The following is a 142856-nucleotide window of genomic DNA, read 5'->3' as shown; positions in this document are numbered from 1 at the left end:
CATAAAATATTGCATTTCATGCTCTGATTGAGGTTTGGTCTTCGTTAAAATGTTATAATTAATCATGCGAATATTATTCCCCCCCAGTTTTCCTTGAAATATTTCAGTAGATTGTCTACTGATCAGAAGCGGCTCGTCTAGAGTCCATCTAGTCCAGGTACTTCTTCATCGTGGGCTGATTGTTTATACTTGTACAAAAAAACGTAGAGATCAAAATGGCAATCTTAATAAAATACTGATCGATCATATCGATTGAATACGAAGGCCCTCGCCATGTTAACTTTATTAGCTCTGATGGTGACACGTGCAGTCACACCCGGATGTAGTTGCTTAACTATTTTTCGAATTGCCTATTTCACATTAACTGATAACGCTGTCAAATTTTATCTGTCTATAATAGGATAGCTACAGTAGATGAAATAGTGGTAGCTACTCCTCTAAGTGGTACTTCAAAATATAAAAAAAAAACAATTAAATGTGCCTATTGTTTTAAGGCTTACGATATTTGAATATAAAGAATTTATTGTTCTAAAAAAACACAAACATTCACATTGAATGCCACACACACCCGAACTAAAATGCATATGTACCACCCGTTTGGGCTATGTTTTCCAATCCATTATTGGAATGCTAAACGATATGTGTGGAAATTAGCTCAACGATAATAGCACTTTACATTCCAGAACTACCCAATCTGCAATTTAATTCCATTTAACAAATCCTTTGTTGGATTTTCTGATGCTTTCCTAACAAAAACTAATTAGTCCGCATTTTGTATTTTCCATCCCCCAAAAGCTTTACCTCACTGGAAGATTTTTTTGTTAATGCTAAATTCTAGCCAGAGGCTTATGTTCGGAAAATAAAACCGGCATACGTACACGGCGCGAAAGAACCTGAAAAACAAAAACATATTCAACAGCCTATGGTCGATGCTTTGGCGTGGATTATATCAGCCGATTGGCGCTGTAGCATATGCATGGGAGGGGCACACAAAGCAAAACTGAAACAAATTTGCAGCCAAAAGCTCCAAACGCCGGAATAGTGCATCGTACGTGAGTGTTGTATCTCATGTTCGCATTTTGCCATCCGGATGTCTTTTACCACCCCATCCTCGCATTGACCGGGGTTCCTGCGAATGCCTGCGAATTCTGGCCGTACGTGCTTTCGGAGCGTGTACTTCAAATGTTTTGGGCCCCGGAAGCTCTCTAAAAAATTGCCACAATGTACGTACATTATCAGCACAGTAAGCTTTTGCGACAGGCCGAATTTCCATCGAATGTTGTATCTCCGCTGAGGCGAATGATTTTCCGACCCGGCGTCGAGTTTCATGAAAATGCATTCGATAGGCGGATTACCGTTGGCCTGGAATTTAACAAATGCATGAGCAAAAACGCCTCGTGGACAATGTACGGTGAAAAGCTGCTATGTCTGATTCGGGATGCTTGCAGTGGCCGGTGGCAAACGTGTGGAATGCATGGCATCCTGTACATGGTACAAAATAGCCAACACGGGAGGAGAGACAACGAATAAAGCCGATCGAAACATCACTTTAAATGTGACTAATTAAACTCCCGATGGCATGTACCGTACGAGAGCTGTTATAAATTGCTCAACTGTGTGTTTGTTGAAAGGCTAAGCTGGAGAGTTATATCAACAGCCTGCCTCATTCATTGCAGTATGGTGCTTCAGTCTAATTCGTTTTTGATGTATTGAATAACAATTGGTCATTTGGCACACATTGAGGCGATGCTCAGTCAATTATTTTTTAGATATTTCTCATAAGTTCATTTAGTTTATAATGTAAGTGTGCAACGAGAATTTGGAAATTAATCCCAAATCCCAAATCCCAAATTAAAATCTTATTACAGCAAACCACTGTCAGGGTAGTTTCGAGGTCCATGACGTTAGTTACCCTATGATCGTATAAAGCGTAAAGCGGACAAGGGTTTTACTATGTATCTATAGAGCTATAACGTAAATATAGAAAGAATGCAACAAAAACCAATTCCTCCATCACCAGCCATCTTTTAAGGGACGTCAGACACCCCCAAACTAAGTATTCCGAATCCGGATGAACGTATGCAACATTGAAACCCCTTCTGAGAGACATCGATTTTGGCCACCTTTTTTGAATAAAGAAAAATAAAACCACACCCAACCGGGGCTGTATAACTTTGTTTTTGCCACTTCAATGCGATCCTTTTGTCGACCTCCATCCACACAGTTTTAGTATTCGGCAAATGAATGACCATCGTACGGGATCCGGATATGGCGTAGTTTGCTCCATCAGTAAAATCAGCGTACCATTATCGATCGGTCCGCACAGAGCCGGCACGGTGTGATGGTTTTGAAACGATTCGTCCGGCTACTGGCCACACTCGGTGACTTTGTTGCACCGGAACGTAGGATGAACGTTGTGTGAAGGCGAGAATGGACCGGGTAGCACATGCCGCTGGCATGCGGTGCGCATAAAGGTGTGAATATTTGCGAATGCTAGCCAACCGATCCCGTAGGCTGTTTTGGGTGTTATCTCGAAAGTCATGCATTTTCCAGCTCATGAATGGGGTGACGTGAAGATAGGATGTTCCAGAGCATTTATTCCTGTTTTTTTAATTGTCCTATTTTTACATAACCTAAACTTAGAGGAAAAAGGTTAATTCTTTGTTGAAAATACTGGATTCCTCCACTCCTCCTACTCATGAGCATAACAAATTGGCCTTCTAGTGGTGGCGCACTAGAATAATTGATCAATTTCCTTTCAACCATGAATCATAGGAAACTCCAACATTGAAACGTTGGTGTGCGTGTATCTGGGGCAGGGACAACCGTTTTTCCCTGCACAGGATGTTCTATCTAAATTGAAATCTAAATTGAACTAACTGGGTACGCAGCAGATTAGTGTCAACGGCTTTCCTGCAATATGATTAGTTTCACCTCTTCCGTGTGACCTGATTTCATTGTGTTCATTTTGTTCGGTATTGTTTTTCGTACTTTTCTTTTCAATATTTATGTATTTTTTTTCTCATCCCTTTTCGAGGTGTTTCCGCTTTACTCAGGGAGCACTCAGGACCTTTAAACTATTTTCAAATCATACCGACAGGAAGTGCCCTGAGAGCCTCCGAGTCCTCGTCGTGTGATCGAGATCAATAATTTCATTGCATAGATGACCAAACACTGAGAAGTGAAGGTTAGTTGAACAACACATTTTTATAGAACATGTTATAGCAAACATATCAAACTTTGTTCATGGAAAAATATCCTACAACTTTTTCATCTCGCTGTGAAGTTGCCGAGATCGATACATTTAGCTTTTATACGTACGTCGTTTTTACTAGCTTTGCACAAAATGATAATAATGCCTCTATATTGTCAAGGATTTCCACTCTAAATTATATTGATTATTTCGCCCTTTGCTCACTTTTGTCAGCAAAAACGGCGAGCAAGTAATCCTGGAAAGCTACGGATTATCCGACTAGAATAGCTAAACCGATTCCTGTTTTGTCTTCCTGACCAAACCAAACCAAACCAACGGCTGATGTTTGATGATGTTTCCGTTTATGTTGGTCGCTTGGCTGTGAAAATCGTTGCTTCCGTACCGTTTGTCGTGAAAAGCTGAACGTTGGCTTTGGTCAGAACGCGGAAAAACTTCCCAAACATCGTCACAGATTGGTCCGGCTATCGATTTTCCATCGAGAAAAACGTCTTTGGAATGGCAATTGCTTCTCCAGGGGTAAGAGTATCCGAATTTTTATCTTGCTCTACCATTGATTCGTCTTGAAAGTAGGATCGATTAGAGAAAATTGTGCCCCGCTTGTCCGATACTATCAATTTGAAGTTTTTTTTTGCAAAAGTATCACACAGAACACAACGGTCGACGTGTTTACCAACACAAAACTTCTAGTTCCAACCTGCAGATCTACATATCGGTCTTAGTTTCTTTCTGTATTTCCTGTGTTATCCCTTGAATAAATATTTGCAATCTGCACATTTTCCATGAGCGTTTTCGTTTCTTTCGAATGAAAATAAACAAACGACGGCTGCCTTGTTTCGAAACGGTTCCCTTTCGCCTTCGAAGGGTAGAATAAGTTTCCCGACACGACCAAACCAACGCAAGAGACCCCGAAACAGCAGCTACGATACGGTTTTCCTGCCTTATTTTCTTGTTCGCGTACCGTGACCAAATTTTCGCAATTTCACACGTTGCACAAATGTTGCACAAAATTTCAAAATTATGTTACCCCCTTCGGGGGGTGTATTTTCCAAACCCACCACCTACCGGGACCGACAATGATTCACCGGTGTCACGAACGACAAACCGGGTACCAGCATTATGCCGTCTGCCCTGTTTTTATTATTTTTGTTTGCCAATTTTGTGCCCTCACGTGCGCGGCCTCGATCGGGCAAAAGGATTTAATTCGTCTTTGGGAGGGATGTTTTTTTATTTCCGTTCCTACTAGAGCAGTACGTCTTTTATTGTGCGAACAATATCCAAACCCTAACGACGGTTAGCACTGACGGCGGTCGGTTATTTCGATGTCGGGTGAAATTATCTCGTAGCGAAACTAGTTGAACCTGGTCCGCCGGATGGCAAAGGAATGGTGCTGCTGTACAGTTCTTAACGAGCGTAGCGGATAAAAAAACACATCACAATCTACCTTTTGCTCGTGCTGTGTATGTGTGCGGGGGTAACCTAATAGCTAATGTCGAAATAAAAACGCCACCGAAGGAAAATTAATTTCGTTGTGCCTTACTCGTATGGCAAAAGTTGTAGCAAAAGGCGAACAGAACGTATCATGAAAAATCATAAGCAAAAAGTCACGTTAAACATATTTCAACTCGGTGCCTGGTGGTCCTGGCCGGTATGTGTGCTCATGTTTGGCAACTTGTTTGGCCGCTCTTCTGGTTGTGTATTTTTTTTTATCGTTGCCTTGCACCAGCAAAATACGCAAAATGCCTTGTTTCCACCCCCCGTTTGAAGTTGTATTATTGTCCATACCATCGTCAACCGGGTTCGTATAATCACGTGCTCATATTTCCCTTCAGAATGGGTGGATGTGCTCGTACTTTTTGATTCCATCCCTCCCGAAGAAGAAGTGCAACGGTTTGTGTGGAAGTGTGTGGGTGCTTTTGTTTCATGACGCTATCCTTTCATAGCATTTCGCGTTTTTTTTGCCTTGTAGCAACCAGGTTTGATTTTTTGTACCGTAAAAACTATGAAAATACGATGGTTTGGGATGATATTTTTATGTCCTGCTTCGGACACTTCCGCAACAGGGGCAGTGGTGATGGAATAAAAGTTTGATTTACACCCAACCGACTGTGCATAAAGCGTGTGAGCTGGAAACACTCGGTATAAAAGTCAACAATCGCTGCACAAAAGTCTAAAACGAATTCGGAATATTTCCCGTTTTCCCCGGTTGTTGCACTGAATATGAGTAAACTTTGTTGAGAGTGGTCCTTTTTTTTTTGCTTTTCGCTTAACTCTTATTTGCTTAACTAGTTTATTTCTTATTCGCCCAAGTCTCATTGCACCGTCAAAAATGTACTCTATTCTGCTTTTGTGGTGCGCTAAAATTATTGATATTAAGTGCAACGCCGGTGAGTATAAATAATACAACTGATGATGATTGACATCGTGCTGAAATATGGAACGTTTTTGTGTTCCTGGTTAGCTACACCACATGGAGTGGGATTTTGTGTTTTTTTTTTGTGCATAACAAAAAAGAAATGTCCTTTCGAGAGCTGTTGAAGTATGGTTGCATTCATGCTGGCATTTGTGAAGTGGGTTTTGCTCTGGTACATGTGCGTACGGCACCACAATACACTCAACCAAACCCTAGACGACTAATTGCTACAGTTGGAGAGTCTACGGAAGGACACCTCTCGGTGGAAACGAATTACGACAACTGCGACAACGACACGGTCAAATGGGGTGGGTGAAGGAAACCACTGATGGTTATGCTCCTTTTGAGTTGTTTCATTAATGTACTTGAATTTTTGACGAATTTTAATTCCGTACCATGCGTACGTACTTGGCGTGATTGTTTCGAGTGTGTGGCCAGCATGGCTTTTTTGCCATTAAGGTCCGCATGAGCTTGGATAATTTATGAGGTTGAAAAGCATATGAAAAACTATTACTCTGTTCCTCGAATACCTTGCTAATAAACTCTTTTCATCGTGTTATCGCTGGCAATGCTTCGTACTTCATTAGCGGCGGTTCTCAGTAAAGCACACTTCAGCAACACCAAACTCGTCAGCCACTGCAAAAGTCACCTCCTTTTTCACCCAACGGAAGCGAGCTTTCATTTCATTTCCGACTAAAATTTCACCACAATCGTACTAGGTCATCAGCCGGGTTGGGGAAGCCCGGAAGCTACAGAACTGGCGCCTGACCTATGCGTCTGTCGCCGGATCTCTCATCTCCGAAGTTCTCACTCATTGCAGCAAGCTTTTCATCAGGTGCTCTACCCATTATTGGGATGGGTGGTCTTTTTGCCATCCAATATCCTGCCTGCTGCGGGATTGTGTGTATTTTCGCCCGACTAATGGGATCCGACGATAGGTCCGATGGGTCGCTGCGCAATCAGAGACTATCAATTGATTTCAATTTAAATTCGATTTCCTCATTTATTGAGCACCCGAGGGCATTAAACGGCATCGGCTCGGGCGAAGGACCAAAGAAGCCACAGAAACTGATATCGGTTGCCAATTTGCTGACACACCAAGCCATTGCACGTCCTACTGACACATCCTTCAGGGTAGTTTCTGGTTGTGATTAGGACGCTGTGACTCATGCTTGGTGCAATCAGCTTTTCGGAGCACCAGAGTCTTGTTAGGATATGTTCCGAACACCCTGATGACAGCTGACGATTATGTTTGCAAAAGGAAATCTTGGTAATTGTTTTTTTTTTCTTGACCTTGTCTCATGGTTTGTTTGGTAATGGAGGGATCTATCCTACTATGCATTATATTGATTTATGTAGAAATAATTTCTACGAACAAGAGTACGGACCGAAAGCGTAATTTTATTTTTATTTTGTACGAAACACCCTCGCTAATTTTCACATGATTTCGAGTGTTCAGTCACAAGAATCATCTCCACAGTGCAGACTCTGGCGACAATTCCACCTTCGCAATAAGCACATTCCTCTTCGTCGTACGAATGGGAGTGTCGTCAAGATATCGCTCTACTTCCTCCAATTTTTACTGAAAGAAGCGTGTACCCCTCTACGTTTAGCTGTACAGCCGTTTGTTCTAACCCACGACCCTCCTTAAATTTCAAGCCATAAAACTCATCCTTGGTTGGTAAGACCGGTTTGACGCCGCAAGGAAAAGTTTCGACACGCAACACAACCATCGTTTTGCATCGCGCGAGTAATTTCGGTGCCCTTTCTGAAAGCAGCAATTCAAGATCAAAAGTTAACATTGCAGGCAATTGCTTCGTGATAGCATTTCGCTCCGCGAATTGGGAGTGAGAAGTTTTGGCACTTACACGGATGTATTCCATTTTTGTGCACGAAGAGTCAGCGTCTTTCCACCCAGATCCACCAAAAGAGCGTAGTGATGCAGTATAAGATGAGGGACTTTTAATTTACTTTAATTCTTCATCGCAAGTCTATTTGATGTTTGCGCGTCTGCCGACAGGAGCTCGCTCTCCATCAAGCGATTTCGGTGGAGCTGACTAAAGTGTGAAGGGATGGTTTTAATGTGTACAGCTTCTACGAGAAACACACACCATGCACGGTTTTGTTTGAGTTCCTGCTTACATGTACCCACCCGATTTCACCCTTCGGCTATCAGGACTGGTCTGGTGCGCTATCCCGTGGGCCGTTTCAATATTTGCACAAGCTATTTGTAATTCGAAATTGCAAAACTCAAGTGGATCCTATCGAAATTTCATCACCGTTTCACCATTGGAACTGCTGGAGTTTTTGAGAATGTTTTGTTAAAGCTTAAATAAGGGAAGATGTTCGCCAAGAATGGGTTCGCCATCCAGACAAGTTTGGAATGTTCAGTCCGTTCAATGCGGAACATAAAAAAAGGGTGCCGGAAACCGGCAGTATAGCAAATGTCTGTATCAAGCACCGAGCTCGCCTACAGACTCTTCTAGCAATCCTTTCTTTCACCTCAACCCAGCTCACTGCGAAGAACCACGGTAACCACAACAGAAACCACAAAACGGTAAGCAACGACCCTGCTTGCTGTGAAACACACTTCACGCTGGATTATCCTGCTGCCCTTCGTCGGAGTGCCCAGAAACGGGATGGTTGGCCCTTTTTATCCGACCAGTGTTTGACACTCCTTCTTTCGGGTAAGGTGCTTTATCGGTGCAACTATGTTACAGCAAGTGAGCAACTCCTGGGTCTGTGGTTGATGTCCGCACAAAAGAACAGGATAGCAGGAATGTTGGTTGAGGTGAGGCGATGCTTCATGCAGGATCATTCGTTTATTGACTCATCGGAATAACAGCCCGACAAGATGCATCTGCATCTGAATGCAAAATGCAAATGACTCACGTACAGCGATGAGTTCTGCGAAAGCTGCTCTATTGTACGTACAATGAATGGACAGGTATAATTCGTTTATTGTATAGAAACATATTTGCAATGCAATGTTCGTAACTATTTTTACCGTATGTTTAGTCTGCTTTAGACGGAATACGAGAAATCATGTGCTTTATAAAAGTGCTGATCCAGTGTCTAGACTCGACTAAAAAATTGAATCTGTTTTTTTTTACAATGATGATTGTTAAATATTTTTTATTCCAAAGCCTTAAGTGAAGAACGTTTATCTGCTGTGTATTCTGTCACATTAAACGGATAAAAGTTGCAAGCGCAACATAATGTCACGTTGGCAAGCTTCGACAGTCTGGAACGTTTCATCCTGACTTATCTACCACTTATAGTACATTGTTGTTGTCACTGCTGGACGGATTCTATTACCATCCATTTTAATTGCTCCATCACTCTTAATTAGCTCCCGAGGCGGAACGACCTTCACCTTTTATGCCTTTAACAAGTTTGCTTGCCGACGAATCGCCGGATCAAACCGAAACAAACCCCAGCATCTAACCCAAACAAAGCACATTGCTCCCGGCGACGGCGAGCGTGTTTGTAATCAATCATTTTATTTTGAAAAACCCGTTCCGAACCACCTAACATTCTGGGCCCGCTCGATAACGAGCGCGTCTCAGTTTCGTTCATTTTCTGGAATAAATGGGACATTTGCCTACGGGGTGTTTTTTTTTTTAAGAGGGAAACCAAGGGATGACATTTGAGGTTTGAAAAACATGTGATAACGCTAAGTCAACTAGTGCGTACATCTACACATCGACTTGCGACGATGAAAGTCATTGCGTAGAGTCATGCCGGCAGTTACACATACTTCGTGAATGCCGCAACTTCATGAAGCTACACCGTTTCTCCCCGTTCAGGGAAGGGCAGTATCAAATTTAATCCCCACATATTGGATTACGGTGTCGCATGTGTTTCTGGTGAAAATCGTACGCAGCCTATCCGATACCGGGTGGATTGTGACATTAACTTGCGTTTTTTGGGTGGGCTTCTAGCTAAACGAGCCAGTGCTCTGTCATGTGTGGTCTGTATACCGTATACTCATCAGTTTTGGATTATACAACAGTGAGGTTACAACAGTTGCTAAAATACCAGCAAAGGTGTAGGCAAATTCTGATTGATAAATAGCACAGCTCAGGTATCGTACTGTACATTGCAGATAGCCACATCGCTTCCACCAGTTACACGGTTTAGTGTACTCATTCCACCCTTGGATAGCAGCATCGAATCGGATAGCTTTTTGGCTCAATTTTCGATAAATAGCCTTTTTCCTACGAAACGCTTAGTTACAGGTGAAATCGATAGGACTCCGGGTCAGATTAGTTTCGCAAACAAGTTCGAAGGAGCGTTTACGTAAATAAAACATTCAATTCCAGTTTTTGTTCAACCTTTTTAGTTATTTACCAAGAAGCAGGGAATTTCATCTAAACTTCGAATGTGTTTAGTTCGTTTGAACCGCATTTGTATTTCAGTCATAACCTATGGGTGACCAAGAATTGAATATTAAATTCAACTGCATTTTGTTGCCACAATGTTTTTTCGATTAAAAAAATATTCATCATATACAATTAATCTACTTATGACTTTTTCCGATTGATCTTACAATCAAAGGGATTTGATCCTGCAGTAATATGTTTCTTTATTTTTTTTTTCCAAAAAATACTCCATCGTATCGCATTATTTATCGATTCCACTGGACATCGTGCCGCAGGGAACACTTTGTTGTTTCCTTTTTTGTGTTTTACGCGCATAAATTATCATATGCCATCAGGCTCCATCCATTCTGTGGCATCCGACAGCATCTCCTGTACTGCTGCAGGTACGGAAAACTGGAGAGCGCGTTGTGAGTGGTACTTAAAACATTGGACACCACACGCGCCCATCAATACCGAGCATCCTGTCACACTTCCCCAACCCAACATACCACATAAAACTCGATGCACCAATGCTTTTTTTTTCGTGCGTTTCATCCACCAGGGGGCATCAATGTTGTAAACAATTTCGGCATAATTAATTTCCGTATAACTTTCCGCTGACCAAAGCCCTCGCCCGAACAACTTTTCCGTTGCCTAGGCCATGGTGTGCGGATGCATATTTTTAAGAAGCGCGCATGTGTGTGTGTGTGTTTGTGTCGAGCTGCAGCATTAATTTCTGGCACCCGCATGTTGTCCCCTTGGTGCTCCGAAACCACAGCAGAGGGTCCATGTGTACCAAAACACCATTTCACACCCACCGACTGTGCGCGACGGAGCTAAACAAAACATAAAAACCGCGGAAAAGCGTGCGTGAATAAGTAATGCGATCGAATGTTTATGTCGGCTGGCGGGGTATTAGGATGGACCGGTCAACCAGAGGAAAATGATGATCAAATTTAGACTCGTTTGCATTTTATCGGGCAAGGGCGCACATAAACCGTTCATCTGCTGAAAGGTTTATCGCGGAGCTGTGCAGCAGGAAATTATGTTATTTCGATAGGGGGTTTAAATTTAATTTGGTCGTTGAATTTATTTCGAGCTTTTATTTCCCACAATTACGAAACAAGTATGAGTTGTTGTGTTTACTTTAGATGTATGATTTGATATATGTTTCTGCTCTGTAATCGATATTAGTCTTACTATGCAAGCAACACTTTGTAGTATGTACCTTAGCAATAGAAAGCTTATTCTAATTCTCATTTATTTAATTACCCTTCTTAACAAGATATATTATCATCCTTTTATACCTTTCACACTTCCTAAGCTCTTTACTAAATCATTCCATCACGATTTAAGGACTATACGTAATGTCGCACGCGCTTGCGAACGTATAAATTATAAAATAAGCATGACCACTACGGATATACTTTCGACTTATCTATTGCCTGAGCAAACCGCATTTCATGTTCTGTTGTTCATTTTTTTCCCTTGGCAACAGTTAGCATGTATACCGTGATCACAGCGGTCGCAGTTGCTTTTACAAGCCTTTTGCATAATAATAATAATAATTTTGCGTGTGATAACTCCCCGGGGTGCACTAGAATCGTGTACAGAACTACAAAACCTTATTCGTCACAGGGGCACGTATGCGATTTTCATTATCCTACTGCTGCTGACATTTGCAACCAGGTACCGCACACCCCACGCACGGTATTGTTGGTGTCAATTTAACCACAAGGTGGCTTTCTGATGCTTTCTACCGCTCGCGAGCCATATTGCCACTTTGCTCGGACAGGTTCACTGTGGCATCACGATCGTCTAATGACTGCGTACATTCGCTTTTTTTTGGGTTTAGATATACAATCTCTCGACAGCGCGTTTGTCATTTATGTTCGGATTTAAAATTCAAACACCCTGTGCTTATGCGGGACTTCTGTTCAAGAGGATCTTTCCTCTGGAATATTACGAGTAATCCTTATTCCAATGCAATCATTTCTGCTCACCTGATGAGAGCTATTACATAACTACAAACATTATACGTATATGGTTCATCGAGACACATTCAATGGAGGTGGATCTATTCGCTTCAATCCATCACAACGATAAACCCTGCGACAGATGAATGGATGCAAGTTAAAAAGACCACCAATCCTTAGAACTTTCAATAATTCTAGGCTGGTGAATTTAACATGAAAACAATTTAGCAGAAAAAAATATAAACATGCTCTAGGAAGCTTCATGATGATCTGTTGAACTTAACAATTCCTTCACCCTTCTCTATGCATCTCTCTACAATCTTATTGCACTTTCTGTTGGAAAATGTCTGAAGATGCTTCCCTGCGTCGTATTTTAGAGATGCCATACCAAGAATTACTTCAACAGTGTAAACACAAATATATTTATTTGATCCTTTCATCATACAAAAACTACACCTTTGAAATATGAAATCAAACATAGAATTAAACGACAACTGCTGACTTCTCAAGTATTTCTTGTCGTTTTTCTACAACGACAACATAATTCGATTCCAGCTTAAGGGTGACATCAAACCTAAATTTAAAATCATTCATATTCAAGTTCGATCGTAAACGCAACCTTCTTAGTAAATTTGACAACATCACTTTCATAGCAAGCATTGCATAACGCGATCCAATACAATTCCGCGATCCTGCACTGAACGGAATAAATGTGTTTATATTCCGTCCAACGCTACGTTCCGGTAGGAACCGATCCGGATCAAACATGTCAGCATCAGGTCCCCAAACATCTTTACGGCGGTGCATTGAGAAAATGCTCATCGCTATGAGACTGCCCTTCGGAATGTGAAGATCTGCTATTTCTACGTCCTGCATTGTTTGCCGTGCAATGTTTGGTCCGGATGGCGCTAGCCGAAGACTTTCCTTTATTACGCGCTCCATGTAGTTGAGCTGCATCAGATCCTCCAGCGTAATATCCTGTTCCGGGTCAGGAAAGACATCGAGCACCTCACGGTACACTCGCTCCTGAACGTCCGGAAACATGGCTAGAAACAGACAGATGTGCGTAACCTGTAGTGCTGTGGTGTCGTTTCCCTGCAATATAGATTGAAGATGTTAAGTTGTTTATATCCTGTGTGAACGATGATCCGAAGCCACCGATACGTACTGCTGCGATCATCGAAAAGATATTGTGCCGGATTTCTATGTCTGTAAAAGGATTCCCATTGTGTTGCGCGGACAATAGTTGATCGGCAAATATTTGTGGTCGCTTATAATCCACACATTCATCAGCAAAGTCATCATTGGCCTGGACTCTACTTGCTTTGGCTTTTTCTATCACCTAGTGGACATAAGTTTTATTGTTTGAACGTAATTAATTGATGGACAAATGCACTTACCGACTCGCAGAAACGGTAACAGGAAGCACTGCTCTCAGTTTCTGCGATATAGTCTTTGGTGAAACGATAAAGAATTTCTATATAGTGATGAATATTCAGCATGCGTTTCGCAACCAGTTCAAAATATCTACAGAAGTGATTAAAAATATTGTTTAACATATTAGGCGCAATAGAACTATTCACAAAGCTGCACGCAATATATATTACCGGTCCAAATTTTCTACGAACGTTTCCTTGCCAGGTTGCTCCAACACATCGCACCCTATCGTAGTACCACAAACCATCTCCAGCGAACACTTGCTTATGAAGGGAAAGATGGATAACCGTTGTGCACCTTCACCAATGCTATTCTCCATATTTTGAACCATCAGCTTCGAATATTTCACAAACACGGGGATAAAACTGTGCAATATACGCGTGTTGAATGCCGGATTGAGTGCCTTGCGTTGAGTCTTCCATGGGTGATCTGTAAAAGAGCAATATTGTTTGTTCAGACTTTCCTCCTTATCCGAGTCAGCCATAGTGTCACATACAATGTCCACCAAATATTGCATGCTCCATTTTCATGAAATCATAGAGAAACGGCTTTTCAAGACACTGCGGATGTGTGAGCACTGCGTTCATGATGTCTGGATGTGATGTGCACAGGACCAGCTTAGGACCGAGCCAAATTTTAAACCAACCGCCAAATTCTTGAAACGGTTGCACAACTGTGTTGAAGAGTTTCACACGCGACTTGCCCATAAATAGCTGACCATTTCCAATGATAGGATAATACGGTTGCATGGTCGGTAGATGTTTTGCAAAAATATGTCGTTGAAGAATCCAGCAATGTGAAAGTCCCACTACTGCAATCACCAAAATCAACCAAAGCCACCACATCTTATCGATCGTCACTATTGCGCTGTTCTGTCTCAACTGGACTAGTCGCTAGGCGTTTGGGGAAATAAATACACCTAAACTCAGCTACTTTCGAATCACACGTCACTAAGATTTAATCACCGGTCACAAAGATCGAATCATACGTCGTTATCACACGCGATGCAATGCAACATGGATAGCGATTCGATGATAGCGGTGGATGATCGTATTTGCAGATGATCAAATGGTAGCGGCGTGCGATTCGAACGTAACTGAATTTGATTTGATTTATTCACTAGAATGCGCTGTGAATGCATAAAATCATCGATAGCGTATGAATTTCGCACAACGTCTCACGCAACGGAGGGTAGGGTTCATCACCAAATTATTCTTTTACACCTTCATGCAGTGAATTGATGTCGATCGGGCGAAATATTTCATGCAGTCTAGCGCACCGAGTGTTTATTTTTTAAGCTTCTTAAATACGGATTTGGGAGAAAGTTTTACCAAGAGATAGCAGAACACCTAAACATCTTCACATTTAAGGTGTCCTGCTGTTGAAATAAGGATGGAGATCTGGTCATTTACCAGCCAGAGGTCCTCGCATGTTGAACTCAGTATTTTGATGGATAACAAAACGATTAGTTCAACGAGCAGCTATAGGCTCCACGGATAAAAAATGGAGGTGCAGAACTAGAAACTGAATTGCGTCGAATTATTACTCAGGTATCGGATAAAGAATCGATGCTCTGCGATTGGAATCTTGAATTGGTGTTGAATACCGCCTACAAGATTCTCGCTTGTACTACAAAATCATCTTGTCCCATTTCTCGAAAAGATAGTTCGAAACTATCATAGAGGATCCCAAAACGGGGAATCAATCACTGATCAGATCTTCGCCATGCGGTAGGTCTTTATCATCATTGATCAGAAATCGATTTCTAGGTCGCGTTCGATAGCATAACCAGGGTAAAACTGCACGACACAAAGAGCGCTTTTGGAATCCCAGCCGAACTTACAAGACTTATACGAATGACAATGACCAACGTTACATGCCAGGTGATAGTGGCTGGAAAACTCTCAGGGCCTTTGCTATCAACAAGCGTTTGTCTAAGGAGCGCACTCTCCAAGTCGTCCACAATTTCACCTATCTTGGGTCAAAGGTCAGCATCAACAACGCCATTGATGTTAAGATACGCGAGTTAGATTTCTTTCTTTAAGAAAAGGGTGTGAGACCGTCGATTGCCAGATACGAACTAATTTATTAATTTTGCATAAATGTCCAACCAACGCCGATGTGCTGATCCGAGACCGCTGGAAACTAGGTTAACTCCAAACGTTAACCCGTGTATTGACGATTCAGCGACGGTCAGCAATTGTCGCAGTTGCTAACTCGTGTATTGCCGATACAGCGATGGTCAGCAATTGTCGCAGTTGCTAACTCGCGCTAGAGTACTAGCGTCTTTTATTGATAAAATGTTACACATTCGAAATATGAAATAAAACAATGCATTAAACGACAACAGCTGACTTCTCACGTATTTCTTGTCGTTTTTCTACAACGACAACATAATCTGATTCCAGCTTAAGGGTTAAATCGAACCTAAATTTTAATTCATTCATTTTTAAGTTCGATCGTAAACGCAACCTTCTCAGTAAACTTGACAACATCACTTTCATAGCAAGCATTGCATAACGCGATCCAATACAATTCCGCGATCCTGCACTGAACGGAATAAATGTGTTTACATTCCGTCCAACGCTACGTTCCGGTAGGAACCGATCCGGATCAAACATGTCAGCATCAGGTCCCCAAACATCTTTACGACGGTGCATTGAGAAAATGCTCAACATTATGAGGCTGCCCTTCGGAATGTGAAGATCTGCTATTTCTATGTCCTGCATTGTTTGCCGTGCAATGTTTGGTCCGGATGACGCTAGCCGAAGACTTTCCTTTATTACGCGCTCCATGTAGGTGAGCTGCATCAGATCCTCCGGCGTAATATCCTGTTCCGGGTCAGGAAAGACATCGAGCACCTCACGGTACACTCGCTCCTGAACGTCCGGAAACATGGCCAGAAACAGACAGATGTGCGTAACCTGTAGTGCTGTGGTGTCGTTTCCCTGCAATATAGATTGAAGATGTTAAGTTGTTTATATCCTGTGTGAACGATGATCCGAAGCCACCGATACGTACTGCTGCGATCATCGAAAAGATATTGTGCCGGATTTCTATGTCTGTAAAAGGATTCCCATTGTGTTGCGCGGACAATAGTTGATCGGCAAATATTTGTGGTCGCTTATAATCCACACATTCGTCAGCAAAGTCATCATTGGTCTGAACTCTACGTGCTTTGGCTTTTTCTATCACCTAGTGGACATAAGTTTTATTGTTTGAACGTAATTATATGATGGACAAATGCACTTACCGACTCGCAGAAACGGTAACAGGAAGCACGCAGGTCAGATTCTGCGATATAGTCTTTGGTGAATCGATAAAGAATTTCTATATAGTGATGGATATTAAACATACGTTTCGCAACCAGTTCAAAACATCTACAGAAGTGATTAAAAATATTGTTTAACATATTAGGCGCAATAGAACTATTCACAAAGCTGCACGCAATATATATTACCGGTCCAAATTTTCTACGAACGTTTCCTTGCCAGGTTGCTCCAACACATCGCACCCTATCGTAGTACCACAAACCATCTCCAGCGAACACTTGCTTATGAAGGGAAAGATGGATAACCGTTGTGCACCTTCGCCAATGCTATTCTCCATATTTTGAACCATCAGCTTCGAACATTTCACAAACACGGGAATAAAACTGTGCAATATACGCGTGTTGAATGCCGGATTGAGTGCCTTGCGTTGAGTCTTCCATGGGTGATCTGTAAAAGAGCAATATTGTTTGTTCAGACTTTCCTGGTGCCATGGTGACACATACAATGTCCGGCAAATATTCCATGCTCCAGTTTCACGAAGTCATAGAGAAACGGCTTTTCAAGACACTGCGGATGTGTGAGCACTGCGTTCATGATGTCTGGATGTGATGTGCACAGGACCAGCTTAGGACCGAGCCAAATTTTAAACCAACCGCCAAATTCTTGAAACGGTTGAATAAGTGCGTTGAAGAGTTTCACACGCGACTTGCCCATAAATAGCTGACCATTTCCAATGATAGGATAATACGGTTGCATGGTCGGTAGATGTTTTGCAAAACTATGTCGTTGAAGAATCCAGCAATGTGAAAGTCCCACTACTGCAATCACCAAAATCAACCAAAGCCACCACATCTTATCGATCGTCACTATTGCGCTGTTCTGTCTCAACTGGACTAGTCGCTAGGCGTTTGGGGAAATAAATACACCTAAACTCAGCTACTTTCGAATCACACGTCACTAAGATTTAATCACCGGTCACAATGATCGAAGTACACGCCGCTAACACACGCGATTCAAGCACATTGATAGTGATTCGATGATAGCGGTGGATGATCGTATTTGCAGATGATCAATTCGAACGTAACTGAACTTGATTTGATTTATTCACTAGAATGCGCTGTGATTGCATAAAATCATCGATAGCGTATGAATTTCGCAAACGTCTCACGCAACGGAGGGTAGGGTTCATCACCAAATTATTCTTTTACACCTTCATGCAGTGAATTGATGTCGATCGGGCGAAATATTTCATGCAGTCTAGCGCACCGAGTGTTTTTACGGATATACGGATTTGGGAGAAAGTTTTACCAAGAGATAGCAGAACACCTAAACATCTTCACATTTAAGGTGTCCTGCTGTTGAAATAAGGATGGAGATCTGGTCATTTACCAGCCAGAGGTCCTCGCATGTTGAACTCAGTATTTTGATGGATAACAAAACGATTAGTTCAACGAGCAGCTATAGGCTCCACGGATAAAAAATGGAGGTGCAGAACTAGAAACTGAATTGCGTCGAATTATTACTCAGGTATCGGATAAAGAATCGATGCTCTGCGATTGGAATCTTGAATTGGTGTTGAATACCGCCTACAAGATTCTCGTTTGTACTACAAGATCGTCTTGTCCCATTTCTCGAAAAGATAGTTCGAAACTATCATAGAGGATCCCAAAACGGGGAATCAATCACTGATCAGATCTTCGCCATGCGGTAGGTCTTGATCACTATTGATCAGAAATCGACTGGTTCGCGTCGATCATAAATCGCGTGGTTTGCCCAAACTGAGATGGAGTGATGGCGTTGATGTGTCCACAAAAAAGCCAGGATAGTGGATTAGCAGAGAACGGTACTAGAAAGTATGCGGTTTGGAGGATCCTTGCAGCAGGGAAAATCCTGGAAGCGGTTGTAGCGCCTAATCAGTAAGTAAGTTAGCGTTATAAGTAGCTTGATAAAATAGATTAGTTAAGTTCCTTTTTTCATTACGTGACGTATTGAACGTTTTGAAAAAAAAAAACAGTTAACTGATGACACGAACTTTGCTACAGAGTACAAGAATTTCTTACATAGCTTAAACACAAATATATTTATTTGAAATTTTTGTTGATAAAAAATTACACATTTGAAATATGAAATCAAACATAGAATTAAACGACAACTGTTGACTTCTCACGTATTTCTTGTCGTTTTTCTACAACGACAACATAATCTGATTCCTGCTTAAGGGTTAAATCGAACCTAAATTTTAATTCATTCATTTTTAAGTTCGATCGTAAACGCAACCTTCTCAGTAAACTTGACAACATCACTTTCATAGCAAGCATTGCATAACGCGATCCAATACAATTCCGCGATCCTGCACTGAACGGAATAAATGTGTTTACATTCCGTCCAACGCTACGTTCCGGTAGGAACCGATCCGGATCAAACATGTCAGCATCAGGTCCCCAAACATCTTTACGACGGTGCATTGAGAAAATGCTCATCGCTATGAGACTGCCCTTCGGAATGTGAAGATCTGCTATTTCTATGTCCTGCATTGTTTGCCGTGCAATGTTTGGTCCGGATGGCGCTAGCCGAAGACTTTCCTTTATTACGCGCTCCATGTAGTTGAGCTGCATCAGATCCTCCGGCGTAATATCCTGTTCCGGGTCAGGAAAGACATCCAGCACCTCACGGTACACTCGCTCCTGAACGTCCGGAAACATGGCCAGAAACAGACAGATGTGCGTAACCTGTAGTGCTGTGGTGTCGTTTCCCTGTAATAAAGATTGAAGATGTTAAGTTGTTTATATCCTGGGAGAACAATTATTCGAAACCACCGATACGTACTGCTGCGATCATCGAAAAGATATTGTGCCGGATTTCTATGTCTGTAAAAGGATTCCCATTGTGTTGCGCGGACAATAGTTGATCGGCAAATATTTGTGGTCGCTTATAATCCACACATTCGTCAGCAAAGTCATCATTGGTCTGAACTCTACGTGATTTGGCTTTTTCTATTACCTAGGGGACATAAGTTTTATTGTATGAACGTAATTAATTGATGCACAAATGCACTTACCGACTCGCAGAAACTGTAAAAGGAAGTACGGCACTCAGTTTCTGCGATATAGTCTTTAGTAAATCGATAAAGAATTTCTATATAGTGATGAATATTCAGCATGCGTTTCGCTATCTGTTCAAAATATCTACAGAAGTGATTAAAAATATTGTTTAACATATTAGGCGCAATAGAACTATTCACAAAGCTGCACGCAATATATATTACCGGTCCAAATTTTCTACGAACGTTTCCTTGCCAGGTTGCTCCAACACATCGCACCCTATCGTAGTACCACAAACCATCTCCAGCGAACACTTGCTTATGAAGGGAAAGATGGATAACCGTTGTGCACCTTCGCCAATGCTATTCTCCATATTTTGAACCATCAGCTTCGAATATTTCACAAACACGGGGATAAAACTGTGCAATATACGCGTGTTGAATGCCGGATTGAGTGCCTTGCGTTGAGTCTTCCATGGGTGATCTGTAAAAGAGCAATATTGTTTGTTCAGACTTTCCTCCTTATCCGAGTCAGCCACAGTGTCACATACAATGTCCGGCAAATATTCCATGTTCCACTTTCATGAAATCATAGAAAAACGGCTTTTCAAGACACTGCGGATGTGTGAGCACTGCGTTCATGATGTCTGGATGTGATGTGCACAGGACCAGCTTAGGACCGAGCCAAATTTTAAACCAACCGCCAAACTCTTGAAACGGTTGCACAACTGTGTTGAAGAGTTTCACACGCGACTTGCCCATAAATAGCTGACCATTTCCAATGATAGGATAATACGGTTGCATGGTTGGTAGATGTTTTGCAAAACTATGTCGTTGAAGAATCCAGCAATGTGAAAGTCCCACTACTGCAAGCACCAAAATCAACCAAAGCCACCACATCTTATCGATCGTCACTATTGCGCTGTTCTGTCTCAACTGGACTAGTCGCTAGGCGTTTGGGGAAATAAATACACCTAAACTCAGCTACTTTCGAATCACACGTCACTAACGTTGAATCACCGACCACAATGATCGAATCATACGTCGTTATCACACGCGATGCAATGCAACATGGATAGCGATTCGATGATAGCGGTGGATGATCGTATTTGCAGATGATCAAATGGTAGCGACGTCTCGCATTTTAATGCAGTAGTAGCAAGTTCCTCTCTCACGATAACTGGTGAGAGCTGCATTACACAGCTGCTTACAGAATATGTATCAGATTCATCGAGGCCATTCTATTCGCTTCAAGCCATCAATGACTCGCGATGATCAAGCCTGCGTCGGACTATCCACTCCATATTAAAAAGATCATCAATCCCTGTAAACTTCCGGTAATATTCGGCAAGTACATGTTTGCTAAGGCATCTCGATATCATTATTCAGCCAAGTGATCAACAGTTGAAGGCAGTAACAACAGTAACAGAAAGTACAATCCGATTGTAGAGCGATGCATAGAGAAGGTTGAATGAATTGTTAACTGACGTATGCAGCGTATTATAATTCGACAATTGTTTGTTTTTGTGCATAGTCAGTCCTGCGTACGAAACAAAGCGTACGGGATTTAGGACCGGTACTGTCGTCGGGATTTAGGACCGGTACTGGTAACATACAAATAAGGATATGTAGCATCAAGAGCCTTCAACCAATTACGTGACACTGAACGTTTCCTTGCTGGGTTGCTGGGTTGAAAGGATTGCAAGTGACATTTTTTTAACCGAACAGCTCTTAAAATTGATACACTGTCTAGAGATTAAGCTGAACACGCAACCCGGTTTGGTGGAAATAAAAACATACGCAATAAACGACGGCTGGACTGGCACATCTTTAAGACAACAATTTAGATCCACCCGAGCGAGTGCCTGCTGCTAACCTCAAAAACATTGTACGCCATAAAAATAAAATCCCCGAAACCTCGATCAATCTGTACCACAACCCGGTGCCGCGTTCGCTTTTTGGTTGAAGAACTCGAACATCTGCTCACCGGTTTTTTTTTGTTATTGCTCCGCATTCTGTCTTTATGTCTTCCTTTCTTCCTACGCATCGTCTTCGTACACGACCGGTCCTGGCCGGTTACAGCTTCCAAAAATGCTGCTACATTACGGTACGAAATGATGATTCGCTCACATCTCCTTGCCCTTTTCTTTCGTTCGCTGCTTAGCATTATGTATCGAACAGTTCGCTCTTCTACGGCATTGTGAGTTCGAAGCTCACCTTCCCATCCGTGCATCCTTCCGATGGGATTCTTCAATAAGGAGAGCAGGGAATGAATCTGGTTGAAAATCAGGTTGCTCCCTGAACACGGCCGAACGATTTCGGTCAGCAGCCGGCACTCACAGCCGCTGCGGGTTGATTTTTTTCATGCGGGCTGTTTTACTGTTCGCTGTTTCATTTCATGCTTGGTCAGGTCGATTACCTGCCACGGATGCCCGCTGGTGCTGGATAGATGCACGCTGTTGCGAACGATTTTCAGACAAACCAGGAACAAACAGAGACACGAAAAACGAACCGTCTGCAACATAAATTCAACCGATCGTTCGTCGTGTAGTGCTTGTGGGAAGGAACAGCGAAACACAACGGATGCACACCGAAAAAGGGCGAACACAGCAAATGATGCTTCGAGTACGGACACCCTATGTTGGCAATGGTCAAGTCAATCGCGGCAAATAAGGCTTCCAATGCTACCCAGCTCGATACACAACATGGCCTGGACACAAAAAATGCATTTTTGCACCATGCCATCTTCAAGCCTTTGCTTGAAAACTGCCGCAAAAGGTACCAATCTGCCGAGGGCTGAACTACTGAGGACCCGTCATTCTAATTGGTACCTTCGGGTGCGCGGACATTGCTCGTATCCGATATCCTCAATGGCCAGGTGTGTTTGTGGCGAGTGTATTTAGGTGAACCGGCCGTTTTATCGTTTGCTGGACGAAGGCTAGTGGTTTGAATTCGTACGCTTTGCCGACGCAACAGGGAGCCTTACCAAACTGTCGAACGGTGGCTACCATGGGCGGTGTTGGAGAATTGAACGAAACTATCAAAACGATCACGTTACAAGCATGCAAAGCCTAATCCCTTAATGGGACGCACTTCATCTTCCTAGCAAACTATGGTCCTAGCCCTTGGGTCACCGACAGATGGTAAATGTTTATGTTAGAAGCGTCGTTTGGAGAGGTCAACCCAGGTAGCAAACCAGTGATAGAAAGGTGTCTTTCGAAACGCAACAGATGGAAAGCGTGCAGAGAGATATATTGCGCATTTTTTACAGAGGTTTCCTTAAGCTTGGTACAAATCCTATTCCTTTCTAACGATGTTCAGTTTAGAGATGTACCAGGGTTTTCTTGTTACAGGAGTTCGCATTAGTTTGCACGTATTCTTGCTCTTAATATTCTAGCTACCACAACCGGTCTGAAATCTATTTCTTACACTAGTACCAAACTTTTCTAAATGTCAGAAGTATGCTTATAGCATTGATGCCCACAAATCCTACTTTATCTATAACGATCAATCGACCCAACATGGTGACTCATCACGTAAAAGACCAACTCCACGCAGGAAACGACATATCGTCCTGTGCTGCGCTGGCCTTCATCGAACTTTGCCGAGAGAAATAAGTCCTCGTGAAGAATCCCTAATTTAGCGAATCCTTACTCACCATGTGGTTCCGTTTTTGCCTACAAGCTTTTCCCACTGTTGTGCGCTACTTCCTGCCAGCGATGGCAAACAAAAGTTTCTCATCCATTTTACTGGTGAACTTCTGCAGTAATCAACCAGACATAAAACCGTGTAAGACTCGTACCGATTGCTCCGGTGCGCATGCATTACGCCTCGTCTGGTCGCATCGTTACCATAGGATCGCCATTCTTCCGAAGGCACTTCCTTGCCGAAACCTCAAACTTCTCACATTATTCCCGATTGCAGGAACGATTGAATCCGTTCGGGTGCACCAAATGGATGAAGTTCCATCATCAGACGGCACCCTACCACGGACCCGAATCTTCCTCGGAACTCTTGTGCGATTTCGATAGCATGCCTTATTCCTTATGCTGTTCCTTACTAACCGTCTCACCTGCCCATACTCACTCACATACAATGCCAGCTTACCTTTGGCCAATTCTTGCTCGGTCTTTCTTCGTCTGCTGGGAGGATCGCTTTCATAGCCGCTCGGCCGGAACGCATTTTCATTATGTGCTTTCTTCCTTGCGTGCGCCTGACACCACTCATCCTCAGCAGGCCGTCGCCTTGCACGCAATTTTTATCATGCTTTATGCGATTCGGGATGTAATCCCGGTTTGTCGGATTAAGATTGTAGCTTATTTTTGCAGTAGGAGTGGTGCATTAACGAATAACTACAAGTAAAATCCCTTCTGCACAATATGCCTAGCACGGAATATCATGGAGGGCAGAACTAAGGGGTGAAGAATTTTGATCCCTTGCACGTGCGTTTCACAGAGCGATGGGTTGAGATGTTATCAATTTTTTTGACAGCCAGCAATGGTGCAAATTGATTCTGGTCAAAAGTATAGAAAGAGGAAATAGACGGAAACCCGGGAGAATAATGTTGGAGGGTCCGATATTGGTATCTTTACCACGATGCCGGCTGGCCGGCAGCTGCTTATCGATTGATAAAATGGTATGCCCCTATCCCCTACGAACAAGATCCCCTTGGCACGTGCGTCCAGTTTGTTCGTGCCTAAAGACTTTTAAAGTAATTACTTCTTGCTACCGGATGCGGCTGCTACTGAGGAAGTGCAATTTCTGGATTTTTTCCGCCGAATTTTTATTCTTCTCTTGGATCGATTTGGTGATTGCTGAACCTACCAGCCGTTAGGCTTGGAAACGAATGCCGGAAGAGAGAACCAATTGCGTGGCGCAATAAAATCGGGGCCATCGTACGGTTTGACCTCGATTGTTGCTTATCATCTAACCATTTTCTAGGTTAGCATCTCGTGCATTTCTATCGGCCGACGTTCAATTATTCATCCAGCCGGTAAGGAAGGGTAGGGACGTGTATGGTTCTGGGATCCGAGTACCTAATCCGTTTAGGGAATAACTGAACTATCGGCCATGTGACAATCGCTCTCCGATCGCTGGTGCCGATTGTTGCCATCAATGACCCAGAGGAAATGAATAATTTATAACTCCCATTACGTATGCTTCCGTAGCGAGGCATCGTTCGCGTTGTAGCCGATTTCGACACATCGTGTAGATGACCCTCTTCCTACGAGAAGGCTTCTTACTTGTAGTAGAAAAAGTATGACCTTTTTTCGAAGCCAGAACAAGATCTTTATTTGAGGTTACCTTTCGCAACAAATACAATGTTGGAACTTTTCGTAAAAGCTACAGGGGAATACATTCTTTGTCACATGGCACCAAATTGTAGGAGAACTCTCCCTTCGACGGGTACGACAATTTTCAAACTTGGGACCCTAGTGTTTCTCATTTCTGAGGTTCATATTACATGCAATACACCTAGCCTAGTCTAGTGCACGAAATGTTAAAAATTAATAACTGATGGCAAACTCGACCTGCATTTGTCATCACCCTAGAACATTTGGTACCGATTTTCTCGCTACATTCATTGTTTCCCAATTGGGCACACGAAGACACTCTACCCCACTACACGACATTATGCTTGAGCCTAACAGCAGGACTTAAAACCATTTATCTGTACCCCGTTGATGATTCCTGTTTCCCCTTGGTGGCTCTCTAACCGTCCCTCAAAAGTTAATCTGCATGTGTTTTCATAGGACTCTAGACCTCCAACCGTGTGCCATGCTCGTGCTATTTTTAACCTAGTCCTAGATACCCTTCGTTAAAACGCGTGAATAGAGGAAAAGAGAAAAAAACGTGGTATCGGGGCGTGAATATCCGTGAATGACTAACTAATGATGGTAATGAATGAGTCGTCACTGTTGGTTTCGGTTGAGGGGACTTCTCGCCGTGGCTCGCGTCAGGACAACAACCCTGGAACGAACGGAAAACGTTACTGTATGAAGTGCATTACACGTCTGTTTGGCATGCGAGTGGTGCCATTTGAGTGGTTTATTTGATTACTGCTATGGCAACTTGATTGTTGGGCTAGAAAATGGCGTTTACGTGTTCGTGTAGCTCTTTTAATTGGCACCGATTGATGGATATGATTGAATAAAATTGATGGCTTCATATATATTTATATATCCATATCCATATATAGCTATATTCCTTGGAAGCAACTGCAACTTTTATTATAAATAACTGATAAATACTACAAAAAAGTAAATTTCATCGTATCCTGTCATAACAAATCGTAAATAATTTTTAATGCAGTCATGTTACGGAATACTTTATTCAGTTTCCAAATATTCTCTTTGTTGTTATTTTCGATTTTGCCATTCACAGGCGATATGCTGTTTTTCATTTCCTAAACAAATGAAGAAAGAAGGTCAGATTATTTTGAAAAAAAAATTAAGCCAAATCGTTTAACCATTTATGTGTTTAACCAATGGAATTTCCGATGTTTATCAACGAATTACGTAGTTTCTAGTTGAAACAATCACTCATTTACCTCAGTCGCCGATAAAACACTTTTGAATCTATTTCAATAATTAGTAATAAGTAATCCTTGGAAAATATATCACTAATTCAGGGAACCTTCGTAGAGGGCAAAATTAAAGCAAGGTAATCCACGAAGGATATTTCCCCTCTTCTTGGCCCACTCATAGTAAAGATGAAGCAAATTAATAACATTCAAAAACTCGGGTACAGCTATAAAACAATCTACCCAAATTTGATGTTAGGGTCAGTTTCCCATGCATACAGATTGCCTTATTTTAACCTTTCCCCGCAATGTTGTCTTTCTCCGCATTTGTGCACACAGCCAAATATCGGTGAAGACCCAACGATCCGAAAGCTATGCTCCTGTTCCCTTGCTTTAAATAATCTCCGTCATATTTCCATTCGATTTCTCACGTGACTGCATATACTGCGAAACGTTACAAACACCTAAACATTACTCGATGTGCGTAAGTAATTTGGTAAATGTTTTAGCAGGCGGTACTTTGGTTAAAATTTTCCAGAAATCATTCTCCGAGTTTAGTGATGTTAAATGGGAATAAAAGCTTATCTTCTATGGGAGATAGGTCCTTAAATGGTACATCATAACGCATCTAAATTATTCGCGCTTGTCATTAAAAACCCAAATGAGCCCGGGAGGGTCGTTGAATGGACTACGTAAATTTTTATGTTCTTTACCGGATGCTTAATCTTTGACTCGGGTAAGCAAATTTGATGATTTTTGTAGTAAAAAAAGTGCTTTACAGGCTTTGAAGATAATTCATACATTATTATATTCATGATGTTACCGTTGCTAGATCCATTTATGCTGCACCTTTCTATAGCATAGTGGTTTATTAATTTTTGTTTCTTTCTTTCAGGCTTTTATCCACACGTTGAGCTGTAGAATTTTCCAAACTACAGGTAAGTGAACACTACAGAAAATGTATATTTCCTTTTTTGAAATCACCCTTATAAGCAGCTACATTAAATAATGCAAAATCATTAGCATTTCTAATTAATTTCTTAAATTACACTGTGCATCCAAGTTTAGTAATAAGTCAAAATGAAAGCATTTCCTTATCCTACAGTGTATCTTCAATCGGGCAAGAACACGCATTGCTTCGCAACAGCCATTCGATGGCGACCACTTGAAGCTAACGAATCAATTACCCAAACACTACCAAATACCATTATGCTCTTCACACGGAAAAACATGCATAATGACCACCGAATCGTAAGTGGTTCGTAAAGAAATATTGTTATTGCATCATTTGCGTCCTGGTATTTGCCACTTCAAACGAAGCGGAACGGCGGTTTTCCGTAAGCATAAACCAAACATTAGAAGCATTCGTGTCCACTTGAACGTTCCTTCGGGGCTGCACGCCGTGGGCCATGAACATGGTTCCCTATGGAAGGAGTGCACCCGGTTTTGCATCAAACCAACAAGTGATTATCGAATTTATGCTTCGTTCGCATCGTGTTGAAACAATCGAGCATGTGTTTTCTTGCTTCGATTATTAGTTCCTCTTTTGCAAGAATGGTTTTCTTCGATATTTTCTCAATCACAACAAAAGTTTTATATAAATAAAAATATAAATAAGGGTTAATATTACTTTATCCACTTTAGTGGAAGCGTTTTTTTCACATCTATCGTAAGTGTGCTTGCGACTTATGTAGTAACAATGATTATTAAATGTTACTAGGATGAACTAACAATGGCTGCGATGTATTATATTCCAAATAGTGCGGTATTATTATATTTATATCAGTTAAGTTTGTTACAAAACCGAAAAGCCTCGCTTACATAGCATATACATTTGAATTTAAATTATGATTAGACGAATTGTAGTTTACCTACGAACAAGCTTACAGGTGATCTTAGTACTCATGAGTACTCATTTTTTGTCTATTCTAAAGTATTTTTAAGTTTTACCTGATCAAACAAATTTAAATTTTAACGACTGTTACGATTCAAAAAATTCGCTCACAATTATCCACCCAATCCGTTTAGAGAGAGTAGAGCCAAATGACAATATTAAACCACTCGCTGGTAGTCTTTTGGAAATAGAAATATTTAAACAACACCTGATACAAAACTTTCTTCCATGTGTGCTTTTAATCATTAACACATAAAAAAATACTAATCTCATAAAACCTGTTCATACGACATATATAAATCGATTTTTCGAACAGTCTCGGTCGCCATCTTGCGCCATCATCAACCGAGCAGTACCAATGTACGAGTGCCAGTGCCGCAGAGAGCATGCTGGCACACGGCAGCAAGAGCATTATTGTGAGCACTACATCGACTGCTGACTCGAATGCGGCTCTGTGTACGGGCCAAACCGATGATTTCACCGTGCACACACGAGTCTGTTCGAGATAGCGCACAGCCAGTCTGGCAGAGAGAACGCTCCCGCTACGACATCGGGCCCCATCAACGAATACGGGCACAAAACCAACCCCCCAACCCTCTTCCTACATCATACCACCATCCACCCCCACCCTTCCACCTGACCCCACCCCACCCAACTCTGAAAACAAACCCCTAGAATGAACGAGAAAACGGTCGGTTCGGTTGGGCGAGAGCAAAAACCCTCCCAGCCGCAAGAGAGCGCGAGCATAGGTCGAGCATACCACTCTCACTGCGGAATGGCCACAGCGGTACGTAGCACAGTTTTGACGTCTTCGCACACAACACATTGATCTACCTACACTGCGAAAGTTTACGTGAAATCCGCACTACGCGAAGGGTGAATATTTCTGTGCAAATGTGTACCGTGGCTTGTGCAACGGGGTGATATTTGAACGTGTCGTCCTGCTGCATCTTTTCCGGTTCCGGTGTGAGTGCAGCGCAAAATGGGCACAGAGTGAACGCGGGTGACGCACCGATACGCGATACAACACACCGAGACAAACGGTGCGCTCGAACACAGTGTGGCGAAGTGGCCAGCCGGAACCGATACTCTGGTGTGTGCGTGTGTAGCCAGGGTTTGCTGCGCTCATCGATTTTTTTCCATTTCGTGTGCCCGTAAATGTTTCCCGTGTTCCCGGGACCCGGGAGTTTTTGGGGGCCGACGGTTTGCACTGCACAAATGACGGAACCGGATGGTACCGTCTCGTAGTTGGTGTTTTAGCGTTTTTGTGTTTTGCAGTGACAAGTGACTGTGCGTGAAGGGCGCGTGTAGTGTTTCTGCTTTCGATGGCTCGCCGCGTTTCCTTGTGTGAGAATGTTCGTCGCAGCCAACAAAGGAATTATTGAACATCATTCCATTACACCACAATGACAGGTGTGTGATATGTTCAATATGGTGAAAAGATTGTGGCCTACAGCATAACTATGGTGTGTTAATTGTTTGTTTTTTTTTTCTTCCATAAACGAATGTTGAATTATCTTAAGGTGCATTTCCGCTCGAATGTGTTAGTGTGGTTTGGTTTCGTCTGCCTAGTACGGGTGTACCGAGTGCTTCTTTTTCGCGATTTGGTCGTTCGCATTTCGTGTGTGTTTTACATAAAGCAAAGAAATCCGTTGGAGATTTTTTAAAGCAATTTATTGCAAAAAAAAACACCCCTAATTGTAACCATGCAACAAAATTAGCACCAACTGGCAAAAACCTAAATGAGCCTCGTGATAGGAAAACATATTCGCTATTTGCTAAGCTGATTTCCGGTTCGATTTTACCGGCTTGAGCAAAGTGCGCGCGTATAAATTTCACCCCCATTCTACCGATCGTTCCATCCCCACAAGTTCACCCATCGATGCCGGCTTCTTCCTGTCATCGATGTAAACGCCGAGAGGGTGAGAGGATGCCTTCAAGTAGCGGGAGAGGTTTGATAACCATCCTGCTTAGCGGTGCGGTTATATGCGATTTCCAATATCGCGCACACCTGTGGGTGCAGCTATCAGCAGATGCTACACGAGCATGGGCACCCACTATTTATTTACTTGGGTATACTATTTAAAGAATCCCAAACGAGATCGCTACGAACGTACGCGACCCCATATGTAAAACGTGCGAAAATATCGACGCACACCCCATATTAGCCCCCCATGACGTTGGGTGATCGCAATGAGCGCGAGAGAGCGTGAATTCGAGAGAATGAGAGAGTGAGTGTGTGAGAAAAATAGAATATATTCGATAACGCTTTGTGATGGTTAATATAGCGAGTGGTAATTTCTTAACAAATACGGCTAATTAATTATTCTTTCTCTCTTAGCAGCAATCGTGATCGTCAGAAATATCAGTAACATATTTTTAAAAAAATAATTGAAAATAAAAACCAAACAAACGTGAAAGTGTTAAACAAACTAATGAAAGTAAATAGTAATCCATTGCTATATTATGTCAATTTGAAGATGGGATGCACTTAAACACTGGACATTGTGCATTTGTGTTCAAATTGTGTAGAGAAATTCAAAGAGACACTCTATACGCTTAATATGAACAACTGATACGGGAGCTCCAAGGGAAATTTTGAAGGTAAAGTAAATAATTATAGAGAGTTGTTTCAAGAGTTCCACTGGCGTTACCAGAATGTAAATTACATTTCAAAATAGCTGTACCATTGCTTTATCTACAAGTTTATTGCTGAAAGATGCAATGAAGAGGGAACTGAATTACAAATATTTTGTTAAGTTATTGTTATCTGTTTATTAAATTTGATCATTAAAGGCGCTTTGTGCAAAAACGATCCTCCATCCTTTTGCACTGCAATCCTGTTAATTAAGCCATCTTATCTAAGTACACACGACAAAAACCATTACTCATGGTGGTGCAATAAACCATACATCATGATAATCCTTCGAGATGCAAATTTCTTTTCAATAATCGCAAATATTGATTGAAGGGGTATGGTCTGTAGGGTACGTTAAGTTTAGCAAGCTTTTTTTTCTTATCGGTCATGATGTGAGGAGACAGAATCCTGCCATCCGATTTTTAGCATCACATCCGTTCATTGCTACTGCTGCTTGCTGTCTAATGCATATTTATCATGTTGGCTTAGCCATTAAATATGAGTTATCACGTTTTCCACGTCCTGAAACAAACAAGCCACGGCGCTGAAAGAGTGTATAACCATGCATCGGTCGCTGATGCACTGCAAGCGCGCACGTACATAACATCATAGTAACATCTTCATAGAACACCACCTATTCGAACCCGCTGCAGGGCGAACGATATTGCCACAAGACGAGCGCGAAATTTCATTTTTCATTCAGTACTATTTTAAGATCCTTTTTCCCGTCCGAGTGCCAGCGCTGAAGACACTCCAGAACGCCAACAACACTTGGCAGACATTCGAAATTAATGGCCCCGCCAGAACGATGTGACATGCGAAGCACCAAATTCACCCCGAAAGGATCACAGCCGAAAATGTTTTCCTAACTTATCACACCGAACAGCGTACAGCGTATCGCTAGAGGAAAGCCATCGCATGGTTGAGGTTGAGTGTGATGAACTGTACTGTAAAATTCATCAGTTAAAGCAGCTTCCAGAAGGATTCCGTTTTGGAGTTTGGTCTTTGCTATGAAACATGCAAACATTCCCTTATAAATTATGTTTACGCTGATGATTGACCAAAACTTAGTTTGGAATATCCGAGTAAGATCCGGCAAGGTTTCTATCGATTTATAAGTATAGAATTGTCAAAACATCACTTAACCCCAAAGTTTTGTTTCTTTTTCGCTTAGTCCCCATTTTTCATAACAAATGCTTTCTCCTTCGATCAACAAAATGTCAATCGCTTCTGTGGTTATAGACATTTTACCTAACCGTTGCCAACGACACTTGGTGCGTGCCAATGACACCTAAATTAAAGTTTCGGAGTTAGTTCGTAGATGTGCACGCGCGTGTGAGATACAAGTTGACACAGCGCGCCAATGCGAAGACGTTCGGGAACGTCTCCACAAAACCGCAAACGGAAATTGAAATCCGAACTTCCGAAACCGAACCCGAAACCTACAAACGAAGTCGAAGTCGATTTCGAAGGCGTGCATTGCTTCCGGTACGTGTGCAGCAGAACAAACAATATATAATTGAACTCAAATCGATCGATCTTGTGTATCACAGAGCATCAAGACGGAACGTTCCGTTGTGACCTAACAGGACAGTCCCAACCTGGTGCTGGTGGACGTAATCTAACTTTGTCCGTGAGCTCAAGGATAACTATTTCCTTATCCTTATCGAGAAGGCAGGGCAAAATTGGAGAAAAGAAAATTGGGAACGGTTTTATTTGTTATTGATTGGATTTTTAGAGGGGTTCATAACGAATCCCGAGTATTGGTGTGAGAGTTCCTGCTGAACTTTAATGTTTAATGTTTGTGTAAGGGGAAGTTTGCTGCAGGCTAATGTTATGGTTAGCCGGTTCGGAAGGTGTGTCGGGGAAGAAAAGACTTCTTTCCGCTGGTAACGCCGTGTTCTTCCCAGTCGGAATCGTAAACTAATTAAATTTCCCATAATTATCCTCATGTTTCTATGGCTGATTGCACTTACGTATAACTTTTTTTTTTGTGGCCGCAAAGAAGCAGAACTACGAACTGGGATTATAGCCAGGAAAATGATAGGAAAATTAAATCCCTAACTGATTGACGGATGGATGGATTTTTCTTTCGTACCGCAAAGGAGAGGGGCTCAAAAGAAAGCAACAAAATCAACCCAACATTTTCATTTACCACCCCATTTCGTTGCATACAACGGGCCACTCGCCGTTAAACGTAATGTCGAGCAAGGGGCCGAGGTTTGGAAGCAAGATTTATAGAATTACACTCATCCAATTTCAGCTCCCTTTACGAGCTGTGGCTCCCCAATGGGTAAGCTCCGGTCATTGCAACGTCGACCGAAAGCACCAGCCCGGAACTAGCGTCTTCAAATGAACCGGAAAAGAATCGGATATTTATGAACCAAAGCAAGCACCCACTCTCTAGGCGCACTGTGGTGCTAGCTAACGTTGGGCGCCCAGGACACCTTACCATCCTAACGCTTCCAGTCTCATTTCCATTGTTTTCGCGTGTGCAATAATGCTTCGTTTGCCACCGTACGTAGACTAAAGTAATCGACATTATTAGTAGAAGGGTTTTTCTTTTTCTCTCCCCTTTTGTTCGCTTTTCCACTTCCGTTTGCGTGAACCGGCGTCATCTAGCCGCATTTAGTCAGTAGGGAAACAGTAGCTCCACCGCAACCGTATAAGATAAGCTTAGTAGATAAAGTTTTGCTTTTTTATTGCTTTTGTCTGAGTTTTTTTGTTTCTTCTGTACGGTTTTGTGGTGGTGTAAGTTTATTTCTACTTTTTCCCCTTGGCCATATTCCAATGCTTGCACGTTTGCCCAATAGGAGGGCATGGTAAGGTTTGGGTGATTAATGATTTGTTGTAAACAATAAAGGACTCATTTTCCGACGTGCACCAAGGAATTGTGCCGCTCTGCCCGTTCATGGAGGGAAACTTTTGCGAGATCCATAACCGGTGTAATAATTACCGGAACATATGAAATGCCATCGAGTCTGCATGCTACATCTACCGTAAGGATTAGCGTCTATATGCACCAAAAATGAAGCGAGGGAACGTTTTCTAGCATTTGTTGGAAAGCGTTGAAACTCATACCATATTGTTTGAACTAATTTGCATTCTGGTACGCGATGGAATTGCAGGGAAGACTGACAGTGTTGCACTTCTGGCTGGCAAACATGGTTTTCATATACTTCTCTTTACATCTCAACTCATTTCGCTGTTTCAGCTTTTTAAAGGTGTAGGCAAGGGAAGAGTTCATCATAATCGATCGCAGTACGGAGCCGGCTGCAAAGATGTCTAAACAGGATACGGCAACGTTCTTTTCGCAGGGGACGTCAGCACAGTTCGACTACGTGCTGGCTCTATATCCGCAGGTATTAAAGCTACGAGCAGAAAACAAATGCAAAAAGCCGGACGAGTTGATCCGGCTGGACGACTGGTACCAGAACAAGCTGCCTCAGCTGATCAAGAAGCGTGGCAAGGATCAGTACATGGTGCACGAGGAGCTGGTAAAAACCATGAAGTGGAAACAAACTCGCGGCAAGTTTTACCCGCAACTATCCTATCTGATCAAAGTAAACACACCTCGGGCAGTGCAGGCGGAAACGAAAAAAGCGTTCCGTAAACTGCCCAACCTCGAACAGGCCATTACAGCGCTATCGAATCTGAAAGGCGTCGGCACAACGATGGCGTCGGCTTTGCTTGCAGCGGCCGCCCCGGAAACGGCCCCCTTCATGGCGGACGAATGCCTGATGGCAATACCGGAGATTGAAGGCATTGACTACACGACGCGAGAGTATATGAACTTCGTGCAACACATCCAGACCACGACAGATCGATTAAATCGCGAATGTCATCCAGCTGACAGCCTGCCAGAACAATCGACCGGTAGTAGCAAAGCTTCTCCCCTCAAAAGAACGGGCAATGGGACGGCGGCTAAAGATGGCAACACGGACGACAGCGGTTCGTGTTCTTCCGATGGCGATTCTTTAAGTACAACGCCTGCAAAAAAGAACAAGCTTGACACATCAAAGGCAGGACTGCAGCCGCATGAGAAAAAATGGTCTCCACACAAGGTGGAGCTCGCGCTCTGGACACATTATGTCGCCAGTGAGTTACAACCGGACATACTGGAGCACATACCAGAAAATGGGAAGTCTGTTACCGATGCATCGTCCTCCAATACGGTAGATCTTAACAAACCCGCGACACCCAGTAATCCGCCTGAATCGGACGCATCCTTGACAACAAACGGAACTGCCACCAACAGTATGCTGGCGCAAAACAACCATGTGAGCGAGGAAGCTTCGGACGATAGTAACTTTGACACCGAGCACGATAAAAGTGCACTCGGGTCAGACGAATCGTCTAAGGATCACAAATTCACCCTGGACAGTTTAGATGATTGTACCAAGTCTGAGGACAGTATAGAACGACCCAGCGCTACTGTAATCAACACTGGCAAAACACCGCTCTCGGGAAACATGCGAAGGAAAGCTGCGCTAAACAGTGGCCGCAATGCGGTGCCAGCAATGGTGGTCAGTGATGACTCGCTCAGTAGTCCCAAACCAGCGATCGAAGGAAAAGCGAACAGTTCCGATGAGGAGGACGACGAAGATGACGAGGAGACAGTTCCACCGCGCAGCAAGAAGACTAAAGTTGATTAAAAGTCTAAAGCAACCATAATGCTAACGCAATTTGTTGTAAGCGATGCTCTTTTTCTATTCGCAACGATACACTCGAGATACCTGCTGCTTGTGAAGGTGATGTGTACCGTCTCTTTGGTAGATGATCTGGCCCGATTATCCATGGGTTAAATAATTTATTCCCTTTGTATTCCCAAAGTTTGATCGTGCCAGAACGATACGTGACAAAAATAAAATTTTCGTACTTGAAACATAATTTGTTGTCCTACGCATGCAAGCTAATGTATCAATTTTGTAGGACTCTACTGCCATAGACATTCCACCTTTAGTTTGGACAATGCGGATGAAGGTTATAAACCTAGCTCGGTTCTTCAACTAATCCTCTTTTTGCACTGAAAGTTATAGTTGAAATCGATGGAATTGTACAATGACGTATATGTTGTCTTTAAACAACCAATTATAAAACATATTTAAAAGTACATGAATGTCGACGTTCGTCTTAAAATATATTTAATCCTGCACTGATTTGAATAAAGATTTGCTTCATCATGCTCGTTCTTAGGATAAATTTTACGTTCAAAATGCAATTTATCCCATGAATGATTTTCGGAAGATATGCGACGTCGAAAACTATAATCCTTAACTTATTAAACATCTTATCAACTATCTTTTTAATTCGTTCGATTGCGTATGAGTATAATTGATTACAGGTCCTTTTATAACTTAATTCCTTCAACCATGATGCCAACTCCTTGGGAAAAATCGCATATAGATTTATAGAAACTCCTAATGTACCAAATTCCGGCAATAAATCAGAGGTCAGAAAACGGATAAATCAGTAGTTGAAGGCTGTACCATTCTAGTAAAAAAATCATTTGACACACAATTATTATGGTAGACATCACAGCCGCAAGTACACGCATATACAAAATCGTTAGGAACTAGAAATCAAACTAGCTTAAGAGGTTAGAGAAAGAAAACACAGTTGATAAATATATAGAAAATGCATTTGAAAGTCAAGTCTAACACATAAAAACCCTAAATCCATCAGGCATGCTTTGATACATCAGACGAGAACGGATAAATCACGAACAGCCTTTCAAATGTGGCAAAAAAAGATGTAATGAGCCAAACAGATTTTGTACGATCTTGAGAGATGGACAAAAAATACCCATGAATCAGCTCAAAACAAGGAAAACGGAGCAAAAACACATCAAACTAAACCAGAATTGAAGAAACCCGGCTGGCAAAAGCAGGATAAGCATGTAAAATTGATAAAAAATAGTAATAAAACGCAAATTCATACTAACGGTCCCAGACGCATCACGGAAACATATAAATAAAGCTGACATCATACTGAGAAAGTAAAGTTGAGGTTTGCACATTATTTAGGGTAAGTAGCTTATTTGAAATTACCACTGTAATGTATGCTGCTTTTAAGGGTGATTGTATTTTTCGTTTAAAACCTAAATAGTGACGAAATACTTCCTTCTATTCCTCCAGGATACTGCATCTCTGTGTTGGGTTCAGTTTTAATGTAACGTCATACTTAAAAGGTAGGTGCTTTGTTCATCAATTTGAATCGATCGAAAGCAGTACACTCATAAACTCATTTCGAAAGATGAAAAACGTTTTCCCATGGCCATCTGAGGGGTATGGATACTTTCATTAGACACGCACAATAACTTTGGCCTATATTCTCCCACCCCAAACGAGTTCCGTCGTTTCGCCTGAAATCGTTTTCGTGTGTTGAATTCAAAAAATTTACAACTCACCTACCTTTCGCTGAAAGGACGATGACTCGCTCGTCGATTGATTTTTCCCTTCGGCAAACTTATTCCATGCTTCGTACGAAAAGGGAAAATATTATTCAACACTACGCCTCCTACTCAGGGAAAAGCTCATCAACACGCTGGAAGGTGCTCGATAAAAGGTGTGAACTTATTTTTTTTATTTCCGTTCTACTGCTCAAAACGCGTGCGAGAGCAATCCCGGTTCCTGGCGATACGTGATGGTATTCAAAATGTCAATCATCGGTATGCAAGACACACGAGCTTATAAAGTTGTTTTTTAGTATCAACCACCTCTTCCACTTAGGATGAACCCCGGCTTTTCCAACAGACCTTTAGCGAGCTCTCCGAAGCCAGTACACAAACACATTTGTTCGCCTTGCTTAAAGGTTTTACGGTAACAGCAAGTGTTGCTTCGAGATGTTTCGTGACGTACGCGAGAATATATATAAAAAAACAACGCACGTAAACACATTGTGCTGTACAAACAAATGCAAGATATTTCGTTTCCGCGGCGTGAATATATTAACCGCTTGATTTCTTCGAATTTCTACCTTACCCCACAACTAAGCATTCAGTAGGTGAAATGTATGGAAAATTTCACCGTACTGTTGAAGAGGAGCAAAGCTAATCCTGTGTTGATTAGGTTGCACCTCCATTTTGAAGTTGGGGCAAATCCACACATTTCTGCTTGAGTCTCTGTGGAGGACCTAAAAAGACTTTTGGAGCTGAGAGGTCCGGTATAATACTAAGGAAATAATCAATCTACGGGAGCCTGGCGAATTAATTCGCCCAATGAGTTCAGTAATTCCGTGATTAGTTCTAGGACATTTAATCATCCACATTCTTTCTTAAGTACAGCAATTTTAGGAATGCAACAGAACTCAGAGCAATATTTTATCATGTGCAAAAAACTACTAAAAATACTGTATACCTAGTATTAATAGTTGGAGTTTTGATATTGTTGATATTGTATTTACAGGACCCGTTACAGAACAATTTCTACAAACTACAAGTTATATTTATAACGTCAAAGGATTTTTTTAAATACATACCTTAGACACCAACCACTTTCAATCCCATCATCCATTAAACTTAAACCTACCTTAATTACTCCAACAGCATAGAAAAACCTCTCCTGTATGTACGTGATTTTCTTACTCATAAACAACTAAATCTTGGCGCTACACACACTACACACACTACCTTTAACTAAAGAAAACAGCAAAGATCACGCTTCGGGTCAAAGGATAAGCCAAACCCCGGGTCGTTGTTCTATTAATGACATGGTCCCTCTGATTCGCGTCCTTTGCCTTCATTCACACACGCTCATTTGCCCACCCCCACACACTCACGTACTCGCAACGAAGGCAAACAAACCTGCAGCACACTCCGGTGTCCCCATTCTGTCACCCGTAGCTATCTGTTCCATGTCGAGCGTAATCAAATTAATGGTTATTGACGGAATAACGCGCCAAAAGTACACAACATGGTAACCGGCGAAGCTCCGGTATACGGTGTGTCCCTTCGTGAAACCCGTGTACACCGGGTGAAAGCAAACAACAAATACGCTAGAAAAAGTCATTTGTCCTCGAATGTGTATTCGCATGAACGGGGTGGAAGTAGGAAGCGAAAACCACTCCAAGGGTTTGATACGTGGTTTTCCACGCAGGAACCATTCTCGAAAAGCCCACCAGGATGGATTGCGGTACACTGTTATCAGTCGTTTCCTTTTACTAAGGTTGTTTTCTTGCGACGGTGAGAGTGGGAAACTACTCCGCTGTCGAAACGAAAGTATGCACGGGTAACGGCACGGAGCAGGGTGGTAGTAGTTCAGGCTTTTGGAATTTAATTTCCATCCCAATGACTTACCCCTCCCAATGCTGGATCTCACAGCTAATAACACATTGTGTGCTTTTGTGCGTGAGTGGGACGAACATCCTTGTACGAGGGAGGCACTATCAACACGAAGCGGTCGGTCTTTTGAAGGTTTGTCACTGGAATATGGCGCTGAAAATGAATTAATTTGCGAGTGGCCAAAATTCGTTAGGGATGGGAAAAGTTCCTCCTAAAAGTATTCCTTCCCCTCTCCCCCCCCCCTCCCCCTTCTCCACACCCATTGTAGCACGGACGAGCATGGATGCAGAAGGGGATGAAACCCGTTCCGTTTCATCTCCTCCGGGCAAGTGGTGCGAAGGATAATTGCATGATAAGGAAAGTTTTTCCATGTTGCGCCTGAAAACCGCGCACGGAGTTGCAAACCCTTCTCCCGCTCATGAAATTTTAATCGCCAGTAGTTTGTTTTCCTTTCGACGAAAATTTGTCCCACAAATTAACCATCCACCCCGTCGGTGTGGTATGCCCTTACCGTCGTTATTGCAATGGCTTTCGTTGGCAGGGATTCGCGTGGATCATCGTCCGGTTATGTTGGAATTAACCTGTCCACTGTTTTGCTGGTACGATGATGGTCATCCATCAGACGGGATGTGTTGCCTCGACCATCGTACCATCGTGCTGCGTTTGTTCAAGGAAGCTCCATTAATAATCCTGCCGTACGGTTCACCACACCAGCGGAATGGACTGCAGCCAGGAAAAGGATGTCATTGCGAAGTCAAACATAGTAATAGTTTTTTTTATCCCACCCGCACCATAACTCGATGTAGATGCTTGAAATCGTTGTAAAAATTCAGAACACAGAGATGAGGAGAAAAAATTCTTCTCATAACTCATCGCACGTGCACCGGAAGCGCGTGTTTGCTCTCCCACACAGAATGCATTTGTTTAAAGCACTGACATCCATTTGCAGGTTATAACTCACCTAGTACGTGTCTAGTATAGCGTCGGTAATGGTAGCTAAATGTAGCCTCGATGTTTCATGAGGTAGAAGGTTTTGTGATTTATTTTATTATTTCCTATTCACATTCTTCACAACTCTGAGGTAAAAAAAAGGGTCATCTAGATTAAAACTCCTGCACACTATTCGCTTCCTACCGTTTTTACTACAATTTGTCTTCAATCATGTTGCAACCATGGCTTTCATTACTATGGTCCGCTTCCGTGTTGGTTCAAATCATCATTCAGCGTAACATGAATGAACACACAACGATCAGAAAAGAGCTGGAACTTGAAGTGCTTTGGCCCCAAAGCTGCACGAACATTGAAACGCTTCACTTGGGGCACGTCCTGCAGCGGATTGGGAAAAAACTAAATTCGATCAGACAGCTGCTGGCTAAAATATATCCGCTGCCTGCAGGCCGAAAGAATCCGAAATACACGAGAAAACATCAAGGGCCTTCATTTATCATTTCATGCTTCACGTGGAGCAGTACGAAACGGCAGGAGAAAGGTTATTTTCAACCACGACAAAACGTGAGGAGGTAAAATGTCATTAAAATCGTCATCGAAATTCCATTCCATGATTGAGATTCATTGTTGTAATCATCAATTCGATTTTTATGTCTTTGCGTTCATAATTATTCAACGATTTTATTTTTATCAATTTATGTAGTTAATATTGTCAGAGTGTGACTTTAATATTTTTGCTATAACTTTAAACCTAATATTGCATAAAGCAATTTTCGTAGTGCTGTGTCAAAGCTCCAGCCCTCACAAAAACCTTGTCTTCATGTGTCACAAAAGTAGCTCACATTTTTAGCGTACACAAGTACTTTCCTTTTCGTTTGCAATATAAAGAATGAGCATCAAATTCCATCACTCAAATCGGATTTAAATCCATCCGGTCGTATGACTGTGGTACGAAATTGAAGAAAATTCCACGTTTTTCCTAACGCATCTGAGCAACTAAAGGATTGCTGTAAAAGAACTTCGGATTTTGTCCCCCGTTTTCAACCCACAAAAGCCAATTTCTTGCTACGCAGTAGATAGACGCCACCCAAATAACTAATGGAAATTCTATGGATTGTGGGTGCTGCCATAGGAGTGTCAGGATGGAAGGAATGGAATAACGATAAGCTAGGAACATTGCATACTCGCACACAACCCAACCATTAAAACCATGGCTCAAACGGACGTTCAGCACGATGGTTATTGGGTAAATTTTTCGTTTAATGTTTAAACGCTTGTGCGCCTCCAGAAGCAATGGGAAAAGCCACACACCCCCACATCCCTCTCTTTATTGCCATTTCAACTTTCCCATCGGTATTGGCTTGTTGGAGTTTGGAACGCTACGGTACGGCACGGGACCATCGATTCCACCGGGTGTCACTTTGGCAACGGCACACAGGAATATTTCTAATTTTCAACAAAGGTCTCCCCGGCGCCATTGGGTTTGAGTGTGGTGTCTATTCTTTTATCCGCAGCCCACCGTTCATCCTGCCCCAAAGCCAAATCCACCCACAGTGCACCCCTCTCGTGCGATCAATGCGGCCAAGCGTGTTGGGTTCGAGCCGTTTCGTTTTATGGAAATTGTTACGGAACCTACGAAGCTGCCTCATCAAAACACATCCACAACTCGACATAACGCATAAACACCCTCCCCTCTCGATGGCATGCTCCTGTCCGGTGCAGATATTGTGGTTTTCGTGCGTAGGAGCAGGATAAACATGGGTGCTTGTGTGCGTACGTACATGGTGCCGGCCGAATGTGAGAAAGAAGCGTCAGGCCTTTGTTTAATCTGGCAGTCAACAGTTTGCGGTGCTGGAATCGACTAAAGAAGATGAAATTGAAGCACCACACAATGGAGCACCAAACAAACGACCCACCACGATACGAGCTGTCGGATGGTATGGATATTTTTGATGAATTTCCCTATGAAATCGCCGCTGTTGCGGTGTGAACGCAAAATGTAGATGGATGCGTTTGGCACAGGTGTAATTTTTTTATTGCCTACCAAGCCGGATTGTTTTTTTTTAAGAGAAAGAATATAACATTACTCAACACGAGGTAAGCGTAGGAACATTTGTATTCGAACAGCCCGTCCACCGGTTACGGGTGGAAGTTACGGTAGAAAGATGAAATAAAATGAAACACATTCAAATGCCACCCTAGCAAGGGATGAGATGGCCAACGTGCTTTGTCAAGCCCCTTCACTTTCCACCATAAGGTGGAGAAGCGCTGGAACAGGGGAAGAAAATTCGTTTATTACACTTGAAGGATTCTACACTGATGAGCTAAGGGATCCCTGCACCATCCCGCTTTCCGTCCTTTTTGTTTATAATCTGTCACAATGCTGCTGAGTTGCGTGGGTGATGCTTTCGTTATGAATTTTATTGATTTATTGTACACTGTGAAGTGGGGACCTGATGTGTTGTGATCGGGTAATTCGTTTTTGTTTTGTTTTGTTAAGTGTTTTTTATTTGAAAAAATCTTCACGAACGAAAAATCGATAAAATCCTGAGTTCCACCTTTGATTTGAAGTGTCTCGTCTTTGCTTAACTGCTTGACTGGTTAGTTGTCTGCATTTGAGATGCCTGAAAGTATGCAATACGTACTACTGGTTCGCTATTGTGACCGATGCGTAAAGTATATCAAAGCATTTTTTAACACCTCTCATCTCTAACAATACGAAGGCGTAAAAACTATTGTGCAAGTCTCAAGTAGCGATTAAAGGTAATACAAAAAAAATTGCATACCTTTAGGCTCTTACACAAAAAAACAGAAGATCGTTATTTAGGCTGGGGTAAAATGGGGCATGAACAAGACGATCCTATAATTTTATTTATTTTCAAAAGAAAAAGCTTTGCCGATTGTTAGTAACTACACAAACATTGCACACAACACCATAACATAAGTAACAAAACAAACATCCCTATCTACAAATCAATGCGCCTGGTGTTATGCTCTATTTGTGCTTAGTGAAAAAGAAAGGACCTAAACCTAATAACAGAGAAAGTAAACAATGCTCTGATGGGTAGGACACGAATGTAAATCTTGCAAACCAGCACTGTAGAAGATGTACACGAGTGTGGAAAAGTCTTGCCTTGTGCTGCTTTTCCACCGACCATGGCAGTGGTTTACGACCAGCTGAAATCGTACGTCGATTGAAAGGATAAACCAGGGAAACTGGTGAATCGTAAAGCAACTAGCAGAACATCATAAAGCACGGCAAGATGTAACAGGCTGACAGGCAAGCAGGAAAAGCATCCGGGCAGTAAACAACAGCTGTCTATCGGAGTTGTTATGGACGTTCTCACCGGCAAAGGAAAAAAGAAAAGAGTCCAGAGTAAAAAGCTCTTTGGGAATGCGGTCGTGAAAGTGTTTGAACACCCGTTCGCTGTTGGGAAGGAGGACAGAACAACAGGACACTTGCCAACGTCGAAGTACTATGATTGTAGTTTCAAAGTGTTTTGCATTGCACTTTGCAGAAACTTCTGTACAACATCAGATGTTTCCTTGCTTTCGTTTCCACACCATTCTGTCCACGTCGCATTCACTGATCACGCGTCACAGGCAGTGTTTGGGGTGCATGGAATGAGTTTCCGAAGACCGATTGACAGAATGAGACCATCCTCGAGGTGCACCGTGTCGTGTTACTAGCAAATCACGTTACCCACCCTGCACCGTTCAATCTTTGGCGCAAATAATGGATCGAAAGCAACAGCACAAAAGGAAGCAAACAGACATAAAAATAATCAAGTTCCAACAACCGTACGGAGCAGCAGGAAAACGGCAAGTGGACATAAATCATTACATCGTCTCCGGCAGGCAATGTCACTTGCTGGGCTTGGGCAAACGGAAGCTTTCTGGGACAGGGCAGGCTACACCAAAGGCGCAACTCAAATAAATAATCACAGCTTCCTGCAGATTGATCCTGCATGATTCGCCGGAAAGAAGAGTTAGCAAGGAAAAAACACGAAACGATGGCCTTATCATGGGCCACAATATCCAATTGCATTCACTCGGATTGGAATGGAATTTTAATCCTTTCCAAGTGTGCTTTCCCAAGCATTTTCGTTCCTTAGCACGAACTTTCTTTTCCACTTGTTCCACCATTTAGATTCTTTCCTTCCGCTGTGTTGGTTTGTTTCTCGTGGTCACCGGGGAGCACTGCTTGACTTCCGGAACCCTGCCAGCTGTATGAACATCATAAACTCCACAATCAAATGGCAACCGTAGTAATGGGGTGGCGTAGAAAAACTCATCTTCAACCCACCCTTTATTCAGCTACACTTGGGAGTCATTCAGCTAGACGAAGCCATCGCTTTAAAATGCGTGTCCCGGCTGCTACACTCCGAACCTTCGCCATAGCGGAAATGGTTTTCTACAAGCGCCGAGCGAAATGGTCGGTCACTTATCGACACTAGGCGCTACCGTAAGTACGAAAGGATAAGGAAGGAAAAAGGACGAAAAAGCCCCCCCATAGGACGCATTATTTATTTTGCTTCCGTGCCGTGATTTTAATTCAACCATTTATAGTCATCGCGAGCGATGGTAACGATCCATTGTGCCGCGATCATTTTTGCCATACAGTGAGCGCAAGAAGCGACTCTTCGTTTCGGAAATGTTGTTAGTGTTCCCAAACGCCAGAAACCTCTTACATGGTCTTTGAATGGCACCAACATACGAGGCGCAACAAGAAGGCAATATCATTATTTAGATTCTGTATCATACGGGTAACTTTTCGGGGAGATTTTAAATTTTTCATGTTTTCCAGCACGTCAATGCGTGGCGCTAGAGCCTTTTTTATTTTAGCTTTGCACGCAGATACAAATTTCCATTTTTAAGCAGTGTTTATGAATTATCAACAATGTAAAAGTAAACATGAAATTAGAGTTTGTCAAGATTAGGACTGATTTAGGCAACAAAATATGATTTTTGTTCAACAACTACTTACCAACTAATATCTTTTATCCTTTCGGCTGAAAATTTGTTTGGAAATTGCAAACCTTTCCAACCTTTAACTACTTAAAATATGCGAAAACCTATCATTTACATCAAACTTAAAATCAAATTTAAAAAATTTTAAATTCACTGAAGTTTCAACCTTTCATTGTTGAACAAATTTTGTTTTCTGCTCTCCTTTCCGTTCTTGTTTCATTATCAAAAATATAATTTATTTACCGTACGTATACTTTATGTTTTCATAACAATTTTCCAGCGTGTATGTTTCGTCAGAACATATTATTTATTCCGGAACAGCAACTCGCACTTTTCCACTCGGTAGTAGGGAATGTTGTGTTCTTCATTCATTTTTCCAACCGCAACATGAAAACCATGTTTCACATTTTAGGTGGTTGCTGAATAATTTATGTCAAACAGTTGCTTTTGGTTTTTTTCTGGTTAATCAAAAAAGTATTCATTCGTAATAATAAAAGAATAAACGATTTAATTAAACACAACTCTTTGAGTACAAACAGCAAACTGTTTTCAGATATGAGGTATTTTAATAACTTATTTACCTATGTTAACCTTCTACCTGATCTTACTTCCACACCCACTTCAAGGACCTGAGTGATAACCTTCAATCAAAAGTACATACACACACATAAACATATACAAAAAAAACAATAACAGCCAAGGTGTCAAGTTGACGTACGCTTGATACGACTACGTTTGTGTCAAGCCTGGAAGCTCCGACAGCCGGCCCTTTTCCTTTCTCACATTTTAGACAATTTGCGAGGTTAGCACCCCGAACAGCCGACTGATCCAACTCAAGCCGCTGGGTACGGATTCGCTCAACTTGACGCATACATCCTAGCAACGCTTGGTTTGCAATGATCACAGAGGAAAAGTACAGGGCTGTTGGTCCTATAGCCCAAAAAAAAGAGGGATGGAAACTGTGTGGGACGGTAGACTAGGGCGGATAAACGCCATAGCATAAATGCCTGAACAATTATGCTCTCCACGGTCGGTCCGTCATGCCATTCAGTGAACCACCCTTCGGCCACTCGCTCGCTCTGTCTACCATCACCGCAATGCCATTTCGACATCCCACTCCCAGTGCGAGTGTTTGTGTGTGCGTATCACATGTGTCAGCACCAGGCGGCTCCATCCCTTTGCCATTTGAGTTTTGCGTTGAAAGTTGGAATGAGACGCACCAACGCATAATCGTACACGCACAGTCAAACCGCGCGTCGGTGGGATTGCTTGTCCACAGAACATGCTCTTTGGGTTAAAGAATAAACGTTGCAAATCGTACGACAGTAAAGCATTAGTCTATCAACAACTCAACAGCCCTTTTAGTTTACGTTTTAGCTTACACAAGTCAACGTTGCAGCACGGTAACCGTGGTAAAACATGCAACAGCATGCAACCGTGGTCAAATGTTGTGTGCAAAAACAAAACAAATCATTCCTGCTGTTCCGTGCCGCACGTACAGCAACACGTACGGAAAGCGCAGCTACAATTCATAAATTCTACAGCTACGAAATGGGGGCTACAATGAAAGTGAATGTTTCGAGCAGGGAAAAAGGCACTCACGCTCTTTTGTTTTAGGCTGAAGAAGATATGGGAACCCTGTTCCTTTAATGCAACGGGCAACGGAGTGCTGCAATTTTCCAGAAGGACGTCAGTGTCACTGTCAGTGTCACTTTCTCTTACACATCATCAGGAAGAACTAAAGCCCTTCCATCTATTCGCTCGTTGTTGCTGCCGTCCAATCATCTGTCTGGCGTACGACGGGCTCGTACTCGTTCATGTTGCTCCGTTGTGTACCATGAAGAGGTGAAAAGGTTGTGTCTGCGTTCCAAAGCAATTTTCCAGACGATATGGTACGATGCATGGTTCACATCGGAAGATTCCGTCGATAATGATGCATTAGGAAGATATTGTTTGCTAGCATTTATGCTGATGTCAACAAAATAATTATGTACTCCTTTTATCCTGCTTAATATTTTCTGATACAAATTACCATTAACGGCTACGTTTAGCTGTGTTTGGTTTATTATAGAACTCTTAGTTCATAATGAAAGAATGCTTATAATTAATACAATAGAAAAGAAAATTACTTCCACCATCCTATAAAGCAATAATAGAGTGTAAATATCCATTCATTTTGTCAGATGATTTATTTTCATCCATCTTCGCTCCTGAAAGTTGCCTTTCTTCCCACACTGTCGGCCCACACAAGTGATTCATTACATTCTCATCTTTCGCCTTAAATTGGTCAGCTTAGTACGGGGGGCCAATCATTCGTGTCAGCGTGTGTTCGAAACCTGCCAGCCATTTTCCACCCAAAACTCGATTACTCTGTCTATCAAGTTGTGATGCCGGTTAGCGGTTTCCGAAGTTTCGACCCAATGTTTCCACGAGATGTTCCCACTGTGCGTTGGCTGCCAGTCCTGCCCGCGACTTTTGCAGTCCTCGCACAGGGGGTACGTCGTTTTTGTGGTATTATGGTACGCACGAAGTGTTTTCCTTTAAGGCAAAACAAAATAAACAGGGAATAAAGACAAAATCCTACTCCATTTTTTCATCTTTTGCCCCATTCCGGGATCGACCGCTGGGTCTATTGTGCTGATGTCAGGACGAATAGCTATTTCCATATCATTCATTCATTCCATCATTTTACAGCGCGTTGTTATGGTGCTTCGAAAAAATGTGAAATTAAATGCTCTTCACCGTAAAAGCATGAATGAAGTTTAAATACACGCCCACACAAAGGAACGCCACAGGAAGCAATGAACATAATTATTCACAGCTCTCGAGAAGAGTGGTTTTTGCGACGTATTTTTTCGCATACTTCTCTTAATATCGTTTAAGGGTAAACCCGCGTGAACACCCGGTTTTGGGTATGATTTCTGTCTGCTGTTGCCGAAGGTGCAGTTTTTAACTTGAAATGCCAAACGTTCAACCGTAAAAAAAGATGAAAATTAAGACAAATTCCATGTAATATTGCAGAAACTTTGATTGAAAATTGGAGTTTTTTTTTACATTCGTGTAATTTCTTGCAATTTTGATCCAAAAAATTTGCAAAATTCAAAAACTTAAACCTTTATTAAAATATCGTGAGTAATAAAACCTCAAAATACAACAATACACAAACCCCGTCTTACGGTTGTCACATGGACAATGATATCCCAACTAATGCTACCAACTGTGTGCTATTTTGCTTCTATCGTCCTTATCAAAATCTTCGGCGGTATGTTGCAGACAAATATACTGCCACACAGACAAAACTAATCGTTTACTCTTCTGTCTCCGACGGTCATTCATGTGCTACGATCAATAACATTCCTAGACGTCTGGAGATCTGCTGCTGGAAAAGGCATCTTTGTCTAGTCAGCAATTGTCAGAGAATTATGGTTATTGGAAAAAAGAAATAATCCACTACAAAGCGGGTCACTCAGCGGCGGATCAAACGGTAGGCGGAGTAGGCGGTCGCCTAGGGCCTCGCCGTGTTGGGGGCCCCAAAAAATTTTTGCCGATTGTGCGATTTTTGAAAATTTTACAACAAAGTTAATTTATAGCAAAAAAAATTAATTTACAAGGTAAAAAAATTATCAAAAACATCTTCTTTGGTTATATATAACATTTGTTTCTATGTGATAAATTAAATGCAGAAAGAATATCGACTTTGTGACTTTAAAGTATAAACGAAATTGCACCAGTACCAGGACACTAATTTTCCCGTTAATCGAGAAAAATTTCTTCGAAAACTACCTGTTTCCGAATGTATAATACCAGGAGAGCATCCACGGAAGAGGTAGCACCTAGTACAGCAATTTTGCTCGAAAACCGCCGAAAAGTATGCAATGTTTAAACACTAACTTTCCCGTTGGTCGTGAAAAATTTCTTCGAAAACTACCAGTTTCCGAATTTAAAGTACCAGGAGAGCATGCACCTAAGAGGTAGCTCCTGGTACTGCGCCGTAAGGTATGCAATGTTTATACACTAGGTATGCGCCGTAAGGTATGCAATGTTTATACACTAACCTTGCAACCAACTTGCAATGCAAGTTTGGTGCATGCAAGAAAATTGCAGCAAGATGGCGCCCAACTTCGTACTTGCATGCAAGCTTGCATGCAAACTTGCATGCAAGTTCTTGCAAGCAAATTCTTGCATGCAAGTTTGTATGCAAGTTTGTATGCAAGTTTGTATGCAAGTTTGCATGCAAGTTTGTATGCAAGAACTTGCATACAAGAACTTGCATACAGACTTGCATACAAGAACTTGCATGCAAGAACTTGCATACAAGAACTTGCATGCAAACTTGCATGCAAGTTCTTGCAAGCAAATTCTTGCATGCAAACTTGCATACAAACTTGCATGCAAACTTGCATGCAAGTTTGCATGCAAGAATTTGCTTGCAAGAACTTGCATGCAAGTTTGCATGCAAGCTTGCATGCAAGTTTGTTGCATGCAAGTACGAAGTTGGGCGCCATCTTGCCGCAAGTTTCTTGCATGCACCAAACTTGCATTGCAAGTTGGTTGCAATGTTAGTGTATAAACATTGCATACCTGACGGCGCATTGCAAGTTGGTTGCAAAGTTAGTGTATAAACATTGCATACCTTACGGCGCAGTACCAGGAGCTACCTCTTCCGTGGATGCTCTCCTGGTACTACACATTCAGAAACTGGTAGTTTTCGAAGAAATTTTTCTCCACCGACGGGAAAGTTAGTGTTTAAACATTGCATAACTTTCAGCGGTTTTTGAGCAAAATTGCTGTACTAGGTGCTACCTCTTCTGTGGATGCTCTCCTGGTATCGGCAATCTGAAAACAGCTGGTTTTGTATGGAATTTCGTACCAGCTAATGGCGATCCAAGTAGTGGCGTTATGGTTCTCCTTAGCGCATACAAACGTTTATATATAGAGACTAGCTTACTAGGCCCGTTTCCAGGGCTACGCAACAGAACTCTGAGATGTACGCAAGGGAGCTTTCTTTCCGAGACTTTGCTGGTGTTGTTACATCATGTTTGAAGTACATCTCCCTAACACCGATAATGCCGTAGCAAAATTATAGGCCCCCCTTGAAAAATTCCGCCCTGGGCCTCCAAGGGGATTGATTCTCCACTGGGGTCACTACAATTCTAACAATAAAGCATCTAGATAATTGCTATTGGAGACAAAGAAGAATATACAAAAATAAATGTCTTTGCCATTTCGCAGTTTATAAATCTTTAATAACACATTTACCCTGCATAATATGACAGCTCCTCAAATAACAGCTACCAACACACGGTACACGGAAACCGCATCTTTAAATCTTACAGAACGCAATAATGTCGGATCAAAATTTGCCGCCCGTCATCATTTGCGCTTATTAAAGAAATAAATCCTCTTCCGCGTTGGTTGCGAAAAGCGAACTAATTGCATAACTTACCGGTGCCGCACACACCACCCCATCTAATGCTTTGCCGTAGATTATAATTATGCTGCAACACTAATCCCAAATAAATGACCTTGTCGGTGACGGTGGAAAACAGTTTCCACGCTTCACAGGCACCACCTTCCTAGCGTCTTTTGCCCGACCAACGGTTACATATCGCGCTTTGGCTCACCCTACCGAATGGGAAGTTCTGAAAACATTCTGTATCCATCTTTCCGCATCCGAACGACTGACCCCACTGTGACTGTGACTTGTTTATGACCAACGATGGTTTCAGTTGCTTCAAATGAAAGTTTTGCGGTACATTTCCGCATTGCGCCTCGGAAACTTCCTCCATATCCCGCTCACGCGTCCCAGTCCAACACCACAAAGGGGATAAAGGAAAATCAATTCAAACCACCGATGAAAACTTTACATTCATTCTTCGCACATACTTGCCCCAAGCAATGGTTTGCAAAAAAGTTTCCACACTAAATAGATAATGTTTCAACTACTTCCTCAACAAAGATTCCACCAGGAAAGTTTTTTGTGTCCTTATTTTGTTTTAATATTTAAATGAGAGCTTTGTGAAACGTTCGTTTTTGAACGTCCTAAATGAATAATAAAGAAATGCAGCTCTGGTTCGTCCGTTGTGCTCCAAAACTGCAACTGCTTACTTAAACTTCGTCAAATACCCGTAAAATCGCATTAAATTAAGGATTAATACAGTCCTAGCCCTAAAAGCAGTTACGGACAACCACCCACAGCGACGCAATGGGACAAGTAAAGCTGGCGAAATCCTCCAAAAATATCTGGCTCTGTCTGATGATGCAACGTGCCATAGTTTGAACACTATTGGACGATCGATTGGCAAAACACACGTTCTAACAGAGCGTACCGACTCTTCACGCAGCTCAATACAAGGCTGGTAGTCTACGGATGATGATGGTCTGGCCTTTTTACCCACACCCCGTCGATACTTTCAGTCAAACCACACTCGGAGTGAACGTCTAGTTGCTTTTCTTACTTTTCCATCAGCGCATATCTCTTTCGAGCCGTGCAGCAGCGGGTAGCCCAAAGGTTTGCTTAACCATCCACCAAAACAGGGTATTTAAAGCTCAACCCTTAAAACCAGTACCAAAGGATCAACCAATGCCCACAGGAATGTGCTTCTGCGTACGACTGATGCACCGATTGACCACCATTTGTGTGTGTGTGTTTGTGTACGCTGGGCTGTGGGTGTAGGTGTGCTGTAAGGGAGAAGTCATTCACCGTACAGTAATTGAATTAAACTTCAAGTGACACTCAGTCTAGGCTAGTGCATCGCATTGTGTTACTTGGTGGACAAGTGCCGAGTTGCAGATTCACGAGAACCGAAAGGTATTACATAGCTGGCGCTGTTACGACGAGATGCGACTGTTCGTCCGTTCGGTATCCTATCAACGAAAAAAGGATCAACGGGGAGTGTTTGGTGTGTCTGGACGTCTGTGCAATGTCAATGATAGTACGGTTTGCTATGTGATATCCGCTGCAAATCCACCTCCTAACGTATGACATCCCTAACAAAAGTGCATTCGATGCTCTGAAGGACTATTCCAATTACACGTAGGATGCTAGCACCGGGCTCAGCATTGCCAGACGGAATCTGACGCCACGCGTTTAGGTAATGTCTAAAGTTCAACTACTTGCACGTATCTGTTCCATTCATCCCATGATCGTTGATTCCCGTAGCGCTCCGAGAAGGAAATGTTCATCAAAACAATAATGCTAGCAAGTCAGATAATGGGAATAAATAGGAACATCAAGCTTTCCGTCTGTTAACAGCTGGTGTAACGCAAAGCCAACTCTGGGCGAATGTTCTGTGCTTCATTTTTACCATCGGTTCTCAACATACTGATGTCACCGTGCATGCAAAATCGCCCCCGTAACTCACGACCTGCACGATTCGCCGGCATGTTGTTGTTTATGTTCATTACAGCACACCACACATTGTGGTAGTCCTGTGTTTCCTTCAGCCAACCACAGTGGAAAAACCTGCCGGTACAATGAAGTTTCCCAGGCAACATACCGCTCGCTAGCCACGCCGCTAATTGCATTGCTTTGGTTTCGCCTCGTGAAATGAAAGCAATGCGCCGCACTGTACAGCAGATCACTGAAAGGAGCCGTTTTAAAACTACACATACAACTCGCTGTTGCCATCGGAAGCTACTGGGTAGGTCGTTTCATTAAATTATCCTAATTGTTGCGCTTATTTCCGAGCACTAATGAAACATCGTTCATGCCACTACACGCACTCGTCGTGCGCTAATTTACATGGTAGGCAACGTCGATCGGGGAAACCCCGTGCTGTGCTTTCGATAGCGTGAGATGAGCATGAGCGATGGCGAAGCATCCTCCCTGTATCCACGGTTACCGTTGTAAATGGAGAAGCTTTAGCGAATTTCAGTTTGCTGGTAAAATAAACAAACCACGCAAATTAAATCAATTATGCCAGTAGGAAGGCGCCAAAGCACAGGCCATTTTCAGAATTTGTTTAATAATGAGCAACAAATACGGTGCAGATTTAAATTTTATTAATAAAATAACATTTTCACCAACAACATACGAACACTTTTGATAGACATAGATAAATTTCCACTATTTAGTATCAACACACAATCTATTACGCACCAGGATAATACCAAATACAATCACGTCCGTCCGTAGTAATGGTACTGTTACAAATCCCTTGAAATCTTCATTTGAATGATCAACAACTCTTCCCCACACTCAACATTCCCTCGCGGAATCCCATCGCTTTCGCACGGGATTTATCAATTACCCAGCGACTCTCGGTGACCATTCGGAGACATTCACAAGATTTCTACGCTTTTGCTCGTTCCAAGCATTGGTAAGCCGTTGGAAAAGGGTCCCAGCAATACCTGCACATCACACCGGTAGATCCCATCCCCCCGATCGAAGTCCAACGAGAAACGCTGTCTTCTCGATGACGACGAATGCAGCATTCTAAATTACGATTCAACGACTTTGCACCGATTACCACTGGCGGTCAGAATGGACGCTGGGTGGCTGGTGAGCAAATGAAATTTATCCTTTACCAGTGCCGTTTGTCACGTTTGCCCGAGGTGGGTGATCACTCCCCTGGCTAGTAATTCCGTTTTGCCTTCTCCCTTTGCTTCTGCTAATACTGCAAGCACTTTTACTCCACCCATGCGCATCAGCTCTATCCGGTTCGTTTTGCAATGGATTTGGCAATGATACACGACTGGTTCGATTGGGTTTTCTTCACCGGTCAGGTCTGGGGAGTTGGTTGGAAATTGGATTAATGTTTTATACATACCGCTTCTAGGGCCGATCGTAAATTGAAAATATACCCGCTCATTGCAATTGCGCTCAATTCAATCGTTAGGATACTGGAAGGATTCTGGGAAGATTTTAAACTGAATCTTTGTGATTATTTTAAAATCTCACGTTTAAAGCATGAGAAAGTTAAGAGCTTACAAGCAGCGGCGGATCAATGGGTAGGCTTAGTATGCGGTCGCCTAGGGCCTTGCCGTGTTGGGGGCCTTAAAAAATTTGTGCCGATTGTGTGATTTATTGGAACTTAACAGCAGATTTGTTTTATAGCAAAAAATAATTAAAAAGTTAAAAAAGACATCAAAAATATCTTCCTGGGTTATAAAAACATTTGTTGCTATGTAATAAATTAAATGCAGAGAAGAATATCGACTTTGTGACTTTAAAGTATAAACGAAATTGCACCAGTACCAGGACACTAATTTTCCCGTTAGTCGAGAAAAATTTCTTCGAAAACTACCAGTTTCCGAATGTATAATACCAGGAGAGCATCCACGGAAGAGGTAGCACCTGGTAATTTTGGCCGCCTAAAGGTATGCAATGTTTATACACTAACTTTCCATACAAACCAGCTGTTTTCAGATTTCCCATACCAGGAGAGCATGTTTTTCAAGAGGTGACACCTGGTACCAGCCGAGCAAGCACAAATCACGCGCTTCCCGGTAGTTGCAATCCCAAGTTGTTGCATGTAAGGTGTTGCATGCAAGATGTTGCGCAACATATGTTGCATGTCAGATGATGTGCAACATATGTTGCGCAACATGTGTCGTGCAACATGTGTTATGCAACATCCTGGTACACGGCTGATACCAGGTGTCACCTCTTGAAAAACATGCTCTCCTGGTATCGTAAATCTGAAAACGGCTGGTTTGTATGAAAAGTTAGTGTTTAAACATTGCATACTTTTAGGCGGGCAAAATTACCAGGAGCTACCTCTTCCGTGGATGCTTTCCTGGTATCGGCAATCTGAAAACAGCTGGTTTTGTATGGAATTTCGTACCAGCCGACGGGTAGTGGCGTTATGGTTCTCCTTAGCGCATACAAACGTTTATATATACACTAGCTTACTAGGCCCGTTTACAGGGCTACGCAACAGAACTCTGAGGTGTACGCAAGGGAGCTTTCTTTCCGAGACTTTGCTGGTGTTGTTACATCATGTTTGAAGTACACCTCCCTAACACCGATAATGACGTAGCAAAATTATAGGCTCTCTTTAAAAATTCCTCCCTGGGCCTACGAGGAGATTGATCCTCCACTGCTTACAAGGCGTTAAGAAAGCCTGATGAACAATATTCACTTATCTGTACAAAAATAGTACCCATTCAGGTGTAACAAGCACTGCTGTTTATTTATTTAAATATGTTAAACCAATCAATAGGAATTAGTTCTATATTGTATTACTAATATAAAATGTTTATATATTTCAATAAAAACTTCTCAGTCAATAAATACGTAACGTTCTTCAACGTAATAAGCCTAGTTTAGATATTTATTGTTATTAAAAAACTTCTTCCATATCGTACTAGGAAAAGATTACTATATACGCATAATATGTTTACTCGTGCTGATAAATATACAACAAATGGAAATTCCACCCTCAAAACAACGTTTCAATTCCATCGCATCTGTAAGCAAACCATATGAACATATATTTTGTCGCTGTTCAGTGGTTTCGTGGTCGGGTTTTCTCATTCCTGATTGCAATTTAAAAAAACCAACGTAGGTTTCAAACGAGTGTAACTATTTTATAACGAGGTTTTGAATTTTTACTAAAAAAAACCCATTGCTCTACACAAACGTGACAACAAAGTGGACAAAACCGCCAGCTATCCAACCAAAACGGTGGACAAGTGTTTTTTTGTGATTGTTTTTGAGGTTAGATTCCACACCAGGAAAGGGACAGTTTGCTGCACTGTGTTGCCATGACCCACCGAATGGTAACCTTTTTCAATGATTTTGCGGTTGCGAAACACGCAAACCTGCTGTTTCTCTTGCTGGATAAACCAGCAGCATCAATGTGACTCACTATCTGCCGAGCGGTCCGAAGCAATGGGAAACATCATCATCTGAATGGTCGACGACTGGATAACGTCATCAGTGTGCGTAAGCTTGCTCGGTTTGATTTCTTTTTTCTGCCGCCCAAAGCTCACTGGATGTCGCGTTGATTGATGAAATGCCGTTGACATTTGCTCACTTTAAAAGCAAACGCGGTTTCGTTGGCAGACCGACGTGAAAAACAGGCCACTCTAACCAAATTGAACTTGTTCCGCTTTCACACCTTTCCGACCAGTGACGGGACGGATCACGAGGAAGAAATCAAATCATCTGTACAGGAATGCATTCGGCATGCTGTTTCCGTGCCGCATTCGAGTGCTGTGTTTACGGCAAAATCGTACTGTGGTCGAGCCGATAGGAAACACAGGTACAAGCTTAATTGAGTTCCCCGTTGAAATGCCACTGCAAGAGTCGGCTGTGCCGTGGTCGGTCATTCTTTTTGGTGGTCTGTACGTGCGCTGGTTTTTAATTGAACCGAGAGAGTACAAAGAGTTGGATTTGTGCAATGTTTTTTTCCGTTGCAGGCCTGCACTCGTTTTTCATTGATTTACAATGGTCAGTTTGTGTGTATGTTTTCATTAGCTCCCAAGCTTCGTACGTTAACTGAAAAACTCTCCATGAAGGTATTCATTAAAGTTAATTGCTTTCAATGAACGGTTCGTCGTTGCAAACTGGGGTCCCATGGGATATGCACGATGCAAGAGGAATTAAATTCAATATTTTCATAGCCAATCCAAAATCGCTCAGCGCGACCGATCCTGAACAGACAGGCACAGTGCAGTGGGCAAAGTAATTGAAGAACGACGCAAGAAAACGAAGATGAAAAGCAATACCCCACTGATCGTTTGCATTCTCATTCGAACTACACGTTCAATGCATCTCGGCAATTGCATTGTGCACCAACGATGGAGCCGCCTGGTGTTCGTCCTCGTGACCATGTTTCATGTCACGTCCACGTTTACGGCGTGGAATTTAAGCTTCTTTGCCTTTCGAAGACACCGGTACCGATCACGTTGAATTACTGTTACGGACACAGTTGCTGCACGTTACTTTTCCTGTAGGCAAAAAAAAGGAAAAGCGATTTAAAGAAAAACGCAAAAAAGGATACGAAAGCACTAGGCGATGAATTTCAGATTGCAAGTGGCTGGAATGCATCGGGTCGATTTCCCTTTTCCCGCCCACACATAACCGTTGTCACCCACGGAAGGGAGGGCTTTTTGGAGACTTAAAGAGTATGGAAAATCTTTTCTCCCTTTCTTTCCTATCGTCCCCGTTACCATCCCCTGCGTGAGGATTTTCTTTTCCAATAAAGCCCTTCCATATCATGCTGATACGTTCCGGTTCAAAGCGAACGAAATGGCTGTACGAAAATCGATGGCAACATTTTCGTTCGTGCCCCCGTGCTTAAATGTGCTACTCGTGGCGTTTTATCACCCTCACACTCCTTCAAAAACAAAAAACAACCTTTCCAATCTCGTGAAATATCTTTTCCAACGCAAACTGGCATGAAATATGACCGTGTGTCTATGCCTGAAATGGGGGAAGCCTCAAGAGGGATGTATTTTTTTTTTTTTGCAAACATATCCTTTGGAGTTATTCCAGCGATTTTCTTGGAAAATCTAAACATGAGATTGAAAAATATTTATTTTAAGAACCTATGCCGGATACATCAAAATAAAAGGCACTTTCAATGTTCCTTGAAGCCGAATTTGAATACAGTCTCTTTATTTACATAAAACACACATTTCCAAATGCTCTGTGTATATAACCGCAAGTTTAAAGCCATAAAAAAAACATTTGCTAAATTTTAACCAACATTTTTTTAGATTGTTTTCAACACAAAATCTCTTCACATCTCGATCCTGGAAATAATATTTTCTCATGCTTGAAATTCACCGTCCCAACTCATAACTGTAACCCCTTCTAAACAAATGCCACGTTCATAGTGTTTTATCAGCAACAAACGTGTATCCTTTACTCTATAAGGCACGCACATGCTTCCTCCTTTCATCAAATTTCCTTTAGAAAAGAAAAGAATCCGCTATCATTCGCCTTTTTTTATTTTATTCCCCACACGTTGATGTTATTTTCGTTATGTTCGCAGAGAAATGGAAAACGAATCAAACACCGTCCGTTCCGGTCTGTGTGCTTCCTATAGGGATGAAACCATACACAACATATAAGGGTGTAAGACGATAACCAAGGCTCATGATGATAAGGATGATGATAGCGTTTGATGATGATGTAGATTATGATAGTAATGGATATGTTGCTCCCTTTTTTCCCTGCACAATTTTCCGGGGTAGGATTAGTTGCCCATGACTGATGGGAAGCTTTCGACATGTGTAAGAAAAGTCGAAACACGGGGGAGAGAATCGGATTCCCCGTGAGCCCGAGAGCGTGATTGCCATTGGAAGCGAGTTTTAATGGTCCGTAGTTGCGCGTAGTTCCTTGTTTCTTGCTACGAAGCTACAGAACTCCATAACCTTCACGCAATGTCTCCGTGGTCCATTCGGGTGATGATGAACGACAACGACAACAGCTGGTCGTACATACAACCTCACCAAACCATGAGCAAGCTAGCCAGCCAGCCAACCAACCAAACCCAAACATTCCGTCACATATTTATTTATCACCCCCGCCAGAGATGTGCGCGAGGATTCAGCACACACCACACGGCTATTACAACCACAAGCTTTGAGAAGGGTGGTGCCCATTTCAGACGCACGGGATTGACGTTGTATGTCTGGAACAAACGGGAACTTTGCTTAATTTATTTTCCCTTGTTCGGGCAGCATGTCTGACGCGTCAGCAAATCGGTCTCGCAGGACTTCAGCTAGCCCCGCAAGAACGTTCTACCCGGAAGATAAACAATGGGGCCAGTATGATGGTGCAATTGAGAGAACGAATGTAAACAACGGTACCAATCAACGGTACAAAATGGTATCCCTTTTTTTTGTTGTTAATAGTAGTGTTTGGGAATGGTTGGTTGGAATAGTTTCAACGGGAAAATGAATTGCAAACAAAAGGATGGATTAATAGAGCAGTAGTTCTTTCCATTCACCATTTGCAAGCAACATGTGGAGCTTAACGTAAATTGCTTCAATTTAAGCTGATGTTTCATAAGCTCTACACGAGTACATGTAACATCGCTGCTTCAAATGGATTCGACTTGATTGACATTGCAAGTGATCCTTCAATGCAGATAAAAGCGTAAATGATGTTATTATTTTTGAAGTTTCCGCCTAAAGGTATGCAATTTGCATTACATAAATCAATTGTCCGAAGGACACGAACATCACATCGTTTATACATTCCGCTACGTTTTCAGACCCATCCTTCCTTACCCTGTTAACATTTGGAAATTATGTTTTAGACATCTGTACATTTTCCATAAAGTATCGTTTTTTTTTGTTCTTTTCAACTTATTATTGTCGAATTCACTCGTTTTGTTTAGATTATTATTATGGTATAAATTTGTGTTTTTATGCTTACTGTTTGAAAAACAAACAATATTTCGTATTACGTTTTTAATTAAAATTAGCAAACGATCATAAAACGATGTACCAACACCATTTGAAAGTACCTTAATTTAAAGTCACAAAACATCGAGAGCATTTAATTTTGTTTTAAAGCGACTATATTTTATCTCACACCTCTTCCATCTTTGTTTACTTTAGCAAACTCCCAAAAAATAAAATCATTGTGACATCTTTTCGCTGTTTTGTTTCGCTTGACGCCGTTAAATTTCGCAGTGCAAACGAAAATACCTTTGCCTAATCAACAACGGCTCAACGAGCAGGAATTTTTCAGGTCAGTGGAGCGCGTTTGCGTACACGTTTATAAGGTGCGAGCCAACCGACTGGTGGGGGTGAACTCTGGGTCGAAATCAAACAACATCAGCCCAGCACTTGATCGTTCTATTACACTGTCGATGCCACGTTTACTTCATCCGCGTTGCCCTTCGTCGGGATCAATCACAGGGCGAGGGCGGGAGACTTCTGCCAAAGACTCCATCAGTGGGGCTGTAAGTGGGGCAAAAACAAAGCATAAATAAAACATAAAATCTACACTCCCACCTTCCACGCAGTAAGTGCCCATTTCGGCGAGATTATAGCATCATAAAAAATAAACACCAGGCTCCAGCCACCGTTCACCGTGTGTTTATTTTTCCTCCTTACCCGAACCGTTCGCCTGCTTGCTAACGGGGAAGAAGTTACGCGTAAGGCCAGGTATGCCTTTCAGCGTGGCATTGTCCGCAATGTAATTGTAGGTTTTCGATGATTTTGCCAGTTTTGTGTTGTGTATTCGGTTGAAGTATGGCTTTTTTTACTATTGATTTTTTTTAGGGGAGCGTCAAGCACCATAATGAGATTTACTCCCGGTGGAAGGTAGAATGGGGAAAAGTCCCGAGGTTTGGCTGGGAGCAGAAAATTGTGCTCTCCATAATTGAATTGAAGACTTTTATCTTCCACGCGGCAAGCATTATAAAACCTTCAATGGTGCGAATGTTTATGTTCCTATTTACTGCCGTTGCATGGTGTTTGGCAATGTGTTTTCCTGGTAAAATGAACGCATCATTAAAAATTTAACAGTATATTCATGAAAACTTTAAATTTAAATCATTCACTCTTTGTAGCTCGATCAATCTAATCAGCCATTTCATAGCTTTTCTAAGCTTATTGCATAAATTTAGGCGGAAAAACATGCTACATGTGTTGCAAATAACTTCAGACTTCAAATAACTTCATTTTAAAATGATTACATCTGTATTCAATCCCGTGTCTGCCGTTGTGCCTTTCGTGAAGGCTGCTTGATCTGGCTTGATTACGACACTTACTAATAGGATTATCGACTGCATTATGCTGTAATTAATTTTGGAAAACTGCCACCTTTTCTGCGGTCAGCATCAGGTTGCCTACCGACATCGCTGTGATCGTCCAAAGCCCCCTTCCAAACGGCCAACAGTTAGTTAAGGAATGAACTTGATCCTGGTGGCTTCCCAGCGAAGACAACGGGGACAGGGAGGATAATTTTATTAAAAATTATTTCCCCATCACTCTCTTCCATCTGCCCATAATGCGGGCCCGCTTTGCTACCCACCAGACAGGGTTTTTATTTGCTGAAACAATTTATATTGCTCCAACGCCTTCCGGTTGCAATTTTTCACTTCCCGCGAAAGGACGTGGCGGCAACCGGTTTGTTTGGCGAGGCTCCAGCCAGGAAATGGAAAACGGCGCCTCCCATACAATGAAACCGACATACACGCCGCAAAGCCGGAAGGCTCGGTAGGCCAAACGAATGGTTAATGAAATTATTACGGCCCAGCAACATGATAGACGCGCCCCCATTGCTAGTGGAAGAAGGAGAACGGAGTTGGCTCTGCGGTCAATTACGAGTATCAAATTACGCGCCAGTCTCATCAATCACAGTCCAACGAAATGGAACAAAATGACTAAAGTATATGCGTTTTTGCCATTGCTATATTTTTTTTTATAAATTTCCTTAATGAGAAATAATAAAGACATCAATATATTGTTCCGGTGGCGTGGCTTAACCGGTTTAACAAATTCCTTACAACGTTAATTAGATTTGACAGCTGGATTTCATTAGAATACAGACGATATCATGTAGCTTACTGTTGTTTATTTTTTCTGCCTTGCCTTAGTCACTCAACATACTTTCTATCGTTCATTCAAAACCGTGATGATGATCTTTTAGAGCATCAGCATTTAATCTCTACTCAATTCGTCACTCAATTCCATTTACACCTTTCCTCTCCCGATGACGCCGGGCCTTAAAACTCAACGAGTTGGGTGGTTAATTACCGTCCACAGTTCGAAGAAATTTCCTTTTGCAGAGGATTTGACGGACGTTGATGATAATTGATTGGCTTATTATATCCAGAGTGTTACCTTTTTTTTGTTGCTCTCCTTGCTGTTAGGGAGGTGTACCAAGTGTTGAAATGGACATCTAATTGCTATCGATTTTTAATTAGAGCTCTTTAAGCGGACTACGAAACTCCTGAACATTTCCGGGAAATTCTACACTGACTGTCGCTTATGCAAATGGGCCAGTGTGATGCTCCGCTAAGCGCATGATAATTGTGCTTCCCTGTTTCGAATAATGTTGCAAACATGTTGTTGCTACACATTTTCCGGGAAAAACGTTTAGATAACTATGGAGTGGGCGAACGGTGCCGTTAATGTTTTCATTAGTTCTAGAACGAAAAACTTTCACCCAGATTATGTTTCCCAGCATGCCTTGCAGTAGCGGCCAGGAACCAGTCCTTATCGTGGCACAGTTTTGCCTCACTCAAGTGGTGCTTTGCTTTTTTATATTAACTTCTTTTTTTTTTTTTGAAAACTTTACCTGGCGAGGAGGAGTGAGGTTGGAAAATGTTTGCCTCCCATCACCATCAAACCATTAGGAGAGATGGTTGCATATCCGGTGCGAGTTGTCGAGTGAGCAATTTGGTAAAAAAGTAGGTCGCTGAAAGTTCGCTCTGGCCGAAGGCGCTAGACCAGAACCTGCTGCCATTACCAGACCGACTGCCAAGGAATGACCATCAATCACATCGAGTCACAGCGCTGCGAATGGGCCAAGTTCGTCCAGTGGAAGTCGTGCGGCACAGTGTAGAAAGTTTCCTACTCTGTACCGAGAATCCGTCAACAAGTGGGTACCATTTTATCTCGAAATGCAACGATGCAGTGCTAAGAACGCGCAGCAATTTCGAAATGGATTCTAGCGAGTGGAAACCACTTGAGAAACATCAAGCGGGAAATTTCTGAGTAGTTGGTATGCATATAAATACTTTATTTCACAATTGGTTTTATGCAACTCAGGGTTTTTTTTGTATTTTTTACATTAGGTTTTTTTAAATTTAAAATTAAAACGAAAATTGGATTTTAATCAGAAAACAAAAAGTTACCCATTCTGGACAATTCAATCTTCACTATTCCTTTCCATTTTAGAAGATTTAAACCTTCAAAACACCTTCATTGCACACCTACTCTTGCATCAATCTTGAATCGCTTGATGGCGCTTTTTTCAATTTTCCGTATATCATCACCATCATTGATGCTTTTATGCGTACCCTAACGAGCTGAATGCAATCAAAGAAAATTGCATCGCGCAAATGCACTCTAAAGTGTGTTTCTGCTGCAGCCAACGCGGGGAAGCTAGCACCAACCACTCCGGCAAACGAGCAGACGAAGCTCGTTGTCGGTATTTTTAATAAGTTCCCAAAGCTTTATTGCTTATCACTACTCTCGTTTCGTTTCATTTGAATTGTTTGCTCGTTTGCGAAAAGTGAACGTGAAACACTTACACGCCAGAGGAAAAGATAACATGCTCCACCGCTTTCCACCGCAGGTACTTTGATACACGGTGGCCACCTGCATCTGACCTGTGCCTGTAACCGATGTTTCGTTGTATTATGCTCGGACGAAACTTTTGTCCTCGACATCGCATTATGTAAATAAACATTCAAGCGGGGTGGAAGAAAAACGCGAAAAATGTCGTAGCAACATAAAGCGATGCAGAAGTTGATTTTTTTTCCTTCAATCTTCACCAAACGACTCCTACGCTTGCATGGAAAAACGTTGGTGTGGTGCTGGTTGGAGAACATCTTCTTTAACACAATCATCATCAGCGTCATGAGATTTCCACCATAAAAAATCATCATCGAACACGACAGAAAAATAATCAGAAATATCGTATGCAAAGCTTCACAGACGGCGCTTTTTTCCCTTAACGCTACGAGCACCATCACGAGAAACTTGTTTTTGCTTCCATCTCGAGCACACACCCAAAAAAATATCTATCACCATTTCCACCGAGTCCTGCATACAGCTTTGGTCATTGTTGATTTTATTTTTTCCCCACGTTTTTCTTCCTTTTCGACTCTCCAACCCCCAGCCCGACGGTACCAAATATGTACAGTAGCACAAAGTGGCACCAATTTTTTCCACTTCCACACCCACAATCCCAATTTTTGGGTGTTCCGCCAGACACGTTCACCTCGTGCACGTTGTGTCGAGCGTTGCTTAATATCGATCGATCGGTGTGAATGAAAATCTGCTACCATCGAGTGATGGTTTGTGTTGTACTTTTTTTTTCAAATCTTTATTTTCTCCCCAGCGTCACTGTACAATTTACGTTTTACGAGTGGCCAAACAAAGCAGGGCGAGACAAACAAACAATAAAACAGCAAGAAATTTGCTCCCGTTCCTGCTTCTGCTTCTGTGTTTCGTCTTGTTTTTAACCAATCGCTTCCACAAATTTTCTACTGGAATTCTTCCAACATTTACTCCCATTTTGCAAGGGAGAAAAATGTGGAGTAAAAGTTCGAGCATCTGGGCTAATGGTTCGTGATGAGGTGGACCGTATTGTATGTGGCCATCCCTGGTTTGGATCTCGACCCCTAGCTGATATCGAGACACAAATGGCACTTCGCCACAAATAACAATCGGACTCACGCGGGGGGGTTCATTGGACCAATGATTGGTTGGTGTAGTGGCCAGATTTGGTCAGACCTTTTTCATTCCCTTTTCGGTATTGCACCTTCGTCAATCAACGGTAAACCTTTGCGACACACGAAATAAAAGCATATATTGTTTCGGTTTTTTTTTTGCATATACCTTTACTTTCCCTGCTTTTTAAATTGACATCGATTAGGGACAGTTGCAAAATAAACGACAAAAAATGTTACATAAATGTACAGCCCCAAATCACCGGGTCACCGAGAAGGACACATTCTGGGCACGAAGTAAAGTACAGTTTTTGTTTGGTTTATTATAGTTGACGTCATTCCTGAAAGACTGCCTAGTTCTAGCTCGTTGTAAAGAGATTTGTGTTATGTGACATGCATAACTTTAGGCGTATCAATATTGGAAATGTTTGACTCAAGTACCTGCCACGATCGCTTATAATTTCACATTAAACTTACAAAACAATATTAATAGAAATAGCCAAACTGTTCCCATATTAAGCAACTATATTAACTGTTATCTTTTTCCTTTGCTTTCTTCCGCAGATAAAAGTCTTTGATCGAAGTCCATCGCTGAACCACGACGCAATGACGTACTCACCATATCGAAGGCAACTACCGAAAGGATTGCTCCAAAATACGTAGCCCCGAGCATTCCTTCGGCTATTCGGCCGTCCATCGGCTACCAAGGCGTATATCATGCGCTGCTGTGCCGCGTCGTACGTCTACTGCTCAATGACTTTGCTGGCTCTAGTCTTTGTTCTATCAGATACTTGCGCAATTAGAACATATTCATAAGGACAATCCTTTACAGCGCCGTAGTATAGCCTCATAACGTAGCGTACCAGCAGCATCATCACTAGATCCATCTTTCGGCAACAATCCCTGAATAACGTCAGGTCTGCAGTGCTCTACCGTACCGTCGATCCACCACGATGTCCATAACTGGTTCACTGGTGGGGTATGAGAACGGTGGTGATATAACGATGGTTTCGAAGAAGAACCGATCATTGCTCAACATCACCGCCACCTCGACTGCTTCGTCCAAGCAATGCCAAAGCCTCAACTCAAGCATATCGCACAGCAGCGTGGTGCTGACGAGCAACACCTCCGCCCAGTACGTGACCAACTCTGGCTCACTACGGCGGCAAACAAACGCGAACGACATCAACCCCGGAAAACATCGACGCCGTCGGCTGCATCTGAACACGCTCTGGTCCATCTGGTACGGCATTCTGATGACGCTTCTGCAGGGATACCTGATCGTACAGGGCACTCACCGGTACATCGGGCTGTCCGCACTGACCTGGAAATACGAAAAACCCACGACCGAGCTCGACATACAGATCGTGTTCTGTGGATTGGTTGTCCTGTTTCTGCCGCTACTGCTCGCCTCGGCACTGTTTCGCGTAGGCAATCTGGCAAACGATGGTATGAAATTGGCCTCAGGCACTAAGCTCTGGCAGGGTTCAACACCGGCCGGCCATGACGGGCTGGAAGAGGAAGCATTCGAAGGAACTTTGCGGTAAGTTTACAAATATAAACACATCTGACTTACTTCATTGCTGCGTTCGCTTATTTAAGTTCTACCGCCCAACTTTCGACGAGAATCGGTATTAAAACTCGCGAGAATAGATTCCATCCTCGCCAGCATCGCTAATTGTATTTGTATTTGCTTTGTTAGACAATTAATGCAACAAGACAAGGCACCGCAATCTATTACGACCGGTGCTTCTGCCAGCGAAACACAATCAAAACAATTTTCATTATATTCTCATTACGCTGCAGCATCAGCACTCTTGATGGCTTCCTTAACGACGCTTCGGAATTGTGCACAGAGGATGGCTGAAGTGGTCCCAGAGTTCTTTACCTATACTGTCGATATTTCCACAAACCAACGGACTAAACTTTTGCATATCACGATACGCTACGGTTCGCTTGACAGCTTGTACCAACGGCGAGTATCGGGATTGTCCTAATGAGAACACGCTAGCATTCGGCAACACAAGCACCAACTTTAATTAAAACTAGCTCGCCTACGCTCTATACTCCCTCGAGAAGCTACCAAACAAGGTTAAGAAGCGAAAACCTGAAGAAAATCGACTAGCTTTTGTAAGGGAACGTGTTGTTTCGATAGATATGCCCGCAGTATCAACTAATTCTTCACCGTGCAAGACTCTAAACCTTCATAATCCCACACACTCCTGCACCACAATTCCAGCATCGAATTTGCAGTCAGCCGCAGCGAGCAAGATGTTTCCCTTTAAGAGATTGCTACCACTTCTTGCGAAGCTTTCCCACTGAATTGCGCTGCTTGCTAATTCACTATTTCGACAGGAATGGCGCACGGCTTCCAACGCGAAAATGTTTATCCTTTCTGGCTGATGGATGTTTCCTCGGCGCTTAATAACAATGGTAGCAGATGCTGGGAAAACGCCACAAAGCTGTCGACAATCTAGCTTTCAGAAACGGGAGGCAAACTATAAATTCGAAGCCACATGTACAGATGGTGAGAAATGATAGTCTACATTTGGGCGCTAACTTACCGGCTATGAAAGCTGCTGGCTGTGTGTTGATTATTTATTTTTTGTCTACTGAGGTAGGTTGGGAGGAGGGATATTTTAAGTTTTAGCAGTGCATTGTATAAAACTCTAATCAAAAACAGATAGAATTATTTGCATTATTCAAGCTAATTCTAACGAATCAGCGAAGAAAATTCTATGTACATGATGCACTATGCACATCCAGCGCCATCTAGCAGACACCATCCTTATTTTTATCACAGTTTCACAAAAAAACACGTATTATTGCTGTTTGCTAAGCGTTATCACTCATTTTCACCTTATCAATTCAATCTTTGCACTGCATGGTGCTCTCTGTGCTGTTGGCCTTATAGGTGACGTGTGCAGTTTTGAATAAGCCAACCATCTGGTAATGGAAACGACGTCCTTAATTCATACCACTCAGCCCCAGAGCTATTTGAGTAGCAGTATTTTGCATCCTGCTTAGTGCAGGCATCATGGCGACATGCAAACTCTTTTTATCGAGGCTTCTTTATCGTCGCGCTATTTTCGCTTCTGTCACTTTGCCGTACGAGCTGCTAATGCTGATCTAACTCAGCTGAACTGGACGAAATTATGCAAGCGCATGCTATGTTATAAATCATTCTTTGGCTCGGGAATTCAAAAACAGGCATCGGAAATGCGTTCGAAAGAAGAAACCGACCGGTAGATAGGTGCTGCCAATTCCCAAACAAATATTTCAGGAATAAAATTTAAATTTCAACACCAACACTGCACACCTAACTTTAAAAACTTCTTTCATTTCTCCCTATCAGTTCTCTTTGGATTCACGGTGGTCCAACATCCGCCTTCATACATATCATCACGGCAATCTGTCTGCTATTACCCCGATTGCTGCTAGAAGCCAAAGTGATTGAAAATGGACTCCTACCAAGAGGTAAAGTATTCAATTTTATTTATTTTTAAAACATTCTATACGAAGCAAAAGATATCATAGAAATACTTTCCCTGGAAATTTAAAAAAGAACCGTCCCATTCACATTTTCTTTTCACCTTCACCATTCACCCAGAGCTAAATACTTTTTCGCAAAGAGCTTGGGTTTTCCAGCCAATTTGAAGTATTTTCTTAGAAAATATCAGCAAAAAAGGTTGTGTAAAGCAGCCCACCTTACGGTGCGGGCACATTATTTCCAGCTCATTTCCCAAACATTCTAGCCAAGCAGCTTTCGGGACGTGCAGTAACCGCAACGAATGACGCGCCCTAAGCCTTGCCCTTGACAATGGGAAATTATACCGAGAAAATCCAATTACAGACCGTCGCCGGGAAAGTAAAATGGAAAATAGAACCACGACAATAGAAATAGGATCAAGTGTTAATAGAAGCCCGTCGCATCCGGGTACGGTGCAACCCGTTTACGTGTACGTTTATACTTATTGTGTGTGAAAAAAAAAAAACCAGAGAAAGATTTTCCGAAGAACCGCATTGATGGCATTTTACAATAGGGGTTTTAACGTTGCTAGGAAAACCCTAAGCGGTATCAACATTAAATGGATATCTGGTTTTGTTTTTCCTCTTCATGTACGGTATTATTTTAATGAAAATTATTACAAAGCACATTCTTTGCCACATATTTTCCACCGTGCAGGAAAGCTCTACCCCGATTTTCCCCGCAACGAACGCAAAACTTTATTAAGCCATCACATTACTTCTTGCCTTACGTTTCTCGTTCGCTTCCGTTTTGGTGCCGCTTGTTGTGTTCTAAAGCGGAGTGTATTCCCTTTCCAGTCGATAAACAATCCCCAATTCAGCGTGCTTCTTCACGTACAGATGGCAGTTGGTTTCCACAGCATTCTTTCGCTACTTGTTCTGCCGTCCAGCAGGAAAGCTAACCGGCTAACGATTTCACGCTATTGCACCGGTTTCCCACCACACTGGAAACCGGAAAGCACTATTTCACCTGCGAAACTTTCTAATGGAAAAGCTAACTGAAATTAAAGATGACAATAAATAAGAATGAATTAATGTGCAGTTGGAACGCACGGCTCCGAAACTCCCCGAAGCATACAAGGGTGGTCTTTATCCGGTTTGGGTTTTCACCCTCCCTAGCGCGAGTATGTTATGAACGTTACGGGTTTCGAAATTCTCTCAAGCACAAGAGTGCTTCTCCTTCCAGACCATCCCTGGAACGTAAATACCGAAACCGTTGATCGGTATCCAACCCACTTTTCCGTGCCAGAGTGCCACCGGAAGTGGATAGTGCCCGGTTCCATTTGGTGGGCGATTAGTTTGTTTGCCGGTGTAAAATATAAGTCCCCAATTTGTTTTCCTACCTGTTTCGCACCCATCCGGTGTTCCATCCTCTTCAACCAACGGGGGAGGACTTTTCTTGAGGACCTTCCCAGGAGCTTTAAAGTGTCAGCTTTCCGGGTTCACATACCGTGGGTGGTGTCGCCATATTACAAGCCACATTTCAAGCCTTGGCTGCGGATCGGTGTCATAATCCGGTTTTCATCTCCCTCCACGCTGAAGAAGCTCTCGTGTTGCGACATGCCACGGGAGGTGTAATGTTCCACTGTTGTCAACAATGATTTTATGTCAGCGCGGATGATGGCAGATCCTGTCATGCTTTATTATTGCAATAATTAAATTTTCCTTTCCCGAGCGAGCTTTCCTTCCACCCGGCGGGAAAGCGCTTCAGCTTAAATGATAACCATGAGCTGAAATTAATTGGATTGAGAAATTTGCAGAAAAGGCTTGTTTGCGGGAAGCATCTCGCGCAACAACGCGACACGATCATTCGCAATGCCAATAATTGGATTTTGGATGTTTTTGCTGCTGAGCGTCATATTCGAACCAGTACCACGAGCGTCAAGAGTATTATTGCACACAACCTCTGTCAAACAAAAATGCTTATTAAAGGATGTTGAACGTGTGCTGTACATTCATATTAAATTATGTTCGTTCTGCCTTTTTCATGCACAATATCGAATTGCATACTTAATCCATTTGTTGCATTTCCTGTTTCGTATCGCTTTACATCCCATGCGGTAAGCCACATTATCATCAATTGTAATTATTCTAATGCAAACCGTCCGTGACTCGCTCGTGTGGCCAGTGTTCAAATTACTTCATTTACGAATGAGCCTAATTGGATAAAACTAGTCCTGCGCATCGTTGCTGTGCGGTACGTAGAGAAGCTCAATAACTATTTTAAATCAGTGCTTCGGGTATGCTACAATTCCTGCATGGAGGAATGTTTTTCAACAATTCATAACTTAAGGTTAAATGTAGCTGATTACAGTCCTTCCGCTGCTAGAAAATAGTTATCTTTCACAAATGTAAGCATTTTTTAAACTTATAACAATAATAAATCTCACGAATGCAGCATTCCCCGCTCTTAGTTTCCAACAAAATTATCATGCAACATCTATTCCCCCTGTTGTTTTTTTCGACTACTTCTTCTCTCACACGTAACACTTAAGTGCCTTATAATACTTTACGCTGTGATGCTTAAAATCCCTACTAAACCCATGTTAAATATGTTCGCTTATCGATAACATCAATATAAACCTTTTTGCCCACCATCACGATTTAGTTCCAGTCTCCTTACACGTATACCGGAAAACTTCTGTGCGCCAAACTTCCCGAACACTCCCAAAAGTAGACGAGGGATAAAATCGTCATCATGATTTAAAAATAAGTTTTCCTGCGTTTTCCTGCGGCAGTAGCACGCCTGTTCCGGGATAGCACACCAAAATAAAACATGGGCACACCCCGTGTCCATCGGACAGCCGATACGGATAGGGTGCGCAAAGTGCAGAGATCCTCTACGCGACACTCCAAGCCAATCCCCGTCCAGTCACATTTAACATTAGGTACGGTGCAGCGCTACGAAACATTGGCACCATCTGGTCACATTCCCTCACGCGCGCGCTTCAGAAAAATGGATCCTTTGTACATTCCGCTGCCGGAAGTCGTGTTCGAAACCTGCCGAGTGTCCTGCTGGCCAAGCAAATGACAGTGTACGCCTATTACGCGCTGTCAGAATTGATTTACAGCGCGCAATTTCTCGGTTTGATTTTACCTCCGATCAGCACATGGACACCAAAGCTGGCATTTAATTTTTCATTTTTCATGATATTCGCAAAGGGTACCGTTTCGGTCGAGTGCTGTGACAAAATACTTCAGCTGAAAATGTTTATGCACTGCAGGTGCAGATAAATGTGAAAGGTGATTTATTTCATAATCACATCACGGAATATATAAAAAAAACATATACATTTTAAAAATATTTCAAAAGATCCTAAAATGAAGTTTAAATAAACGGAAATACCACCACAATTTAACTAAGTAAACGATCGAAATACAATAAAAAAAACCATTCCTCATAAATAACTAACCCCAACATGCTATAAAATATTAACCAAATTATTGTAACGAGAGCCGGAACAAGAAACAGGCATTTAAGAAATAACACTTTTCCTTTCAAACTTTACTCACACGTACAAAGAAAAAAATCTTTAATGTAATTGTAAGTCATCCTTGTTCATTTCCTCTCCGTATCTGCGCTCATTCCCTTCTATTTCCTCAACATTTTACCACAATGTACACGTACACCTTTCATTGGAGGTTTGCCTTTTGGCCTCATTCGAAGGGTTTGGGACGACAAGGTTTGTCCCCGGGGGAAATCAGCCCGGCGAAACTTTTCTCATAAAACACATCACTTGCCCGAAACGTCGCCCAGCTCCCTCCTCCCTTCCTCGTCACACCTACCCCTTTGGGGTTCACGACACACCCCCATCCTGCTCAGAAAGGGAACTCGCCAAGGAATCGAAAGAACCAAAAGAGAGGTTACGACAGAATGACTAGAAAATCGATACACGAGAGATAGTATCGGCTGGGCAAGGGGGTAGATAATTTTCTTCGAGAATGTGCAACCAAGCGAACGGCCGTAAATTAATAGCTTTTAAACTGTAATTTGCTACATTTTACTGAACGGTTGTGGGTCCAAAAGGAGGGGTCGAAAAAACAAGAAAGAGAGAGACAAATGCCTTGCGACACTTAGCTTGCCAAAAGGTTATTGACACGTTTTGCACGATTTAGACTTTAGAAGCACAAGATCAAAAAGGTGACATGAAGCCATCCAGACAGACATTAATTCGATAAAATTCATTAACACAACGCACATCTATTGAAGATTTTGCAAACAGAGGCTATTATGACGTTTTATACTATTTCTTCAAACCACTAGCTCAACATATTGAGCTGCGTTTGCTAAAGGGAACGCAATGAACATCTGCACAATTCTCCTTTTTCACCTTTCCTACGCTTTTTTGCCTGCTTTGCGGCAACGGCACAATAATGGAATAACTAACACTAACGAACGACAGCTGTCAACGTGATGCTTCTTCCGGTTGCACTGATCAGGTTCAATGCTGGAACTGATTGGCTGAAATCTGTCGTCGGCAGCGAATTCATCACACTGTGAGCGAGACGCGATTCGAAACGGAAGAGAAAAGAAGATTATGTGGCTGACTGCATTTCTCAAACAAATTAGATTCTTGATAAGCTGTGACATATTGAAAGCCTGTTTATGTTACTATTGCGTAAGCGATATTAAATTCCTAAAGAGTTGGAGAAGGTTTTCAGGTTTTTCAGTGTCTGCTACTTTGCTCAGTTCATGCAGGGGATTGTGAATTCATACATCGACGCATCACATCAATGTAATATTGCGCAACTCTATTTGATAGTTCTTTGTTGTTGGATAGGTATTTTAATTAATCCTCCCACCTACCAACGGAAAATTCCTCCGACAATTTACTTCATACTATGGTGAGTATGAAATTCCAAGCATAGAGCGAAACTCCATTATGCCTCATGTTGCGGATCTAACGGCTCAGGTGGCTCATGAAAATACATCATAAGAAACCAGCATAATTGCATGAGTTTGCCAAAAACCTCCCGCTTTTCCACAGCCCCAACGCACCGAAAGCGCATACAAGATCTCATCAGCAAAAAAAAAACTGGCCAAAATAAGACCACGGTAAAGTTTTTCCTCTCCGTGTTATAGCAAACTTAGAAATGCTTCGCTCCCATTACCTCGGCAATGATGCAACCAGAGTAGAAAAGTTTTCACCTGGCTTGCGTCGAACTTTTTCTTTTGGGGGGTTTGGCGAAACTATCTCTCCCCGGTCGATGCGAAAATTTAGCAGCCAATGCAAATGAGGTAGGAAATACCGTCGAGACGACTAGCAGCAGCCACACTAGCGTATTTTTTTGTTTTGTTTTGCTTCAGCCTCACTCGCACTGCAACCAATTTTCACCCGTAGAGGAAACATAAATTGTTCGCATGCACATATCCTCGCACCGTTCCTTACTTTCTTTGGCGTGATTGAGCTGCCGGAAGTCAGAAAGAATGTCCTTTCGGAAGGAGGGGGGAGGGTTACCGACAAAACCACCGAAACCTTCGGTAAATACCTGTTTCACGCTTGTCCGCAGAATTGTGCTGTTGGGTGTGCTGGTTTTGGGAAAGTTGCCAACCATCAACACAGCGCATCGTGGTAGTCGAGCGGACGATGAAATACGATGGTTGCCACCGGAAGCTGTCGGTGCGATAAGGAAATGCCAACCATTCTGCCGTAGGCGCTTTGGCGTACATGTAATGTGTGTTTATTTTGGGTTGCAAGTACAACACGAAAGCAACAAATAGTAACTATTCCAAACACTAGACGCGTGGTAGAATGTAAAAAAGGCCGAACATACTATTACTGAGATGTTGTGCTTCAAATGTGGTTTAAATGATATCAGTCCACTAAGGGTTCCTCTTAAACACGGCGACTCCATTGCCCACACTGGCAGAGCAGCTTGCAGCATAAAAATTGCTTCTTTTCTTGAACAACAATATTTACATAAATTTTGTATGTAAATATACTTCCACTCAATTGCATCTACTTAGTGATTCTATCATCTCGATCACCTTGGGCCTAATCGAACAGACTCGAAAAATTCCCTGCAGAAGAAAGAAAAAACGTTTCGGTTGAGGGAAATTGATAAATTGAATCCATATTTTCTCATTCATCCATAAGAAGGTAGGATGGAGGTGAGTGATTGTATTGAAAAGGGGTATGTTGGATCCCTTTTTCCCTATTTTGTTTTGTCTACTTTACAATTTTGCCCATCGTGACCAACTCTCACCCACTCTTCAACACCTCACAAATTGACGCAGGAGTTCAAACGTGCGTGCTATGGGCGATGTAGTAAACATTCCCGAACCGAGGGGTCAGTTTGCGTGTAATGGTCATTGGAATATAGGCATTAGGGCTTAATTTTCTTAACCCTTTTAACCTAACCCATCGTCCCCAAAAAATAAGCCCGTCGAAGGATACTTTCTTCGCTGTTCCAGTTGCGGATAAGGTTTCCGTACAGCTGGGGAAGTTTATAATCGTGAAGGTAACTCAACCGATACAAAGTATACACGAAATTGATTTTGCTTCTTTCATTCCTTGTGCCGTGTCCGTCGTTTTCCATTTGAAGACAAGTACGAGCGGAGTTTTCTTTTGGGATGCTTTTTTTTGGATTGCATTGGTAGGGAGCTGGAATACCGAACCCCTTTTCAGTGGTGTTTCAATTTAACCGCACCTTCAAGATGAATTTGATGAACCGGAATAAAGCGATATTCAACTCGCTAGTAGATCGCAAGCAAAAATCATATGCAAAAAAACGGATAGTATTTTACTCTTAGCATAGCAAGGTTAGGCAAAGAAATGGGCCACAACACGGTGAACTGTTTTTAGAATTTTCTACAACAATAAGCTTTCAAATCGCTTTGAAATATAACTTCCTTTCCAAAATATATATGTCGTTTGGTGTAGGTTCACCAAAAGCTTTTGCCCTTTAGGTACGGTTCGTTCCGTCGTCATTCAACCAAGAACATAAATCAAACATAGCTAGCTGGTTTTGTGCTGCCTTAAGCAAACACTGCTGAACGTCCCGTTTCGACGACTTGCAAGACAATCAACCACATGCCTGCCTACACCTAAAGGCTCGGATATAATTTTCGCTTTTATAACTACATCCCTGCAACACCGGCAGCAAACCGTTCCGGGAGACAGTGGATGAATGCAACGCTCCGGCAAAACATTGACCAACCGATGATAAACGGTTTCAATTATAAATGCCACCCGAACAGTACCGGCACGCAGAGCGGCGCAGAGCTTTACCGGGGTTGGCCGTGTGCGTAACGAAGCATAATTGCACTTTAGTCGAAACAAACATGATCGGCTTGTATTTCGTGCACTTGAATTTGCATTCGGCAAACGGCAACCGCTCGGACAATGCACGGACGGATGAATGCAACAGTGTGTGTGAACATATTTAGTTGTTATGTGGGTGGTTAAATACAATCATGCTTACTGTTATTTAAATAGTCTCAACAAGGACAATTTCACAAAACCATTAGGGGTTTGTCCAGGATATTACATACTTGTAGGTGAACTAATATAATTTTTATAACAAAGCAGAAGCCAACGTAGCTTTGGTGTTTTTTCTATGTTTTTATTCCAACTAAGCTTGTTACATGTAACTGACATTTTTGCTATAGTTTTGATGAACTCTAGACATGATTTGAAACAATACAAATACAATTTGTAAAATGGATAATTTATCTGGGTTTGCAATAAGCAATGGTCACCTTCATGACGCAAAATAATTCCTTGTGAATCCTTTCCTCGGGCACTTTTCAATCAACCCACTCGTAGTGAAGCCTTATATCATTCGCCTCGTTTTATGTGTCATTTACATTTCTCCTGCAACCAACAGGAGGGATCCAATAAATCCCATTTTCTCAGCATTAAGCGGCAAACACGCCGTTGGATAATCTCTCCCGGTTCAGTAATCTCGAACGCTTTCGAATTGTACGATAGTTGCCACCATCGTCAGAGATAATAAACCCTGGTGGCACCTTGGTGACCGATAAAATCCGAACAATTGCCCTCCGGCAGCAACTATCCTGATCGGGTGGTACAGTCAGCACTGGCTGACCACATTTGCATAACTAATGATGCCTTTCTGACTGTGCTTGACTGACGTTGCTTACCTGTGGCGCCGGATGCCGGATGGTGCAGTCATCCAGAAAAGATGGCTGAGAACGTTCATCAACTTTAGCCGTGCAGTGGATGATAAATGCGCAATGGGTCTATTCAAATTGCAATCCTTTGAAATTGGAACATCAAATAGGCTACCGGCTAAGCTAGCCGACCGGTGAAATGGCCGCCAAATCAAGCGATGATATTTCGGATAGACAAAACGAGGGAAACAATCATGGAGGGGAAACAGCAATACCGACGGAATTGCTTCCTAGAATCAGAATATTCGTAGGCCTGATAATTCTCGCAGTATGGGGGTTTATTCTATAAATAAACTCAAAAAAAGATTCAGACTCCTCTGGCGAATTTTCTGGCTTATACGAATGGCATATACGAAGAGAGCGACACTACACGCCTCCAAACAACTGAAAATTCAGCGCGTAACGAAATGCTTACAATAATGATTTAATACTTTCAATCAAAATCCACTTCTTACCCAAACTCATTTGCATTTCATTAGAAAAAAGTGTTTTCTGTGCAAATTTTAATCAAATTCCTACAGCGCCTTGTGCACGCGTGGACTGCAGAGTTGCGAAAATTCATCATTCCTTCAAGGCTAAAGCAAATATAAGCAAATGGTCCCTGACGAATCGATCTCCTTTCCGCGTTCAGCCACCACAGATATTCCTTTCCTTTGTTTTCCATGACCAAAGCGAAAAGAAAAAAATAGGAAAATCGAAACCAACTATCTAACCTCACGAAGAATACGTCTTTCGAATGCAACCATCATCCGCACCGGAAAGAAAACACACCGAACGTACAGTTGATAAAAGCACCAGCTAAATTGCAAACTATCCCACCCGACAGTCTCGCACCACACCGGACCTCAGCTAACGGCCAATCAAAGGCTAACAGGATAAAAGGCATTGATCCTATTTTATAAACGAAACGTACAGGTTCGCCCGCTTGGCTTTTGTTTAGCCGGAAATACAAAACAGAGGCACAGTCAAAATGGAAAACATATAAAAAACCAACAAAGCATGCGCCCACCTCTCCGAGATCCGTGGAAAAAAAGGAAACGATACCGTACAGCCAATGACCAACGCTCCCTTTTTTGCGATGAAGAAGCGGAAATAGATTCAATCTCCCAAGTCACAGCCTACCAGCAGCTTTCGCTTTCTTTGCATACACATTCAGGAGACATTCGCTTCATTCGTGAGGATTATGTCTTATCAGTAATGGTGTTATTAGTCCTGTTTTGTTTTTCCGCATCTTCACAGCTGCTTCATTTCTTTCATCTTGCTTCGTGTTTATACTTGGAAAATTTCTTAAGTACTTGCTTTTCTTTTACCTGTGTGTATTTTTGTCATATTTTTATTCTCTCTTTATGTATGTACTTTGTTCCTTTCATATTATCTGCTCGCCGTACATTTTTCTACTATTACTTGTTCTGTTTTATATTTCACGTTTCATGATTTGCTTCTCTTTAGCTTACTATCACACCGTACGCTCTTTGTTTCATTACTTTCCTGCACGAAAAGTGTTTTTGTTATCTTTGAAATTGTTATCTGCTTGCAGAAAAACTTTTTACTACTTGCCCGTTAAAATCAATACAGCGTCCCCGTTCAGCAGCGAAATCTGAAAGTGACTAAACATGGAAAGTGACACCACAAGTACAAAATGATTTTAATTCAATGAAAATAAATTTGCTCAAAATTGTATGCATAAAAGCGAACTAAAGCACTAAAAGTAAAGAACACAAAAGAAAGTTTACAAAAACCACCACTGCGCCTCATCCGTGCTGGGACACTTCCCCATTCCAGAGGCGTTTTGACGCGTCTGTCTGCATCTTGGCGCGGACGGCATTTCCCTAACGGTGCCATAATTGTATTTTCCACCGACATTTTAGCTCATTTCACTTCCTTTCTTCGCGACTTAAACTGGTGATGTGTACGCTAGCGGGGAAAAGATTATAGTACGAGCGGTTCCGGTGCAGGTTCTCGGGAAGGTGAAAAATCGCGTCCTTTTTCGTGCGGGAATTGCTTTGATGTCAGTGCTTTTTATCGCATTTTTTTTTCCGATTGTGGTATTTTGTTTATTTTAATGCGGAAAATGTTGCTCTTTTGCATTGCAGCAAGCATTCGTGTTTGCTTTCCTGGATGGAAGATAAGGTGCTTTAAATGCAAATTGCATTTGCACTTTTGCCTGTTCAGAAGTATTCAGGGGTGTTATCAGTTTAGTTTGAGTGATTTTATTCTTACAGTGGATAAAAGATCTAGCAAAAGGATGATAATGATAAGATCGAAAGTATTTATGATACCTATTTTAATGTACAATAGTATTGAATGATAAACTGCACAATTAACATGATCACTTAATTCTCGAAATTGCTACAAACTAATCGACCTTAATTGCCTTAAATATTTTTCAACGATTTTTATTAGTACGAGAAAATCATCTTTCGTTTCATTAATTATTAATTTAATCTAACATAATATTACACTTTAATTTTTATATCAACTTAACATCGATTTAGCACATTATTTCATTTTCTTCTTCAATTATCAACCGTAACGTACAAACCGCTTAATACCTCAGCTGAATCCACTTTACTACTTTTCGCCCGGTGGCAGAGGACAAGCACGAACAAAATGAGCAATTCCAAAATATCCTAATTAAAATTCCTATCCCAAACCACTCCATCAACGAACAAACGATCGAATGTAAATTCCTTCCCCCAGATGAACCGAAGCCATGAACAACCAAAGGCAAAGGAATGAGTATAATGCGCTGTGCAAAGTTTTACACCGTAAAGTTTCGCACCCCGAAACAAGCTTTCGTTATTGGATCTCTCTGTATCTTTATATCCAGCTTCTACGGGGGAACGATTTGCCCTGCAAAACCTTCGAAGGATAAGCTACAAAAGGGATACGGGATGTCGGGTTTAAAAGTAAAAACATTTTGCGGCAATGTTTTAAATTGTCTTCTACGCAATTACCTCCGTAGCTATTCCCACTCCCACCCGCGGGAGTTTTAGGAAATTTCTGAAAAGTATGATTACAGAACGTTCCATCATAAACTGAACCATCCGGACAGAGAGCATCGTCAGTTTTTAAGCCAACGCACTTGTCACTGACTTCCTGCAAACGCTACAGCCGAAATCAGCCAGCTGGTGGCAGCTGCTCACCACAGGCGTTGGTTTCCATCTTCCGCCTTACGGTTGGAATTTCCTTGGATCACTTTTCGAAAATGTCGTAAAGTTTTGGGACAACACTAACAAGATTCCTCCCGCAGGCGCACCAGGAAGGATGGCATTATCGTGCAGTAAGGAAAGCATCGTGTTTAACTGACTCCTTCTGGACATTCGAAGGTTTCGTTCCCACCCTGCCGGCCACGGTTAGATAAACCGAATGGAAATAAACAACTTCGTTTCCGTCTTTATATCGGTCCGCTTTATCAGGAACTATGCCCGGCTTATCGCCTACGGAAATGTGCCATCTTTCAGGGGCGCATCTATAAGAGGGGAACCGTTTTATCCCTGCTGTCCACGTCATAGCAATATAACCATTTCCGCATAAGAGGTTAACGTCGAAGGGCAAGGGGATTTCTTTGGAGGGTTTTTTTTCCTTCACAGATCAACTCTAGTTCGATTGAGGTTGCTCCCCTTGGGGCAGTTTCCTTCTTTGTGTATCACCATATAAAAACTTCTAATAGCTTCAATCTGAAGCAGCAGGTCGAGAGGGTAGACATAATATGGGCACATAAACCTGCCCTTTGATTTACAATCAGTCATGAGTGTCTCTTCGCTTACACACACACAGTAAGGCCTTTACTAAGGCCGTGTTATTATTGTGACAACACATCCCTTTCAATCCTCAACGTCGAGGTGCATTGCACGCTGCAAACTTAGCAATAGCCTTCCATTTTTCCCTATTTTCATCACAACAATCTTTAAGGTCATTCAATACGCCCATCACACGATGACATCGAAAATTGAACAAAAGCACATCATAACATGGCACTCGCTAGCCTGCAGCAAATATAAAACATTGGCTCGCGTACGACGGAAACACGGACTTGTCCTCTTTGCGAACCATGCACAAGGACGTAATGTTGCCGAAAGCCATTGCATTGTGTAGGTAAACTGAACAGCAAAGGGGTAGTATGTTTTCTTTTATTTTTATGTGCCATTATACTTCATCCACCCTTCGTCCTCGATCACTTTTCACCGGGTTTGTGGGAACATAAAAAACATTATAACGAAAAATTGCAACGATGCACCACCACTGTTGGCCCATATGATGGAAAACTTGTGGACCATGTTCCAGTTCCTGCTGTTACGTTTTATTGGCAAAGCTAAGGGTAACCATATCGATCCCGTAAGTTTACTACCAAGCGGCGGTGGGGAAGAAATTAAAACATGCAATCGAAGCGAACACATTGACCCGTACATGTTGATGAGTCAGCCAGCAAAGTTGGTTTACCTAGCAACTAAGATTTGCTTTGTTTTACAACTTCACGAACAGTTCAAAAACAGCAATAAAGCTTTGTAATGAAACGACTGTAATTAGGTCCTAGGTGTAGGCAGAATGTGTGTCATAGTGATACGAAGAAAATAGAGCAATATGTACGATGTTTGCTGGCGATGATTGCATTGTATTCGTTTTAATAACACAAGATATGACAAGCCATGTTGATGTATAATACTACCGTACGCTTGCCACAATTACCGCGAGAGGGCGCTTTTATGCTATTTTTAATTAATGCTGACTTTTACTTACGTTCAACTATTTTCTTAGTTATTTATTTACTTATCTGACAATTAGATAAAAAAGTAAATAATTTTATAGATATTCTTCCTGTTAATTATCGTTTAACACCCTTGACTTTTCCTATTCTGATCCTTATTAATACCCGTATTAGAAAAGGGAGAGCTCTCATTACAAATCTCATTTACCGTCTGCTTCTCCACTAAGACGATAAAGTAAATTGTGGTGGCCACACTAATTCCCGACTCATATCGCTTTAACGCACCACTCACTTGACTAATCGGAATCCACCCTTTCCACCCACTTCCGAATGGCACAGCCAAACAAAGGAGCATGGTTTAGGTTTGCGGTTTTTTCCCCAAAATGCCAAACGGCTGCTCTAATGTTGATAAAATAATAAACCTACCACTAAACCCCGTACCCGGGTTGGGCAGAGCAGTATTCCTTGATTTCAAAATTTCCTATCTCTTTAGCAGCTTATAGTGTCAAAAAGTACGGCCTTGCTCTTCTCCCTTCACATTTTGCAACGCCTGCCACGTGTTCTTCGTGTTATCAACCCCAACGGCGGTAAATTTCTCGCCAGTTCCGGATTCTTTCCATTTCCCAGTCCTTCCGTTCAACCATTGATTCATGTTGCGTCAAACACCGTAACGATGTGCCCCCAATCCTTACGCTTGGTTTCCCCCACGAGCGCTCTTGAGATTTCACGACGCACGACACACACTTTCACGCGATGCAATGCAGTGGAGCTGGAGCAAAAAAAAAATCCCGAAAGGAAGTCATCTTTCGTCGGTCCCGCGCTTACTGGTATCTTCCCTGTTCCCGTGTACAGTGAAAAGCTCCTTGATAGGCTTTTCCGGTAGGATTTTCCACCGGAATGAGCAGCATAAAAGAGCGAACCACTTCACACCTTCCAGTTCCGTTCTGATGAGTGCCCTTTCGAGAGGAGCGTTTTGCTGCGTGAAATCTACCCCGTTTGGTACGGTGGGGTCCATCCGGCTAACTTTTCGCGGACGACAGTAATTAAATAATGGTATGAGTGGTGGAAAAACTCAATCCTGTCACAATCTAAATTGTTGCTTCACAAATTGGGCGGGTGACTAAAGGATTTTGTACCTCACGCAGCTTAGTGTCCTTCCTTCTAGCTTTGTTCATTTAATCGCTTCATTCGACATCGTTAGGGCGTGAAGAATGTTTCAAGCGATCGGGTGGGGGTTTTTGTTACCGATTTATGGCTTCCACGGTGTTGAAGCTACTTACTTAACGCAAATTAAAACAACGAGATAATTTTGATAAACTTATCGAACTTCGCATTGCCCACAAACGTTTGCGAAACTCGAATAATCAAAGCGTCAAAAACATTCCACTCATAATAAATTGTCAAACAAACTGGCACAATGTTTCCAAAACATCGAGCTTTGTGTGGGCACTATGTGCATGTTACCACGTTGCCACATGACACGCACGTGCCTTAACAGGGGAAAACATTTCAATCAATCAAGACAAACTTATAATTGAATCAGACCGGCATGTAACATGGTTTGTTGTTTTTTTCTGTTGTTTCTCGAAGTAAAAACAAACTTTTGCGGTGTAACACACATGCACGCACTGCAAATTGATCAACTAACTACTTATAGGGCAACAAAATGGAAGCACGGAATGCTGTACAAATGTTACTTTTTGACCTTTTTCATTTCACAAAGTTTCTTTAAATGTTTTCCACCACACGCTACAACAATTCGCCACTACTCTCCAGCGCTTGTTGCACTTTCCTTCCCGAAGCTGTCGATTGCGAAGATTGGCTTGTTGCGACAATTCTTGTTGCTTTCAATTCTGCAAGCAGCACCATGTAAGCATGTTCGCAACATCATGCCAACGGAAGCTGAAGCGCCTTTCATACGAAATCCTTTGCCTCAGTGAAGAAGGTGAAGGACTGTTTTGAATATGATCCTTCAAGTCGCCTGTTGGTAACAGTCTCCGGTGCTCAGTGCGGTCGTTTCGTTTGCCTCTGTTTTCTTTTTTCATGATCCATCACTTATCTCCCTTCGCTGGAAACGACCGGGAATGGGTTCATTTTTAACTCCCGGCCCCGAGAGGAAACATGCAAAACAGGCAAAGTTACTGCAGGACTGTGTGTTTTTTTATTTATTTCTGACGCTTTTGCGTATTCTCCCCAGGGGGGATAATCTTTTGGTAAAGTTTCGTTAACTTTCACCGTGCAAACAAAGGCACAACAAGGATAGTCTTCTTTTTTTGGACATGCCGTTTTTTTTCATTTTACTTCAAGATTGTTCTCTTAAGCTGAGTGTGCAACTTCACTTTAAGTAGGAAATAACGGAAGGCAAATGGTTAAGGGTTTGCAGGAAGGATGTAGGCTGCTAATGCTAACAAACCAACAACTTTTTTGGGGTTTGGATCATAATTCGGGATGGATTTTTTTATTTCGAAACGCTGGACACTCTTCTTTGACTCATTCCCTTCGATAAGTACAACCGTGGGAAAAGCCGCTGATTTTGCTTAATCACTTTCTTAAACATTTGAACACATTTGGGGAGCTCATTTGGGATATTGAAAAAAAAACGACAAAAAAGCAAGCGAACCAATCAACTTGACACCTCTTTTTGGGGTTCTTTCAATAAATTTTGGGTTAATTTTATGCAAAACACAGCATCGTAACAAGCATGGACAAAAGAAAAGAGAGTTGTTCAGAGTTCATGGTATAATTATCTACTTTAACAATAATCTGCAGCTGGCATGCCAGAAGAAAACTTAAGAACAAACTATGCAAATCAATATAATGTGTTGTTCATGCTAGTTTTTGTACTTAAAATTGGAACTTTTTACAACAAAATTGTTCGAATCGTATATCTCTTTAAATGGAGGCATTTTTGGTACCTTAAACTTCATGCAAATTATAAAGCTGAAAGTCAGATGTCCCATCCAGACATATAGTCCAGTCATTTGGGAAGGTTTCCCGTTTTGTTGAAACAATCCTTATGCATAAATCATGACCAGTCCAAACTAACCCTACTACGTGAAGCTACATTTAAATGCCAGTAACAAAAGGACAGGCATGGATTCGTAAAAAAAATTACTGCGTACACCTACCGTTCAGATAGTTCTCTCTATTTTTCCATTCTGTACCGCTTTAAGTCCTCCCTGTCTAGGCACGTTAAGGTAGATCCATTTTAAAACGCTGTCTGTGTGTTTGTGCGCCGCAACCCTCCCAGAAGCGATGGCACAGAACAAGGCACATCATTAAAATCTGTTTAAGATGACAATGGTAAAAGTAAACTCAATTTCACTAAAGACTCTCCACCGGCTGCAGGAACTGCCACTCGTTACGCGCGATTTATGCTTCCCCCGGAGTGAAGCAGAAGTAAAATCACGAAATCATGTCGATCTGGAGAAAAGAATTGATGCCATCAGCTTTTTCTTTTTGTGCTCTTTTTTGCAATGATTTTTTATACAAAAAAAAGGGTATGAAGCACAAACTGCATCACCGAACGGTAACCCACTTGTATGGTGAAATTTATCTCAACTTCCTTCCACACAATGAAAAAGCATCCAGAAAACGAAATTGCAATGCAAAAGCTTCTCCCGGTGCACATTACGTTTGGGTGGATGAAGAAAAAAAAAACTTCATGTCGCGTAATGTCTGCTTGTTGTTTCAGCAAACAACTAGCCCGGAGGGTTGAAAAACCTCAACTCCGTACATTCCGTGCCACGTGCTGTGAACGGAACAACGTTGTTCTGCAGCGAGTCATGTTATTGTTTGTGTTCATCTGCTTTCCCTCAGCCACGGAACTCCCAAACCTCAAGCCCCGCTCGACCCTGCCGAAGCGCAATAAAACGAAGGCACAGTGTATCAAAAAGACGGAACCGCTCAGTTATGTCATCCTTGGTACGATTTACATGCCAGCACCACCTAACCGGCGAGAGATGAATTGCATGGTGGATGAGTAGATGCTGGGAAACTTTGCACCCGGGGACCACATGCGTTCCAAGCGAAATCTTCGTATCGTACCGTGGATGAATGGAACGGGATGGAGAAAAGGGCATTATCAGTAAGAGGATTAACCTCTGGGAAGCAATTATTTCGATTGCAAAGCGGTTACAGTGTTGCAATCGAGGGTGGAAGGTAGACACACCGTACCACTGCTTACCTGCTTCTGCAAACTCATCGAATTATCGTTAATCCTTTCCGCAACCTGGAACCCAAATCAAAGCCACGGTTCTGAAACATATGGTTGAGCTTTAAGACGATACGGCGACCCTTTTTCGAGTGTTGTCAGCAAAGGACCGGCCCCTAAATCCTGACGTTTAATTAAGATAAATAAAATCCGCACATAAACAATCCCATGCCTCCCATGTTTGCGAGAATCCTCTCTAAATATTAGGGGACATTCACTAGGCAAACACAATGGAAAGATTAAACACATTTAGTGTTATAATGTGTGACCGTTGTAATTTAAATTAACAGCAAACAAGAGCATAATTATAATGCTTAAACACTAAATTGGGAGTGTTTTGCATAAATTTCCTCCTTTAAAACATTGAGTATATTGGTTCATTTTTTTTTAGTCCTGTAAAATAAACTCGCAAATGCATTGTAAACATGAAGTGATTCTTAAGCACGTGGATCTTTAGAATTTATGTCTCCTCTCATGGAGACGCCTGGTTGTTTTTGTTCGCGGTGGAGACGCCTGGTTAATGACACATCTTTTGCTTTAGTAGTTTGAACATTTTTCACCAACCGTGTTCATTGCAAGGCAAAAAAATCTCCATCCTTTTCGAACAGCCATGGAACCAACCAACCAAAACTACTACAGTCCACGGAGTCAGATAAATCAGTATTAATCAAATTATATCCACCCAGTCTCACTCACCCTCTCTCTCTCTTACGTTATCTGGCGATGCACGAAAGACTGGCGATAAAAGTAGCGAATAAATGGCATAGAAAGTATGGCATACATCTCAGAGCGAGACATAGCTAGAACTGACAACCCCACACATTTAAACACCATTGACCGGTCACAAAAGTCCTCCTCTACCCGCTCTCTAATCAGAAATAGATCAGATTTAATTGCTTCCAGTCTCATCCGGGCATCGTTCTTTTGTACCTTCCTATACGCCATGCGACTGGTTCGTGAGGTGTCAACGGCACCATGCTGTGCCACCGGATGCTACGGTTTCATGGGGTGGCTTTAAGTGCTATATCGCACCGTTTTACCCGAAAATAGTTTTCGTCTGGATGACCTTTCCCCTCTGTTGTAACCGAAAACCCCTAAAACCGATAAAAGATCCCCAAGATTGAGACATTAAACATCTGAATCTGTTTAATGGATGAGTGTGCTCTGGACACGAGATCTTCTGGAAGGGAGGTAATAAAAACTGAATTAACTTTAATCTTATTACTTATGGAGCTAGATGTCAGTCCCCCGTCACTCTAGCTAATGATGCATTAGAATGTCTGTAAAAGAAGAGGTTTTACAAGATTGTCTCTTTTTAGCAAAATGAAGTTAATTCATCATCACACCTAAATCCAACAGCTATGCCTAGTACTATGCCACAAACATAGCTCTCCAAAGATTTTTTTTCCTTAATATGCTCATGTATTTTACCTTTAAGCTCAACATTTAACTTCAACCCATTCTGCCATCGTAAAACATCTTTGTTATTGCATCGTTATCAGCGTTTCTTCCGTGCGTTTTCGTTGACCCACTTGTAGATACCATCTTCTATCGACCACCAACATCTACTGGTGTACTGTTAACACTTTGACCTACCAGCGGCGTTTGCCATAGGGTTCCATTAAAAGCATCGTAAAAGATTCAATTCTATCGTTGCCCAACAAACCCATCCCGCGTGATGCAACAAGCCCGCAACAAAGTTGTACAACCACTCGAACGAGCGAATATCGAATCAAGATATCACGTTTTTACGCCACCGCCTGGAAGCTTTGCCACAAAACTCCACCGTCTTTGAAACACGATGCTCCACCCTACGATGGGTACGAAAGCACCATAAATGGTGTGTGGAAATATTTATAACCCGCTTCGAGAAGGAAAATGAAACAATGTTTTACCCCATGATGTAACTTCTTGTGAGCTTTACTTTCAGCTCGTGTTTTTTTACGTGAAATATCGGTCTGATCATCGCAAAACAAGTTCCATTTCACGGAATATATTTTTTTAGTTTGATCTGCTCCTTTTTACGATGCTCACGGCGCACAGCTTCATCTTCCTCTTCTTGTCAATGCACAATCTTGCAGTTACACTGGTTTGACAAAGTGCATTTCTTGCATCCAATAACGCTGCTAGAAGAACGGAAACGTAACATAACCCGGCATCCTTTAGCACTCAGCACGCATGCTGAGCGTGAATAGAATCGTTCAACATCGTCCGTCGGCAGGATGGGTCCGTTTCGACAACAGCTTTTGAGGTTATAAATTATAGCGAAAACAACACAAAAAAGGCAACCGAACCGTACAATGTAAAGCGAACGGGAACAATTGAGTTTACTCTGTGTTGTTGTACCACTTACTCGGATGGACGATCGAACGTGTCCATACAGACTTATGCCATTGCTCCTTCGGACAATCGGAAACCGGAAAAATGGAAAACTACAGCGCACAACAAAGAATACAAACGAATCTGATTATGGTTGGCTCAAAAAAGCAAACAACCGAAGCATGTCGTGTTGGCTTATGATGGTGCTTTTTTGTAAAAAATATCGGACGTTTTCTTACAAAGTTTTCGTACTTTTATGCAAAAATAGAAATATTAAATGTTAATAAAACTTGCAACGCTCAACATTGTGCGGTAAAAAGAGGTTTAATTTTTTACCCCTATTGATGGGCATTCCTTTATATAGGTTATTGGACTATTTTGTAACAATTATTGCATAAATTTAGGCTCCATTATTTCATGCTCCTATACCACTAGTAGTCACTAGCTTATATGTTTTCTAGATCAGTGAGTATTTTAAAATACTTTTTCACTTACAAGTTTTAAAAATTGTTTTTTTCTAACTTTTATCACGGAAATTTAACCTGCCTATCGAAATCCTATTTCAAAACAAACGTCCTTACTTTTTCCTCTATAACGACGAGGGAAAACCGTGTGAAATTAAACAACAAAAAACATCCCCTTAATAAGGGTTCCATTAATTAAGCCTAAGAGAAAAGGGCACTCAATGCGAAAGTATGCGAAACTGCACCGAACCTCCCAACTGCAGGTGCGGATCGTACCGGGAGGGGTGTAATTAAGCTGATTATTTTCCTTCTATCTGTTTGCGTCAAAAGTGGAAGGTAAAAAAAAGATGCAAAGAAATCTTTCCTACACCACCGCGCACAGTATTGACATGACTTTGAGCGTAAAATAGCGCAGGGAAAAAAAGCGTAGAAACGTTGCCTTTCGCTGGACCCAATCAGACAGAATCAGTAACCGGTGACCGAAGCATCGAAGCATTCCAAGCACTACTGTCCTGCCTGTGAGGCCCGGGGTCAAAACGAACCATCTTTCCCGTATCAGTAACCCTAACATTCCGAACCGGTTGGGGCTGGAAGCCGTTGCACTCGTACAGCTGCAAAATTGTGCAACGGAAAAATGTAATTAGAACTAATGACTTCCATTCACGTTATTGCGCATCACCGGAACTGGCCCGTCCGTCTGGGATGGGAAAATGTGGGGAGCACGGGTTAGACTGTGGATTTACTTTTTTATTTGCCAACAGCTATTACTCTCTTTTTTCCTAAGTATGAAAACCGTTTACTGCAATGTTCGCTCCTTTGGAAGCATCTTCATGAACTTGCTCTGTGCGAAAACAGTCGTTCAAGTGTAACCGATATAATATGATGGGAAGCTTTAAGCTTTCAAAAATAATCCCTCATTCGAGAACTTATTTAAGGCACAGTGTGCCTACAGGGCACTGAAATTTAACTTATTAATTTTGTTTTACATGTTTATATTTCATTTAGGGTTGTTTTTTCCTGTTGTTTCCATATGCTACCATTTATAACATTTTATTTTATTATTGCTCATGCCTTCATCTATGTTCAAACGTTATTGTCATGTTTTTAAATGAATAAAAGCACAATTATCCAATCACAACAGATCAAACAAGAAAAAAGAAAGCCAAGACAATTAAGCACAACGTAAAACACATTTACAGAATTAACAAAACCTGATGCAGATAAAAAATCGCAATATAGGATGCTGAAAAAAAGGGAAAACAAATGCTAAAACTGACACAACAAGGTTATGTTGTAAAATAAAAACAGTTCACACCCAAAAACAAACGGAACGAAAAGAAAAAAACAGAAACAAGAGTAAATTAAACTCGGAAAAAAATGTACAAACAATTCCGCACTCTCGCACGATTTTCATCAATAAGAGAAAAAATACGAACCATGCCGGCTTTACCAGCCAAAGTCTACTATGTGCTAAAAAAAAAAACCCTCACCAACGTTACCGTGATGACGTTTAATTAATCACGTTTCCTGTGTTTTTGCTATTGTATCTGCGACACTATACTTTTTTACATAATGTTTTTTTTTCTTCTTGTCGCCGTTCATTTAAACAGAAGCTAAATAAAAAATTGTCCCTTTTTTACATTTTTCCTCACTGGCTCTCCTTACTCATCGTAAGAAACAGCCTCGGGAAAGGATACCTTCGGTAACTAACAACGCGATAAGGGAAAGAGAAAACTCATCTCCATCTCACACGCACAGTAGCACCAACGATGGACTAAAAATGCACGAAACAGACAGCGGAGAAAATGGAAGGAAGAAATAATTCCACCGGCAGAGTGGAATGTGGCAGAGTGAACGTTTTGCCGCAAGCAATTTGTTATTACTTTCCGCGTTCACGCTTTCCGGACAGCTTAGCGTCAAATTGAACGATTAGAAGCTTTCGACCGTTCGCTTGCGCTAGCTAGCCAGAATACACATTTATGCGGGTGGAAAGCAAACGAAAATCCATTGTCCATCGGTCCCCGGCCAGAATGTGGCGTCTTCAAAGGGTGTAATTTAAAATGTTTTTTTTCCAGAATTAAGGTTCATTTGGGAAGAATGACCAAACTCCAACGACTCAGCAAGCAACCTTTATTTTGCAAACATTATCGGACTTTTATTTGCTACTTTTAGCTAAAGTTTTCCCAACCACATTAAGACTCGACAGACTGCTGTAGTCTCTGGGAAGCCAGTAATGTACTGTACTAGTCACACAAAGTTTCACCCGTATCCCAACTATCCCAACACGACTCAATACAGTCAGTTTTTCGCTGTGTTCATTCCTACCCTGCTGCTGATCAAATATTGACCAAACCACTTCATAAGCCCCAGCTTACACATTCGATCATCAAAGTTCAATGAAGCGTAGGCTGAACGGCAAACAAAGCTCGTAGGGTGGCCCTCAGTCAACCAAACGCTGATCCGTTTCTCAAACACTCACAGCTCGGGCACTAACTTTTACCGCAACTCATTTAAATTTCCACCCATCCCGGACAACATCAACCATCTCCATTGGAAGCCGCGGGTTCTTGCAAGTGCAAGGAACCAAACGAAACTCTGCCAGCTGGTTAATCTCATCCGGAGTGTTCCTACGACGGGCACGTCCTGATTTCCGATGCATTTTAATTGCCATAACGAACGTCTTCTTGCACGAGCCACAGACGCGAAAACAATCACTGTTCAAGAAGCGACCGAACAGTTTATCGCTCAACGTTACTGAATTATACATCGCTCCAGGCAACCAGAAGAACGCTTCATTCGCTTCACTTTGAGCGAGTTCGCATCGTTCAGGTCCAGGCTCGACTTGAAAGAGAATTTTTAATACCCATTCCATCGCGCTGAAAGTGTGTCAACCGTACACACTCGACGAGGACGAGACCGGCACAGCTGGGAACGGTCATCAACAATGTCTAACGTTGGTCCCACCGGGTTCCAGTTCCGCTCTAGTTTTGGTCTGCAGACGATAAGTGTCTTGATCAGTTTGAGGAGCTTTTTTTTCGTGTCACTCCGCAAGCGGGATGCATCCAAACAACATTCCCGGCGGAAATGAAACTAATTTATTGGTCGCTTTCCTCGAGGGAAAAGCGTTTGCTGCAAAACGGCACTTAATTACGATGAAACTCTCAGCCGGGAAAGCGTTCTGTTTTGGGCTGTTAGCTTCGCCTCCATGACATTTGATGCACTTTATGTTAGTTTTCAGTGCAGTTTTGGAGCTCTCTTTTGTTGTAAAGCTAGTTACACTTAGGGTAAACAGGCCACTAATAGTTCCCTTTCCTTCCGACCATTATCTACTTTCAGAACACGTTTGGCGCACGGATCTCGACTTTATGGTCACCCACAGCGACCGTCTGGTGGTGCTGTCGTTCATGACCTCCTCGCCGACGTACCCAAACATGACCAAGGCCCGTCCACCGATGAGCGAACTGGAGCGCAAGCTGTACCGCAACGGGTACTTCGAGCAGAGCGATCTGGTGGAGAAGTTTTCCGACTACGACGATGACATCGGTTCGCTCGATACCAGCGATGAAGCGTTCCGCACACATGAAGCACTCGAGATGGGTACCGTGTTTGGGGCCAGCTCGTCGATAGCCATCTCCACGATGGAAAACTTCAATGGGGCGGGTGAAAATCCCACAACACTGCACACGCTACCGCCGGTACGCAACCTCATCACAACGACGACAACTACGACGGATGCACCGCGACTGAAGCAACCCGCAACTACGCCGGGTACCGTACCGAACACGAGCCTCGAACGAACCAGCAGCCGAGAAAGCCGTCGGAAAGACCCGAACCGTAACAATCACCACCGAAAGTCATCGCACTCGGCGACGAACGGGAAGGGACACGTTGGAGGGAAGGGAAAATCCCATCATGGCAACCATCACCATCATCAGCACGGACAGCACCATCCAGAGCATCGGAATCGCTACCACGAGGAGGTGGATACTCGGTTGGAGCTAGAGGAACAGCAGGAACTTGACTGGAGTTTGCTCAATCAACCCGAAGGTACACCGACCCTTCTCGAAGCGTCCGCCGGAAGTGGCAGTGGTAAGAGGGTGTCCACCAAAACGAAACAATACGTCACGAGCTCATCTACAATACCTGCTCCACCCGGCCCAACGAGAGCTACGGCTTCCAAGCCCGATACTAGTCAGCTGAAGCGTCCAACAACTGCTCAATCAATCACCACCACCACGATCTCCACCACGACTACCGCTGGTTCGATCGCTACGAAAAAACCCACAACCACCGCCTCTTCCAAGGACAGTGACATTCACATCCTTAAACCGGTCAATCTGCCCGAGAACATCGTACCCTCAACGCCGGTCACAACCAACTCCAAGATCATCGAAATTAAGCCAAAGGCAACAACGGCAATATCCAGCTCCGCCGGAGCACTGTCCAGGGCTTCCTTGGTCAATCGTAAAAGCAAACGGTCCGAACCGTTGACGGCGGTGGAAACCTTTAGCAGCGAAAGTTTGGAAAGCATCGAAAACATCCCGAGCGTTGATGAGGACGAGTTCATCATCAAGGATGAGAACGGTATGGAGATAAAGCCAGCGTTCCTGATTGGTGCCGCACCGGGGAATCTTACCCTACGCACGATGCAACTGGCCGGCTTTCCCGCTCTGCTTGCCAATATCTTTGGATCACCGATCGAGCGGCAGTTTAGTGCCGGTTCGGCATGGGCCGCTGTGCCGAGCCTGGAGTTTGTCAACCTTGCCATCGCCTTGGCGGTGTGGGCCGTCCGCTATCCGTCCGTCTTTTGGCATACGTCCAAATCGTTCGCCTGCCTGTTTAGCCTGCAGATGATTGCGAACGGTGCGGACATACTGCTCAGCTTTGCCGGCGCTAGTGTGCTGTACAAGCTGCAAACGCTCGGCCAGGCACTGCCCCTGCAAGCGCCACCACTCATCCTGAACGGGACGGTCACAATCGCGCTCACCATCCTCGCGCTTATCCTCACGGTAGCGTCGTCGATGGTGCTGTATCTGTACGGGCATGGGAAGCTAGCGGCGAAGGTACGCGATCGTCGCATGATCACAGCGAAACAGAGTGCGGACGTTTGGGCCTACTTTGCCCACTGTTCGTCACTCTGCTTCGTGCTGGCACTGGCCGTCGTGAAGGCTCCACTGATGCACGATCTCAGCGCCACCTATCGGGGAAGTCTAGATGGTGCTGTACTTGCTGCGGGTAAGTGCGCCCTCTGCCAGTGATCGCCAGTAACTTTACTCACTTACAGCAACTGCTTACTTTCTTCCATCTGCAGCACTCGGCTCCGTAATACATCTGTTTCTGTGGATCGTCCTGTGGTTAGGGCTGACGGCCAAACGTCGCTGGCACTTCAAACTGCCCCCGCTCGATGGTGGCCGACTCGGGGTAGCATCCGGTGCTGCTGCTAGCCAACCATTGCTGCGTGGAAATGGATCGAACCTTCGCTCGCCGAACGGCACGCCGGTGAATGGACTGCAGGGTGGGCAAGGTGGTGGTCCTGGCGGTGCACCCGGCGGCCCCGGATCGGGTTCGGGTGGCGAAGAGGAAACCATCTACTGGCCCAAGATTGCGCCGAACTCACCGAAGCTCAAAGTAACATTCAATGAAGTAACCAGTACGTCCACCGAACATGCACACGGTCCTCATGAACATGGCAACAAGCGGTAAAGCATACACAAGACAAGTCTTACCAGTTTCAAATCGCGCGAGCTCGTTCCGTTTGTTTCCGATTAGTTGTGTGCTTTTTCGTGTGTGATTTTTTAGTTTTACTTACTCACTGCAACCTTACTAATCGAACGGCATGGCATGTTTTAGAAAGCGTTAAACTGCTGTTTCGATTATTTCCTTCAGTATTTCCACTTGATGCACCATTTCCCGAGCTAGTATTTAACATTGCACCACGCCATTTCTGTATCACATTTCTGCGTTTGTTTCGAATGTTCTAGAATGCTTGTCTTTGTTTGTTTCGTTTGTGTTTGTCAGTTTTGTTTTTTGTTTTTCCGAAAAATTGTCTTTTTATTTACGATGTTCTTCGTGTTTTTTTTCGATTCCATAACTTTAGCCATCCGTCCGGTGGAACCACGATACGTATGTCCAGTATTACGGGGGAAGTTGATGACGGAGACTACGCTACGCTAAGGGGCCCAGCGGGCGATCTGCTTCATCTCGGCCCGTACGAACATCCTGCACCATCCGGATCGCCTCCTCCACCTCCACCACCACCACCCCAGCTGGATGACTGTGATCTCCTCGATGAAGCCAGCAACAGCAACACGCTCGTTGGCAGCACCAACGATCATGCGGACGATACGTCGGAAGAGGGCAAACTGCTCGCTTGCGTGCGGGACGATAGTGTCACCTACGCGTCCACGCGGGATCTCGAACCACCGATCAGTCGCACGATGTCACGCGAAACGTTCATGCGCTCGCCGGAACAGCTGAGCAGCCCGCTCGCACCGGTCACCGTAACCGTGCACAACCATCTGGAGAATGCTGTAGGCTGTCGTACAATTCCTTCTCGCATTGCGCTATTCGAATAGTCCGCTCACGTATTCCCATTTCCTTCTGCAGGCACCCGGTTCAACGCCACGCTGCCTGCGTCGGGCCGACTCTGGCATGCCGACGGAAGCGCTAACTCCCCGGTCCGATTCCACCTCGACGGAAAGCTCAACGTCACCGCCCGATTGCCGCGATGCACCATCGGAAACGTCGAGCGGGGTGCATTCGGGCGAGGAGCGCGACGAGGTGGTCATAAGACCCCGGTCGGGTCCTTACAAATCCATCATAAAGGCACCGCCGCCCGCCATCCAGGAGGAACCGTTCGGGCGCTCGACCAACATGAAGATGTCCAGCTTCAACAAGGACGGCACTAGCGCAACGCTCCCGTTAACGCGCGGTGCGGTGGACCTGCACCGGTCGGAGTATCCCCAGTGCAGCACGATGCCCCTGCCGGCCGGCTATCATCAGCAGCACCAGCAGCATCATTACCACTCGCAGACATCCTTCACACCGCCACACGCCGGTTCGCGGCAACAGATCCCGCAGCAGCGCACGACCCTGCCGAACGATGTGCGGTACGCGACATCTTCCAACCAGTTCCTCAAGCGGTTACCGTACATGAAGAATGCCGAATCACCGTACGGCCATCTGGGGCTCGGTGCCGGGCATCACACATTCTCCAAGCTTCTGCACGACCCGCTGGCCATGCCGTCCGGCACGGTCGGTATGCCGGTGCACTCACACTCCAACCACAGCACCTTCCTGCCGCCGGCCACCATACCGGAGGATCGCGACTCCGCCAACTACTCGATGATATCCGACCAGGATCGGGAAATGTATATAAATGCGTCGCAGCTGAACGGCATGCAGATGCAGCATTAGAATGTACCGCGGATCCGCGGACCGAGGGATCTCAAGGAACCAAATTTAATGAAGCAGTAACAACATAATGGCGCACAACATTGATCCCAAGCATTGATTTCGGTTACATTATTCTGTACAAAGCCCAATATTCGCAAGCGAATACGCATAGTTCTTGTACTGTACTTAGTATTAGCTTAACTTAATCACTGTTTCTTTTCGGCCACTGTTCTCGCCCGAACGTGTACGTGTACATAATCCGATTTAGTGTAGGTTTAACGATCATACTCATAAGTCACGCCACGATTCATTGGAACAATTGAGCGTTCCCACGGTACGGTTAACCTCCTTCAGCTTTAATCCCACTCAGCTAACCCATACAGCATGCTCTACACCGAAGAGGTCTCGGTTCCAGTTTCTGATCCTCGAAAAAAACAAACAAATTTGCCTCCCATCCCAGTCTGCAGGCATTTAACTACTCATAACCGCGCCATTATGATGTCGGTAAACCTACCGAGTAATATCCTACGAACTCTTGTAGACTGCACCGCAAACACCGCATATCCAGAACACTTGACCACGAATGGAACAATCCGAATATCGTCATATCACTGTTTTATCCCGCCACGCCCGTACAGGAGTGTAACGACGATCCACGCATATATATATATAGAAACATATATTTTCACCAATACTTACCCATGTGGCCGCGGTACCGCGGCGGCTATAACGGTTGCACATTCACCAAAGACATTTAGCCGAAATCCCAAGCGTATTTTGAACGATTTATACTCATCTATCAACTGTAGCGATCGGCACCCATTTCATCCAGCAAACAGCATAAACAGCACGTGGGGAAGGGTCGAAACGCATCCACAACAACCCATACAGGAATCATTCGAACGCGTCCAATCCATTCGCCCGCCATCCTTTAGCGGATTGGCCGGAACTCAGACGGAACCAGATTTTGCAGCAAACAGAAAAGAAAACAAGTATTGTAACCACAGGACAATATTAACGTGAGACCGATTTTTCGCTTTCTACTTCGCAAACGCCTATTTGGCGCACAGTGCGTAGTGGAACTTTACGCGTACATATACATAGGTACTAGTAGGTGTAGTTGTGGCAGGATATTGAACGTAAACAGGCAACACTGAATCAATAAACTACTAAGCATATAGGAAAACAAGGGGGAGGATAACATACACAATAAAGCCAAGCAAAGCCACGCATGATCATCATCATCATCAATAAATGAAACGAGCTCAATAAATCAATCGACCAGAGGAGGACACGCTCAAGATGGCGTACTACAATAGTAGTACAGAAGAATCTCGAACCACCATGGTGCCACTAGCGTTTGGTGAAGCAAACACTCAGTTTTAACATGTAAAACCATGCTTCATACGGTGTACGATCCAATCGAATTCCGATCAACATAACTGCAATCGAACGGCAGGCAGTGTTGTAAATGGTGCGTCGTGAACTGTCGTTGTAGTAAAAATTTACAACCCCAATACGAACGAATTTTTGTATTGCAAATTTACAGTAAAATTGCCGATCTTTACATGCGCACCGAAGAGGCCAGTGAAGGGATCGGGGTGCATATAGCTTTCGGGTTTTTATCACCATCCGATAGGCAGATTAGACTACGCTACTACATATTAGACAAACTACCCTTCTTTCACGGAGGGACACATACACGTGCACAACGCATCGGTACCGGCTTCCGAGGGTGGCAGAATTATCTTAACCACTAGGCAAAAGGAACGATCAAACAACGGGAAAGAATTGTTCTGAATGCTACTCACCGCAAATGACACGGAATAAAAATAAGTCTACTGAACTGCATTGTTCCGCAAATCACTTATTACGACTGCTATGATTAGTTCTGCTTTGCCACAACTGAATGGATAAGGCCACGCGGTGTAAAGAGCCGGCTTGTTTTGCATTTTAATTACGCTAAACAAATGATCTAGAATGGAGAGGATAGCACGAGATGGGGTGGTGGTCGATCAGGATAGGAACAGAACAATGGGCAATGCGCTCCCAAAGCATTACTGCTACTACATCCGGGCTAACTGTACGGTGGCCACCGTAGACGATGATGGCCTGTAAAAGAGAAAAGCTTATTTATATATAGACCCAAATATATATATACATATACATATACACTTATCACCGTAAGGCGTGAAAAATGGCGTGCGTAAGATAGGCTGTAGCCTCGGCACTACGCGAAAGGAAATACGGTCAACTGGGCTACAGAAGAGAACAAAAAAAAAACAATAGGATGAATGAAATACTGTACTATTTATTTGTAAGTTTATGTTCAACCCGTTTTAGTCAATGTGGCGTAACCTTTTTTATATTATGTTGTATTGTAAAGTAAACCAGGAATGTACGTTCTCTCATGAGTGCAGACAGTTTGAGAAAGACACGCAAACTAGACACTACTGGACAGCCGCAATCGATAAGGAGAATTAAAACAAGGAACATTAAAAAATCAAATTGCTCCACAGTACCACTCTCAATTGGCAGTTTTATTTTTGCTTCGTTCATTTGTTTCATCAAAATCTTTTACGAATGAGTATCTTTTGGGGAACTGCATGCTGCTGAACGGTGCCGCGCCTGATGAGGCTGATGAATTCGAATGTTCGTGTTGAATTCGTTGCCAATACCAGAAGACTGATTAGATTGGAGATTTCGGCAGCATGCCTGCAGCAAGCGAATGCCGAACGAGCTTTCTTTGTGTCTTTCGCTATTTCTTTGTAGTTTTCCACCTCGTCCTCTCTATTGCTCTCTCTAATTCCTTGCATGGTATCTTCTATTTAGTTTAACAAAAAAGTTTGTTAACTGAATTGTGAACTCTAGTAGGAAATGTGCAAACTACAAACATACAATTATGACACCTACGTTAACCATACATCTATACGATACGACATGGTGCAATTCCTTCGACAGCAGCATGTGAGAACATTGCTCTACCTTACCGATGATCACTCCCGCGGCAGAATTACATTGTAAAACGCTAAAATTGTATACAAACAAAGTAACGTACATCGAGCGCCACGAAGCGTGCCGCACTGTGGCGTACGATGGCTGATGCGAAACCCCCAAAAAGGAACAACCAAACCAAAACACAGAAATAAACCACCGCTTTATGTAAATCGAAATTTCACGGTGGGTTTCAAGTATGCTACCAACGTCCGAAAATCGATCCATTTTTATACTTACCAACCATTTTCTCAGTTCCGATCATACGATCCGGATAGAATCGTCCCACCAAACAGAAGACTCGCGGGTGGAGATTCCTTTTTAGAATGGTGTTTTGTATTTTATTTGCCATATTACAATCGCTGATCGAGCTTAAATGAAACGGAAAGTATTAATCAAGTAAACAAAAGCTCCCCATAGTGTAAGCACTCCCTGACGCTTCCACGACACACCATCCCCCGTACATTAATCCATACGCGTCTTCAGCTTCTTCACCGTTATCTTCTCCTTCTCGATGATGTATACCGTTGCGCCCCAACCGGAGATTGCATCTCGATCGAACGCGTTCACCAGCGCTTGGGAGATCACCTCGAACAGGTTGTTCGGTTCCAGGTCCGGCTTCCAGAGCGTTTCGCACATACCGTACAGCTGCTCCGCACACGTGCCTGCCACCACGAAATCGTTCGGCAGATTGGGACATCCGATAAGGTCCATGTTGCAGATGAACGGTTCGTACGTTTTCGGGTCCAATCCAGCAATTACCGGCTCGATGAAGTACGGCCCGAAGCGCTTCTCGTACAGGAAGTTGGAAAGCATGGCCGCAAAGCGTTCCGGTGTCATCTGCCGATTTTCCCGGACTTCGTACAGATTTTTCCGGAACAGCAACCGCTGGTACACCGTCAGGATGTCTGTCTGCAGCCCGACCAGCCCCAAGTACATGTGTGGATTGATTTCGAACACCTTCTCAAAGTCTGTGGCAATGGTTTGTGCCTGTACGCCAAACCGGTGATCGGTGGCAATAGCCACACAGTTCTTGCCCTTCATTGCCACCACGCAGCCACCGTTGTACGCGAGGATAGACATCTTTATCTGTTAATTCTGCTGGAAAACGGTGAAATATTAGCTAAAGCACAGTGGTGATTTGCAATCGACGCGAATTACAGTCAGCACAAAATAACACTCACCGACTTGCCGAACAGGGAAAACAACAACTTCTTCTTCTTTGTGAACAACTTGCACTTTTGAGCATCTACCAACCCACGACTGTAAACGCATTAACCCGAACACGCCCGAAGTTGGAAACAACTGTCAACGGTACATCACGGTCGACCCTTATGGACATGCTCGTAGACGTGTGTCGGAAAATGATGTAAATAATGGAACATTCAAAAACAAGCTCCTATTGTGCTACTGACATTTCCATGCATGGTAAATTGCGTATTTTCGTTGTGTTTCTTTCACCTTACTAATTTCTCCCTAGTATTCACATCCGTGAACAGGAAAGAATCGTCGTAATTCAATATGAAGATCAACAAGAAAGGCAAATCAAGACGCAAACGTTCCAAAGCTGCTGCTAGTGGTTCCCAAAATGTTACTACAAAATCCATAGAAACACGGCGTTTGCGACGTGAATCGCGTACCCTCGACAGTTCACAAAAGAACAACGCGTCGGAACAGAACCATAATGAACCGAATCTCATCGAAACAGAATCTCAAACTGTTGACTGCAAACAGCGATCGCAACCTAGCAACCTAGCTAAGATTCGCAACTGTTACATCTTACTGATTCGTTCTATGTCTGGGATCTCAATCACTTCCGATAGTGGAAACAACATCCAGAAACCAAAGCAAATAGAGGGTTCAAGTGACGAGAAGAAAGTCAACAGCCAGACCGATCTAAAAGCGTCCGGAGGCTCAGTGAAAAACATTAAGAAGAAAAGGGGAGCAAATTTAGTACATGGTGATGGCCAAGGCAGCCTTAAAGATCATCCTACGTGTGCGAAGCCTGGTGCTTCAGGTAGTGGAAAGTATGTCAGGCATCGCAAGGATTCCCAGACTACAACCATAAAATTACTAGAAAAACAACGTTTGCGGCGTTCACGAAAGGGCAGTACCTCGAAACCGACGCACAATGAACCGAACGTTATCAAAGCAAAAACTCAAACAGCTCACTCCAAAAAGCGTACCCATCGCAGTAGCTTGGTTAAGGTTCACAAGAAAAGCTCAATGATTCGTTCAAAGTCTGCGAAGATGCAAGCTACAGACGGTGGAAAGAACATCCTGCAAGGAAAACGAATGGCCGATTCGAATAACGACGAGGAAGTCAACACCCAGCCCGATTTAGAAGTGGCCGGTGATTTTGTGAGAAACATTAAAAAGAAAAGGCAAGGAAAAATAGTACATAAGGATGACCAGGATGTTCTAAACGATGATTCCAGCCCTGTGACGTCAATTGCTGTATGTGCTGGAAAATCCATCCAGAAACGAAAGCGAACCGATGGTTCAAGTGGCAACGAGGAAGTAAGCATCGAGGAGAAATCTTCCGGGAATTTTGCGAAATACGTAAAGATGAAAAGAAGAACAAACGAAGAAAACGGTGACGACCAGGATGTCCCAAACGATATTTCAAAGTCTGCAAAGCCTGGTGCTTCAGATAGTGGAAATTACATCAGGCATCGCAAGGGAAAACGTGGCGACGATGCACGAAACGACGAGGAAGTTAACATGCAACCTGAGTTAGATGCGTTAAATGTTTCTGCGACAAACATAAAGAAGGAAAAGAAGAAAAGAGGCAGAAACGCAGGACATGGTGACGACCAGGATATTCTCAACGAAGATTATATGATAGTAGGTAGTGGAAAGTGCGTCAAGCAACGAAAGCGAAGCGACAATTTAACTCACCAGGAGAAATTCAGCATCCAGATCGATTCAAATCCATCCGGTGATTCTAAGGAAAATGTAAAGGAACCGAAGAAAATAGGACAAAAAATGTTGTATGTCCTAGTCCAGGATGTATTAGCCAATGGTTTTACGTCTATGAAGTTGAGTGCTACAGGTGGAGGGAAGTGCATCCAGCAACGAAAACAAAGCGCCGATTCAAGTGACGTGGGGAAAGTAAGCATCCACACTGATTCATATCCGGTCGATGGTTCGGCAAAAAACGTACAGAAAGAGAATAATGGAATAGGAGGAACTGTTATATCTGGTGACCACCAGAATGTCTACAACGATGGTTCTACGTTTGAAAATTCTGGTGATTCAAATAGTGGAAAGTACATCAGGCAACGAACACGAAAGAATGATTCAGACAACGAGAAGGAAGTCAACAGCCAGGCTGGTTTAGATTTGTCTAGTAGTTTTGTAAAAATCATCAAGAAGGAGAAAAAGAATAGAGAAGAAAACATGGTTCTTAGTGGCGAGCAGTGCATCCTAGATGATGGTTTTACGTCTACGAAGCCGAGTGCTTCAGATGCTGGAAAGTACACCAAACAAAGAAAGCGAAAGCGAAGTTGTGATCCAAGTAACGAGGAGAAAATCTGCATCCAGACCGTTTCAGATTCGACCGGTGGTACTGCAAAAAACATTAAGAAAAAGAAAAGTGGATATGTAGTACATGGTGACAACAAAGGTATCCTAGAAGATCGTTCCTTGCATGCTTCAGACAGTGCTGCAGATAGTGGAGAGCATATCCAGCAACGTAATCTAAACGATAATCCAATTGACGAAGAGGAAATCATCATGCAGCTTCAAAATATGCAGAAGAAGAACGAAGAAATCAACACACAGAATGACAATCTGAACATCTTACGCAATGGTTCGAAAAGTAGACCGTTTTTGTCAGATTTTGATTTTATGAGGGCTCGCAAGAAGGCGGAGAACAGCCATCGTCGTAAGCGCAATCATGACTGTGACACCTACGAAGGTGAAGCAATGATCGAACTATTGGACCAAATGAAACAGGCAGCCATCCAGGATCGACAACTAAATCTAGACGGTAAGCCAGCCACGAAGAAAATCGCCATCCTGCACAAGGTGATGAAGCAGTTAATCAATAAGAACCTGCAGCCGACTTTGCTCAGCCACAATGTACTGCATGTACTAGCCGAGTGGATCTCACCACTGCCCAACAAAGCACTACCATGTTTGCAGATTCGTGAGAGCATCCTGAAACTGTTGGCCGATTTCCCTAGCATCGATAAGCTCTATCTAAAGGAGTCCGGGATAGGCAAAGCGGTCATGTATCTGTACAAGCACCCGAAAGAAATCAAAGCAAACCGGGCACGGGCTAACGTGTTGATCAGCGGTTGGTTTCGGTCGGTCTTCAACATAAGTACCGACTTCAATGGCATGTCGCTCGATGAGCGTCGCCAGCATGATATGCGGCAATTACCGAAGAATTTCAAACCATCGACACAGGATGCTGTTCCTTCGAAGCCAGTCGTTCGGCCTGATTTTTGGTTGTTCAATGCACATAAAAACACTATCCGTCCGGGTGAGAAAGGTTGGATCAGTCGGGCACGCGTCCCGATGCCCTCCGACAAGGTGTACATAATGAGACCGAAATCAAAAATTGAAACCAGTCTGATCAGTAGTGTGACGAAGAAACAACCAAATCGCTACGAAATGTATCTGAAGAAGTTCAACAACTACAAACGGAAAAGCACAACGCGTTCTCCGGTACAGCTTGCCATTACAGAAGGAACGAAAATGTGTGACTATTGAAGCAGAATAATTCCTAGTTAGTGGTGGGTATTTGATGAGCAATTTAGGCGTTAAAACGTTGACCAAATACTGTAAAAAAATGTAACTGCTGGTGGTTATTGAGGTCAGAATTTAACATTATTGCTTTGTGTTGCACCAGCTATCAACGTTTGTGGTGTAATTTTTTAAAATAATTTTAGAATTGACCTTTTCATCATAACAATATTGTTTTCATTGAATTCAAGGAGGTTCATACAAAAATTTGTTCGTTCTTAACTAAACTCTTGCTATTCGAACTTCAAAAATAGATAAAATAGATATTAAATGTTTGCTTTACAATTTAAAAAGGTGGAAATAAACTTTTGTCGAGCGAAATGTAACTTTTCCTGATATGATATTTGTAATCTGAGTAAAATCTGATAGCACACAAACAGACTACCCTGGTTCCAGAGTTGTCGAACTCGAACAAACGGAAAGAATGCGTCTGGTGTATTTTTATTTGCTCTTTCAACAAAAAAAAAGATTTTATTATACAGTTCGAGGTACCCGATGTACGCGGATTCAGTACGCAATTTTTTTTCGATTTTAACAGTTGGACTAAGATTTTTAAAAAACAATTTTTTGCGAGTTGTTAAACAAATTTTAATGTGAATCCGCGTATATCGATACCACGTGTTTCGAAAATTGTGTGATGCATTTAAAAACAATCCGTTTGGAACACGCTTGCAGAGCACATTGCACAGTGCTTCACAGAAACGGAAATGCATCTCACGAACAAGGAATTATATCTCTTCCAACGTGAACTGACCTGATAAACTCTGTAAACCCTGTATTAGCGATTATTTTAGCATTTATTATCAAATTTGCAAATGTTTTACAATACTTTTCTCTCATGCAGTAACGTAAAGCAAAGCACTTCACCGAGCGTTGCAGTCCGCGCTCTGCGTAGGGGATGAAACGTACGCAACTTGAGGGTGAGTTTTCCACTCACGGAGCGTGCTTTCTCGTTTGCACACGTACAGAAAGGTAGAGAAAAGCACGCTTCGGCTGTTCGTATCGGAACCTTTTGCCACTTCGGGACGCGCAATCGTCATTCATACCTGCAACAAAACCACACAGCTGCGGCCGTCTCTTTAACATTAGGCACGTTCCAGTTTAAGCGCAACGACGTCCAGGCGCAGCGACCCTGTTCCACAGCACAGCGAGGAACAGTATTAAAAGTGCATGTTGTATTTGATTGAAAGGTCGCAAAATCAGCCGGGAAGTGAACGACTGTAGGTACGACGCTTTCAATGAAAATCGAACCGGAATCATCGACGATGAGTTCGCCACTGAAGGCGCTGGTAGAATTCCTGCGGCTCATTTATGCCAAGTGCTACCGCAAAGTGGTCCGCGAATGTAACCAGTAAGTTTTGTGTTTGTGTGGTGTAGTTGTGCGTGTGTGTGTGTGTGTCGTGTATGAAGTTGGGGATGCAATTTTCATCCCTGAAAAAAAGCTATCTTCCCAGTCGCGGAAAGTGAGCTGAAACTGTGTCACAAAAGCTTCAGAGAAAACGCACGAACCGTGTCCGTGTTAGCGAAATCCGTTTGTTATGGTTCAGGTAGCTGGCACACAGAGGGGGATGACGTTTGGGTGGAAAATTAAACACACCTTTTGCCACCCTCTTCCACGCAGCCGAAACACATGTGTCAGGTCCTCGGCCACATATCGCCACAGAGCAAAAGCGTGGCGGTGGCGGATCAGCTGCTCCCTCGACACACAGCAAAAGGAGTGAAAGCAAAACGGCATTTTGCTATTGTTTCGCAAAAGCGCACACAACGACAACACGTCCGTGCGGTAGTTTGCTGTGTGGTTCAATCGCAACGCATCCTCGATCCACGAGCTTTCCGAAATATGGAATTGTAAATCTAATAAGAGTGCGCTTAACAGAAAAGCAAAGGCTTGCCATTTGGCGCTGATCGGCATAACGCCCCCCATACGTCTGTAACCTTTCAGTGCAATTGGTGGTTGGTGGTATTGAAAATATCGATCCAAGTTGGCAGTGGTCGAATTCAATTGTTTTAAGGTAACACTCAAAATAAACAACCAGCATTTCACGTGACTGTGGTCGGGAGTGCAAAAAACGCCCCCCGATTTGCATGCGTTTGAACCATCCATAAAAGTGCCTCCGCTGCTAAAATGTTTCTTCGACATAAAATTGGTCTATTTTTTCTCTCCTTTTTATTATTCGTGTATTGATCGAATATATAGAAACATAAACACTGGTGTGTGCATATGTGCGTGAATGTGAAATGAAAGCCTGAGACAGTTTAGGATAGGTCAGTTTCGGCAATGTTACTACGATTAGTTTACTCCATCCTTCTACTAGAACTATTCCGCTGAAAAAGATTTATTTAGCGTAGCTACTATTAAATGCAGTAAGCGATGGTTTTAAACTAAATTATTCCATTACGAGTACAAAAAAATGCATTATGCATCAGAAACCGTTCCCTGTCTGATGGATCGCTTAACAACTAGATACTGCTCGATGCACTTGTGCTTTGGAAAGACCAGACGTTTACTTACGTCCGCGTGGTTGCACCGCTAGCAGGTGAAAAAATAAACGCTTCTTCCTCCACTCGAGTCCAGCTGTCCTAGTGTTAATAGACCAACAAACCCCTCTGCTAACTGTATATTACACCCCGTTTCATACTCATCATGACACGTGCGTGAAGTCGCTTAATAATATTTACCATAACTGCAGAGGGTTTGTGTGATGATGTTTTCTGGTTGTTCCTGTAATTGCATTTCCGGTCACCAGAGATGTTCACCGTTCGGAAACGGTCGACAATGATCGCCGTAAAGGAAGACACAAATTAAGCAATTTATTTTTTACGACAGGCACTGGCTTTGGAATGCCATTTGATGTCTATCGGCTCTGGCGCATTGACACACATTGTGGCGCAAAAGATGTCAGCAAACTAGTATTATTGCTGTCTGGACAAAAAAAAACTTGAGTGGCCTGGTTGTGTATTTGGTAATAGGGCCGGTGGTAGGTTTGTTTCACACAACAGGATGGGTAAAAAATCTCATCTGGACCATTCACACCTAGCGGTACAATAAGTTTAGTATGCACTACGTGTTCAAACAGGACGATGCATCAGAAAATACGACAATCCGGTTCAAACCTGGCTTCTTTACAATTGAGCCGACTCATTGGACAAAACTCCCTGGTCCAAGGATTTGAAGCCAATCGACTATTTGTTTGGTTCTGTTTGATGTCGAGTCTCAACGAATACAAGGACATCGATTTGGATCAGTTCAAGACGGTAATACGAGCAACATGTGAAGTTCGCGAAGTAATACGAAGCACCTTTTTTTCCTAAAAATATGTTGTTATGGAAAAGAACACGTTGGCGAGATGGCGGGACATTCACTGCGAAACGAAACCATCTTGAGAATTGAGAAACGGGCGTTCTTTTTGATCTGCCACAAATCCTTAATGGAAACCCTCCCTGTACAATCCCCCATTGGTGTATTGATTGGATTCGAATTTTATCAGCAAGAGACTTGCATCTTGTTTGGCCTCAGAAATTCTTAATCTATTCACCAGTGTTTTATTTTTGTTTGGTCCCGGTGGCATTATAGTAGCGACGCCGGGCTTTTTTTTGGTCTTCTTTCCATTGAATCTGGCTCTTTAGAGGAAGTTCGCGATTCAAGTTAACGCATATTAAGAAGGTTTGGACTTTTGAGTTGCGATCTTTGCTGCGGTAAGATATGTTGGTAGGCCGGAATACAAATATCAATTCTTCACCGATCTTTACATTTTCAGTCTCTGTGTTTGCTTGCTAAATGGTTGTATGTAGATGGTTATTTATTTTCTTCAATTAGAGTCAATTAGTGAACTTTGTGTTTTGTTGTTGCTGTTCATTGTCTTAAACGATACGCGACTCTAAAGTTACTATTTACTTAAGACTGACAAGGCGTTCTCCATACTATTTAACACAGGCAATTTGTGTTATTGTCCTAACTTCATGCGAACCATTCAATGTTGAAGATAAAAGGCAAAGTTTGTGGATATGGTATGGTAAGGTCGTATGTTTGCTTATACCACAACAGGTTATTAGGTACTAGATAAATCAACAAAACATATTGCATAATAAATTCAAATACTTCGGTCTTAAGGAGTCTCTTTGAACAAGATTACACTTTTACATTGGCAGCATCCAGCCGTTCAAAAGCCGTATATCATCGACACACTGTCTAATTTCCAAATCTTACAGATATCTAACACATTTCCAAATATATTTCCTAACAAACAACTTCATCTAATAGATCTGCCATTGAAAATTGCTACATTGTAAATTGTTGCCTTAAAAAGCTGTTGAAGATCATCAAGAAAAAGCATCATCATATAGCACAAGATGGTTCTAATTAGCTTTCTAAAAAATAAATAAACTAAATGACATAAGCTCCCGAAAGTAAGCGTATTTCTCATTATCCAAGCGGCTAACTGCGTGCTAAACACTGAACTGTGAATTATCTATACGAATTGCTTCATAACATCGCACATGGTTTCAATTGGTCACCCGATGTGTTATCAAACACTTCTCCACACCTCCCCGTTGCATAAGCTGCACAAGCGATCCCACCCCCTACTGACCTTGTCCACCTGCATCAAACGCACGTCACCACGTGGAGCGCCGTGCCTTTTGTTTGTGTTTGTTGACTTGTTTTAGCAGAGGCAAATGTTCCGCACACATACATTGGCCACCTTGAAGTACGCAAGCAAATAGGACATGCTACACGACTAGTGATGGGTCGTGTGACACTGTGGTACCACGCACACACAGCACAGTAAAGTGTGCGAGCACACTACACACAAAATATAATTGTGGTACCACAGTAAAATGTCACATGGCTTGCATGCAACACACTCTCCCTGTGTGACATACAATTTTTGTGGTGCCACAATGTCACAAAGCGCACAGTTTTTGTGGTACCACAATTTTTGTGTATCGCACAATTTTTGTGGTACCACACATGTATCGTGCTGCGCACAGTTTTTGTGGTACCACAATTTTTGTGTATCGTACAATTTTTGTGGTACCACACAGTTATTGTGCTGCGCACAATATTTGTGGTACCACAATTTTAGTGTATCGCACAATTTCAACGGTACCACACAGTTATTGTGCTGCGCACATATTTCGTGTGCTGCGCACATATTTCGTGTGCTGCGCGTTGTTTCTGCCTAATTGTGCAGCTTTTATATTGCAATAATGTTCCTTGAATAATTAGTTTATAACCAGTTTTAACATAAAAATATCCTTCTCCTCCGGAAAATGATAGTAAATAAAATTAATTTGAAGACATAAACATAGAATGCATAGAAATTCACAGTTATTTAGATAAATAGTTAAATAATTTATCTAAATGCACTGGAAATGCTGCACACAGCAGGGAAAGAATTAATATAGATAATATTAAATAACAGTATACTAGTTTTTAAACAACGAACTGCAATAATACAAGAGCTGTACAATTAGCAGCCTGAAACAATACGCAGCTCACGAAATCTGTGCGTTGCACAATAACTGTGTGGTATCGTTGAAATTGTGCGATACACAAAAATTGTGGTACCACAAAAACTGTGCGCTGCACAATAACTGTGTGGTACCACAAAAATTGTGCGATACACAAAAATTGTGGTACCACAAAAACTGTGCGCAGCACGATACATGTGTGTAGTGATGGGTCAAATCGCACTTTTCACTGTGCGGTGTGTGGTACCACGCACAATTCGTTGTGTTGTGCTATTGTGGTACCACAGTAAAATGTCACATGGCTTGCATGCAACACACTCTCCCTGTGTGACATACAATTTTTGTGGTGCCACAATGTCACAAAGCGCACAGTTTTTGTGGTACCACAATTTTTGTGTATCGCACAATTTTTGTGGTACCACACAGTTATTGTGCAGCGCACAGTTTTTGTGGTACCACAATTTTTGTGTATCGCACAATTTCAACGATACCACACAGTTATTGTGCAACGCACAGATTTCGTGAGCTGCGTATTGTTTCAGGCTGCTAATTGTACAGCTCTTGTATTATTGCAGTTCGTTGTTTAAAAACTAGTATACTGTTATTTAATATTATCTATATTAATTCTTTCCCTGCTGTGTGCAGCATTTCCAGTGCATTTAGATAAATTATTTAACTATTTATCTAAATAACTGTGAATTTCTATGCATTCTATGTTTATGTCTTCAAATTAATTTTATTTACTATCATTTTCCGGAGGAGAAGGATATTTTTATGTTAAAACTGGTTATAAACTAATTATTCAAGGAACATTATTGCAATATAAAAGCTGCACAATTAGGCAGAAACAACGCGCAGCACACGAAATATGTGCGCAGCACACGAAATATGTGCGCAGCACAATAACTGTGTGGTACCGTTGAAATTGTGCGATACACTAAAATTGTGGTACCACAAATATTGTGCGCAGCACAATAACTGTGTGGTACCACAAAAATTGTACGATACACAAAAATTGTGGTACCACAAAAACTGTGCGCAGCACGATACATGTGTGGTACCACAAAAATTGTGCGATACACAAAAATTGTGGTACCACAAAAACTGTGCGCTTTGTGACATTGTGGCACCACAAAAATTGTATGTCACACAGGGAGAGTGTGTTGCATGCAAGCCATGTGACATTTTACTGTGGTACCACAATAGCACAACACAACGAATTGTGCGTGGTACCACACACCGCACAGTGAAAAGTGCGATTTGACCCATCACTATACACGACGGCTACAAACTGACGTAAAAGATTCGCACTTTCCTTCTCTCGCTCTCTCTCTCTCTCTCTCTCTCTCTCTCTCTCTCTCTCTCTCCCCCTCTTTCTCTTTATGGCCAGGTTCCCTTTGTTAAATTGCATGGAACGCGCCAAGGGTTATGAAACCGCGCCGTTTTCAAAGGTTCAATTGTGGCAGCAACAGGTCAACCGGCCGGTTACTCTCGCGAAGGACGTTCACTTCCTTTCAAACGAAAGAGGTCGCGCAGACTGGTCGGCATCTCATTAAGATGAACGAGCCCATGGCTTCAGCATGGCTTCCAAACTCGCGCCCAACAAAAGGGATTTTGAATTCCCACACACCCGAAACGACGTGGGTTTGAAAGTGAAAATAGAAATACGCGGACAGAAGAATATCAATCAATCGTTCGGGTTGGCTTGGCTGAATGTCGCTGAACTCTGTGGGGTTCGCCGTGACAGCAAACACGCTTGATTACAGCATATCTAGCCTCGGGATTAGAATTATCGTATCGCATTACTTGATTGACGCTCGATCTCTGCGCTGGAGGATACTTTCAATCTCGCTCAAACATACGCAAAATGATTGCCTTTGTTTTTCGGATTGCCAATGTATCTCAAATAACTGCAGATAGCACCGGGCTTATCAACTCCCTTTGCCCTATGCGTTTGTCAGCTCAGCTCACTTGCAAACATCAAACCAATCCGTCGCCCAGCGTCGAAAGATCATTAGGCTGCCTACGGTTAGCTACGCCATCCCATCGCTAATCTATCACCACCAACCGACTCTGCGGACTGGTGTGTCTAAAGAAACCTTTGCTGTGACTCTGCTCTTGACTAATTCATTTTAAAACACCCGTTCGAACGGTTGTCCCTCTGAGGCTTAATCAGGTGGCTTAAAATCTATCAACTTCAACTGCCGGCATATCAGCACCATTAATTTGTCTGCCATTAGATAAATTCGTGACCCCGAAGCGATGTTTGCCACCTTTTTAGCTTGGGACGCTTCTGTGTGTGTTTGTGTGGCTATTCTGTTCGAAATTGATCTTCCCCTTCTTCGCGTCGCAGCGGAGATTTGATCAGCAGTGTGCATTTCATTAATCTTCCATCGTATGCTGTCACGATCGCTTTGTTGTTCGCAAACTTCCTGCATTACGACGTAGAATGTTGTGCTATTTTGCTCATCTTAGGAACAATTAGCGTGTTTCGTGAACGGGTACGTTCCTGCGCGATGTGTGCGTTCCCCATTGTTTTTGGGTATTGTTTTACAAGCGCGTGTACAGTGCAACGCATAGCAATAAAACTATCCATGTTTTGGTGAGGATCTTGTAGAGTTGTTGACAAAAGATTTTTCAATATACTACTACAACTACAGGACAAAATAGTTGTAGAAGCCAATACGACTTGTTTGGAATATTTTGCATTTTATCTGCAAGTAATGCGTAAAATACAATTCATTAGATATAGGTCCAATTCATGCGTCAATCGTTGATTGCTAGTGTGATAAAGCCATATAGCAAGATATGAATTGATTTATAAAAAAACTTTGCCCAAGACCCCAACCGAGCCTTGTACGCGTTAAGCTTAACTTCGCAATTCGCGCAGCTTTTGTTTCAATAAAAACGTAAAGCCTAGTGCAGCGTGAATCTGATGTAGATTCATGCATCTGATTGAATCTCTGAACTGAATGAATTATTCTAATGTTCTATTTAATAGATTCATGAATGCTAAAAGATCCATAAACCATCCAAGATTTATGATCTCCATGGGGGTTGGTTCCTTCCTCATCCTTGAGAAATGTTGGAGGGATTTGTTCCGCCATTGCTCTCAGGATACATTAACCTTTTGGAAGTTGATTGGTGATTTGAAGAACTCCTCACTTTCGACTACAATGTCCCCTAAGTTTACGTGAGTCTTCGCCCTTTCATCCTCATTAGCGTTCTGTGCTAATCAGTTAACTTTCTACTGTTTTATCCTCACACCCCTTAGTAAATGAGAAAATTCTGTAAAGTCCATTGCGGCAGACAAATTAAACTATGATTAAAGTTAAGATTCACACGAATGACTCTTCTTAAAAGATTCATTAAGCCCATCATTTGTGAAGTCATTTTAGCGACTTTCCAGTTGTGTCGCGTACATTTGCGGCAATACAAATGTGTTTTATATTCTACAACACATAAAAAACAAAAAAAACAGTTTATGTGCGGTTGTGTGGCCCTTAGCTATCCGAGAATTAGGGTTCACTTAAGATTTAATGTCCTACCGTTCCTGGTAAGGCTTTTTTCTGAGAACGGCCAATCCGTTCGCCATCTGGTACGGCTTTTTTTAACACCTATATTTGTATGTTTCACGTTTAATTGTACATTATAGGAGCCTTTTATCTCATCGCTGCCTGTACCGAAACCTTCTTTTCCCTGTCCAAAGACCTTGAAAGCTGCAAACCGGGTTTTGGAAGGAAAAACTGTTACAAAACGGAACACGGAAACTGGTTGAGCACCACCGAAACTCTCGCAACGAACAGTGCGTTTCTCAGTGCCTTCTTTCGCTTCACCGCAGCCTGTATCTTTCATGGCATGTGAAGGAATCTCAACCATCGTCTTCTGCTGTTCGCCTGTAGCTCGCACATTTCGTCGAAAACGCACGAAACAACCGATCTTGCCTCGGTACTAGTTTGTGAACGCAAAAGTTATGAAACGCCACACGATCGTCAGTCTGCTTTAGCTTCAGTTCTCGCACTGTACGCTGTTATTCGCCATCCCGACGAGCAAGTACGATCGCTGATCTCTTCACCTGGCCTCACGATTGCCACGATCAGTCTGATACGATGCTCGCGATGTAATTGGCGGTGCGTGCGTACCCGCACTCGTGCAACACTCACATTCCACGCGTTGGAGGTGAAGCGTGCTTTCTCCAAACGCTGAACGGACGAGGAAGCGAATTTCACTGTAAGCTAGTGCGTCGTGCAGAAATTAAAACAACACAAAAGGTATTTCGTGTAGAATCTGTAATCCAGCGTCGGTGTGTTAGTCTGATGTGTAATGCGTGCGTGCTTAAGTGCCTTTGCACGCAGCAAAACTGGTTTTGGAGCGACCTCCTGGCATGGTGTAAAGTTGATTACAGGGCACTGATCTCTCCAGTGACGTGTTGTGTGTGTGCGTTGTGTTTTTGATCGACTCGCGTTGTTGCACTCCTTGCTGCAATGGCGTATTATCATCTTTAAGCGATCACAAGCGTCAGATGATCGTACATCGAAAAGTGGAATAATTTGAAATGCATAAAAATATTTCTGCGTTTTCGATTCAGAGTGCTCAAACGATCGTTTGAAGATAACACCGACATGTGTACCGTGTCTCAATTGCTCCACAGTGATGTGATAAAGTGAAAGTAACGATCATGTTCTTGAGGGGACCGTTCAAGTATCTTTATGTAGGGCAATAATGTACGCACTTGAAGGCATATCACCAGCTTTTGTGTGTCTCTCTCTCTCTCGCTGTGTTTGTGTTTTTTCCTGTATTCTTCAATTATCCAACTTATTTCCCATTCAAGGTTAACATTGACGCTCATAGTCACGGTGGTGGTTGCAAATCAATAAAACCATGATTTATTGCTCCCATACAGTGGGGCTGGAAGGTACCGATCGTACACGTGAATTTTAGTACATCGAGACACTACTCCATCAAACTACTTCAGCAACTCAAGTGTGAAAGTAACTAGGATTGTGGCGGATAATAAATCCGTACGGAATTACCTGCTCTAATGCATCCATCTAGAACCCGATCGTTCGGTATCCGCTTTATGCTGGCCCAAAATCCTACTACCACTGAACAAAAGATTAGCAGCTTGTAGGTATATCGGTATCGCTGAGGAATGCTAGACACGGGTTTATTATAGTCTAGCTTGATTGGGGTCATTTAGAAAGCGATCAGCCACATTTTCCAATGCGGATTTCCTGTGGTGATGTGTCCTCGTGAAGTACGTGCTCAAGTAGTGGATGTCCATCGCGTGTGACTGCACTCAAACGAGCTTCGTACCAGCAGAGGATCATGCCAAATTCCTTTCTCGCTAGCTTCTGTTCAGAGGGGTTTTTTCTACTAATTGAAATCGATATTGGTCTCTCACATATGTATTATTAGAATGTCCACTTTAATACTGGAATTGTAGTTGATAGGGAAGATTTTTATTGCACATTCAAGAGGTATTGCAATGTCTTTGCAGAATATTAACGTTAAGAGCTGTGCTCTTAAACTGATTCTTCAACGTCTTCAAGATGTCTGTGAAATATGCCTCTAATATGCTGTGTCTTGGTTTTTTCCCCCTTTGCAGACAAATGAGTTTCGCTATACGCCGGCTGCTCCGGGCAGCCATGTGCGTGTTTAGCTGGTTCGTCATGCCCTACTCGCAGTGCGTCAGTGGCCGGATAGAGCGTCGCAAGTTGCCCCCGATCGATAATCCGCTGCTGCTCCTGTCGGCCACCGTGCTGGCCGAACGTATCCGCAAAGGTGAGGTGCGCAGCGAGGATGTGATCCGTGCGTACGTGCACCGCTGTCAGCAGGTCAATCCCCTGCTAAATGCCATCGTGGAGGATCGGTTCGATGCAGCCCTGGAAGAGGCGCGCGAAATTGATCGACAGCTGGCAAACGGTACACTTGGCACCGCCGAGCAACTGGCACGCACAAAGCCACTCCTGGGACTGCCGGTCTCCATCAAGGAAAGCTTAGCCGTCGAGGGCATGAGCAATACGGCCGGTCGCAAGCTGCGTGAAAAGAAGGTTGCCCTCAGCGATGCGCCTGTCGTGCGGCAGGTGAAAAGTGCCGGTGGCGTTGTGCTGCTAGTCAGCAACACACCCGAACTGTGTCTGTGCTGGGAAACGTACAACCAGTGCACGGGACTGACGCGCAATCCGTACAACCTGCAACGGACGGCCGGTGGTTCTTCCGGTGGCGAAGCCGCCCTGATTGCGGCCGCCGGTTCACTGTTCGGTGTCACGACCGACATCGCCGGCTCATCCCGGCTGCCCGCCATGTTCACTGGAGTGTTCGGCCACAAACCATCGCCGTACGTAGTGTCCCCGTACGGGCATCATCCTTCCTGTGACGATGAGAATTGGGGTAGCTTCTTCACACCCGGTGCGATGTGTCGGTACGCCGAAGATTTGCCACTGCTGCTGGAAGCGATGCGTGATCCGGAGGGTGCGCCCGTTACGCTGGACAAACCGGTACCGATCGGTGCCCTCAAGTGTTACTACATGGAAAATGATGGACCGTCCGGTTTGACGCGCCCGATCGATCCCGACATTGTGCACGCGATCCGCGACGTGGCCGCACACCTGAACGCGCAACGCGTCAACCTGAAACGGTTGCGCTGGACGCTCGACATTTCGGTGTGCAAAATGTTGCGCATGAAGAACGTGGAAACGATCTACAGCCCGCAGGCGAACGGTAAACCGGACACCACGATCAAGCGCGAGGTGTTCAAGTATCTGCTTGGCGTGTCCAAGTCCGATCTACCCTCGGTCATGATTGGGCCCATGCAGCACATCGTCAACAATTACATTCCCCAGTCCCGGCTCGACTTTCTCGACAGCCAGACGGAGAAGCTGCGCAAAGACTTTATCGATCTGCTCGGCACGGACGGTGTGTTTATCTATCCCGGCTTCCCAAACACGGCCCACCGGCACTACCGCATCTTTCACAAGCTGGTCGATACGACGTACATGATGGTGTTTAACACCGTCGGGCTGCCGGCCGCATCCTGCATGGTTGGGTTTGACCGCCAGAAGCTACCAATCGGCGTACAGGTACGCGTACTCGTTTAAACTACGATCGATTTTCCATCTAACGAGTGTGCATTACTTTGCAGATTGTCGCTGCCCCCGGACAGGATCATCTCATCTTTGCCGTGGCCAAAGAGCTAGAGCGACGGTTCGGTGGTTGGGTGTCTCCATCCTAGAAGGTTCCACTCTTACCCGGTTGTGGGAGACAACCCTTCCAATAGACGGCCCAGCCGTCATGCAGATTGTGATTCTTTCGAGCTTAATCTAAGATTTCCCCCTAACTTTGTTTTTGTTTTCCTCCCGTTGTATTGGGTTCTTGTGTTTTATGTTTAATCCTAAGTGGACGCATTATGCGATTTCGATACGTTGCGTTGTGTAAGCACGCGCATTCTTGCTCATATACAATACGTACACGTTCCTATCCGTTCCGTCGTTGAAAGTTTACAGTACGCTAGTGCTGATTATTAATTACAATTGTTACTATTGTTGATTGGATTGCGATGCGTCGCTACAAATTCTCAACCTGAGCCGCGCGTGATGTTGATCGTTATGTTTACACGTGTAGTTGACTGTTGACAAAACAAATACATATTGAGATGGCAAGAGCAAATGCAACGAGACTGGTTGGTAGAAACAGGAAATAATACATTTAATGTTTAACTGTGGACAACAAATAGAGATAAAACAAAATAAAAAGTATAATAATTTAAAAGGCTGCCTGCGTTGAGTTGAGTTTGAGTCGGGTATTATTTAATAATGAAATGCGAGTTTTGGGCGTAAATGTAAACCGTTTTAGTGCCACTACTCGCCACCACATACAGTGGATGGTATTACCGTTCGGAGAAATAGCGAGACTGCATACGTCCTTTAGCAGCAACATCGCCATGAGTTAATTGTGGAACTCATCTCCTCATACAGCATTACATCCTTTCGCAAGGGTGTCTCTTTTTTTTCCACCGCTCGTAATATGATATTACCATCATGGTCCGAATCGAATTCTAATCACGCTTAAACGCGCACTGTTGTATGAATTTATTCACCGGGTTTGATATTGTACGACAGGTTTAGTAGCAGTAGTAGTGGTAATAGTAATAGTGATACTAGTTGCGACAATACAAAACGTATATTATGATGATGCCACTGACTGTGGATGGTGGGGCTAAAAATCGCTACCGGTAGGTTCTCCAACGCTACCCTCCAACCGAACGCATCGCGCGAACGTGCTCGTTGTTGCTGTGTGTGCCGCCACAATCCTTGCTTCGTTTCGCTCGTTTCACCGCCCTTTCCTCTACTACCGATCGCTGATCACGTGAGAATAGTGTCGTCCAGTTCCTCCTCCTTGCCGACGGCCTGCAACGCGACCTTCCGCAGCACCTTACTGACGACCTCGCTGAGCGATTCCCGGGCACCCGGTTCCAGCAGCGTAATGCACCGCTGATGGAACTCCTCGCCGTCGCGCAACCGTAGCACATGCACCAGCGCGATCTCCGAGTTGGACCGTACGTAGCCGTTCTTTTCCTTCGTTCCGTTGACCAGCATCGGAATGGCGAGCTTCAGATACTCGGGTGCGATCCGTTCCGCCGGTATGACACGCGCCAGATACGTGCAGGTTTTGGCGAGCAGTTGCTTTACCTCGTTGCTGCTGTGGTTCATCGATTTTACGAACGGTGCGATCACCGCCGTCGACAGCTTGGCCGTACCGTCCGTCATGCCGTACTGCAACAGATAGCCACCGGCTCGCACACCGTTCATTGCGACCGAAATCTTGTCCGACACCAGAGCGCCCGTGATTACTTTGCAAACTTTCGGCTCATACTTCGTGGTTACAATACCGGCGGGATGCTCTTTAAGCACAACGAACAGCGCCGCAGTACGTCCGTGCCGCAGCGTTCCATCGTCCCCGTAGTCCTCGTTCAGCATATGGCCCGTGAGCGCATCGTCCAACTGCTCCGGTGTTAACCAGCGACATAACGCCCCAAAACAACCGGCCGCCGCCGCACGGCTAACATCTTCCGGATGTGCCAACATTCCGGCGAGCGTGGCATAGATCTGTTTGCGCAACGGTTCCGTCATCTTGTCACCGGCGGGCGTCACAATACCACGCAACGCTTGCAGCATGGTCTCCCGGACTGCCGAGTCATCCGCATTCTTGATGCCGTTGTGCATCTCCACAAACAGCGGATCCGGTCGGGTGTGAATTACGATAAGTTCGGCCAGTGCGTGCCCGGCCTTGATGCGCACCGTACGGCTTGGATCGTGCAGCGCCTTCAAGAAGGTGGTCTGAAGCTGTGGCAAGAATTGTTTCAGCATGATGCCCACCTTATGCAACAGGATAGCGAGCGTTTCCAACACAGCCGCCTTAACACCCGCATTGAACCGATCGCCCAGGATACGAATCAGCGGACCAGTGATATGGACCACCGACGGTTGCAGCGATGTCGGTGAGGTTAGCTTGATCACCTCTCCCAACCCCTGGGCTGCATTTTCCTTCTCCTCCGGCAAGCCGTTCAGGATAGCTTCGCGGAAAACGGGCAGCAGCGGAGTGATACCTTTCGGGAGACAGAAACCAGGCAGTTCCCCACCCTTCGGTAAATCGCTGCTGGCAAACTTGACCGCCTGTCGCACATCGGTTACGTGTGCGATCTGTTGCGCCGAATCCAGCGTCTTCGTGACGGCATTCAACGCATCCCAGGAACGCTGCAGTACGTCACGATCGCCATCGGAAAGCAACCACAGCAGTCCGCGCAGTAGTTGCGGTACGTACTGCGAGTAATCGCCCGGTGAGTGTGTGCAGAATGCGCACAGTAGCGTTGCGGCAGCACGACGAGTCTCGGGTATTTCAGACTTGGTCGACTCCATCACCGTGTCCATGATCGTACGAATGCCTACCTCGTCGCTGACGGATAGAATAACCGCTTGACAGTACTCCAGCTCTTGCACTTCCTCCGGAGTTCCTTGTGCAGCAGCCAGCGCAGCTAACAGTGCGGGCAAAATCTTAGGCAGATACTTCGTTAGAGCCTCGCCAGCTACGGACGCCAAGATCGAGAGTGCCTTCGTATTGACCGGTTTTGCTGTCAGTTGTGGAATTAGATAGGGTAATACGACACGCGACTTGATCGCCATAACCTGCCGCAACCCATCCAGTGTCCATTCCGCTACATCCGGGTCCGGGTCGGCAAGACTCTCCAACATCGAGGGAAGAATGTCCTCGAGTGCCCTTGCACCCACTGTCGTGTGCAACGAATCGAACGTTTTTGCCGCTGCGTGACGTACCTCCGGCAATGGATCGGCCAGTGCCTTGCGTACCGTTGGCACAAGGCTGTTCACGAATGTAAGCACCATGTCCCGGGACGTGGATGCCATAATTTCCGACAGTCCAATACACACACCCTGCCGCTGATCCGCTTGGTCTGAGCTTAGCCCACGCTCTAGAATTGGAATAATCTCCGGTAGGACTCGCTCGCCTAGCTTACGCACCAAATCACCCAGAGTACGTGCGGCAACTTGTCGCTTGTCGTAGCTAGTGCTGGCCAGACAACCGAGCAACAGTGAAAACAGTGTAGGCAGGATCTCACGCAGCGTCCGTGGTGTATTCGTGACAACTACCTTCCACACGTGCAGTGCCGCTTGGCGAACCATAAGCGAAACATCGCTACGGCCCATATACAACCCAGCCAGCACCCGGTTACGTCGATCAGCGCCAAGACTGCGGATGATCGCTTTGTGGCTCTGCTCAGTACCGAAATTATCGTCCTCCGAAGCAGTCTGCGTTGTCATCTTGCCCGATACGCCGGAAATCTTGTACAGCAGATCGCCCAACAGCTGAACCGAGCTGTACCGGATGCGCCAGTTGTCATCAAACAGACCCTTTTCCAACTCCGGCAGCAGCAGCGTAATTGCTGATTCGGCGTACAGATTTACGATACGCTGGCCCGCCTTCAGTGCCGTGTCACGCACATATTCATTCTCGTCGGCTAGCGCCTTCAGAATCGGGTTAATGATTTGACCAATGTACGGTGTGAAATCATTCGGGAACGCTGACGGCATGTAGATGAACATCATGATGTAGCCATCCTTCACGTGGGGCGCAATGTCCGTTCGTTCGGCCGTCGCGATAATTTCGGGCATTAGCTTGTGCAATTTCTCAACACCCAAACCGCCCACCACCTCCGATAAGCCCTGGGCGGCACCGGAACGATCGACGCTGCTCGATTCGGAAGTGAGCGTTTGCATCAGCCAGGGCAGCAGATCTTCGAACGACGATTCACCCATTCCGCGCACCATCGCACCGAGAGCACGGGCAGAAACGCCACGAACCTCCGGAACGGGATCCAGCAGCGAAGTCTTCAAGCCCGGAATAATGTTCGGCAGGTAGGGCGTTAGATCTTTCTGGTCAGTGAGCGAGTACATGTTACCGATAATCTGTGCCGCCATCTTCCGCGTCTCGGTCGAACGATCCATAAAGGCGCGCTGTACTACGGGCATAATAAGAGCCAACGATGGTGCGTCGATAAAGTGTACAAACTTCGTCTCGAGTAACGATTGCAAACAGGCGGAGGTTTTGCTCGATGGATCCTCCAGCGCCGTCAGAAGCACCGGTACGATAGCCTGAATTTCGGGATTCTTTATGACGCTACCGATCACTCGAAGTGCATTCGCGCCGGCCTCCTGTACCTTGATGTGGGAATCACCCAGCACCTCCATCAGCTTCGGCACAATGCTCGGCAGGCAGGAGGACAGCTGTTTCGGTGCACAGAATGCCATGGAACCGAGCAGCTCCACAGATGCAGTTTTCGTACGCCACGAATCTTCATCGAGCGCGTTTAGCAGCGATGGCAGCACGAGTTTTACACCGTGAGCCGACAGCTTGGCCATCACCGTTTTGGCACACTCGTCCGCTGCCTGACGAACGTACACCGACGAGTCACCGAAGCACTGCAACAAATGGGGCAACACGTGCACTATGTACGGCTCAAACAGCCGCCCAAGTGTGCTGCACAGCATTTCAAACGCAAACAGTGCGCCCTCGCGTGACTTGTAGTTCTTCTTGTCCTGGATGTAGTGCGTCAGCTTGGACATAATGTCCAGCTGCTTGAGGGAAAGGATGCCGAGCCCCTTAACCACACCGGCAATACCGTAAGCGGCTCCGCGTCGCACACCATACTTCTCCGACTTTACCAACTGTTGGAGCAGCTTCTTCACGATTTCCGGCGCCTTATCCTTTACCGAGGGTATCAAATGTGGAATACAGTTTGCCACCGCTTCCTGCACCTGTTGGGAGGGAGTTTCGAGTGCGGCCAGCAGCCGATCGATGATCGGTTGGATACGCTCATCTTCACGATCCAAATGGCGCGCGAGTGATCCCATCAGAATCACTACCGCCTGGCGAATGTTATCGTATGCTCCCTTGCTCGGTGCCTTATCGAGGAAGTACTCGAATGTGGGCAACAGATATGTGACACTATCTTTCCCATGGTGATCGACGATTGCCAGCGACGCTGCAAGCATTTCCTTGTGTACAATCTCTTGCCGATCGCGCAGCCCCGATCGCACCATGAACTGAATCACACTCTTTACCAGTTCGGGCGTGAGGAAGGGAGATATACTACCAAGCGTTATAGCGACACCACGTCGCGGACCCCACGGATCGATGGCTGGTTCCACTTCACGATCAAACTGGTCGAGTTTCGCCGGTATCATCACTACCTTCTCGCGGTAGATCTCGAGCAGTTGTTCCACAACGCCGTCAATAGTGGATGAGTCCTCCACAAGAATCGACACAAGAGCAGCCGCAGCTGCCTTCTGCACGCACAGCTCTGGATGTATGATATCCTTCATTAGCTCATCTGCCATCACAATCGGCACTTCGTATCCTCCGTCCTGCCAGATCCCCGTCGCTAGCTGCTTAATGTCCGGTGAGAGATCGTGTTTCGCTACCCACAGACGGCGCGTTAATCGCAGCCCAAACTCATAATCGTCCGCAATCGATGGGAGTACATCGATCATGATCGCTAGAGCACGCAACGCTACATCCCGCACCGCATCCAGTTCCTCCTGCAATGCTACCAGCAGCGCTTCAATCTCACGTTGATCGGCCCGGGTGGTGTATTCGCGACCTGAGCAACTTTCAGCCACATCCAACAGTGCGGCAACAGCTTGCGTTTGGACGCGTCCTCTATGCTGTTGAATCAATCGCAGCAGCAATCGAATCATTTCCAGCCGGGGCATATACAGCGGATGATAAACGTCCTCCAGATCCTTCCCATCCACCGTGTCGCCCTTGAGCTGTGCATGGTACGCAATGATCTGCACACCGTTGATCAATAAGCTTTCGTCTTTCTTCGCTTCGGGCAGTGTGAGTGCCCGCTTGAGGAACTCGAACGTATAGCTAAAGGCTGGTGCATCCAACAGGTAGCGTTTGCTTGCCTCCTCTTCGCGATGTACGTTGTACATATCGATCGTTTCGTCGTACAGAGCCACCAGAATATCACTCACCAGTTCCACCAGATTAGCAGTACACCAGCTTTCCTCCAGATCGCAGTGCGGTTTGCTTAGGCGAATCGTCGCAATAGCAATGTCGCGTCCCAGCTCTACACGTTCCTCTTCGAAACAGATGTCCTTCAAGCGGTAGTATAATTTCACCATCGCCGGTGCAGCAAGTGGTGACGAGAAAACGCGCAGGATCGAGGGCAGTAGGGCGGGGAAAAACAGTGGCAATTGTTTCGGGGTACCTTTGGCCGCACCCTCGATTTGCGATATGAGCGTAGTGATGGTGTCGTGCAGTGCCTGCAGACGAACCTTGATAGCGTTCTCCTTTTCGCGCTGCTTGTCGATCACCTCCTTTTGCTTCGGTGTCAGTTGCGGTGGTTTCCATTTGCCTTCCTTGCGGCGTTTCTCTTCCAGCTCGCGGCGCAGCTGCAACTCTTCCAACTGTTCTTTGTAGCTAAAAATACAAAATACAATGTAACAAACAAACACGGATATACTATGCGTCGGACTCACCTGTATGCCTTATTTTCGCGCTTCAGATGGGCGGTTTGAATCTGCTCGTCCGTGTTCGGTATCACACTCTTGTCGTACAGTTCGCCGTCCGGTGTCAGATACGTGAAGTACTCCTCGTCCGTCACGTTGGACATGCGCGAATTGTTTAGCTGATCCGTCACGTTCTTTACCAGCACCGAGAGGATCAGCTCCGGACTGATGCGTGATAGTGTCGCGAGCGTATTCTCGTACATGGCCGTCGCCTTGTAACCGTTGAAAAATACCTCTTCGATTTGAGCAGTATTTAGTGCGATAAATTGCTTGCCATTCAGTCCGTAACGCTCCAGTATGCTTTCCCACAGATCGTTTCGCACAGATACGGCCGCTGGATGATGGGAGCAAAGCAGCGCACTGAGTGCTAACGATTGTGCGTCCGGATTGGCTACCTTGTCCACATTGCACACGGTGCAAACGGCATCGACTAGTGCTTGGGCTGGTGCTGCACCCTCTTCGCCAGGTTCACCTTCGTTGAGTATCTTTGTGTTCTCCACGTAACGGGTCAGTTCCGCTAGCAAGCATTTCGCCAACGATACTCCTTCCTCGCTGTTCACTATCTTTGTCACCAGTGGTAAACAGTATCGACGAACCTTTGTCTGTGAGGACATTACACAAACGATTGCCGCACGAACCAGAGCATCGACACTTCCCTTCAGTTCGTTCCGATGTTTGATAAGCAGCTGCTCACAGATCACCATCACATAGCAGCGCGTTTCCGCATTGGTCGTCGCAAGGAATCTGTCGCTTAGGAACGGTGACTTGCCCGTATCGAGCACTATGTTCCAGAATTCCTTCAGCTTCTCACACACGCTGGGATTCGTTAGCAGTAGAATGCAAGCTGCACCGACACCCTCCGAAACGACAGGTGTTTGCGTTGGACTTTGAGCTGCTCGTTCGACGATCTTCGACAGGGTTGTAGTGAAATCAATCCCATTCGGCAGCTTGCCATCGTGCAGGCAGGAAAGGAACCACTGGAGATAGCTCGTGCGAATAGATTGCGCTTTCGCTTCCAACCCCTTCTTGAACAGTTGCACAATTTTGCTCGGTACCTCGCCCCGATGGTTTACCGTCCACAGGCCAAACATTTCCAACGCATGGCATACCACTTTCTCCTGTATTTCCGCTTCGATCACTTTCGAAAAGTGGTCACAAACAGCGGGCAGGATGGTTTGAACTTTTTGTGGTGGAATTTTGTTGCAGCTGAGATTACCAGCACCCTGAAATAGGAAGAAAACAATCCCCAGGTTAATTAGCGGAAGGTAAATGAGAATTAACCGGTAATACTAACCTGAAGAAGATTTATCCGCAGTTCCGCCACGGTAATCTTTCCGCCTGAACCGTTCAGTACGGCAAACACTTCCTTGAGCAATGTTTCGATCGCACTGGCCGTTCCACATTTCAGCGCGACCTGCTTGAGGGATTCTACAGCTTCCTGCCGCACCGTTTCCTCCTTCGAGGCCAAATTCTGCACCAGCGGTTTTCCCAAGTCCAGCGCGTAATCGCTCACATCCAGCTCGATTTCGTTCACTATTGCACCAACGGCTCGGAGAATGACTTCCGCCGATCGAAGCATCGATCGTTGCAGTGCCGGTACAACGATCGTACGCAGTTCATCTTTCGTTATGGCTTTTAACAGTATCGAGCAGGCGACGATGTCACTCGCGTGCGGTTTTGTCTTTACCGTTATCATTCCCTTCACCAGGTGATCCAACAGCTTGGCCTTGTGCTGATCCAGCAGCTCTACCGTACCGTTCTCTTGGTGCAAATACCGCACAATCGTACAGAGCATCACAATCACCCCACTGGATGATTCCAGCGCTAGCAACTTGTCGAAGTATCGCTGTGCAAGCGTTTTCTCGCTCGCAAAAAAATCCCTCAGGAAACTGTACGCTTTGTCCGATATCTTCTGTATGCCCGATGTTAGGGATAGCTGATACAGACCGGCTTGGATTTCGAGCAGCTTTGGAAACTCCTTCTTTCCCACGGCCGTCTCGTGGTCGGCATGCAGCGCAATCAGGTTGGCCCATCCTAGGGCGAGGGCGGACGCTTGGGCAGCTTTAATCGGAGGCGCACCGGCAAGGTCCTTCGTAAGCAGTGCCTTCAGTACGGCGTTGAAGTGTTCGTAAGTTAGATCGGGATGTTGTTTCAGCACTGCAACCAACAATTCCTTCACGAGCGTTTGCGATTCCGGATCCTTGTATTTGGTGAGTGTTGTCCCAATCACTTTGCATATTCCCCGCACGATCGTGGCGTTAATACCTGCGGAGTATTACGAACCATGATTAAAAACATGATTTCACAATGTTGTTTCGGTACATTGCGGACAGATGGGAACAGCAGATTGAGGTTAGATCGACACGGAACACAGACGGTAGCGCACGATTATAGATAGACACCGGTAGATAGCACACGTCACCCACTTACCGGGATTTGGTAACACCGCGATCACATTTTGGAACAGTTCCGGGCGTTCCTCGATCGGCACATTCAGCACTCGGTTCGGCAAATCTTTGAGGGCTTTAGCAAGCTAGAAGAAAAGATATCGTTGTCGGCATTGAAGTAAAATAGAAATAAAGTAAAAATTCGACTCTGCTGCCAAACCGAGCATTCGGACAGTTTCCCCCATCGAAGGATATGCTTTGATTACCTCTGCATCAGCCATTTCTGGGTTAAAATTTAGTCGTTTTCAGTGTGCCAATCGTCTCGAAAAATTTCAACACAAAAAGTGGACAACTGGACAAGCGGTGTATTTTTTCTTTCTTCGCCCTTCTCGTGATAGCTCGCCTTTTTGACAACGGCTGTCAAACCGGACGATGCCAAACTTCGTGTGGCGAAACATGTTAATTTCCCCAGCACCCTCTCCCTTTTGCATTTACTGACGAACCGAAAAAGCAAACAAATGAACGACTTCAGTTAGATTTACAGAATATGTATTTCACGTGTTCAGCACACGCGTTAAACAAAATATGATTAAAGTATAATGTCACTGCTGGCCCATCCGATGTCATTGGCTGGCTGCAAAGGGGTGACTTCTCGACGCCGCGTCAGATTCGTCGTCATCCGGCATCCGTACATCCTCTTACTGCATGGGACGATTTCCACCGCCAGTTTGCTGTTGGTACACCTCGATCGTGTCGCCTTCCTCCATTTCCAGGGTGGTCGGGGTATCGTTCTCGTTGATCGGTTGTCCATCGAACCGGAAGCGGACGACTTGCATCGATAGACCCGCCCGATCGCAGTAGGCGTTCATCAGCTTACGCAGTGGAGTATGCTTTTTGATTTTGAACTGAACAACAGCGTTGTCCTGTCCGAGTACCTTCAAATTGATGTGCTCTGATTCCGAGCTTTTCGAGTCCTTCTTATCGTCGGCCATTGTGCAGTTGTGCTTACTGTGGTTGCTTAAAAACACTCAAATGCTATACGCTTGTTCCGGACAAATTCACGTGCTAACGCGTCGCTTTCAATACTGTACTGCGAAGCTGCCCAACCACCGCTTTGGTATTGATTCTTTGACAATTTTCGCCCGTTGTCTGGTCAAAGCGGCAGAAAAGTGCGGGATCTTGCCTTTCGCCCCATGTGCTAAAAATCAACACAGTGTTCTAAAACGTTAAATAAATACAAATAATTCCACTAAACACAAATTTGGGCAAAATCGTAACCAGCAGTTGTGTTTGTCCGGCATGTTTTCAAGTTACTGATAGTATTATTGAATTTTGCTGGAGTTCTGGATTTAAAAAATTAAATACAGTTCACAAAATACCAAAACCAATGTTGTCCGTACGGTTGCGATTCTACCCACAGTGCAACGGTTCATTTGTTTACAACTGACACCGTCAGCGACGGCTTGCGATTGTTTGGTTTTTCTTCTAGTTTTTCTCTCTCACTATGGCCGTTTTTCGTTGTTTCTGCTGCCGTTGTTTTGTGTGTTTTCTAATTGTTTTATCATCCATTTAAGTACTGTTGAAACATTTTGTATTAAGCACATTTTTCCTCCATAAGAATGTGTGATGAGCGATTCCGATGAAACCGACGTGTTGCTGCTTATACCGCCCGATTTTTTCAATTGCGAATCGCCCGCTATACTCACGCCGCGAACTACAGCCAACTGTTCCTTCGACGGTGTGGATTGCCTGTCTTACGCATCATTTGCCCAGCGTAGTAACGTGAAATCGATGGCAGGGATAGGGAATTATTCGATGGTCGGTTGTACGGCGGCCGAACGAACCGAACACTATGTCGCTTCCACCCCATTCAAGCACCACACGCATAAGGAACCGCTGAAGGAGCAGTACTTACTGCACGAGATAGATCGGTTCCTGCAGGAAGATGATCCCCAAAAGCAGCAACAGCGCCAACAAACTCGCACAAATCAACACAACGTTCCCGTGCCGGCCAGTCCGGAAGGTTCGCTGATCGATGTAAACAGTCTTTCGATGCACGATTACCCATCGCTAACGAGAAACGATTTTAATGGACTAACAAAAACGGTTCCACCATGTGGTCCCGTACCGCAAAAGCCACCCAGGAACGTGCACGGTGGTATGCTAACGAAAGCATCCGGCAAAAATAGTCAACTGCTCAATCTGAGCGATATCTGGCAAACGAACGGTACGGGGCAACCGGAATATTCCAAGGTACTGCAAGAGGAACGCCTCCGAAGGCAGCATTGCGAGCGCAACATTCAATCACTCCACGTGAAGCTGCTCGAGTACGAAGAGAAAATCTCTGTAGCTCTGTCGGTGGACAGAGAGAAAGTATCTACCATTGCCAACTTGGAACAGGAAGCTGCCCACTTGACTAGCAAGCTTCGAGAGATGGAGCTAAAGCACATTGAAACACACGAAAAGCTAATGGCAGAGAATGTGGAGATAAAAAACAAGAATCTCTTTCTTGAGAAGGAACTGGCCGAATCGCTAAACCTTGTGCAAAAGTTGGAAGACAAAAAGGATAACCTGGAAGCGAAGATAGAACATCTTGCGACCGCAAATCGTGACGTGAACGATGTACACCGACAGCAAATGGAAGATCTTCAAATAAGGCTAGCAAACAGCCGTGACAACGAACGTCAGTTAAGGGAACAGCTAGGTAAACAACGGAAGACGAACGAGCAGCTTAATGGAGAATTACAAACAGAGAAGCAGAAGCTTGCCGACGGCGTAAGGATAAGGGCCGATTTTTGTGCACTGAAAACGAAAACGGACACGCTGGGGAAACGGTTTGCGGAAGTCACACGCGAGAACGAAAGTTTGCAGGAACAAATGAAACGCATGAAGGAACAGATTACAATCCACCAAGAGGAAACGGTAGGCAGACGTCTCACACAAAGTGTGTCACGATGGGAAATTTATAGCATCTCTTCTTTTCATTTCTCTTTTAGAAAAAATTACTTAAAGAACTAGAAATTCAACGCCTTTCGCTCAAAAAGTACTATCAATCACAACTCGAAGATGTCGTGTCGGACAAGTTGAAGGAATTCCAGAAGCAACTTGCAACCGTCGAAGAAGAGCTAAGGGATGAATCGAAGAAAAGGGAACGCAACCTAACCGAGCGGGCAAAGCGTCAGATCGAGCTGATCGATCAGAAACGGGAGCAAGAAATACAGCTTCTCACCGAGCGGTACAACGAGCAGGAATCGCTGTACCGTCTACAATTGACCAATTCGGCCAAGCGTATACACGAGCTGGAGGATAAGCTACGCACCATCCAAAGCCGTCGGGCGGACATTGCCGAACAGCTGCACTCGATCATGGAAAACCAATGGAAGCAAGCGCTCGACGTGCTGATGAGTCCTGGACAGCAAACCGGCTCGAACAATGCTTCCAACCAATCGGAGCTCGATGGAAAGGCGGCTAAATTTAACCGCCTCACTCTCGATAACGTCGACAAGGATCGTCTCGATGGGGTACGCTCGCTGAAAAACAGCTCCCTTCTAACCGATGAAAATGACTCTTTCCGAACGCCGGGCCGACAAACGGGTTCTGAAAATCAAAGAAAAACGGCAGATTCCAACGCTCCCAATTTCCCGAAAGAGTTGCTCCACAACTACATCGAGCTTTTACTACAAAAGTCACCTAACGATCTCAAACGGCTGGAAGAGGTACTGTCGAGTTGTCGTAAGCAATCGGAAAAGGAGTCTACAGTACGGTACACTGCCAATGATACCAATCCTTGCACGATGGGTGTCAAGTCAAGTTCTGCCACTGAGCTAAACCATCTAGGATTGGTGGGAAAATCTTCCAACAAAACACCTCGTCCGTGGAAATGAGAAATGTAGCGTTGCATGTAACGATGCACTAGACTGAATGCGAATCGTTTAGCTGGACAGTTTCGATAGCGAGATAAGCGAGAAAAAGATAGCAAATGTGTGCCTTTTTGAAGTAGGGTTCTATCTGCAGACGTGCCATGTATTGCAATACATGCCGCTAGATTGTAAATCAATTTTACCTAATTTCTTAGCACAATCGTTACATCAAGAAGATGAACAACAAATTGCAATAATAAACAGTGAAAAATTAACTGATTTGTATTCTAGTTTCTGCTTCGGATGAATCGCACTTCCTGCACAAAAGGGTGGTCTTTAATCTGTTCTTTACTCTGTTTATTCGATTACTACGCAATACAGATCATTTTCGTTAATATATACCATAATAGTAATATTACTATAATATTTGTCTTACTTTTCGTTATATGCAATAGTTTCCATTAATTTAAACCTTCGCATTTTGGTTGAGTGTCGTGCAGCCACGCGCAACTGGCGTTAGTTGCACTTTTTGCCCAGAAATATCGTCCAACTGCGCTCTTCTTCGTCGCACAGCTCCCTATAGGTGTAACTCAAAACGAACGGAAAACTTCTTCTTTACACGAATATTGTTTTGTTTTGCTTTTTTCCTAATGGTTTGCTTCCCACCGAAGGAAGAGTGTTCCGTGGCGTATATCATACAGATTAGGTGATAAGCGACGATGAACGTTCGATTTTACACATGAAAATGGTGCACCATTCATCATCCGATTCGAACAACGGTACGGAAAACGTGAAGCTGTAACTCAAAAGCTGACCCATCCAGCATGCATGCAGATGGGGACGATTGAAGCGGTTTTTTGCAGGAAATTCCTAAAATATGGCTTTGCACAAGTTGTTCAACAACAGTTCGTTTGCTGGCCAAACTTCTAATCAACTTTTTGGAATGCTTTGCGGTACGTGACTTCGAAACATTATCGGCAGTAGATAAACACGCTTTGTAAGCCGATAGTGGAGACCAGGCATCTAACGTATCATAACGTATTTTCACCTTTACATCCCGGTCTCCCGACCCCTTACCGCAATGATGTAGATGAGCCAGCACGGAGAAGAAACAGCAGCAATAACTAACAATTAAACACCTACGTTTTGCTTATTCCAACGAGTTCAGCGTCAGCAGCTGTTTGAGGACCTTCGTCTGGGATGTTTCGCGGATTTCACCCGCCAGGAACATCTCGTCCACGACCGTGTACACCTTGTAGAAGTTAAACACCAGATCCAGCTCGCACACGTTGTGGAAGTACTCGTTTAGCACCTCGACAAAGTTGTGAATCGCCTCCAGATAGCACAGGTTGTTGTCGTTCACATCGACACAGATGCAGAAGTACAGTCCGGCATACCGACGGTACACGATCTTAAAGTTCCGGAACTCGACAAAGTTTGTGTGCTTTGCGTCACGCACCGTCACCACGGCGTGCACCTCCTCAATCAATTTCTGCTTTTCGTCATCGTCAAAGTTCATGTACCATTTGGCGAGCCGCGTCTTGCCCGCACGGTTCTGTATCAGAATGAAGCGAATCTGTGTAACGGAAATATGTGGGTGGAAAAGCGGATGCTCGTTATCAGAATCTTATGTCGATACGCGGGAGTGGGACGTTGCGTGTTTTGCTGATGAGATGGAACCACGGTCCACCAGGTTTCTTACCATCGTGAATGTTTCGGCCGTGTAGGAATGTACGGAAGAGAGCGCACGTCGCACCAACTAGTGGGTCGGTTATAAAGCAATTCCTCCAAATGGATGTAAACCCTTGGGAGGGTTTTCTTTTGTTGTTTGGCGAAAGAATATAGGGGTGTCTTATGATTTGATGAGATTGATTATCAATTTTTCGCTTCTTCAGCACAACGTCAAGTGTATCTTGACAGCTCACGATGTACTGAAGCTGCTCATCGACGACACCAATCTTTACTGCAATCAACTTCGTATATAATTTAAATCCAAATGGGCTACTTCACTACAGAAGTTTGAAAAAAGCTGAAAATGGATTTTTTGTAATTTAGAAATCATTTTTTATTACCAATAAATCAGGTCCATTAGGGAGCTTGCTACTCGTGTGCATACACCATAGTTTTTATTGACGCTTTTGAGGCCTTTATCCGAAAAGCCTTTTTACCGGTTCAAACAAGAACAGATTCGAAGCATAAAAATGGATGTTTTTTGTTTGCTAAATTTTGCAATTAATTATTAAATGGTTGAAGTGCAAAATTTTCGCCAATTTTATTACACTATTTCCGTTTTATCGAATTACAAAACCCATGTACGTTTGAATCCACTGACGTTTGAAATTGAATCCGGAGAACTGTCATAACAAACCCTATCACAACGTAAATAACACAGTGATTTCACATCAGTGCGAAGGAAGGAAGGAGTGATTTGAGAGAAATCTGCGATTTTTTCGTAACCTTGCTCAAATAAGCGTTGGTCGAGCGTGTGCTAACTAGTTTTCCTGTCGTGAGAAAGAATGCTGCACCCCAATATGCTTTCTTCGTGGTTATTACGCTCAGCTAGTAAGCTGACATTTCCCACCCGTGCCTATTCAAATGTGGCCACTGCTAGCTCAGCCAAACTGCAGGAGCTGGCCCTGGAGGAAAAGTGCATTCTGGTAAATGATCGCGATCAGTACACCGGAAGTGCATCTAAGCGGGACTGCCATCGTGTCGATCCTGAGGGTAACATTCGTTTGCATCGAGCTTTCAGTGTGTTCCTGTTCAACAGTGCCGGAGATATGCTGTTACAGCGCCGATCCGTCCATAAGGTATGAATAGGATATGAGGCACAGAAACACAATCGAACGCTTACGCGCCACTTTCTCCTGCCGATTTCACACCGCGTGTCCGTTAGTTTGGGGTGTCTGGGATTTTGAGCTCCGTATCGTTGCCGTTTTTCCCTTACGTCACGAAGGGCGGCTTCAAGATGCACGCATGAATAATTCAAGCGCTTCCGAAATGGTCATTCCATATCACCGTTGTGCTAATCGTTTGTTTTTCGACGCATTTAACATTTCCATGACAACGGAACGGTACCGGTACTCACTGACCTGGAAGATAACATTTCCCGATTGTTATACCAATGCTTGCTGCAGCCATCCGTTGTACGACATCGAAGGCGAGCGAGAAGAGCTGAACGCGCTCGGTATTCGACGTGCCGCCCAACGGAGATTAAACTATGAGCTTGGCATCCCGATGGCACAGGTAAGGGCATATTGAAATAGTCGACAGTAAATACACATCTGCTAAACGGCCACGGTAATATAACCAGGCACGACCGGAAAACTTCCACTATGTTACCCGCATTCACTACGCCGATCGGGGCGATGGTACGTGGGGAGAGCACGAAATCGACTACATTCTGTTCCTGCAGAAGGACGTCGAGCTAAAGCCAAACGATAGCGAAGTGAGCGAGGTGCGTTACATCCCAAGGAAAAGACTGAACGATACGATCGCTAATCTCGACGCACCGCTAACGCCCTGGTTCCGGCTGATCTTACAGCACCGTCTTCCACTATGGTGGGATAATTTGCATCGTTTAGATAGCTACGAAAATCACAAACGGATTGAACGATTCTAACCAAACGAATAACAGACCAAAATAGGGCATTATTGGGACATACCAACATAGGACTAAATCTTAATAGTCCCATGCAATAATAATATTACTTCAGTACGGTTGCAGGGAATATTTATGGTGGTTAGCAGAACATTCGGAAGAAATTGAATATTATATGAACCTATTTTTCTACTATAAAAAATCTTTTGTCGTGATGTGCTAGTTTATTATATCCGAATTTAATGCCTAGTGGCTTAACTTCTCTAACCTCTCTTCGCAATGCACAGTATCATTTTCCACAACAGCTTCTACTTTAAGCGTTATATTTCTTTACAGTAGTTGAAAAGGCGCCGCAAAAACAGCAGAATAGACGTGAGTATAAATTACTGAGTAAAAAATATGAATCACTTGTTTATCAGCAAGCAAACCAGCAAAAATAAAAGCATCTCATTAATTGGACGGTTCCACTATTTACGACAGCAACGAAACGAAGCCTTGCGAGAAGCCCAACAGGCCCAATCGGTCCCACCATCCCCACCAGCGAAAGCACAATGAAAAAGCCGACTTGGGACCGAGTTCGCTCACGACCACCGCATACGGAGCAAATGGCAACTTCGTCTTGAGGTCTTAGCCCGTTCTCGTTCGGCTCTTGGTCCCGGTTGTTATTCATTTCATCCTCGTTCGTTGCGACGACCCACCCGTGCGCACGCACGACATCAGCAAGCGCAGAACCGCGTCAGTCGCGCACAAACATTTGCTCGAAACGGACCACGCATAGCACACACTGTGTCGCGCTCGGTTCGTTGCCTGCTACGAATGCGGTTTTGCGTGCCGCTTTAAGACGGACGGTCCCTGGCGGCTGGCGTGAAATTAAACGTGCTCGACGTGCAGGTCACGCATGTGAGTTTCGTGCCTTTTACAAGCGTGGGCACTCGAAGGAAAAATCCCACCACACATTTACCCCTAACGTTGCGCGGTCGTGGTGTGGTAGTGTTTCGAAGTGAAGCTGCAACGGGTGTGATTCGATGCAAATTTGGTGATGCAAACCAGTGTGGTTGTGATAATAGGCAGAAAGTAAAACGGCAAACATAGCCCAAACTCCAGTTTTAGTGACCGGAAAGAAAGAGAAGAAACAAAACTAGAACCAGCAGGCACCAATAAGCTTAATTTTAACTGAAAAGTTCCACCAAACCGGTTCAAGGTAGTGGCAGACTGCTGCACAAACTGCAGTGACTACGCAAGTGGTAAAGTGACCGGCAAAGGTAGCATCGACAGTGTCGAAAAAAAAACCGTTCGCGAAAAGGAAAGTTTTGTCCACGGTGCACAACAAACTCCCCCGGTGCGCACCCTCTTCGGAAAGGTTCCGTATCGCTTTTGACTGTGGTAAGTAGAACACGCACGTACAATGCGCGTCCAGAATACGCGAGCATAAGGGGCAGCATAAGTAAAGCGAGTTTAATGGCCTCCTTTGTGGTGGTTTTATTCTCCACCGGACGGGCATACGTTACAAGCGTATCTTAGCAACCGGTTTAAGCAGAAGCAACGTCAAGAGAGGTGAGCGATTTTTGCAACATCGATCGATCGATCTTGCAGTTTATGTACTTTTGTTTAATGCTCCCACACCTATGCAAAGCCGGGGGTGACTGAAGAGAAAAGTGGGTGCTGGTAGGGTTAAACGATCGTTGCAGCAGCGGATATCGAGCCCAGTACGATAGAAAGTGAGCGCGCATGTTGTTCAATCCGGATGATTTGTGTGCGTTGTTCGCTACTTTTACTTTTCTTATCCATTCAGACCGCGCGAGACGCCACCGCGGAGATATTACAGTTGTTATTTGTTTTTAACACCACACGAATAATGTAAAATTGTGGAAGATGTGGATGGGGTGTGAATTGAACAAAAAAAAAAAGTCGGTCAAAACATTTCGAAGCTTTCCATCAATCAATCGAACCAAGAGAAAGGCAAATTTTTGTAATTTTCTTGCAATTTAATGCATCTCACAAACCTGGATTGTTGCAGTATACTGCAAAGGGTTTTTTTTTCTGAGAGTAACGGATTAAAGCTAACGAATAAAGTTACACTTTAAAACCTAGCCTCGTTTTAGGGTACGACCATGGTCGCTTGGTGCATTTCCCACACTGTTTGATATTCATGTTTCATGCCATCGTTGTTGCGCTAGTGTTCGTGAGCTGAAATCGATATCATCTTTTGCAAATAAAAGCGATACACATTTTATGGGTGCAAAGCAGCTTTATAAAAAAGGGAACGTCTGTGTGCATGCAGTTGGGTGCATTTTCATGTGGTCGCCCCTTTTCCGCTTTAGTTTATTCATCGTCTTTAGCTTCACAGGGGAAGCAAAACTGAAGGCAACATCATTGAACACCTCTCTAAACGTTTTTGGAGCGGATTGTTTCATGGGCAATTGTGTGGTGGAAGGGTTTTTCGGAAAGGTTCACCAAACAGTGGCGCAAATCTGCCCCAACCCAAATAAGCCCGCTGGCATTTAAGCGTCACAATTGCACGATGTAGATGCCACTTAGCTACTGCACTACTCGTGCCCAAAACTTGTGGTGGCGAGCAAAATGGAACCCAACTTGCTCCGCCATACACCAATGAACGGCTTTATGCAGACGTTCTTACCTCAGGCAAAGCGAGCACCTTCCCCCGTGCACGAACGGACTTCGAAAGTGGAGTGTGTTGATATCGTAAAACCGTCACCACGAACCGTTGTCTGGTTGGCTGGCTCGAGAGGAAATAGGAAAGGCAGTTTGCAGTCGCTACACAAAAAATAAAACCACTTGGCCAGCAAGAATACATAAAGGTTGGGATTGTCTGAAACTTGTTTACCGCGTACAGAACAAGTTCAGCGAGCTAAACGGGTGTTGGAAAATGAAACACCTTGTCTATGAGCCGAATGTAATCCACCGGGGTAGTTGGCGCACACTCCTTTGTAGGTTTTCTTACGAAACATTGTTTTTCTTCCAGTATCGCAATCTTTTACTTTTATCTACAATAGTGATCTAACCTTTACGCGAAACTCAGAACACAATTTCTTCAATCGAAGGTAAAAAATTCAACCTCTTTTTGTCTGAAACATTAACAATTCTAGTGCGTGCGAGACCTAATCAAACTTTAAGATTGCATCGTGTGATAATGTTGCTACGTGATTTGCGATTCGGCGCGCTGGGCACAGGGCTTCACAACTTTCATTTCTTTCAATAAACCCTTCAAATAGGTCAAGTGCATAAGCAGTCAATATGTACGTTTATCCTAAAGCATTTTAATTACCAAACTGCCCTCCAACTTGATGCCCTTACACTATTGTGTGGGTCAGCAAATTCGATGTGTAAGAAGACATGTTGTAGTATTTCATTCTTCTGTTTTGCCTTACCTTATTTATCGAAATTGCACCTTCCCAGCTATACACAGAGACCATTCATTTTGGACAAACTTCAAGTCAAAAATACACACCATTAAATAAGCCAAATAAACATTTCCCTCTCGGTCAATGTTACGGTCATTGAACGTTTCGCTGCTGTTGCTGGTCTTCCCTTTCATGGTATATCTGCGGAGACGAACGCTAACCACCGTTCAACGTGGCCAACGCGTCACTAATGCGTAGGTAGCAATCTTCTCTTTGAGCTAAAGCGATGTAAACAGAATCGGAAAGAACGGAAAGACACTCGTTCATCGTAAACGTTCGTTATGTTCGTTTTATGTTGCAACAGCTAAACAATAAACATCTCTCAATTGTACAACCCCTTTTGTGTACTATTTTGGTTTTTGGGTGGGTGGGAGCATTTTGCGTTCCCTAGTGCCTTTCATCTGCAAAGAAAGCAAACAAAATATCAAGCCGGTTTCTCTCGGAGCTTTGCTCCACTTCCAAAAGGAAAGCCAGTTTTTTGGTGAAATGCCACAATATTTATTTGCAAACAACCGGATAAGCGTACGTGAAGCAATGATATCCACCGATGTACGGGCACGAGTACGCATGCAGCCTCTACCCGATGCCCAATTGATCACGCGAGTGAGGTGGTGACCGGTATGGTCTATTCGTTTGTAGCACAGTAGGACACAAACAGTCACGCCACCCGTTTCGTACTTTCCAACAGCAGAGCTGTGAGCATTTTCCTGCTTCCTACACAGATGACAAGTTGTGCCCAGACGTACTTCCTGCTCCTGCAGTCGCAATGCCCGCAGTGGCAATAGAAAGGCAACCCGAAAAGGAGGTCATATCTGGATGCACCAACACCATTGGTATCTGGGCTCCGTTTGCAATATTTTCCTGCACGAGAATGTTCCTATTTTCCCTTGCACAACACTATTCTGACTGCATGGGGTGATTTTTTTTTATTGCTGGAAAGTGGAACAGTACTTGCATACCGAACGCTTGTCCAGTGAAAAGAGGTTCATTGCCTTGCTGAACAGGTTAGAAAACAGTTCGATAAAGAAAGTGTATTACCAGCAACACCACAACACAATGAGCCCCACTCATAGATGGGTTGATTTGCATCTCAAGTTGCCAAACCTGTCCAATCTTCCCTTAGTAAGCAGGATTGTTGGCCGCGGCAAAGAAGATGTGACCGTTCGCTAATTATCGGTCCATTAAACCACGACTTACCATCACGCCCAGGTAAATCTGGCGTGCCTCGAATCGAGACAAATGGCCATAGATCATCATGGCTTTGCTGGCATTTTCTCCATTATTGCTCCAATTCTTTCCCAATGCGATTGAATATTCATCATCGCACGGGCACGAGTTGCGCGTTTGTCGGTAGGCGGTCACTAGCACTAGCTTCTTTCTATTTCGCATAACGTGATAATTAGGTGTCATGGATCAATCGTGATCTCTCTATTGCTTGCTACTACCGTCCGTCCGTCACGCAATTTGCAATCATGCCGCAAGTTGTTACCGTTTTTTTTTTCGTTATTTGATTGTCAAGTTGCTCATTGGTGCGATCGTACCCATCTTTGATGAAGAAACGTTGAAGTAGTCTGACCTGGACGATAGATTCTCTCCAACCCGAGTGAAATGGAAGCACACGCAAGCAATAAGAAGTGGTCTTGTGTTTGCTGTTGCTTAAAATATGGTTGTAGCTTGCGAATTTGCCAAGGATATTGTTTTAAACGTCATATATTATGAGAAGATACTCAAATGATGCTTAATAGAACCTCTTCGGCTCCTCTTTTGGCCGTAGTAGGAAGTATTAGCTCAGTTTTAACACCTCTTCTTTTCTCTTCTATTCTCTTGCAATCTGACGCTTTACCAACGCAACAAACTGCGTCTTAAACGTACTCTTTATGGTCGGTGAGTTTCTTCATTATCATCTTGACAATTCACATAACGCATGATATCTGAAGATCTTGGCACTTCACACGTTCAGAAGGAACGTGCGGGAAATGAGCACAAATGGAAAGATTCTTTTTTTCTTTTGTTACATAATGACGATGCTATGAGTGTTGAACCTTTTTCTCTGTAATGAAAAGAATGGGATGGTTGAGCAGTTTTCAGACATGGGCAGTTGTGTTCGGACGTGGCAAACCCTTATGCCTAGCTGATCAGATGCGAAAAGAAATAATTGCGGGAGCATAGTAATGTATGCAAATTAAATTTGGGAAGCTGTAGAAATGTGGAAGGGCAACACTTTTTCTAATTCTTCTTCTTTATCGGCACAACAACCTCAAAAGGGTCAAGTCCAGTTGGGATTTTAGATCACCACCAGCAAGCCCCAAGCAATACTTTTCAGTTTGTGATAAACGTTGGCAATACACAAATCTTATTTACTTACTTATCAGGTGCTATAATCGGTTCGCGGTCTTGGCCTGTAGCAGGCAGTAGTATACACGATCGTTGAACGATCGAGAGCCGTCGCCAACGAATCCAGAATTCCAGCCATTTTAATTTCATCTGTGTCCCTATCTACCAAGCCTCCTCTGTCCATGTGGACGACATAAAAGGACTTTACGGGCTGGACCGTCTGGTGTCATTTTCATGACATGACCAGCCCACTGGACCCTGGTGAATGGGCTGTACGACAGTGAATTCTACGAACAGTTCGTTGAGCTGTTTCTTCGTACTATACTACGTACGTACTATTTCGTACTATTCTTATGTACTTAAAATTCTTGTACAACTACAGGAAATAGACGGTTCCGTTATCAGACAGTCCTTCACAGAATCATTTCAAATTCGCACCACGATCTATCATTATCAGCATCAACTTAAGCGGTGGAGTCTGCTGGTACCCCAAAAAGTAAACAGTTTTATTAGCGCTCAAATGTGATCCCAGACCCGTAGAGCCGTACGTGATCACTCAATGCCGAATGGTATGCGTGTGTGTCTGGTTGACGTTTAAATTTTGACTAGCACAAGTCCGCACGGAACCAATCGATCCGTGCTCCTGCTCCGTGTATCGAGGGCTGAATGTTAATTAGCAAATTAGATGCATCGGTTTTTTTGGAGGCAGTATGCCGCACTAGTCGCCGCAAACCAATCTCTTCAGACGAAGCGACCTTTACGGTTTGGTACAACAAAATTGAACACACGAGCATGTTTCCGCCCGCATACATTAAGCTCTTGTGGGGAAAGATGTGGAAATCTTGGGACCACCCAACCTCGAACTCAAAAACCCTTAAAAGCGAATTATTCTGCGTGGATGCTGGTAGCTTATCTTCTAATATTAGGGCTCGAAGCAATCTTCCTGTGACTGCACGCAACATGTTAAGTATGCCTGCGAGTATACCGCTTAAAACCAACCAAAACGATGAGAAAGTTCAGCCACTTAAAGTCGCTGAAGACACAGGCTATAGTCATCGGCAATGTTGAAGATGAACGTTTGCTTCCCAGCAGCAACATCATGGGAACGGAGCGACCACCACTAAGTACCCAGCCCGTATTGTCTGATCGTATTAGTCTCGTTGTTGTCGTCGGTCTATGCTTTGAGGTGCGTTTTTTTTTACGGTGGGATGTAAGATAATTTTTAAACCTTCCCCACCCTCTCGTGGGCCCGGGTATGAGTTGCGGACACGGATACATCTGTATGCTCTTATGGAGTTTTGCGAAGCTGGCGAACCCCCAGTCGCGATAGTGTCACTTAACCCCGGTGGAAAGTGTTTCACTTTGGCTGTTTACCTTTAATAAAGCGGATGGGAGTTCCCGAGCAACGCACACGAGCTGTTGCGTAAATGTTTTCGTAAACCGTTGCAGCGAGCTGTCCTTTTTGGCGAAATTCACTTAATTTGTCTTTTCCGAGGTGTATCATGCCCGTCTCTCTTGGCTTGGCCGTAGCAATGACAACCTTTCGCCGTTGAAAAGGGAAAGCCTTTCTCGCTGACGTTCCACTTATCATCCTACTGTGGTCAAAAGGGTGTCGGACGACTCGGGGAAGGCTATAAAATGAAAAGGTGAAAAATCGATCCCACAATGAACGATCGGTTTGATGAGGTTTCGACCTGGGTTCGACTATCTTGGCGGCTGGGATACTTGAGCAGCGGTGAAGCAGCTGACAGCTGAAGAACAGCAAAGATGGCGAACCATGTGATAATAAATTCAAATTTCTCTCACGTTCCAACGCTGTTGATGGTGGCTACGGGTGACTTTAGACAGCCTGGGACTATGTTGATTTCAATTCATCCTAGCAAAACTAAATTTCGATATGAATATTTTTTTATTGTAAAAGATTATATTGAATTATTGTAACTTTTCAAAATTAATAAAGCAATGTAAATGCGGTGGTTAGTTATTATACCACATGAGATGGTTCTCCGTTTATGTAAGTTGTAATTGGAGAAGATATCCCCAATCCACAAACGATATTATGCAAGGCACTATTTTACTAAAACAATTATACAAACCATATTAAACATTTACACAATTGTTCCTGCCTGTCATTTGCAGAGTTGTGGCACCGATTAATAATGCAACTCAGGACCATAATAAACTACCGTCACAGCGTTTTAATGCCAATCTCACTATTCACCTGTTGTACTAGACCGGCTGTACCTTTCAAATTGCGGTTCCAATGAACAATTTTCTCCAATCCTCATTGTGGTTGGTGCAACAACCAAAAAAAAATTTACGTAAAATTTGCAAATATGTTTAAAAATACAAAAAAAAAACGGATGAATTTCAGTGATACCTTTCCATAAAACATGTTTTTTCGTGTAAAACTATAATTTTCTTTCGCCTCCCATCCTCGCCGCTGATTCTGTAATCAGCGGTGTAGGTGAATGGTGATGTTTCCGGTTGGTTGAACTGATAGTTCCACCTTTTTTTTCCTTCGTTTATCTGGTCCACCTATCATTTAGAAAGGTAAAAGACATACAAGACAAGGTCGTGACAAGAAAGGCTTTCGGAAACAAAAACCGTTAAATTTCGAGTTTGCCAAAAGAAAAAGGTCAAAACAACGTCACAAAAAGAAAGCGAGGGAATAGCGTTGGTGGCAGTGGTGGTGTGTGATTAAATCTTGATGACGTGAAGGTGAAACTGAAACCCCTCCGAAAGGACTTTCGGTAACGCCACCAAATCAAAGGCTTTGACCGCGCTATCACCGAACTTCCCGGGCGTTTTGTTGTGTAAGAGGTCAAAAGGAATTGTTTTACCGGTGTGCTTTTTCTTTTATTTCTTTTTTGGAAAACAAAACCAAAAATATGTTGCAAAACCTGTTTTAGCTTATCAGGTATGCAGCATCTGTGATGGTATGTTCGTACCGGATATGTTGTCTGGGTTGATAAATTTCAGCACCATGCTGAAGACTTATGAAACACATGTCGTATTGGATCTGTTAGAGGAAATGTGATTCAAATGTCATGTCAAATGTCTGCGGGAAAGTTAATATAGTTTTAAGCTCACGAATTTCAGGCATTTCTGCTACGAAATAATTTATTGCACATTGTGGGAAGAGTTACGAACGTAAGCGACGCACGTGCGAAAGATCTCAGAATGCATATTAATAAGATTCCTTCTCCGTAAATCATTCTCATCCCACATTAGCAAGCACTTCTGCTTAAGGAAAAAGTACATTATACCAGTATTGATTCATCGGTATCTGATCATCTACCAGCGCGATCCCTTACCGACTGTACATCAAAAGTACTAGTTTACACCTTTACCTTTATTATTCAATACTTTTGATCAGTGGCTTAAGCTGCATAACCCCCTTTACCTGAAGAAGGGCGAACAAAAACATACCCTGCTTAATAAATTAGCTTAATTTCTGCCATTTTGTTTCAATTTCATCCTTCAACGATCGGTGATGCCGGCGAACCAAACCAGAAATGCACCACAAACCACTTCCGATTTGCAGCGCACAAGCGTGGCGGAGGAGAAAAAAAGCACGAAAACCACAGCATCCGGGAGGGTTGTTAGGTTTGACGGGAAGAATGAAATACAGCCACCATTTCCCACCGACAATGCTTTCCAATCAATGCACCGGAGACGCGTTCCTTCCGTCAACAATTTTTTATCGCCCATTTATGGTTGGGTTTTGTGTGCTAGAAGAATGTCCATAACCGGGAGCGTATTACGCGAGTTGGGCACTCATTCCATGGCTATTGTTTCCCCACAATAGCGCCGCAGATGCAACAGCGATGCTACTGATGCACCCCACTGGTTGCGAGTGTAAACCATTTTCTACCCAACAACAATGCAGGTTCGGAATTGTTTTTAAATAACTTGATGCGTCTTTTCCGCTCCCAGCTGTTATGCCCTTACGCGATCTGATGTGGTCTCCCTGTGGACGCCTCCCATCTCACCTTGTGGTGTAAATGAGCCCGATGACACCTGGTGAAGAAAGTTGTCTAATTTTTCTTACCACTCGCTCCCGCTCTACACCACTTTGTCTCGCTGCAATTACTAATGATTGGTGCCGTGGAGTTCAATGTGACCATTAGCCGGTTTTCGGTGCAGGCAAGATGCAACCTCTCGCGAGTGCAGCCACAAGCCGTCGCTGCAATGTAGTGTGTGTATCGTCGCCTTCAGCATCGTCAGCCGTAATCGCCGGTGACGATAATGATCCGTAGTGAGCAGCAGCTCACTTTCAGATCGGTTCAGCGATCGCAGCGGCATTGTCTGGCACCGCGCGTCACACGCGTCGCCGTGTGCGCAGTGAAAGGTTCCAACCATTGCGTACAGGTGTGTCGATCTACTGCAATCTGGTGACTTATGCAGCGGTTACTTGCACCGGTAATGATAGCGGAAGACTGGTGTTGATGTAATTGCCCACCCCATATAATGTGGTGCAAAAATGGGGTCTGACTGGGCATTAGGTTGACATTATCCCGACTCATGGCCAGATTCTTCTATTTTGCACAATTTTTTTTTAACTGTAATTACTGTTAATTGAAATACCATAATGCTGTTCTGTTTCCCTATTGTTCTAAAAGGTTGCAAATCGTTAAAAATACGAAAGACTTAACAAGCGACGAACCTCGGAACTGAATTGTTACTTCCTTGTTTTTATATTTCAAACAAGTTTTTTTTTGTTTTGCTTACTGCTTGAACAATGGCGATTTTCAAGTGATTGTTGATGGAACATGAACACGAACAACTTTATTTTAAGACCCCGTAGGAGTATCATTTCAATCACCTTGAAGCATACGGGTACATGTCTCACATAAAAACGGTGATTGATTTTAAAGTTCTACTAGTGAT

General features: G+C 43.7%; 13 protein-coding genes across 15 annotated transcripts; 6 read left to right on the top strand and 7 right to left on the bottom strand.

Moving 5' to 3' along the window:
* Positions 1–12447: 12447 nt before the first annotated feature.
* LOC128299287 (cytochrome P450 4C1-like) lies at positions 12448–14246 on the bottom strand. Its single transcript, XM_053035199.1, has 5 exons — positions 13898–14246; positions 13572–13830; positions 13365–13491; positions 13133–13306; positions 12448–13059 (listed from the first exon to the last, which is right to left on the bottom strand). Exons 1-5 carry the CDS (start codon positions 14244–14246, stop codon positions 12448–12450), a joined length of 1521 nt encoding a protein of 506 aa, XP_052891159.1.
* Positions 14247–15737: 1491 nt separating this feature from the next.
* On the bottom strand, positions 15738–17525 carry LOC128299285 (cytochrome P450 4C1-like). Its single transcript, XM_053035195.1, has 5 exons — positions 17177–17525; positions 16862–17120; positions 16655–16781; positions 16423–16596; positions 15738–16349 (listed from the first exon to the last, which is right to left on the bottom strand). Exons 1-5 carry the CDS (start codon positions 17523–17525, stop codon positions 15738–15740), a joined length of 1521 nt encoding a protein of 506 aa, XP_052891155.1.
* A 1289-nt stretch (positions 17526–18814) lies between these two features.
* On the bottom strand, positions 18815–20613 carry LOC128299284 (cytochrome P450 4C1-like). The gene is made up of 5 exons (XM_053035194.1): positions 20265–20613; positions 19939–20197; positions 19732–19858; positions 19500–19673; positions 18815–19426 (listed from the first exon to the last, which is right to left on the bottom strand). The coding sequence occupies exons 1-5, from the start codon at positions 20611–20613 to the stop codon at positions 18815–18817; spliced, it is 1521 nt and encodes a 506-aa protein (XP_052891154.1).
* Positions 20614–34049: 13436 nt separating this feature from the next.
* On the top strand, positions 34050–36742 carry LOC128297055 (uncharacterized). Its single transcript, XM_053032611.1, has one exon. It carries the CDS (start codon positions 34050–34052, stop codon positions 35421–35423), a length of 1374 nt encoding a protein of 457 aa, XP_052888571.1. The 3' UTR covers positions 35424–36742.
* A 28495-nt stretch (positions 36743–65237) lies between these two features.
* Positions 65238–95103, top strand: LOC128297657 (protein tincar). The gene is made up of 6 exons (XM_053033337.1): positions 65238–65827; positions 67640–67761; positions 90990–92888; positions 92965–93352; positions 93751–94183; positions 94260–95103. The coding sequence occupies exons 1-6, from the start codon at positions 65238–65240 to the stop codon at positions 95067–95069; spliced, it is 4242 nt and encodes a 1413-aa protein (XP_052889297.1). The 3' UTR covers positions 95070–95103.
* Positions 95104–98362: 3259 nt separating this feature from the next.
* Positions 98363–99338, bottom strand: LOC128297234 (proteasome subunit beta type-3). The gene is made up of 2 exons (XM_053032842.1): positions 99227–99338; positions 98363–99140 (listed from the first exon to the last, which is right to left on the bottom strand). Exon 2 carries the CDS (start codon positions 99123–99125, stop codon positions 98508–98510), a length of 618 nt encoding a protein of 205 aa, XP_052888802.1. The 5' UTR covers positions 99126–99140; positions 99227–99338; the 3' UTR covers positions 98363–98507.
* Positions 99339–99361: 23 nt separating this feature from the next.
* Positions 99362–103082, top strand: LOC128310690 (protein IWS1 homolog). Its single transcript, XM_053047391.1, has 2 exons — positions 99362–99470; positions 99542–103082. Exon 2 carries the CDS (start codon positions 99564–99566, stop codon positions 102762–102764), a length of 3201 nt encoding a protein of 1066 aa, XP_052903351.1. The 5' UTR covers positions 99362–99470; positions 99542–99563; the 3' UTR covers positions 102765–103082.
* Positions 103083–103974: 892 nt separating this feature from the next.
* LOC128310399 (fatty-acid amide hydrolase 2-B) lies at positions 103975–116010 on the top strand. Of its 3 annotated transcripts, none has more exons than XM_053047028.1 (3): positions 103975–104148; positions 113878–115351; positions 115414–116010. In XM_053047028.1, exons 1-3 carry the CDS (start codon positions 104036–104038, stop codon positions 115501–115503), a joined length of 1677 nt encoding a protein of 558 aa, XP_052902988.1. In that variant the 5' UTR covers positions 103975–104035; the 3' UTR covers positions 115504–116010. The 3 variants fall into 3 exon arrangements, with proteins under 3 accessions (XP_052902988.1, XP_052902989.1, XP_052902990.1); XM_053047029.1 differs by lacking the exon at positions 103975–104148 and adding an exon at positions 112383–112540; XM_053047030.1 differs by lacking the exon at positions 103975–104148 and adding an exon at positions 112491–112499.
* Positions 116011–116344: 334 nt separating this feature from the next.
* On the bottom strand, positions 116345–125062 carry LOC128298242 (eIF-2-alpha kinase activator GCN1). Its single transcript, XM_053033989.1, has 5 exons — positions 125013–125062; positions 124790–124892; positions 123654–124624; positions 122330–123582; positions 116345–122270 (listed from the first exon to the last, which is right to left on the bottom strand). Exons 1-5 carry the CDS (start codon positions 125025–125027, stop codon positions 116633–116635), a joined length of 7980 nt encoding a protein of 2659 aa, XP_052889949.1. The 5' UTR covers positions 125028–125062; the 3' UTR covers positions 116345–116632.
* A 222-nt stretch (positions 125063–125284) lies between these two features.
* LOC128298247 (small ubiquitin-related modifier 3-like) lies at positions 125285–125860 on the bottom strand. Its single transcript, XM_053033993.1, has one exon. The coding sequence runs from the start codon at positions 125736–125738 to the stop codon at positions 125445–125447; it is 294 nt and encodes a 97-aa protein (XP_052889953.1). The 5' UTR covers positions 125739–125860; the 3' UTR covers positions 125285–125444.
* Positions 125861–126256: 396 nt separating this feature from the next.
* LOC128298243 (uncharacterized) lies at positions 126257–128966 on the top strand. The gene is made up of 2 exons (XM_053033990.1): positions 126257–127668; positions 127743–128966. The coding sequence occupies exons 1-2, from the start codon at positions 126373–126375 to the stop codon at positions 128628–128630; spliced, it is 2184 nt and encodes a 727-aa protein (XP_052889950.1). The 5' UTR covers positions 126257–126372; the 3' UTR covers positions 128631–128966.
* On the bottom strand, positions 128956–130506 carry LOC128298246 (AP-2 complex subunit sigma). Its single transcript, XM_053033992.1, has 2 exons — positions 130309–130506; positions 128956–130182 (listed from the first exon to the last, which is right to left on the bottom strand). Exons 1-2 carry the CDS (start codon positions 130309–130311, stop codon positions 129757–129759), a joined length of 429 nt encoding a protein of 142 aa, XP_052889952.1. The 5' UTR covers positions 130312–130506; the 3' UTR covers positions 128956–129756.
* Positions 130507–131025: 519 nt separating this feature from the next.
* On the top strand, positions 131026–132376 carry LOC128298244 (isopentenyl-diphosphate Delta-isomerase 1). Its single transcript, XM_053033991.1, has 3 exons — positions 131026–131416; positions 131706–131852; positions 131920–132376. Exons 1-3 carry the CDS (start codon positions 131123–131125, stop codon positions 132226–132228), a joined length of 750 nt encoding a protein of 249 aa, XP_052889951.1. The 5' UTR covers positions 131026–131122; the 3' UTR covers positions 132229–132376.
* Positions 132377–142856: the final 10480 nt, after the last annotated feature.

This window comes from Anopheles moucheti, chromosome 2, assembly GCF_943734755.1.
Source record: "Anopheles moucheti chromosome 2, idAnoMoucSN_F20_07, whole genome shotgun sequence".
Taxonomy (NCBI): domain Eukaryota; kingdom Metazoa; phylum Arthropoda; class Insecta; order Diptera; family Culicidae; genus Anopheles; species Anopheles moucheti.
The sequence above is the reverse complement of the archived record's forward strand: the minus strand, read 5'-3'. Positions and strand labels throughout refer to the sequence as shown.

Excerpts from the sequence above, each read along its gene's own strand:
- LOC128299287 (XM_053035199.1), bottom strand. The coding sequence starts at position 14,246 with ATGTGGTGGCTTTGGTTGATTTTGGTGATTGCAGTAGTGGGACTTTCA. Across the intron at positions 13,831-13,897 it reads TGCAATATTTGGTGGACATT|ATCACCCATGGAAGACTCAA; the intron begins GTATGTGACACT and ends GCTCTTTTACAG. Across the intron at positions 13,060-13,132 it reads TCTTTTCGATGATCGCAGCA|GGAAACGACACCACAGCACT; the intron begins GTACGTATCGGT and ends TCTATATTGCAG.
- LOC128299285 (XM_053035195.1), bottom strand. The coding sequence starts at position 17,525 with ATGTGGTGGCTTTGGTTGATTTTGGTGATTGCAGTAGTGGGACTTTCA. Across the intron at positions 16,782-16,861 it reads TTCGTAGAAAATTTGGACCG|ATGTTTTGAACTGGTTGCGA; the intron begins GTAATATATATT and ends TCACTTCTGTAG. Across the intron at positions 16,597-16,654 it reads GTTACCGTTTCTGCGAGTCG|GTGATAGAAAAAGCCAAAGC; the intron begins GTAAGTGCATTT and ends TATGTCCACTAG.
- LOC128299284 (XM_053035194.1), bottom strand. The coding sequence starts at position 20,613 with ATGTGGTGGCTTTGGTTGATTTTGGTGCTTGCAGTAGTGGGACTTTCA. Across the intron at positions 20,198-20,264 it reads TGGAATATTTGCCGGACATT|ATCACCCATGGAAGACTCAA; the intron begins GTATGTGACACT and ends GCTCTTTTACAG. Across the intron at positions 19,859-19,938 it reads TTCGTAGAAAATTTGGACCG|ATATTTTGAACAGATAGCGA; the intron begins GTAATATATATT and ends TCACTTCTGTAG.
- LOC128297055 (XM_053032611.1), top strand. The coding sequence starts at position 34,050 with ATGTCTAAACAGGATACGGCAACGTTCTTTTCGCAGGGGACGTCAGCA.
- LOC128297657 (XM_053033337.1), top strand. The coding sequence starts at position 65,238 with ATGTCCATAACTGGTTCACTGGTGGGGTATGAGAACGGTGGTGATATA. Across the intron at positions 92,889-92,964 it reads TGGTGCTGTACTTGCTGCGG|CACTCGGCTCCGTAATACAT; the intron begins GTAAGTGCGCCC and ends TTCCATCTGCAG. Across the intron at positions 93,353-93,750 it reads CATGAACATGGCAACAAGCG|CCATCCGTCCGGTGGAACCA; the intron begins GTAAAGCATACA and ends CCATAACTTTAG.
- LOC128297234 (XM_053032842.1), bottom strand. The coding sequence starts at position 99,125 with ATGTCTATCCTCGCGTACAACGGTGGCTGCGTGGTGGCAATGAAGGGC.
- LOC128310690 (XM_053047391.1), top strand. The coding sequence starts at position 99,564 with ATGAAGATCAACAAGAAAGGCAAATCAAGACGCAAACGTTCCAAAGCT.
- LOC128310399 (XM_053047028.1), top strand. The coding sequence starts at position 104,036 with ATGAAAATCGAACCGGAATCATCGACGATGAGTTCGCCACTGAAGGCG. Across the intron at positions 104,149-113,877 it reads GTGGTCCGCGAATGTAACCA|ACAAATGAGTTTCGCTATAC; the intron begins GTAAGTTTTGTG and ends CCCCCTTTGCAG. Across the intron at positions 115,352-115,413 it reads AGCTACCAATCGGCGTACAG|ATTGTCGCTGCCCCCGGACA; the intron begins GTACGCGTACTC and ends ATTACTTTGCAG.
- LOC128298242 (XM_053033989.1), bottom strand. Across the intron at positions 124,625-124,789 it reads CGCGGTGTTACCAAATCCCG|GTATTAACGCCACGATCGTG; the intron begins GTAAGTGGGTGA and ends AATACTCCGCAG. Across the intron at positions 123,583-123,653 it reads TGCGGATAAATCTTCTTCAG|GGTGCTGGTAATCTCAGCTG; the intron begins GTTAGTATTACC and ends TTCCTATTTCAG.
- LOC128298247 (XM_053033993.1), bottom strand. The coding sequence starts at position 125,738 with ATGGCCGACGATAAGAAGGACTCGAAAAGCTCGGAATCAGAGCACATC.
- LOC128298243 (XM_053033990.1), top strand. The coding sequence starts at position 126,373 with ATGAGCGATTCCGATGAAACCGACGTGTTGCTGCTTATACCGCCCGAT. Across the intron at positions 127,669-127,742 it reads CAATCCACCAAGAGGAAACG|AAAAAATTACTTAAAGAACT; the intron begins GTAGGCAGACGT and ends TTTCTCTTTTAG.
- LOC128298244 (XM_053033991.1), top strand. The coding sequence starts at position 131,123 with ATGCTGCACCCCAATATGCTTTCTTCGTGGTTATTACGCTCAGCTAGT. Across the intron at positions 131,417-131,705 it reads AGCGCCGATCCGTCCATAAG|ATAACATTTCCCGATTGTTA; the intron begins GTATGAATAGGA and ends CTGACCTGGAAG. Across the intron at positions 131,853-131,919 it reads TTGGCATCCCGATGGCACAG|GCACGACCGGAAAACTTCCA; the intron begins GTAAGGGCATAT and ends TAATATAACCAG.